This window comes from Scyliorhinus canicula, chromosome 5, assembly GCF_902713615.1.
Source record: "Scyliorhinus canicula chromosome 5, sScyCan1.1, whole genome shotgun sequence".
In the NCBI taxonomy this organism is placed as follows: Eukaryota; Metazoa; Chordata; class Chondrichthyes; order Carcharhiniformes; family Scyliorhinidae; genus Scyliorhinus; species Scyliorhinus canicula.
In genome coordinates, this window is record NC_052150.1 from 50,587,373 (window position 1) to 50,731,551 (window position 144,179).

The window sequence follows — 144,179 nt, forward strand, 5'->3', positions numbered from 1 at the left end:
CCCCGAAAGACCCAACTCACGCAGAGCACCCCCTCCCCACAGCCTGATCATCACTGCACAAAAAATGCCAGCTTGGCAGTGCTAGCCTGGGCACCCTGATAGTGCCACCTGGGCACCCTGGCAGTACCCTGCCTAATCCCCTTGGAGACTCCCACAAGTGCCATTCTGTCTGGTCACCGTTTGTGGGCACCAGCACTGAATGGCTCTCACCCAAGGTCTCCAAGGCAAAGGTGTTAGATCCTACGCCTTGGGTAGATCTCAGGAATGCATATTAGAGTTAGACTAGCTGTCTCACTCTAATATGCAGATTTGCCAGAAAGTGATGTTGCCCACAAAGGTGGGGGGGGGGGGGTGTGGGGGGGTGGTGGGGGGGGGGGGGGGGGGGGGGGGGGGATTCACATTGTGGCGTCTCCTGAGATTGCATTAGATCTGACAAGGCGTGGCAAGTCGGGTTGACCCCGGAGGTAGGAACTCCTGGCATCTACTGGTCGCATTGTACCACGCCACGCTGCTTTTTAGGGATTTCCTCAAAACATCCCTGAAAAGATCAAACATCCCCAGCATCTCATGGGAGTCCCTGGCTCATGACCGACCAAAATGGAAAAGGGTCATTTGGAAAGGCACTGAACATATAAAGAAACTTTGCAGCAAGCATGCAGAGGCGAGGTTGAAGCATTTGAGAGGGTTTACAAACCTCCAAATTCCTCAACTGATCCTTCAAGCCCTGCATGTGGCAGAGTCTGCAGTTCACAGCTTGGGTTTTCAACCATCTCAGAACCCATTGAATTGGTATGGAAGCAAGTCACCCTCAATCCTGAGAGACTGCTTCTTGGACAATGTTGAGACTATCACTCCCAGATCTCTCTTCACCAGTGCACCTAAAAGTTCAACACCGGTTATTGAGTAAGTATGTACCCTCACTCTTCCATCCAACCGATTACCATATGGAACTTGACATTTCCGCCCCTCAATATTGTCCAGTTTCTTCTGTAATTTCTGATTGAGCTGCTCCTCCATTGAAGGCAAAGTAAGAGAAACAGGAAAGTTTGGTGGTACAGAACCCGAGATACGTGCTATCAAAGCTTTTCATCTTGCACTCATCAGGCTAGTTTGCAAGTAATTTCCTATAGTAACAAGAGAACGACAATTTATATTGCATGAGAAGAGAGTGATGAATGGTTGGCAAGTGTACTCTGATTGATGGAGGTGTTACCAGGGAGAATGGAGTATGGAACAGTTAATTGGCCAGCTTTCTTCAAATTCAAACTACAGGTCAACTCTGATTGGTCAAGGCACTTCCCTGAGCAGTGTTGTATATGAATTTCAATATTGGTGTGATGCCAGGTATATAGACCACTCCTGCCAACAATTGACAGATCACACTACTTCACCTGTTTGCAACAGGGTGACTGTACTCAACTAGTCCATGCTTGCAATGCTCAAAGCACTGGGCGAAACCTTACCAGAATTTGGCAAAGTGTCAGGCTCAGACTGAAAACCAGTGTGTAGTTCGCAAGTTGCACAGACAAGTTTTCTCTCCAGATTTTGAACCTCCTTAAAGAAAACAAATGAGTTGGCATGGTTTATGCATCACTCTGGTGGGGTGGAGCCTGATAGGGTCGGCAACTGGCTCCACGGAGATCGTGCCGCCATCTTTAAAGAGCACCCCGATCAGCACTGAGACCTAACGGCCCCCAGACCCCATCACAAAAGTATTGAGCGCCCTCCCCACCCCCTGACAATCATCGCCAGTATTCCCCGTCCCCCTGACCACCAGAAGTATCATTGCCATTACCCCCCCTATTCCTCCTCCCCCCCGCCCCCGCAGTGCCCACTCTTCCCCCACCCCCACCAGATGTAAATGAAACCCCCCTCCTCCCGGTCCCACTAGGACCCTTCCCTGGCACTTAACCTTAGCACAGGTTGGCACTGCCGGGGTGGCACTATCCGAGCATGTCTCTATCCCGTGCAGGGCCGATACTTCCCTCTGCGCCCCCGGAGGGAGCCCCTCGACTGATTCTCCTTTGGCCAAACCTGCTGTAATCCGCGCTGATGTGATGTCACATCGGCAAAGTATGATTATTTAGTGAGGGGGGGGATCATGTGGCGGGGGCCGGTTAATAATACTTAAACGCATTAGAATCTATGCAAATGAGGTTCACGTTGGCGTGAACCTCGTGATGTCGCCAGCAAGGAGTGGGGAAAATCAGAAATCACGATATCTCCGGAAGAATCACGTTTCCCGATTCTCTCCGGATTTTCCGCCTGCATCGCCAATCCTGCGCATGTCTAGTGCTGACTCGAAATTGCCCCCATAGTGTCCAACATTAGACCTGACACCACAATGGACAATAGCTGCTGATTGTGCTAAGAATCCTGATTGTGCTAAGAATTACACTGGAAACCAATTTAAGATCATCAGTCGTCAGTGTGGCTAACTTACATATGCTAGAAGCCACATATATTCAAGGACCGGGCCCTGTTCTTTGCAGACAGAAGGAACATATCCACACTTCTCGCCTTCTTCAACTAAACAAAAGCTGAGGGAATGGTGAGTCGCCGGTTCATTTCCCAGGACCTTGACCAAACCTGCCTGGTTTGAATATGAACAAAGCTGGTCAATTATCTGTTCCATGCTGCATTCTCCATGGTACTGTCACCACCATTCATAGATATCATAGAATTTACAGTGCAGAAGGAGGCCATTCAGCCCATCGAGTCTGCACCGGCTCTTGGAAAGAGCACCCTACCCAAGGTTAACACCTCCACCCTATCCCCATAACCCAGTAACCCCACCCAACACTAAGGGCAATTTTGGACACTAAGGGAAATTTAACATGTCCAATCCACCTAACTTGCACATCAGAGTCCATTTGACAAGCAATCAGCATTCTCTTCTCATGCAGTATAAATTCTTGTTTCCCCGTTACGGTTCGGAATTTCTTGTGAGTTATTCTGATAAGTGGAAGACGAAAAGCTTTGATATCATGGGCGGGATTCTGCGATCCTGAGGCTAAGTGTTGACGCCATCGGAAACGTCGTGGCGTTTCTTGACGGCGTCAACACGGCCTCAGGATCAGCAATTCTGGTCCCTCCAGGGGCCAGCACGGCACTGGAATGGTTCACGCTGCTCCAGCTACTGATCCCGGTGGCAAATGGCGCCGCAGGACCCGCGCATACGCAGTGGCACTGGCGCCAATGCGCGCATGCGCACTGGCTTCCCTCAACGCGCCAGCCCTGACGCAACATGGCGCAGGGCTACAAGGGTCGGCGCGGAAGAAAGGCCAGCCCGCCGATCGGTGGGCTCCGATCTTAGGCCAGGCCACATCGCAGGCCCCCCCGGGGTCAGAACCCCCCCCTTTCCCCCCCACAGGCCGCCCCCCGACCCTTCCACACCGAGTTCCCGCCGGCTGCGAGCAGGTGTGGACGGCGCCGGCGGGACTCGGCTTTTTTACGACGGCCGCTTGGCACAACCCAGGCCGCGAATCGGCGGGCTGGCCACGTAGAGCGGCCCCCGACCAACGCCACGCAAACCACTTTGGCGCCAATGGTGCCGATTCTCCGCTCTGAGGAGAATCGCGTGCCGGTGTCGGGCGGCGTGGCGCAATTCGCGCCGGTTACGGGGATTCTCCGGCCCAGTCCCATGTATCTTTTTTTAGCAATAATCAGGAAAGTTTTAATTTTTTTTGAACTGGGTTAGGCTTTTTTAGCTGACTCTTTTTGCCATGATTTTACTATAGTGCAGCACAAGCACTAATGCTATGCTTGGTGTGCATTTAGGGGTAACGTCTAGGAATAAGCCATGTCCACTTCACAAAGACGCTTAAATCCAGAGTCAGAACTCACATAGCGAAATCAAGTGAGATGCTCTTGAACAGCGCTTAGCAAACTTTTTTGCCTGGGACCCATTTTTACCAACCAACTATCCTTCAGGACCCACGGCAGCACGCTGCCAAAACCTCATGACCCATCATTTTCTCTTTTTTTTATAAATTTAGAACATAGAACATACAGTGGATGCCATTCGGCCCATCGAGTCTGCAACGACCCACTTAAGCCTCACTTCCACCTTATCCCCATAACCCAACAACCCGTCCTAACATTTTTTGGACACTAAGGGCAATTTAGCATGGCCAATCCACCTAACCTGCACGTCTTTGGACTATGGGAGGAAACTGGAGCACCCGGAGGAAACCCACGCACACACGGGGAGAACGTGCAGACTCCGCACAGACAGTGACCCAGCAGGGAATCGCACCTGGGGCCCTGGCTCTGTGAAGCCACAGTGCTATCCACTTGTGCTACCGTGCTACCCATAGAGTGCCCAATTATTTTTTTCCAATTAAGGGGCACTTTAGTGTGGCCAACCCACCAACACCATCTTTGGGCTGTGGGGTGAAACCCACGCAGACAAGGGGAGAATGTGCAAACTCCACACGGACGGTGACCCAGGGCCGGGATTCGAACCCGGGTCCTCAGCGCTGCAGTTCCAGTGCCAACCACTGTGCCACGTGCCACACCCACCATTTTCACTTACCTTTAATGTGACAGGTGAGCCTGCTTGGTCCTCACAATCTCACTTGCTTTGTCATTCAATGTTACATTTCTGCTAAGGACTTCAGCTGATGATTTGAGATCTCGCTGCACCGTTGAAAAAAACCAAGAGGTTTGTCCTCGAACTCGCTCTGCTTAATCTTCAAATCCTCTTGAGGTTTTGAGTGTTTTAAACTTTTATTTGCCACTACGTCCATGCACATAACACACATGAACTTGGCATCCTGATTTGCATTGGCACAATTAATAAACCCATACCTCAAGAAATCATCTTTATACTGCTTGGCTCCTGTTATCAGCTTCTTAATGGGTTGTTCACCAGACCCAGGAACTCACTACTGGCAACTACAAAATGGAGGACATTTTCTCGCACACCCAGAGTATGTGACGCCAGTGTATGAGACAAGTGACCTGCTCTTGCTGCCACTTCTGGAAAAAAGACTCCATCGATTCTTTTTAAAGAATATGCTCCTGGGTTAGCGCACTGATGTCAGGAGGAGGCGACCTGCCTCGTTGGGCTCCAGGCCTGTGAACTGCTGAGGGGGCACGCGTGCGCAGGACAGCCGGCATTTTTAAACGTCAATCGCGGCTGTTGGACACTTCATTCCACGACCGATGCCCCCTCGACCCTCCCGACACCTACCCACCACCCCCCCTACTGGTTGCAACCATGAGTTTAAGAATTACTGCTTTAGAAGTGGTCGTAAAGGACTGCTTCAATTTGTATGGAAAATAAATCAACGGTGTCAAAACCCGTTTACAAAATGCTCACAGAGCCCTGCACGCCATTCAAGCATGCACAGAGCAGGAATCTTCCCCTCCCTGCTTTCTAAACCTTTCCATTCAATTGTGCTGCATAACAGTAAAATCATGCTAAAATGACCTTTAAATTTCGAAATTGTTAGAAGAGAGCTCTGGAGGGCAGCACGGTGGAGCAGTGGTTAGGCTGCTGCCTCACGTCACCGAAGTCCCAGGTTTGATCCCGGCTCTGGGTCACTGTCCGTGTGGAGTTTGCACATTCTCCCCGTGTTTGCGTGGGTTTCGTTCCCACAGCCCAATTATGTGCAGGGGAGGTGAATTGGCCACGTAAAATTGCCCCTTAATTGGAAAAAATTAATTGGGTACTCTAAATGTATAAGAAAAAAAAGAAGAGAGCTCTGTGTGCATGATTGTATGCAAGATTTCAGTCGTCTACAGTTACATTTCCAGCCAGGCAGGAGCCAAACAATATAAGCAGGGTTCTGCGTGTCTCGAGTCTGAACACCAAGACCAGATGTCATGTGCAAATGCACCCTTACAATATTCCTTTACTTTATCAGGAGGGAAGTAGTAAGAAAGAAAAATAAAATAATTATTTATATATTGGCTTTCACGGACATCTCAAAGTTTCGGAAAGCCAATTAAGTTTATTTGAATGTGATGTGAGAAGATCAGGCTGAGGGGCAATGCAAATAAAGCTTAGGCTGCGCATACCCCTGTAGGTGTCACCACAAGCCCTCCCCTACCTCCACTCACTCTGCCCCCTCCACTCCTGACAAGGGTCCCCCACCCTCGTGGGACAGGTAATGCCAGAAATAGTACAAGGCACTGGTCACCCCACAGGTAAAGTACTGAACACAGACCTGGCCACTGCATTAGAGAACGGATCTGATCACAGTAGATATGATACAGATTTACAAGCCTGTTGCCAGAACTGGAAGATGTAAGCAATGAGGAAAGGTTCGATAGGCTGGTGTTCTTTGGGGCTGACTGGCGCCTTTTGTGTTATGCAATTCTAGGGGTGGAATTTTGTGCTGTAACTGGTCACGGGTCTGGAGGCAGGAAGAGATTTAAATTAGGCAGGATGATAGTGTTCCAAACCCCTACCAACGTCCTGTCACCATCAGTATTAAGTTCTGGGTGTGTAAACCCATCATCGACCTTCCCGTCCAACCGCCAATTGTGGACCGTAAGTTACCAAATAATTACCACATAAGGGACACATCCTAATGCCATTAGTGTTAACCCAGTGCTGTGTGAGCCTGTCGGCATGCAGTGTGCATGACATGTAAAATATTTGTCCAGCTTCCCACCTCCAGGGGTTGGGGGTCCCTTTGAACAAAAGCATTCGGTGCCTGATCGAGGATAGGGACATTGGGAAGGGGGGGCCAATAACAACCACATTCCTGCCCTTGCTGCCAAACTCATTCACCATCTCCCCACTATCCCCACTCCACGGAACCCCGGGCGGGATTCTGTGATCCTGAGGCGAAGTGTTGACGTCGTCGGGAATGCCACACTTCTCGACGGCGTCAACACGGGCTCAGGTCAGCAATTCTGGCCCCAACAGGGGGCCAACACTGCACTGAAGCGGATCACACCGCTCCAGCTGCTGATCTCGGCGTCAAATGGGCGCAGCAGGATCCGCGCATGCGTAGTGGCACCGGCGTCAACACGCGCATGCGCAGTGGGTTCCTCCAACGCGCCAGCCCCAACGCAACATGGCGCAGGGCTACAGGGGCCGGCGCGGAAGAAAGGAGGCCCCCAGCCAGAGAGGATGGCCCGCCGATCAGTGGCCCCCGATCGCGGGCCAGGCCACATCGGAGGCTACCCCCCCCCCCCCCCCCCCCCCCGGACAGGCTGCCCCCCCGACCCTTCAACGCCAAGTTCCCGCCGGCTGAGAGCAGGTATGGACGGTGCCGGCGGGACTCGCCTTTTTTACGACGGCCGCTCGGCCCATCCCAGCCGCGAATCGGCAGAGCGGCCGCCTAGAACGGCCCCTGACCAGCACCGCGCCAACCACGCCGGCGCCAATGGCGTGCCGGTGTCGAAGCGGCGTGGCACGATTCGCGCTGGTCATGTGGATTCTCCGGCCAGACCCCGAGCTGAGAGAATCCCGTCCCCCATCTCCCCCCACATTACTTATCTGTGGCCTGGGTTGCTCCACAATCCTGGGACTTTGGTATCTGTCTTTCCTGCAGTAGCCACAGCCTCCCCTGTCACACTCCGGAGCACAAGCACTGCTGGCCTCTGACTGACTCTCTAAGCGAGACTTCTACCCTTGGGCTCTTGATTCCAATGGAAGGCACGACTCTGGCCTCACCACAGCTTGATTGGCGGGTGGTTTGGTGGACCTTCCAGATAAGAGGCATCTCAAGTCTCTCGCTGGCTGGCCAGCCGTGCAGGCAAGACCCCCAATGCTTCAACAAGATTCTGCTCTACAGCTTAAGGAGTATAGAGGTTCAAGAAGGCAACTCACCACCACCTTCTGAAGAGCAACTAAAGATGGGCAATAAATGCTGGCCTAACCAGCGACACCCACATCCTGTGAATGAATTTTTTTAAAGATTCTTTCATTCTTTGAACTTGACTGCATTGCCTAAAAAGGTGGTGAAAGCAGATTCAGTAGTAACTTTCAAAAGCAACTTCGATAAATACTTGAAAAGGAACACATTTGCTGGGCTATGTTTAAAATTTAGGGTAGTGGGAGGAGGAGGTGATGCGGTGATGTATGGTGTGGTCTGGGGTGGTATGGAGTGGTGTGGTGTGGTATGGTATGGTGTGGTGTGTGGTGTAATATGGTGTGGTGTGGTATGGTGTGGTGTGGTGTGGTATGGTGTGGTGTGGTGTGTGGTGTGGTATGGTGTGTGGTGTGGTGTGGTATGGTGTGTGTTGTGGTATGGTGTGGTATGGTGTGTATGGTGTGGTATGGTGTGGTGTGGTATGGTGTGTATGGTGTGGTATGGTATGGTGTGTATGGTGTGGTATGGTGTGTATGGTGTGGTATGGTGTGGTGTGGTGTGGTATGGTGTGGTATGGTGTGGTATGGTGTGTATGGTGTGTATGGTGTGGTATGGTGTGTATGGTGTGGTGTGGTGTGGTATGGTGTGTATGGTATGGTGTGGTGTGGTGTGGTATGGTATGGTGTGGTGTGGTATGGTGTGTATGGTATGATGTGGTGTGGTATGGTGTGTATGGTGTGGTGTGGTGTGGTGTGGTATGGTGTGTATGGTATGGTGTGGTGTGGTGTGGTATGGTATGGTGTGGTGTGGTATGGTGTGTATGGTATGATGTGGTGTGGTATGGTGTAGTATGGTGTGTGTTGTGGTGTGGTATGGTGTGGTGTGGTATGGTGTGTATGGTATGGTGTGGTGTGGTGTGTGGTATGGTATGGTGTGGTGTGGTGTGGTATGGTATGGTGTGGTGTGGTATGGTGTGTATGGTATGATGTGGTGTGGTGTGGTGTGGTATGGTGTGGTGTGGTATGATGTGGTGTGGTATGGTATGGTGTGGCGTGTGTGTGGTATGGTGTGGTGTGGTGTGGTATGGTGTGTGGTGTGGTGTGGTATGGTGTGATGTGGTGTGGTATGGTGTGTGGTGTGGTGTGGTGTGGTGTGGTGTGGTATGGTATGGTGTGGTGTGTGTGTGGTATGGTGCGGTGTGGTGTGTGTGGTGTGGTATGGTGTGGTGTGTGGTATGGTATGGTGTGTGTTGTGGTATGGTGTGGTATGGTGTGTATGGTGTGGTATGGTGTGGTGTGGTATGGTGTGTGTGGTGTGGTATGGTATGGTGTGGTGTGGTATGGTGTGGTGTGGTGTGGTATGGTGTGGTGTGTGGTGTGGTATGGTGTGGTATGGTGTGATGTGGTGTGGTATGGTGTGGTGTGGTGTGGTATGGTGTGTGGTGTGGTGTGGTATGGTATGGTATGGTGTGGTGTGTGTGTGGTATGGTGTGGTGTGGTGTGGTATGGTATGGTGTGGTGTGGTATGGTGTGGTGTGGTGTGGTATGGTGTGGTGTGTGGTGTGGTATGGTGTGGTATGGTGTGATGTGGTGTGGTATGGTGTGGTGTGGTGTGGTATGGTGTGTGGTGTGGTGTGGTATGGTATGGTATGGTGTGGTGTGTGTGTGGTATGGTGTGGTGTGGTGTGTGGTGTGGTATGGTGTGTGGTGTGGTGTGGCGTGGTATGGTGTGATGTGGTGTGGTATGGAGTGGTGTGTGTGTGGTATGGTGTGTGTTGTGGTATGGTGTGTATGGTGTGGTATGGTGTGGTGTGTATGGTGTGGTATGGTGTGTATGGTGTGGTATGGTGTGGTGTGGTGTGGTATGGTGTGTATGGTGTGGTATGGTATGGTGTGTATGGTGTGGTATGGTGTGGTATGGTGTGTATGGTGTGGTATGGTGTGGTGTGGTATGGTGTGTATGGTGTGGTATGGTGTGGTATGATGTGGTGTGGTGTGGTGTGGTATGGTGTGGTGTGGTATGGTGTGTATGGTATGGTGTGGTATGGTGTGGTATGGTGTGGTACGGTGTGGTATGGTGTGGTGTGGTGTGGTATGGTGTGGTGTGGTATGCTGTGTATGGTATGGTGTGGTGTGTGTGTGATATGGTGGTATTGTCACTGGACTAACAATCCAGAGGCCCATGATAATGTCCTGGAGACCTGAATTCAAATCCCACCACCGCAGATGCTGATTCACTAATGTCCTCTCGGAAAGGAAATCTGCCACCCTTACCAGGTCTGGCCTGCAAGGGGACTCCCGACACTTAGCAATGCCCTCCGAAGTGGCCTAGCAAGCCACTTAGTGCAAGGCCACTCAATGATGGGCAATAAATGCTGGCCCAACCAAAAATGTCCTTTTTCCCCAATTAAGGGAAAATGTAGCATGGTCAATCCATCTTCCCTGCACATCTTTTGGGTTGTGGGGGTGAGACCGACAGAGGCACGGGCAGAATGTGCAAACTCCACACGGACAGTGACCTGGGGCCGGGATCAAACACGGGTCCTTGGCGCCGTGAGGCAGCAGTGCTGTGTCACCGTGCCGCCCTGGCTCAACCAACAATGTTCACCTCCCATGAATGAATTTTTAAAAAAATTGAACAGTGCTTTCTAAGAGCAAGAGGGCCTCCTTCTATGCTTTAATATTTTATGATTCTGTAAGAGAAAGGCCGTGTTAACGCTGGTCAGCTCTGACAACCTTACGCCCGCTGATTTTCCGATGTACATGTAGGGGTCCTGCCGCAGGAAATTCAACAGCTGAGCCAAAAGGCCATTGACTTTCAGCGGGAGCAGACAATCCCGGCAGGGCTGGGAAAAAATCCTGCCCAAGGCAACAAAGGTTTTTTAGCCTCAAAAAGATAAAACTTAAATGTAAACTTTATCTCTTTCTGACCCTAATGTTTATTGTCCTGAAGTCACCAAGTAATGCTGGGGTGTGTTACACTACTGGATGAAACCCTAATTGTGTCAATTTTGTGTGTTAATCTGGACAATGACTATTGACCAGCTATTTGAATGTTGAGAGCACTTCACCAAGCATGACCACATTCTCATTGGATATCCGCATATACAAACTCATTACTGAATATATACCAAGAATGGGAACCCTCAGCCTTGCCATTTCAGTCACAATGGTGCAAGCTATAATGAACAAAACATAGTGCAACAGTCAAATCTTAGACCATCCTTGTCAATATAACTCCATTCAGTATGTCTCTTGATATAATTTATATAATTTCACAAAAGCAAAGCAAAATCTGGAAGAAAAATCAAATGTGATAAAATCTACTTCGGCACTCTTCATAGAGAACAAACATGGCTGCCAGACTGTTAGTCTACACTCACATTAGATAAACGTATGTAAACAATGGAGTTCATTGACACAAGAGGAATAAAGAGGGCATGAAGTCAAATATTTTTGTCCTTCATGTATAACTGGAAAGAGGCCTGGTCTTGCTCCAAGGTTTTGGGATAGCGTGGGCACACAAGTGCACCAGTTCACTGCATGGTAAGGCATGGAATCAGACGCATGATTCTCAACCTCAGCAATAGTAGTGAGCAGACACCTGAGGCTCAGGTGGGTTGGGTACATTTTTGAGGCCCAGGACCTGGTGCAGAGGCTCATTCAACAAATGTACCGATCACAGTATCAGGCAAGGTGACTGGTGCGTCTGACTTGCAGTAAGAGTGTGGCATTAGCAAGTAATTGAAAGGTGACTGCAAAAATAAAAGGGCCCATTATTTGTTGCATGTGTCTTTTCCTCTCAACCAATAATCGTCAGTGGCAGCCCTTGTAGATTTAATACTTTGATTTTGGCACAGTTATAAAATTAATGGGAATGAAAGTAACTTTATGAATATGACCTTGATCTTTGCTCACTATAGCAAAAGAGGCCAACAAAGAAGCTCTTCAACCATTTGACAACCCACTTTCTTTGCAGGCAGTTAAACAGAAGACGTTTGTGTCTCAGATGACACATTGCATTGGCATCAGACACAGCCTATCATCTAGAGGAACCATTTTGGTGCCGTACCAATGCTTGTTTTGTATTCTTGGTACTGTTGGAGAAGAGGATAGATTCCCCAATTCTTTAATAACAAGTTGAAATAAGCAGGTTTACACATGCCCTATAAAATCAGTCTTTAAAGATGAAGACTCGAATTTTAGCCCAAAATTCTGTTTCAAAAGTTATCCTTTAGAAGACTTTCAAAATGGTGGACGCTAACTTCAAATTGCAACGTGCTGTAAATTATATATGCCTCATGTATGGTCTGATAATAAGTCTCTTTCAAAGAAGTAATCTGCTCGGTTGGTTAGACTTCACAGCACTCACTCTTACAAGAGGGGCAAAAGAAAAAGGAGGGGCTAGCAGGCGTGAGGAACCATGAGCACCATTCCTGAGACCTTGCCAGCCTCACTGCAAATTTAACAGTGGCATGGGAGGATCAGGGACCCTGCCAGTCTGGGGACCAATTGGGGCCTCCTCCTGTGGTTGCGGGAATTTTACCCATGGCAACAGGAGGCTGGCACCAAGTATCCAGCCTGCCAGGGTTTCACTCGGAGAGCACTGGCCGGTCAGGGAGCGGGAACCACTTTATGGACGCCCTCCTCCTGTCCTGTCCAACCCGGTTCCCCCTCACCGGCCTGCCAGCCTGTGAAACTCCCAACTTACCTTCACATCTGAGCTCCATCGCTGAACACTTTCTTTGGCATTGGCTCCAGTCCCAGCATTGGGAAACTCTCTCGGTTGGTCAATGTGGTTGACTCTTAACTGCTCCCTCAAGGGCAATTAGGGATGGGCAATAAATGCTGGCACAGTCTGCGAACACCCACGTCCCGTGAATGAATTTTTTTTTTAATTGGTTGGTTGGTCACCTCAGAGGTGGAACTTCCTCCCTGTCGGGGCAGAAGCTCATCTTAAGTCGAGTAGGGCAGCACGGTGGCCCAGTGGGTCAGCCCTGCAGCCTCACGTTACCGAGTCCCAGGTTCGATCCCGGCTCTGGGTCACTGTCCATGTGGAGTTTGCACATTCTCCCCATGTCTGCATGGGTCTCACCCACACAATCCAAAGATGTGCAGGGTAGGTGGGTTTGCCATGCTAGGGGAGGTGATGACGTAGTGGTATTGTCGCTAGACTAGTAATCCAGAGATTCTGGATAATGCTCTTCGGTCGCGGGTCCCGGGTTCGAACACCACAATGGCAGATGATGAAATCTGAATTCAATAAAAGATCTGGAATTAAAAAGTCTAATGATGATCATGAAACCATTGCCAATCGTCGTAAAACCCCATCGGGTTCACCAATGTCATTCAGGGAAGGAAATCTGCTGTCCTTACCCGGTCCAGATTACATGTGACTCCAGACCCACAGCAATGCGGTTGACTCTTAACTACCCACCCACTGAAATGGCCAACCAAGCCACTCAGTTCAAGGGGCAATTAGTGATGGGCAACAAATGCAGGCCCAGCCAGCCACGCCCACATCCCAAGAACGAATTTTAAAAATAGAAATTGCCGCTTAATTGGAAAACAAAGAATTAGGTACACTAGATTTTTAAAAAATAATAAATTTTTTAAAAATGAGTTTCCTGTCTGGAGTCCAGGGATACCTTCGCTGCATGTCTTGCTGCAGCTCAGCTGTTCTGCCTAAACTTTATCGAGTTCTGAGGTGTCGGCCCATCAGCAGCTCCACTGATGCTACCCCTGTCGTGACACATGGCATGGTCCTATATTCAAAAAGGAATCTCGCCAGTCGCATGTCCAGGGATGCTTCCGCATTCCCTCTTGAATGGTCGTAGCACGCGTTTGGCTAAGCCATTTGAGGACGGGTGGTACAGGGCAGTCCGGATGTGCCTTATCCCGTTCATACGTGGAATGTGGAGAACTCCTCGCTTGTGAATGGGATCCCGTTATCAACACCTCAGGAACCCTATGGGTGCTAAATGAGCATCTTTAATTTTTCAGTGGTGGCTTCTGATGTGGTGGAGATCCTCCTATGTATATCTAGCCACTTAGAATAGGTGTCCATGAAGATTAGAAACATGGACCCCATGAAAGGTCCAGCGAAGTCTGCATGTAGCCTTACCCATGGGCCCTGGCATTGCCAGGGGTGAAGAGAGGCTGAAGGAGGGAACATCTGGCGCTCTTGACACACTGGGTATCTTCTCATGATCCGCTTGATTCCGCCATCGATCTCTGACCACCAGACGTAACTTCATGCCAACATCTTCATTTTTGGAGGCCTGGGTGACCATTGTGTAAGTCCTGAACTGCAGGTTGACCACAGGAGGCTGCCATCTTTGATGCTCAGTTCTTGCTGTTTCAGAACATCCGCCATGCAATAAAATGTGACGAAGCTTCGCCAATGCGGGATCTCTCTGCATCCACGTGCGAATCTGTGTGGCTGTTCCCGGAAGAGTGTCCAGGAAATTTAAAGTCGCAACTTCGTCTGCCACTGATGGAGACAGAGTGGTTCATAGGAAGCAGCAGTTAGCTGAAGGCATCGGTGTGAGCTATCTGGACCTCGGGCGATGCTGAAAAGTGTATTTATTTATTTATTTTTTTAAAATTTAGATTACCCAATTATTTTTTCCAATTAAGGGGCAATTTAGCATGGCCAATCCACCTACTCTGCACATTTTTGGGTTGTGGGGGCGAAACCCACGCAGACACAGGGAGAATGTACAAACTCCACACAGCCAGTGACCCAGAGCCGGGATCGAACCAGGGACCTCAGCGCCGTGAGGCGGTTGTGCTAACCACTAGGCCACCGTGCTGCCCTATTTATACGCCGCCAGCAATAGAGCCCAGCGCTGTACCAAGGCCAAAGCTATGGGGGAACCCACTTGTCCTCCTTAACGAGACCCAGTAGTGGCTTGTGGTCTGTGATAATACAACAGTACCTACCACCCATGGACATACTGATGGGATTTTTTCATCGCGAATATCACAACCAAGCCTTCTTTTTCGATCTGGGCTTAGCGACAGTCCACATCTGCCAGGGTTCCAGAAGTGAATGAAATGGGACGATCTGTGCCATCATCCTATCAATGGGACAGCACCACGCAAGAGAGGACGAGCGGCTGGAATGGATCATAGTGAGCTAGCAGCTGGGAGCATGACAACCGTCTCTTCACTCCTGCGATTGCCTCCTTGGGGATTGTTCCCCAAGTCCACATCTGATTCTTTTTCAACAAGACATGAAGAGGTGCCAGCAGAGTGGCCAAGTTTGGAATGAACTTCCGTTAATAATTTATGAGTCCCAGAAATGTTCGCAATTCCGTGTCATTTTGTGGAATCGGGGCCCCTTTTATGGCCTGAACCTTCTCCTCCACAGGGTGCAAGTCGTCCTTATCCACCCTACAACCCAGGCATATCACTGCCTTTGTTTTGCAAAGAAGCACTTGCCTTTCTTCAGGTGGATGCCTACCTGGGAAAATCGTCTGAGGACCTCATCTAGATTGTCCATGTCCTCTTTTTCAATGGCCCGCGTGATGAGTACATCCTCTAAATACAGCGCCGCTTTGATAGCGGAGGCAGAAGAGACCTGAAAGGGAAGGTGAGTGAATTGAAACAGACCGCTCTGGGTATTTATATTCACCCATACTTCCGCAATGTGATATCCAATTCTAACTGAAGACATGCATGGCTCATATCCAGTTTGGTGAACGAGCATCCCCCAGCCATTTTGGCATACAAATCCTCCAGGTAAAGCATAGGGTACCAGTCAAGGCAAGATGCCCTGTTTACAGTCAGATTATAATCCCCGCAGAGGCGAACAGACTTGTCTGGCTTCATCACTGGACCACAGGTGCGGCCTATTCCGCAAATCACACAGGGCGTTTGATGACTAAACTCTCCAGGCTCTGCAACTCAACATGCACCTATAATAATTTCATAATCTTTATTGTCACAAGCAGACTTACATTAACATTGCAATGAAGTTACTGTGAAAAACCACTAGTCCCCACATTCCGGCACCTGTTTGGGTACACAGAGGGAGAATTCAGAATGTCCAAATTACCTAACAGCATGGGCGCGATTCTCCGCTCCCCACGCTGGGTAGGAGAATCGCGGGAGGGCCGGGCGAATCACGACACGCCGCCCTGGCACCCCTCGCGATTCTCCCACCCCCCCCCCCCCCCAAAATGGCGTGTCGCGTTTTCCGACAGGCCGCTTGGAAAATCGGCACTCGCCGTTTTTCACGGCGACCAGCGATTCTCTGGCCCGGATGGGCCGAGCGGCCTGACGAACCCGACCGGTTCACGCCAGCGTCAACCACACCTGGTCGCTGCCATCGTGAACAGCGTGCGACAGGTAAGTGTGGGGCCTGTGGGGAGCGGAGGGAGGATCGAACACCATGGGTGTGCTCATGAGGTGACTGGCCAGCGATCGGTGCCCACCGATCGTCGGGCCGACGTCTCTAAGGGACGCACTCTTTTCCCTCCACCGCCCCGCAAGATCAAGCCGCCATGTCTTGCAGGTGCAGCGAAGGGGAAGACGGCAACCGCGCATGCGCGGGTTGGAGCCGGCCAACCTGCGCATGCGTGGCTGACGTCACTGCGGCGCCGCCGGCCGCGTCATTCCTGGCGCGCCGCTTTGACGCAAGCATCAAGGCCGGGCGTTCGGGATTCACGAACCGCCGCTCCTAGCCCCCTGGGGGGGGGGGGGGGAGGGGGGGGGGGGAGAATAGGGTGCGAGGAGCGGCCTCCGACACCGGAGTGAAACACTCCGGGTTTCACTCCGGCGTCGGCACTCAGTCTCCCGTTGGGAGAATCGCGCCCCATGTCTTTCAGGACTTGTGGGAGGAAACCGGAGCACCCGGATGAAACCCACCCAGACACAGGGAGAACGTGCAGACTTTGCACAGACAGTGACCCAAGCCGGGAATCAAACCTGGGACCCTGGCGGCACTATGAAGCAACAGTGCTAACCACTGTGCTACCGTGTCGCCCTTGGTGAGCAAGGCGTGTGGGACTAGTCATGCCCTGAAGTACCTGGGCTGGGCCTTTGGGTACACGTAAATGCGTGCCTTGGCTTCTTTTATCTTGTCCAGCCCCTCCTGGAATACCTCCGGATATTTTCCAAGGACCTCATACAGGTTCCTGGTGCCCATCTGTAAAATCTGCTGCCAATCGAAACAGAGTACTCGCTGCCAATCACGACCCAACAGGTTAGGTCCTGGCCCTTGGCACCACGACCAAAGATAGCCTGACTGTTGCTGTGAGTCACCGGAGTCACTGTGGTTCCTATAATGTGCAGTGGTTCCCCAGTATACATTGCCAATCTGGCCTTGTTATCGTGCAGGTTCAATGGCAGGATCCCCATGTGAAGCTGGCGGAATATCTGCTGACCGATGATGGGGACAGCTGCCCCAGTGTCTATCTCCATCACGAGGGGTTGTCAATTCACCTGTAGTTTAACTAAAATCGGCGCCACCTTCTGGGCCCTGATACAATTCAGTTGAATCACATTTTTCTCCTCAAGTAGGGCCACATGCAAGGCCCTAGCTCGAGGCGACATCAATGTTTGTCCAGGGTGACGTGGTCTCTGCTGATTCTGGTGGCCTTGGTTGCTGTGTGTTCTATGCCCACAGGCCTGGCGATGTTGCTGGAACTCTCCCTTATTCTCAGGGGAGGTCTCCCACTGATCTGTGGCAGCCCCGGAACATTGGGCCTGGGCAATTGTACCCTTGGTTGTTATTTTGGAGGTGACCTGGCCATTCGAGCACTGCCCAGGGACGCTGCTGGAGCCTGGTGTGGAGGTCGAGCAACACTATGGATGCTGCAAACCATGGAACCTTGGAGTTCCTGAACCCCTTTTTCCACGTTTTCGCGGGACAGCACCAGCTCAATGGCTCTTTTTAAAGCAAGCGTAGTCTCCGTCAACAGCTTTCTCTGTGTGGCCATGTTATTAAACCCGCACAGCAGCCAGTCCCTCAACATCTCCGAAAGGGATGGCCCAACTTCGCAATGCTCAGCCAGCTGTCTGAGTCGAGTCAAGAAATCTTTAGCTGACTCTCCCGGAGTCCAAGCAGCCATGTTGTACTGGTACCGTTACCTGATTACTGATGGTTTTGAGTCGTAATGGTTGGCCACCAGCTCTACCAATTCATCAAACGATTTTGAATCCGGAGCAGCTGAATACGTGAGGCTTTTTATGATGCCGAAGGTTGAGGCCCCGCAGGCCATCAGGAAGATTGCCTTCTGTGGGTCCTCTTTCGCAAGGCTGTTAGCCTGGAAAAAGTACCTCATATGCTCTGCGTACTGAACCAATCTTCCAGGCCTGCATCTAAGGCCTCCAGTTTACTGAAAAGCGGCATATTTAAAAGTCAGTTCACCACATTGCTGTAGAACAATCTTCCAGAGCACTGAGAGATCCAGAATCTGAGTTAAAATGTATTTGACATCACGCCAGTATTAAGACTCGGGAAGCCAAGCGGTAAGGTAAACGTTGGTTTAATCAAGGTCACAAAAAGTCTGCCTACGGCAGGGAACTATTTACTTTATTTGCATTTTTTATTCCTTTTCCACCCGGCTTCTGGCCAAATAAATAGCCTGTTCGGCATTAGGAAGGAGAAACCAATGGTAGAAGGTCACAGTCAGGAACAGTTCATTATTAACCTCGTCAATCAGGAGTTGCGATAGAGGCCACCATCGGAAGGGGGAGAGAGGCCAAGATCGGGAAAGGGGACCGAGGTGGGCAAGTGGATCAGCTGAAGTGCTGAAAATGGCATTTACCTTCTTGAGCTGACAGCTCCTTCTTCCCTTTCAGTGCTGGGTCCTCAACTGCTGGGAGCCCCAAGCAGCAAGTCATCCATTAAACTGGGCTCTCAATTGCACATGGAACCTCAATTTAAATATGTTAATGACTGTATCTCCATACCAGAACACTTGAATGTCCCAATTGCCACAACCATGAAAACTGCAACTGCTGCATCTGCTCGAGTCAGGTACAGCAATATAGGAGCATGGGTAGGACATTTAGCCCCTCAAGTCTGCTTCGCCATACATTTAGATCTGCCTGTTACGGCACAGCAGTACAGTGGTTAGCACTGTTGTTCCACAGCTCCAGGGTCCCATGTTCGATTCCCAGCTTGGATCACTGTCTGTGCGGAGTCTGCACGTTGTCCACGTGGGTTTCCTCCGGGTGCTCCGGTTTCTTCCCACAGTCCAGAGATGCGCAGGTTAGGTGGGCTGGCCATGTTAAATTGCCCTGAGTGTCCAAAAGATTAGACTGGGTTATGGGGATGGGGTAGGGGGGTGGGGGGGGTGGTGGTTAGGGTGGGCTTGAGTGGGATACTCTTTCCAAGGACCAGTGCAGACTCGATAGGCCGAATGGCCTCCTTCTGCACTGTAAATTCTATGATCTATATCATGTTACTCAACCTTTACCCACCCTCGTTCTGTACTTGTTAAAATCTTTCCCGAACAATATGCCCTTCACAGTTGGGGATCAGGATCAGGATTAAGAACCTGCGTAGTTTTTATCCAGGGGTGACAAGGTCAACTATAAATCTGTGATTCTGTGAAATCTGAAACTCTCACCCCAGATGAGAACTGCTAACTCAATGCAGCCTGAAGTCAAAGTGAGAGTCTGCGGTCAAAGTGCAATGCGGATTGGATGTGAACCTATCAATAAGTAGATCAATGTAATATAACCAAATGGTCTTTTGTCTTAAAGTGGAATGATTATGCAAATTCAAAAATGTTGCTGGACCTGCAAAAAGGCTAGAGTTTGAATAGAATTGCTGAATTCACCAAGCACACTAGAGTTACAGCTGGTTATGCATGGGAGGTGCTGCTGCTCCTGAAATAGATGCTGCACAGCTTTGAAATACAGCTTTAACAAATGCAGATCAAAACATTGCAGTCACTTTAAAGTAGCTGTTCCTTCAGCTGCAGGGTACCATTCAACATGAATCAAAATATGAAACAAGAAAGCTCTGTAAAATACAGTCAAAACACTTTTGTTTCAACACCAGAGTAATTGTACAAGTACAGAACACAGCCTCACTGTAAACTGTATATGAATGTTCAGTTTGGTTTTTTTTTACTTTCATGGGATATAGACATCTTTTGCAAGGCCTGCATTTATTGCCCATTCCTAGTTTCTCATGAAGAGATGGTGACAGTTCTTCTTCAAGTGCCACAATCCATGAGATGGTGGTGCTCCAATAAACCTGTCAGGGAGGGATATCCGGAGTTTTGGCCTAACGACGATGAAGAATTTGTGATAGGGGTCCAATTAAAGTTAGTGTCTCCCTTGGAGGGGAACTTGGAGGTGGTAGTGTTCCCATGCATCAGTTGTCCTTCTAGGTAATGGAAGTTGTGATTTAGGGAGTTGCTGTAAAACAGAATGGAGCCAGGACTGCAATTTCAGACAGGTGTTCAACAAAGCAGTCAGCACGGTAGCATTGTGGATGGCACAATGGTTTCACAGCTCCAGGGTCCTAGGTTCGATTCTGACTCGGGTCACTGTCTGTGCGGAGTCTGCACATCCTCCCCGGGTGTGCGTGGGTTTCCTCTGGGTGCTCCGGTTTCCTCCCACAGCCCAAAGATATGCAGGTTAGGTGGATTGGCCATGATAAATTGCCCTTAGGGTCCAAAATTGCCCTTAGTGTTGGGTGGGGTTACTGGGTTATGGGGATAGGGTAGAGGTGTTGACCTTGGGTAGGGTGCTCTTTCCAAGAGCCGGTGCAGACTCGATGGGCCGAATGGCCTCCTTCTGCACTGTAAATTCTATGATCTATGATCTATAATCGTTTAATTTACTGACCAGTTGCGTTCCGATGTCCCTTGCTTTGAGATGTCCTCCAAGTGAGGCTCCTCCTGTTTGTCCACTTCTTGTTACTCTGCCTCCCAATGCGAGGGCTACCTGCCCAGGAATCACCATGCCTCGGCCTGGTGCAGGAGACAATAGCTACAATTATGCAGGATGTAACATAACGCAGAACATCTCCTGATCTGTCAGTACAGCAAACCGTGTCTAAGACTCTGATATTTCTCTCCATTCCCACAATGGTATGGGCATATTTAATCGCACTCCTCAACTGCTGCTTCTGCATCACACATACGAGTTGTGAGCATAGCACGTCACTCGCCACCTTCTTACTTATTATCTGCCTTAACAAACTCAGGGAGGGAGAATGCATCAATTCATATTACACAGAGCTTAGCCATTCAGCACAACTATTTTATACCAGCATTTATGCTCCACAAGACCTTTCTGTCACCTCTCTTCATTACGCCCTGTCAGCACATCCTTCTATTCCCTTTCCCCCTTTCCCCTCATTTGCTTATCTAGCCTTCTGTCTCTCAGACGAGGAGTTAAACTGACCCTGTCTCTCCGCCCAGATGGAAGCAAAAGATACCATGTCAGTATTTTGAAAAGAGCAGGGGCAATCTCCCCTGGTCCTGGTTGCGTGTTTCCTGAATGACAACAGTGACTACACTTCCAAAGGTGCTTAATTGGCCCAAAAGTACTTTGAGACATCCCGAGATTGTGAACAATTCCATATAAATGCAAATCCTTGGGCAAGCTATTGACCTAGTTAGGAAATTGATTGAGCAGCAGGAGACAGAGAGCAGGGCTAATATATTCTAATTGACAGGATGTGACCAGTGGTGTCCCGCAAAGATTCCTGCTGAGACCTTAACAATTCACTCAAGTCGTTGACTCCAGTCAGTGACTTAGACTCAAGTCTGACTTGAGTCAAAACATTTTTTGACTTGTGACTCCACTCAGGCAAAATTCACATGGCAACATTCCTTAATTGAGAAACAAACAGTATTTAATTTGAATGCCGTCACAATATAGTTGCTCCTCATCTCATTGTGAACCAAAATGTGTGTTATCCAGCACACGTTTTGTTTCCCTCCAGCCTGAATCCACCCACCGCCACTGCTCATTGGCTCTGTTGGGGACCGGACCGTCAGATCCACAGCACTGATTGGTCGAGCAGCTTGCCAATTGTTGTGTATTCATGGTATTTCTAGTGTTCCTCACTAGCAGCCTTGGAATGGATAAGAACCCTTTTAAAAAAAATAATTTTTATTCAAATTTTCACAAAATACCAATAACAAAAAATATTAAGAAAAGAAAAAACAACACCCCCCCCCCCCCCCCCCCCCCCCCCCCCCCCGTGGATACAAAAAGGAACAAATAAATTAATGCCCGTCATTAGCAAAGAACAAATATACACGTCCCCTCTGGCCAAAACGAAGAGACGACCCCCCCACCTCCCCCCCGGGTTGCTGCTGCTGTTGGCCTTTTTCCACCGTTCTGACAGGAAATCTAGGAATGGTTACCACCTCCTGAAGAACCCCTGCACTGATCCCCTTAGGGCAAATTTCACCCTCTCCAATTTAATAAACCCCGCCATATCCCGTACCAGCCTCCCCGGACAGGCGCCGGAATGTGGCGACTAGGGGCTTTTCACAGTAACTTCATTGAAGCCTACTCGTGACAATAAGCGATTTTCATTTCATTTCATATCGTTGATCCAGGCCAGAATGCTGGCCTCTTTTGCCTACTGCACTCCCGGCTACTCTGCAACCCCAAATATTGCGAGCCCCTAGCCCAGTTTGACCCTAGATCCTACCACCCTCGACACCGTCCTTGCTACACCCTTCCAAAATTTCCCCAGCATTGGGCATGCCCAGAACATATGGGCATAGTTTGCTGGGCTCCCTGAGCACCTAATACACCTGTCCTCGCTCCCAAAGAACCGGCTCATCCTCACCCCGGTCATGTGAGCCCTATGCAGCACCTTAAACTGTATGAGGCTAAGTCTTGCACAAGAAGAGGAGGAGTTCACCTTTCCTAGGGCGTCCGCCCACGTCCCCTCCTCAATCTCCTCACCCTGCTCCTCCTCCCATTTACCCTTCATCTCCTCCACCGAGGCCTCAGGATAAGAACTCTTTAAGAGACACGTGACGTCATTGGCCGTTTGCACGGGGAAACGGGCAGTGTAATATCGCAACCTGTAGTGTTTTTTAAAAATAAATTTAGATTACCCAATTATTTTTTCCAATTAAGAGGGCAATTTAGTGTGGCCTACTCTGCACCTACTCTGCACATTTTTGGGTTGTGGGGGCGAAACCCACGCAGACACGGGGAGAATGTGCAAACTCCACACGGACAGTGACCCAGAGCCGGGATCAAACCTGGGACCTCAGCACCGTGAGGCAGCTGTGCTAACCACTAGGCCACCGTGCTGCCCTGCAACCTGTACTGTTAACATCTACTGAATAAAACTCTTTCGGTTTTTTTTAACCGCTGCGGCCTGCAAATTTCACTTAAAACCACCACATGCAATCTGGCAACGAGGTAGACGAACAGCATTTGTAGGTACCAGGACAAAAAAGTCCAACCATGTTTGTGGGCACCCAAAAAGAAAATTAATCATTATGATCGTTGCTACACGGAAGTGGGCGGCAGTGGAGCCAAACAACGGTTGCAGGCACCGAAGGAACTGAAAACTCGAGGTAACAGATATAAAAGTTCCAACTTTCCTGGGCATAATTCGGGGAGGGAGGGGAAACATTTAACCTCCTGAGGTGTTTGGTACGGCCAGAAAAGCCAGGCACGAAAATCTATGATGAAATAGTGGAAATATTGCAGGGCCATTATTTACCAAAACATTAGGGCGGGATTCTCTCAGGTCAGGGCCGGGCCGGAGAATCCCCGCAGATGGCGCGAATCGCGGCACGTCGCCCCGATGCCGGCACGTGATTCTCCGCAGAGCGGCAAATTGACAGCATTGGGCCCTGCGAGGTTGGCTCGCCGATTCCCGGCCCGGGATGGGACGAGCGACCATAGTGAAAATGGCGAGTCCTGCCGGCGCCGTCCACACCTGCTCTCAGCTGGTAGGAACTCACCGTGTAAGGGTCGGGGGGGGGGGGGGGGCCTGTGTGTGTGTGGGGGGGGGGGGGATCCGACCCCGGGGGTGCCTCCGATGTGGCCTGGCCCACGATCGGGGCTCACCAATCGGCGGGCCGGCCTCTCTGGCTGGGGCCTCCTTTCTTCCACGCCGGCCCCTGTGGTCCTGCACCATGTTACGTCGGGGCGGGTGCGTCGAAGGAAGCCACAGCTCATGCACGTGTTCACGCCGGGATCAGCAGTTGGAGCAGCGTGAACCGCTCCAGTGCTGTGCTGGCCCCCTGTAGGGGACAGAATTAGTCTTCGGGTCGGCCCATTCACGCCTTCGTAAAACGCGACGACGTTTACGACGGCATAGACACTCTGCACAGGATTAGAGAATCCTGCTCTTAGTTCCTCACAAAAAGGTTAAGGTTTCATAAGCACAACCAAGAAGTTGGCGAATCAATTGCAGAGATTGTACCTACCCTGAGAAGGCTGGCTGATAACTGCGAATTCAGGGATGCTTTAAATAATACTATCAGAGATAGATTAGTCTGTGGTTTAAGGAGCAAAGCTATTCAATAGTGTTAACTGAAAGCAACCTGACCTGAAAGAAGCTTTGGATGCTACCATATCCATGGGATTAGCTGCCAAAGGAGCTCAACTGTAGAGTTCAAGTGCAAGAACTCACAAGATGTCAGCCGCAATCCGAACACGAACACAGACTCACACTTGCCATAGGTGTGCAAAAACCAGGCACGACTCAGCAGCAGGAAAGAGGGAGAGGGACGTGGGAGAGGGAAAGGTGAGATGGAGAGGAAGCGGGGAGAGGGACAAAGGGAGAACAGGAAAGAGGGAGAGGGGGACAGGGAAGAGGGACAGGAGAGAGGGACAGTAGAAGGACAGGAAAGAGGGAGAGGGAGACGGGGAGAGGTTACTATTAATCTATTTTGCTGGTATGGACAGCCGGTTTCCAAACAGGTGAAATATTTACAAGTGCAATTTAAATTTGAAAAAACACCATTGCCACATTTCTTATGTTAATGAAATTGGAGTTGGGTAGGAAAGTTTTGGATGTTTGTTCAGGAGATTCTTTTTTAGCCAGTCTGCACCTTCTGCATTGTCAGCTGATGGTGGGTTTCACCACTGAAACAGTTTCCCCGCTACAGAATCACATGTTTCTGTGCTTTCCAATGGCACGGTAAATTCTAATTGTAATCACGCAGGAAATGGGAAAAAGCAAGAGAGCGAATGTGACACAATTACCAAAGTGACTTCAGTGTAGTCAAAGTGACTGCATGGAGTGACCTACACTCAATGCAGTTTGTACATTGAAGTGTTCCTTGTGTGTACTGATGACCAACTCGCCTGCCCCTCTCTCCTGTCCCTCTCTCCTGTCACTTCCCTCTCTCTCTGTCCCTCTCCCTCTCTCCTGTCCCTCTGCCTCTTTCCTCTCCTTCTTTCTCTCCTTCTCCCTCTCCTTCTCCCATTTCCCCCTCCCTTGACCCTCTTCCCTTTTCACCTTTCTTCTCCTCTCCTGTTCTTCTCCATCTCCTGTCCCTTTCCCCTCACCCTCTCCCAATGTCCTCATCCCAGGTCCCTCTCCCTTGTCCCTCTGTTTCACTCGATTAATATGTGTATTATCGCAATTTGTTGAGGCTGGCGCCCCAATCCTTGGTAGTGGGGTTCACTAGTCCCACCTCTTGTCAATCTGATTCCCACTGGGGCGGCACGATGGCACAGTGGTTAGCACTGCTGCCTTACAGCTCCAGGATCTGGGTTCAATTCTTGCCTTGGGTGACTGTGTGAAATCTGTACATTCTCCCCAGGTCTGCATGCGTTTGCTCCGCGTGCTCGAGTTTCCTCCCACAGTCCAAAGACGTGCAGGTTAGCAGGATTGGCCATGCTAAATGCCGTACGCCTTCTTGACCACTGTATTGACCTGCGCAGCCACCTTCAGGGTACAATGGACCTGAACTCCCAGATCTCTCTGTACATCAATTTTCCCCAGGGCTCTATCTATATTCTGCTGTATTCTCTGACAGTCCCCTTCACTATCTGCTACTCCACCAATCTTAGTGTCATCTGCAAACTTGCTAATCAAACCACCTATACCTCCTCCAGATCATTTATGTATATCACAAACAACAGTGGTCCCAGCACGGATCCCTGTGGAACACCACTGGTCACAGTTCTCCATTTTGAGAAACTCCCTTCCACTACTACTCTCTGTCTCTTGTTGCCCAGCCAGTTCTTTATCCATCTAGCTAGTACACCCTGGACCCCATGAGACTTCACTTTCTCCATCAGCCTACCATGGTGAACCTTATCAAATGCCTTACTGAAGTCTATGTATATGGCATCTACAGCCTTTCCCTCATCAATCAACTTTGTCACTTCCTCATAGAATTCTATTAAATTGGTAAGACATGACCTTCCCTGCATAAAACCATGTTGCCAATCACTGATGAGCCTATTTTCTTCCAAATGGGAATAGATCCTATCCCTCAGTATCTTCTCCAGCAGCTTCTCTACCACTGACGTCTGGCTCACCGGTCTATAATTCCCTGGATTATCCTTGCTACCTTTCTTAAACAAGGGGACAACATTAGCAATTCTCCAATCCTCCGGTACCTCACCCGTGTTCAAGGATGCTGCAAAGATATCTGTTGAGGCCCCAGCTATTTCCTCTCTCACTTCCCACAGTAACCTGGGATAGATCCCATCCGGACCTGGGGCTTTAATGCCTTTTAGAATACCCAACACATCCTCCCTCCTTATGTCGTCTTGACCTAGAGAAATCAAATATCTATCCCTAATCTCAAAATCCGTCATGTCTCTCTCCTCAGTGAATACCAATGCAAAGAGCTCATTAAGAATCTCACCCATTTTCTCTGACTCCACACGTAACTTTCCTCCTTTGTCCTTGAGTGGGCCAACCCTTTCTCTAGTTACCCTCTTGCTCCTTATATCTGAATAAAAGGCTTTGGGATTTTCCTTAACCCTGTTTGCTAAAGATATTTCATGACCCCTTTTAGCCCTCTTGATTCCTCGTTTCAGATTGGTGCTCATGGGGGACCTGCTGGGGTTGCTTGCAGATTCCCGGGGTGCGAGGTGATGGGGGATATCCTTCGTTCAAAGGCGTTCAGTGCCTTATAGAGGCACTACCAATGTATTGCCCAGGCATGACCCTCTCCGCTGTATGTACATGAAATATTGTAAGTGAACTCAAAGCCCTGAAAGGACTCAGCAAACCAACACCCTGAGAATGACCCGCATGGGGTCGGTGCTGCTGTCACTGTCCTTGAGTCTCTTCCTTCGACTGACTGTCTGCACCAATCCCCTCAGCCCCACCTCACCCAGGGCATCAGGCCCTTCTCACATTACTGCTCATGAAGTGGGCGTGATGCGATTCCTGTGCACCGCTGACTTTATCTTGAAGGTTGGACTTTATTTTTAAATCTTTCACACCATTGAGTATTCATGGCATGCAAATGTATGACAAGTACAAAGGCACCACAGGCGGGTGTGAGACTCATCATGCTGCGAAAACACCACTGACTTTATCTCTGCATCTCAACCCGCCATAGGGAAATCAAAACTTCTCATCCTGCCTAATTCATCCCCGCATGCCAAGTTTCCTGGTCTTGTGGGTTCCATAAAATCACCCCCCCCCCCAACCCCCCCACCAAGAATCAAACCCTTCAGAAATGAATTTCTGAAAGACTTCTGCACACACTGGAGGTTGTTTGCAGCTCTCATGTGCAGACAGCAATTTCTGCCAGATCAATTGCAGATTTTGAATCTGAGATTGTTGAATTTTTGTTGTACAAAGCTGTTAAGGGATAAGGAGGTGCAAAGGGTTCTGTGGAGTTAGGTCACTGACCTCCCATCATTTCATTGAATGGCTGAACAGGTTAGAGGGGCTGAATGACTTACTCCTGTTTCTACGGGCAGCACTCAATGTCCTTCCCTTGGTGAGTTTGTCGGTTGGGGTTGGGGAGGGTAGGGCATTTAATCAGTTGGGGGTGATAGTCACTTCCTATCGATACCCCTGACTGAGTCCAAAATAAAAAGGTTGTGACCAGCCTTCCTGCCCCACCCCCCAATTGAGTCCCTTAAGTGGACAATTAATACTCATTTAAGGACACCGTCACACTGCTGCTGACATTCACAGCAATCGGGGGATTCACTGAAGTCGAAAATGAAAAACCTGCTGGGGTTGTTTGCAGATTCCCGGGGTGCGAGGTGGTGGGGGATATCCTTTATTCAAAGGCGTTCAGTGCCTTATAGAGGCACTGGAATCAAGACTTTGGAAGGTGGGAGGCTCACCTCCTTGCTGACCTTGCTGATGACCTCCACTTCCCCACCCCTTCCCTGCGACCCCACCCCATGAGCACATTCTTACAATCTCCCCACTCCCCGCCCCCGTTGGCTCACTCAGCTGTGCCTGGGTCTAAGGTGATTCCAGACCCTGGGTGGGTATAGTAATGGCCGCAGCTTCTCTGTCCCTCGTTGACACTGTCAATCAATGAAAAGCTGCTTGCCTTCAGAAACGACTTCTCCCAAAGGGTTGTGAACCTCTGCGATTCGCTACCCCAGAGTGCGGTGGGGACTGGGACAGTGAGTAAATTTCAGGAGGAGTTAGACAGATTTTTAAATGAAGGGTTATGGAGAACAGCAGGGCGGTGGAGTTAAGGCCAGGATGGGATCAGCCATGATTGAGTGGTGGAGCAGACTCGATGGGCCAAATGGTCTAATTCTGCTCCTATCTCTTAGCTCGGTATATTTCTGCGCCTATATCTGAGACCGGTAGCTCTCAACAAATGGGACTTCTGTCCACTGGACCCTTGATCCCGGGGATGACCTACCACTGCCCTTTGACACTTAAATGTGGCGGGCCTTCCCGAAACGAGGGGATGTGGGGTTCTCACCGGTTCTCCAGTGTCGCTGCATTAAATACCTTCATTCGTTGAAGTTTCTTATGTTTCCATGTAATTATATTATTCACCTCAACTATTCCTTGAGTTAGTGAGGTTATGCATACTAACAACTCTTTTGGCGAAGAAGATTCTCCTGAAATTCCTTTTGGATTAGCACATGGATTTTGATTCCCCCTTACGTCTACCTATCAGACCCCTTCATCATTTTAATTATTTATATCAAGTCATTGCTGGAACATCTATTTTCAGGAGAAAAGAACCATACCCCATTTCCCTTCTGCCGATAAACATATCCTTTCAGTTCTCGCAGTGAATCTGACATTCGCATGAATGATTCTTTTCATGGGGTCACAGGTCATCTGAACATTCAGAAGGTGGCACCCTTTTCTGCTAAGAGTCGAGGCATTTCACAGAGCAAGATCGATTTAGCAATTTAGCACAGGGTTGCCAACTGTTACACCCTGCACTTTCAGAAAGTCAGCAATGCGGGGGCGGGGGGGGGGGGGGGGGGGGGGGGGGGAGCAGGATGGCCATCCCATCCTGGCACCTCGCTGCCATGTTAAACGACATGAATTCCTCGACTCCTCTGAAAAGTGTCAGTTCCCTGGGGAATGCAAGCCCAGGCTGCACACAGGGGAGTATGACGCTGATATCCTGTGGCTACGTAAAATCAGCCTCCCCTACAAAGGTTGAGTGTTTCATAGCCTTCGGGGACTCCAACACCATTTGTACTTATTTTAATATATGCTAACAAGCTTCAAGCAGCATTGTGATTGGTGTCCAGTCAGACCAGAAACTGCAGGAATTACAGGGTGCCACCTCAACAGAATCTCATCTCATTCCAGGATCCACTTGTGAAACTGCTGCTAAATTGAATTTACGGCAAAAAAACTCACTGTTGCCCCATTGGTAACTTTTTAATCAAAACACCAGGATCAGTTAGTATCAGCAACTTGAGCTGGAGACTCTGAGGCTTCATGGTATTCAACCATGTGACTCGTTTGGGACCAATAGCTCACTTGGTGGCAGTGTGATCGGGTGTAGATTTTCCACCAGATGATCAAATGGCAAAAATTATTCCATTTAAAAAAAATTTAGAATACCCAATTCTTTGTTTTCTCAATTAAGGGGCAAATTAGCATGGCCAATCCACCTACCCTAAACATAGACATAGACATAGAACAGTACAGCACAGAACAGGCCCTTCGGCCCTCGATGTTGTGCCGAGCAATGATCACCCTACTTAAACCCACGTAACCCGTATACCCGTAACCCAACAATACCCCCATTAACCTTACACTACGGGCAATTTAGCATGTCCAATCCACCTAACCCACACATCTTTGGACTGTGGGAGGAAACCGGAGCACCCGGAGGAAACCCACGCACACAGGGGGAGGACGTGCAGACTCCACACAGACAGTGACCCAGCCGGGAATCGAACCTGGGACCCTGGAGCTGTGAAGCATTGATGCTAACCACCATGCTACCGTGAGGCCCCCAAATCTTTTGGGTTCTGGGGGCGAAACCCACGCAGACACGAGGAGGATGTGCAAACTCCACATGGACAGTGACCCAGAGCCGGGATCGAACCTGGGGCCTCAGCGCCATGAGGCAGCAGTGCTAACCACTGCGCCGCCGTGCTGCCCTAAAATTATTCCATTTCAACTCCAATAAACTATTTCCTCATCATTTCAAAGGTTAGCTATTTGCCTGCTTAGTTTCCATAGCGATTTAGCAAATGATCCAATTTCCTCGCTGCTTAAGGAGTTGACACTAAACTCCCCTAAGATCATTAATTGCGTTTGTTGGGGGTCACGGTATTTGGACAAGATGACTTTCAAATCTGAATCAATCTTCTTGCTTTTTCTTTGTACGGTTGGCTAGAATTGGGATGTTGGAGCTCACGCTGGTGAAGATCAGAGAGTTGACAGTGAATCAGCTAAATGATGGATGGTTCTTATGGACTACAATGATTCTAGAAGGTAGTTCACCATCACATTCAAACCCAGTGACACTCACACTCCATGAATGAATAGAAAAAGCAATTAGAAGTCTTAAGTGCAGCATTCCTATGTCATGTCACAAGTTGGCAGATTGGACAATCTAGCAAGTTCTTGAAGCCATGGTATCGACTGCTCCTTGGAGTAATTTGGAAAAGTGATATTAAAGTTTTTCATGCCTTAGTCGGCAAGCGGCTGTTATCTTTTTTCTCTTCCATAACTAATAAGTAATATTTATAAGACGCTACTACATGATCAAGTAAGAGGAACTAGGAGAATCATCCATAAAATAGCATTTATTTCATATCTGTGTTACATTGAGTTTCAATGGAAGAAATGTGAATAAGACTCACACACGTAAAGCAAATGATTTGTCTGTGGTACTGTCACAACTTGTCATAGTCTTTCTGTTGCATTGGTTGTGCGCCCGGAGACACTTAAAGGTACCCACCTCGCCACTTTGTGGAGATTGGACAATCTGTACCTTTCAGCTACCCGAACAGGAATACTTTTGTTCTGGAATAAAGGAAATAAATCAGATTGGCAACTTATTTACATGTCAATTCTGAGGACAGCATTTGATCACACCACTGCCCTTGCACTTCACCAAGCACACACGACCCACAATGACCACTACATCCATACACCTCAGATATCTCGGCAGCCACAATACACAGTGTACTTTGAATCCACAAATCCTAATGTCCTCTGCACCCATATACCCCGGTGACCTCTGCACCCACGAACCCCGGTGACCGCTGCACCGATGTACACCGGTGACCTCTGCACCAACGTACACCGGTAACCTCTGCACCCACATACCCTGGTGACCTCTGCACTCACGTACCCTGGTGACCTCTGCACCCACATGCCCTGGTGATCTCTACACCCACATGCCCCGGTGACCTCTGCACCCACATACCCCGGTGACCTCTGCACACAATTACCCGGATTACCTTTTTTTTTACGAATTCAGTGTACCCAGTTAATTTTTTCCAATTAAGGGCCAATTTAGCATGGCCATCCACCTACCCTCCACATCTTTGGATTGTGGGGCGAAACCCACACAGACACGGGGAGAATTTGCAAACTGCACATGGACAGTGACCGAATCTGGGACCTCGGCGCCGTGAGGCAGCAGTGCTAACCACTGCACCATTGTGCTGCCCACCCTGTGACCTCTGCACCCATGCACCCTGGTGACTTCTACACCCATGTACCCTGGTGACCTCTGCATCCACATACCCCGATGACCTCTGAGCCCACATGCCCTGGTGACCTCTGCACCCACATACCTCGGTGACCTCTGCACTCACATGCCCTGGTGACCTCTGCACCCACATACACCGGTGACCTCTGCACCCACATACCCAATAACATCTGCACCCACATACCCCGGTGACCGCTGCACTCACATAGCCGGTGATCTCTGCACACACGTACACCGGTGACCTCTGCACCCACATACCCTGGTGACCTCTGAACCCACATGCCCCGGTGACCTCTGCACCCACATACCGCGGTGACCTCTGCACATAATACCCGGATTACCTTTTTTTTTTACGAATTCAGCGTACCCAGTTAATTTTTTCCAATTAAGGGGCAATTTAGCATGGCCATCCGCCTACCCTCCACATCTTTGGATTGTGGGGCGAAACCCACACAGGCACGGGGAGAATTTGCAAACTGCACATGGACAGTGACCGAATCTGGGACCTCGGCGCCGTGAGGCAGCAGTGCTAACCACTGCACCATTGTGCTGCCCACCCTGTGACCTCTGCACCCATGCACCCCGGTGACTTCTACACCCATGTACCCTGGTGACCTCTGCATCCACATATCCCGATGACCACTGAACCCCCACATGCCCTGGTGACCTCTGCACCCACATACCCCGGTGACCACTGCACCCACATACCGAATAACATCTGCACCCAAGTACCCCGGTGACTCTGGACCCACATACCCCGGTGACCTCTGCACCCACATAACCAGTGGCATCTGCACCCATATATCGGGGTGATCTCTGCACCCACGTACACCGGTGACCTCTGCACCCATATACGCCGGTGACCTCTGCACCCATATACGCCGGTGATCTCTGTATCCACGTACACCGGTGACTTCTGCACCCACATACCCAGGTGACCTCTGCACCCACGTACTCCGGTGACCTCTGCACCCACGTATCCCAATGATCTCTGCATCCACATACCCCGGTGACCTCTGCACTCACATAGCCGGTGACTTCTGCACCCACATACCTGGGTGACCTCTGCACCCACGTACCCCAATGATCTCTGCACCCACATACCCCGGTGACCTCTGCACTCACATAGACAGTGACATCTGCGCCCATGTACCCTGGTTACCTCGGCACCCATGTATCCTGGTGACCTCTGCACCCACATACCCTGGTAACCTCTGCACCCACATACCCCAGTGACCTCTGCACCCACATACCCCAGTGACCTCTGCACCCACATACCCTTGTGACCTCTGCACCCACGTACCATGGTGACCTCTGCACCCACGTACCATGGTGACCTCTGCACCCACATACCCAGTGACCTCTGCACCCACGCACCACGTTGACCTCAGCACTCACGTCCCCTGGTGAACTCTGCACTCATGTACCCCAGTAACCTCTGCCACCTTACCGACATACGTTCCTGACAGATGAAACTCTGCACTGGGAACACTAGTTCAAAGAAATTCAACCCTCATGCTTCGCTCTTGAAGCCTTTTGCATTCAGGCAATATTGTGTAATCAAGACAACAAGATAGCCTGGCCAAAATACTTTTTCATGGCAGCAACCAGCCAGAAGGAAGGGACTTATGTCTTTGTGAGAAAGAATGTCAGTGTTCACCTCCCTTGATGTGAAACATCTGTTACTCTGAGACATTTTACCTAATTGCTTGGCCGAGAGCTGGCAAAAGTCATTCTAATGCTATCGGGAAAATGTAGATGACATCTGACTGTGAGAATTAAACTCGCAATCATCTGGTGGGTGGTCAGTGTCGCAGCCATTCAGACAGCAGATCACCCTCATTATTTATCTCCCTGTGGTTTACATTCAATTTTTTTTACCCCTTTGAGATGCGAGTGATATAGAAATTCAGTATGCCCAGCTAGGCCACTTATTGTTGCTGTAAGATATAACAGTGCATTGATTACAAATCTGCTGCAGCATAGTTAGCTGCACAGGAAACAGTCTTTCGTCAAGACAGGCCTCAGAAAGCACAAATAAAAATACTGGACGTGCAAAAGGCCGATGCTCACGAGTGGTCAGTGTGTTGTTCATTGACTATTCACACCCACTGTATCTATTTGATCCTAGAACTACCCCACGCTCTCAGGTAGCAAAGCCATTAATGTTAACAAAAAAAACATCTTGCTGGGCAGCTGGATGTCACACTCCAACCAATTCCAGTCACTGCCACAGGCTGTGCTTTTTAGAGCTAACATAAAAAGCATTTTCTCCCTGAAGAATTTATTCTCATGGGAAGTTCTTTGCACGGAGACGGTTCTTGAACAGCAACAGATCTTTCCATAACAAAAAAGCAAAATACTGTGGTTGCCTAAAGCCTGAAAGAAAATCTTGCAAATACTTTACCTTTCAGATTGTTTCTCTCTCTCTCCACAGATGCTGTGTGCCCTGCTGAGTATTCTCAGCATTTTCTGTTTTTGCGACAATTACAAACAAACGGGCAGCACGGTAGCGCAGTGGGTTAGCACTGCTGCCTCACGGCGCCAAGGTCCCAGGTTCGATCCCGGCTCTGGGTCACTGTCTGTGTGGAGTTTGCACATTCTCCCCGTGTCTGCGTGGGTTTCACCCCCACAACCCAAAGCTGTGCAGGTTAGGTGGATTGGCCACACTAAATTGCCCCTTAATTGGAAAAAATGAATTGGGTACTCTAAATTTATATATAAAAAATTACAAACAAACACATGCATTAGGAGCAAGGGCTGGCCACTCGGCCCCTCGAGCCTGCTCCACCATTTAATAAGAACATGGCTGGTCTGATTGTTTTTTTTAAATTTAACCCAATTCACTTTCTTTTCCACTTAAGGGGCAATTTAGCATGGCCATTCCACCTACCCAGTACATCTTTGGGCTGTGGGGGTGAAACCCACAAGGGGAGAATGTGCAAACTCCACACGGATAGTGACCCAGAGCCGGGATTGAATGGCGCCATGAGGCAGCAGTGCTAAGCACTGCGCCACATCACCGAACATTTTACATTCCTCCCCCCCCCCCCCCCCCCCACCAGAAACATAACTGACAAGCGGGACCATAAAGTCCAGCCCATGGGATCTGGAGTCAATGTTGAGGACTCCCTGGGTCACTCACTCCCTCCTGGCCGTATGCCACTATATTGCCACCTCTGGTATGTCTGACCTGCCGGTGGAACAGGGTCCTGCTGGTGGAACAAGGTACAATAAAAAAATAATAAATAATAAATAATCTTTATTCTCACAAATAGGCTTACATTAACACTGCAATGAAGTTACTGTGGAAAGCCCCTAGTCGCCACCTTCCAGAGCCTGTTCGGGTACACGGAGGGAGAATTCAGAACAGGAGAAGATGATGGAGTCTGATGCATTGGCTCTAAGGTATGATTGGTTGGATGTGTCTGTGTCAGATGTTTCTTGACCAGTTAATGGGATAGCTCTCCCAATTTTGGCACAATGCCCAGATGTTAGTGAGGAGGACTCTGCAAGGTCAAAAGGCTTCTGTCGTTTCCTCTGCCTAGGGCGATGCAGGATTCTTCCACCTTACCCCCATCCACACTGACCTCCCAGACCTCCTCCTCCCCACCCCCATCCACACTGACCTCCTCGACCTCCTCCTCCCCACCCCCCAACCACACTGACCTCCCCAACCTCCTCCTCCCCACCCCCCATCCACACTGACCTCCCGGACCTCCTCCCCCCACCCCCCAGCCACACTGACCTCCCGGACCTCCTCCCCACACCACCCAGCCACACTGACCTCCTCGACCTCCTCCTCCCCACCCCCCAACCACACTGACCTCCCCAACCTCCTCCTCCCCACCCCCCCATCCACACTGACCTCCCCAACCTCCTCGCCCCCCACCCCCCAACCACACTGACCTCCCCAACCTCCTCCCCCCGCCCCCCCATCCACACTGACCTCCCCAACCTCCTCGCCCCCCACCCCCCATCCACACTGACCTCCCCAACCTCCTCGCCCCCCACCCCCCATCCACACTGACCTCCCCGACCTCCTCCCCCCACCCCCATCCACACTGACCTCCCCGACCTCCTCCTCCCCACCCCCCATCCACACTGACCTCCCCGACCTACTCCTCCCCACCCCCATCCACACTGACCTCCCCGACCTCCTCGCCTCCCACCTCTCATCCACACTGACCCCCCCCCGACCTCCTCGCCTCCCACCCCCCATCCACACTGACCTCCCCGACCTCCTCCTCCCCACTCCCCATCCACACTGACCTCCCCGACCTCCTCCTCCCCACCCCCATCCACACTGACCCCCCCGACCCCCTCCTCCCCACCCCCATCCACACTGACCTCCCCGACCTCCTCCTCCCCACCCCCATCCACACTGACCCCCCCGACCCCCTCCTCCCCACCCCCCAGCCACACTGACCTCCTCGACCTCCTCCTCCCCACCCCCAACCACACTGACCTCCCCAACCTCCTCCTCCCCACCCCCCCATCCACACTGACCTCCCCAACCTCCTCGCCCCCCACCCCCCAACCACACTGACCTCCCCAACCTCCTCCCCCCGCCCCCCCATCCACACTGACCTCCCCAACCTCCTCGCCCCCCACCCCCCATCCACACTGACCTCCCCAACCTCCTCGCCCCCCACCCCCCATCCACACTGACCTCCCCGACCTCCTCCCCCCACCCCCCATCCACACTGACCTCCCCGACCTCCTCCTCCCCACCCCCCATCCACACTGACCTCCCCGACCTACTCCTCCCCACCCCCATCCACACTGACCTCCCCGACCTCCTCGCCTCCCACCTCTCATCCACACTGACCCCCCCCCCCGACCTCCTCGCCTCCCACCCCCCATCCACACTGACCTCCCCGACCTCCTCCTCCCCACTCCCCATCCACACTGACCTCCCCGACCTCCTCCTCCCCACCCCCATCCACACTGACCCCCCCCCGACCCCCTCCTCCCCACCCCCATCCACACTGACCTCCCCAACCTCCTGGCCCCGCACCCCCCATCCACACTGACCCCCCGAGCTCCTCCCCCCACCCCCCATCCACACTGACCCCCCGAGCTCCTCCTCCCCACCCCCATCCACACTGACCTCCCCGACCTCCTCCTCTCCACCCCCATTCACACTGACCCCCCCGACCTCCTCGCCTCCCACCCCTCATCCACACTGACCCCCCCGACCTCCTCGCCTCCCACCCCCCATCCACACTGACCCCCGAGCTCCTCCTCTCCACCCCCCATCCACACTGACCTCCTCCCCACCCCCCATCCACATTGACCCCCCAAGTTCCCCCTCCCAGGGCAGCAGGGTGGCCTAGTGGTTAGCACAGCTGCCTCACGGCGCCGAGGCCCCAGGTTCGATCCTTGCTCTGGGTCACTGTCCGTGTGGAGTTTGCACATTCTCCCCGTGTTTGCGTGGGTTTCGCCCCCACAACCCAAAGATGTGCAGAGTAGGTGGATTGGCCACGCTATATTGCCCCTTAATTGGAAAACTGACCAATGACCTCCTCCCCACCCCCCTTCCACACTGACCTCCTCCCCACCCCCCATCCACTTTGACACCCCCGATCCCCTCCTCCCCACCCCCCATCCACACTGACCTCCTCCCCACCCCCCCATCCACACTGACCTCCTCCCCACCCCCCCATCCACACTGACCTCCTCCCCACCCCCCCCATCCACACTGACCTCCTCTCCACCCCCCCATCCACACTGACCTCCTCGACCTCCTCCCCCTCACCCTCCATCCACACTGACCTCCCCGACCTCCTCGCCCCCCCCCCCCCCCCCCCCCATGGACACTGATCTCCCCGACCTCCTCGCCCCCCACCCCCCATCCACACTGACCTCCCCGACCTCCTCCCCCCACCCTCCCATCCACACTGACCCCCCCGATCCCCTCCTCCCCACCCCCCTCCACACTGACCTCCTCCCCACCCCCCATCCACACTGACCTCCTCCCCACCCCCCCCATCCACACTGACCTCCTCCTCACCCCCCATCCACACTGACCTCCTCAACCTCCTCCCCCCCACCCCCCATCCACACTGACCTCCCCGACCTCCTCGCCCCCCACCCTCCATGGACACTGATCTCCCCGACCTCCTCCCCCCCCCCCCCCCATCCACACTGACCTCCCCTCCCCCCTCCTCCCCCCATCCATACTGACCGCCCGATCCCCTCCTCCCCACCCCCCCACCCACACTGACCTCCTCCCCATCCCCCATCCACACTGACCCCCCCCCGATCCCCTCCTCCCCATCCCCCATCCACACTGACCTCCCCGACCCCCTCCTCCCCAGCCCCCATCCACACTGACCACCCCAACCTCCTCCTCCCCCCATCCACACTGACCCACCCCGATCCTCTCCTCCCCACCCCCCCCATCCACACTGACCTCCTCCTCACCCCCCATCCACACTGACCCCCTCGACCTCCTCACCCCCCACCCCCCATCCACACTTACCTCCCCGACCTCCTCCCCCCAACCCCCCCATCCACACTGACCTCCTCCTCACCGCCCCATCCACACTGACCTCCTCGACCTCCTCCCCCCAGCCCCCATCCACACTGACCTCCCCGACCTACTCGCCCCCCACCCCCCCATCCACACTGACCACCCCGATCTCCTCCTCCCCCCATCCACACTGACCACCCCGACCTCCTCCTCCCCCCCATCCACACTGACCCCCCCGATCCTCTCCTCCCCACCCTCCACATCCACACTGACCTCCTCCTCGCCCCCCATCCACACTGCCCCCTCAACCTCCTCACCCCCCACCCCCCATCCACACTGACCTCCCCGTCCTCCTCCCCCCACCCCTCCATCCACACTGACCTCCCCGAGCCCCTCCTCCCCCCATCCACACTGACCTCCCCGACCTCCTCCCCCCACCCCTCCATCCACACTGACCTCCCCGAGCCCCTCCTCCCCCCATCCACACTGACCTCCCCGAGCCCCTCCTCCCCCCCATCCACACTGACCTCCCCGATCCCCTCCTCCCCACCTATATTCATGCTTACCTCCATATCTCACCAACCACTCTCACCGCCCACCGATACTGCCACATCCTCACCCTCGCACCTTAGCGTCCCCCTCTGCCCACTCTAACACTCAGCATTCCAGCCTGCCACACCCACCCTCAATTCACTCTCCACAAAACCCTACCTTGCATGTTCACCTGGACTGACCCTCCTGCCTTACTCCTTCTTCCCCCTTGTTCTTTCCCCCCTCTGAATTACCTCCTTTACTCCTTTCGCCCTCTTACTCCTACCTCCACACTAGCGCCATTATCCCCCTTTACTCCTTCCCCCCTCTGTTCTCCCTCCTCCCGTCCCAGCTTCACCCCCACCACCACATCATCTTCTCCCACTCACATCTAAACTTCCTCCCTCGCCTGCCTTCGCCGCTCCCTTACCAGTCCATGGTGAAGGCTCATAAGTTCCAAAGCAGGTCCAACTCATCAGTGAAGACCATGGAGGATGCTAAGAGCCCTTGGCAAAGACCCTGAAGTTCCGAAGCAGTTCAGAGATCAGCAAAGTCGAAGGAGCTGCGAGGAGACCTCCCGCCTTTCGAGAGCTACTCCACATCAGTGTCCTGTGCATGAGGATCCACCCAACATGTGGGTTTCCCCAGGGTCCAGTAGCTGTAGGTCTCCAGCATCTTTCTCTTCTTGGATGTCCGTGATGTGAGCAAGGTCCTAAATGTAAGTCCCAACTGTTGAATGCCACGTTGGTCCAGATCTATTTGGCCTGGAGTGTTTTCCTAGTGGTATGGTGGAAAATTGAACTGGGGGAAGTGATCAGATCCTCCTTTGCATCCATTTGGCGGAATGCAAACTGGTAACACACCAGCCTCCAGCAGGATTCCTGATCCGCCACAGCGGTCACCATCAGACGGTCCCGATGTAAATTCACGCCGGCAGGAAACCAATTTTACATCGCTGTTCTTTCGCCATCGCTAGGCCAAAATCCTGGAACTCTCTCCTGAACAGCACTGTGGGTGTACCTATAACACATAGTCTGCAGTGGTTCAAAAAGGCAGCTCACCACCATCTACTCAACTAGTGATGAGCAATAAATACCCGTTTCGCCTGCATCTCATTCACCTGAGGAAGGAGCTGTGCTCCGAAAGCTCGTGATTTGAAACAAACCCGTTGGGCTTTAATCTGGTGTTGTAAGACTTCTTACTGTGCTCACCCCAGTCCGACGCCGACATCTCCACATCAAATAAAAAACTGAGTAACAGCAAAAGGTTATTTTTTCACTATCAGATTCCCCCAATACTAAGACATCCCCACTTTTGTTCAACATTGTCATGTTGTCGGTGCAATTTTCATTATCAAATAATAGTTTTCATTTGTATAACACTTTTAACACATTAAAATATCTCAGATCAGACATCGGCAAGTTAAAGGAGGAGATATTAGGAAGGGGTTGGCCAAAAGCTTGGTTTCAACAGTGCCTGAAAGAAAGAGAGAGAGTCGCAGAGACAAGGAGGGAAGGAGAAGAAGCTCCAGACCCTGGTCCAAGAAGGTCAAACCTACAGCTGCTCATTGTGGGCTGAAGGAAGAGGGTGATGCGCAAGAAACCAGAGTTGTACAATCACAGAATTCCTGTCGGGTTATCAGGCTGGAGGATGTTTCGGAGATATGGATGACCAAGGCCATGGAGGGGGATTGAAGACGAGGATGAAGATGTGAAAATTGAGTCATTTGGCTGTTGCAGATTTGTCAATTCTTCAGACTCACTCTTCTCCTTGAGACCTGCAAAGGTCAATTTTGTTCCTGGGAAATATTCCTTTGGATTCTCCAGGTAAATCCTGAATGTGTCTTCAGCCCAAGCAAAACCTTTGTTTTTGTTTGCTTCAGTATAATAAAAGTCCTTCAGCCTGGCCAGGCTTGCGTCCAAATAAACCTGACAGGCTTGGCCCAGTCATGTGTTTGCCTCCACTTTCACAGTGTGCCATTGAGCCCACTTCAGTACAACTGTCTTCTTTCCCTTCTTCCATTTTGCAGGTGTAGTGATATTGTCATTGGACTAGCAATCCAAAGACCCAGGGTAATGCTCTGGGGACAGCACGGTAGCCTCGTGGATAGCACAGTTGCTCCACAGCTCCAGGGTCCCAGGTTCGATTCCTGCCTTGGGTCACTGACTGTGTGGATTCTGCATGTTCTCCCCGTGTGTGCGTGGGTTTCCTCCGGGTGCTCCGGTTTCCTCCCACAGTCCAAAGATGTGCAGGTTAAGTGGATTGGCCATGATAAATTGCCCTTAGGTTAGGTGGGGTTACTGGTTTACGGGGATAGGGTGGAGCTTAAGTGGGTTTAAGTGGGGTGCTCTTTCAAAAGCCGGTGCAGACTCAATGGGCCGAATGGCCTCCTTCTGCACTGTAAATTCTATGATATTTTTATGACATGGATTCGAATCCCGCCAGGGCAAATGGTGCAATTTGAATTCTTTAAAAAAAAAATTAGAGTACCCAATTCTTTTTTTCCAATTAAGGGGCAATTTAGCGTGGCCAATCCACCTACTCTACACATCTTTGGGTTATGAGGGCAAAACCCATGCAAACACGGGGAGAATGTGCAAACTCAACAGGGACAGTGACCCAGAGCCAGGATCGAACCTGCGACCTTGGCGCCGTGAGGCAGCAGTGCTAACCACTGCACCTTGGTGCTGCCCTGTGGTTGACTCTTAAATTCCCGCAGGGATGGGCAACAAATGCTGGCTCGGCCAGCGACACCACATCCCATGAACGCATAAAGAAAAAGTGTCCAAAATTGCCCTTAGTGTTGGGTTACTGGGTTGTGAGGATAGGGTGGGGGTGTTGACCTTGGGTGGGGTGCTCTGTCCGAGAGCCGGTGCAGGCTCGATGGGCCGAATGGCCTCCTTCTGCACTGTAAATTCTATGATAATCTAAGGTTCGGCACAACATCGTGGGCCGAAGGGCCTGTTCTGTGCTGTATTTTACTATGTTCTATGTTCTAATACAGACCAGGAAGCTGGTTGGCAAATACAATTTGGCTCACATTAAGATATGGATAGCTCGAGTTTTGTATGTGTTCACACTTATGGAACGTGGACCATGGGAGACCAGCCAGAATAGCTTTTTAATTAAGCCAGCCCAAAAGGTTGGAAGCACCAAGAGTTGGAGAGTGTATTCAAATACAGAAGGGTGCCAGGTGGTGATGTGGAAGAACAGATTGCCTTCTGTGTGCAAACATTCAATTTCTGGCTGTACTGCTGATCCAACTCATTATAGAAACATCCATGCTCCTTGTAGTAAGAATGAACTTGTTAATCCTCCTCTGCATCCCGCCTTTCCTAAATGAGACAGGTTGCCCACCAGTAGCTAAGGGGAGACAGCGCCGTGGTGGTCTGGGCTACTAATCCACAGGCCAAGGCTAATAATTCTCTGAGGAACTCAAGATGTCGCTTCTGTTTTCTCTCGCTACAGATGCTGCCAGACCGGTTTTTCCAGCATTTTCTGTACTTGTTTCAGATTCCAGCATTCACAGCGTTTTGCTTACTTCACTGCGCAGGAGATACGGGTTTAAATCCCACCACACCAGCTGGTGGAATTTAAATTCAATTAATGACTAAATTCTGGGATTGAAAGTTAGTCTCAGTAATGGTGACCCTAAAACTATCACCAATCCTTAGCTGGCCTGGCCTACATGTGACTCCCGACCCAATGTAGGCTCTGGGCCAAGTGCTGGCAAATGGGATCAGGTAGGCAGGTCAGGTGTCTTTCAGGCGTCGGAGCAGACTCGATGGGCTGAAGGGCCTCTTCTGCATTGTATTATTCTGTGATTCCGTAATATGGTTGACTCTTAACTGCCCTCTGAAATGGCCAAACAAGCCACTCAGTTCAAGGGCAATTAGGGATGGGCAACAAATGCTGCCCCTGCCAGCGATGCCCACATCCCAGGAAGGCAGAAAAAACATTTTGACTGACAGCACCATTCAACCGACAATGTCGGCAGAAGGTCATGGAATCTAACTTTAAATGCTAACGGCACATTCTCCCCATGCCTGGGTGGGTCTCACCCCCACAACCCAAAGATAATAATAGACTTCACACAGACAGTGACCCAGGCCTTAAATCGAACCTGGGACTCTGGCGCTGTGAAGCAACAGTGATAACCACTGTGCTACCGTGCCGCCCACAGATGTGCAGGTTAGGTGGATTGGCCACACTAAGTTGCCCCCTAATTGGAAAAAAATAATTGGGTATGCTTACATTTATTTTTTTTTAATTAAATGCTAACAAGCATTTGAATTCCAAATACTCAGGGTTGCCCTCTGCCAATAGAGCTTGATGCAACAACATCAAACAGGAGAAAGCGGAGAGCTAGCATCAGGGAAAAGCAAAATCTGCCATGTCTAACGTCATCAATGTTTGGATTTATTTCTCCAACTGAACAGGGGTCTGGGCGCATGCAGTTTATGTTTCCTTTTGGTTTTAATGTTAGATGTTTGAGTACTGACCCCTTGCTCCACATTGTGATGTCCTATTTTCTTTTGGCAAGTGATTAAGTCACACCAGAATATCCATATCTGTCCCAGAGATGTAGAATGAAGGACAAACCAGAGAAGTACTCTCCGGCACAGTGGGAAAAGGGCAGGACTGGTGTCATTCAATCCACTCTGCAGAGATGGCTGCAAATTGTCACACCGCAGTTTCTAGCGAGAATGGAGATGATTGGGTAACTCTCTTGTCACTCATGCCTAAAGACCATTGGGCGAGAAGTGACTGGAATTGATTTGCTGCACACCATTTGTATGCAATTATCCCCCACTCACTGCATCGTGCTGGATAAAGAATCACGGCGCCCTGTTAGTTATTTGCTTACTAAATAGACTTTGTTTGCTGTACGCTTTGCCATAAGTCCTGCCCCACCTTCAACTGACTTGCTGAACGAGTGGTGTCAATACACAGAGTGGAGAAATTAACTGCCACGTTTGCCTACATAACAAAGACTCAGAAGCAAACCATTAGTGTTTTAGATATTCTGAGGACATTAAAATGTGCGAGGTGAACGAAAGGTCTTTCTTTATTGCATAAATATAAATGGACCTTCGGTTGCAACAAAAAGGCACAATCTTCATCAATATGGGAGATTCTATATTTCTGGGCCCCTTGTGGTGAGGATCCTGTATGAGACAGAACAAATAGCCTGAGACAATATTGTAGTGAAACCTTCTGCGCTGCATTCCTGTCTACCTAGACTTAGCACTTCTAGTGCAGGATCGCTAAGTGTTTCTATGGACTTTGGGGGAAATACGAGCCAGATGATCCACATACCACATGCAGACAATACCTTACAAGGGTGCTGTTGTGTCATGTGACTCCCAGAGATTCAAAATAATCACACTCAGATACAAAATGTAGGTGCTGTCTTCAGATGTGTTTCACGGATCTCGCTCACCATAATGTGCCTGATGTGACAGGTACGTTATTGCTCGACACCTGACTCTGATGCAGCAATGAGTGATGTGCCATTCCAGATCTAACAATATTTGGATTTGGATTTATTGTCACATGTACCGAGGTGCAGTGAAAAGTATTGTTCTGTGTACAGTCCAGACAGATCATTCCATACATGAAAAAATTACATCGGGCAAACATAAATACACAATGTAAATACATAGACACAGGCAATGGGTGAAACGTACAGGAGTGAGTATTACTCAGTAGTGAAGATGTGTGAAGAGATCAGTTCAGTCCAAAAGAGGATCATTTAGGAGTCTGGTAACAGTGGGGAAGAAGCTGTTTTTGAACCTGTTAGTACCTGTTCTCAGACGTTTGCATCTCCTGCCCAATGAAGGAAGTTGGAAGAGAGAATTACCTGGGTGGGAGGAGTCTTTGATTATGCTGCCCACTTTCCCAAGTCAGCGGGAGGTGTAGATAGCGTCAATGGATGTGAGGTGGTTTTGCGTGATGGACTGGGCTGTGTTCACAACACTCTGTAGTTTCTTACGGCCTTGGGCCGAGCAGTTGCCATACCAGGCTGTGATGCAGCCAGATAGGCTGCATTCTATTGTGCATCAGTAAAAATTGGTAAGAGTCAATGTGGACATGCCAAATTAGTGTTGACGTGGGTGGACCAGGACAGATTGTTGGTGATGTGCACACCTAGGAATTTGAAGCTGTCAACCATCTCCACCTTGGCACTATTGATGCAGACAGGGCTGTTTGTCTGTGAGAAACAGAACAACAGAACCAGCACCCTGGATTGATTCACTATTGATTACTTATTACTGCTGTGTCCTAAAAATGCATGTTTAATGGTTAATAATGATTACTCGGTACTCTTCCTATAATTCATCCCAATCCTTAATAAAGTAATTTATGTAAAACTGATCTAGTGGATGCCAACAATTTTGTGTTTAAAAGGTATCATCGCTGAACCCCTCCTTCACCTGCCTGTGTCTGGGCGTTTCATGAAAGTTCTCTTGACCGTTTAGACCTGTTTATCCCTTTCCCCTGGGCAAGGTGGTGATGAGGTTGAATCCATGCCCGGAATTCTTTGGTTGTTTGGGATTCTCTGTTCCTGCCGGCAGCACACCCCAAGTATCCCAGCGGCATGGAGTGGCTTCAATGGGAAATCCCATTGACGACTGGTGGGAGTAGAGAATCCGCCACCAGCAATCGGTGGGCTGCCGAGAAACACACGGCTGGGGGACGGGACAATCCACCCCAATACGTTTAAACTCTCTGCGGGTGAATGGGGTTCCATGGTCACAGACTGCTTTTTCAGGAATCCCTCTTCAACAAACAGAACCCGTACTGTTGAGATAATTGTTGGAACTCACAAATCTTTCACCTTTCTGCTCAAAAGGAATTTTGAATAACACTTTGCTATAATGAGATGCCATTCTTGATTGTGTGAGAATAAACTAGGATCCACAGTACAGCATGACACTACAATGGTTATTATCTCTTTTTTCAGCTGTGTGATCTTACACGTCTAGCACACACTGCAAGTACATACTGTTCTTTCAATGTCTTTGTATAATCCTGGCCAGTACACAGCTGATCTGGCTCTGGGTTTACTGTGGTGAACCACTGTGTGCACCTGTATTAGGGGATGTACGGTAGGACCTGTACTACAGGTTCGCCGGTAGCCCCTGCCGGCTAGCTCCGCCCACAAGGAGCCATATAAATATGTGTGTCCTCCTTCTGATCAGCCATTTTGCCAGCTGCACTAGGAGGCCACGCATCTGACTGTAATAAAGCCACAGTTGTACCAATCTGAGTGTTTTGTGCAATTGATCGTGCATCACTTAAATCATCCATTCCTGTGTGGTCTTCATGTATCTCCTTGAGAAGTTATCCCTGCATCATTCTTTGGCATAATTATTGGGCATACAGCTAGCAGAGTGCCATCTTCCAGTGAGATGTCATCTCTGATAGACCAATGTTGTCGAATTGCTGCCTGCGCCTGCTGTATCTTATTCGGCTATTCCAGGATCACTTGCTGAGAGAGCATCTGCAACTCTTCATCTTTACGGGTCTCATCTCCAATTTCACTCAGTTTTGCTGTTCTGTTTATTAACTGATGGATCTTTTTACCTAGGTCTTTTATCTCAAGTTTCTCATATGGCAACTACAGAGATAGCGCACCTGCCAGCACCATTTCTCTCCCTGGAGCGTATTTCAGAGTGAAATCATTTAAAAAAAAAAAAATTTAGAGTACCCAATTAATTTTTTCCAATAAAGGGGCAATTTAGCATGTTCAATCCACCTACCTTGCACATAGAACATAGAAAAATACAGTACAGAACAAGCCCTTCGGCCCACAATGTTGTGCCAAACTTTTGTCCCAGATTAAGAACAAATTAATCTACACCCCATCATTCTACCGTAATCCATGTACCTATCCAATAGCTGCTTGAAGGTCCCTAACGTTTCCGACTCAACTACTTCCACAGGCAGTGCATTCCATGCCCCCACTACTCTCTGGGTAAAGAACCTACCTCTGACATCCCCCCCTATATCTTCCACCATTCACCTTAAATCTATGACCCCTTGTAATGGTTTGTTCCACCCAGGGAAAAAGTCTCTGACTGTCTACTCTATCTATTCCCCTGATCATCTTACAAACCTCTGTCAAGTCGCTCCTCATCCTTCTCCTTTCCAATGAGAAAAGGCCGAGCACCCTCAACCTTTCCTCGTAAGACCTACTCTCCATTCCAGGCAACATCCTGGTAAATCTCCTCTGCACCCCCTCCAAAGCTTCCACATTCTTCCTAAAAAAGAGGCGACTAGAACTGCACACAGTACTCCAAATGTGGCCTTACCAAGGTTTTGTACAGCTGCATCATCACCTCACGGCTCTTAAATTCAATCCCTCTGCTAATGAACGCTAGCACACCATAGGCCTTCTTCACAGCTCTATCCACTTGAGTGGCAACATTCAAAGATCGATGAACATAGACCCCAAGATCTCTCTGCTCCTCCACATTGCCAAGAACCCTACCGTTAACCCTGTATTCCGCCTTCATATTTGTCCTTCCAAAATGGACAACCTCACACTTGTCAGGGTTAAACTCCATCTGCCACTTCTCAGCCCAGCTCTGCATTCTATCTATGTCTCTTTACAGCCGACAACAGCCCTCCTCACTATCCACAACTCCACCAATCTTCGTATCGTCTGCAAATTTACTGACCCACCCTTCAACTCCCTCATCTTTGGGTTGTGGGGGCGAAACCTACGCGAACACGGGGGGGAATGTGCAAACTCCACATGGACAGTGACCCAGAGCCGGGATCAAACCTGGGACCTCGGCGCCGTGAGACTGCAGTGCTAACCACTGCGCCGCCGTGCTGCCCCAGAGTGAAATCATTACTCTGAACCTCAACCTCTGCAGTCTGTCTGAAGCTCTGCACATATTTTCTTGTCGATCTGCTCCGGTGGACAATGATCATTTTCCACTGTGAACTTTCTTCCATAGGAGATATGGATGAAATTTCTCACACCCATGCCAAAAGCTCTTGGTGCGATCGAATGGAAACATTTTAAGTGTCATTTTGGGCGCGACTGGCAGGGTGCTTCTCAACAGCCACGTTGGCAAGATCATGGCCCTCATTTAATGGTGTTTAGTGCCGGAAATAAACCCTCACGAGTTTCTCGCCATTACCAGCTGTGTCACCAGCTGACTCGCCAGACTTATGCTTCGGCAACTAGCCGCTAACAAGGAGGAGCTGCTTTTATGGGCTTCCTCACCACTCACTCTCAGTTATCACAGAGCATGGCACCACAGACCTGCTCCTCGCTTTGGCGATGCCGACCTGGCCAGGCTTCTGGGTGCTGTGGAGGTGAGACAGGACATTGTGTTCCCCCAAGGGGGCCAGCAGCAGGGCCACCAATACTACCTAGGAGGCAGTGGTAGCCACCGTCAGTGTGGGCAACGTAACAAGGACTTTGAGCGAACAATGTCGGAAGAAGATCAACAAACTCCACTGAGCTGCAAGCTACCTCTCGCCTGGCATCAGTACCGCCTGCTACCTCTCAAATTCTCCAAACTCCCCACCCCACAGATCACTGGCTGACATCTCACCCCCTCTCCATACCGATCTACGTGCTTGTTCATCAGAACCCCTGAGCACCCACCAGAACAACCCCTTCATGTCCAGGTGCGGTGCCCACACATGCCACTTGCTATAGATCCCCGTGACCCATCAAGCGTGTGGCTCACAATGCCCTCTCTTTGTCCCTGCAGGAGAAGATAGCCCATAAAAGATGGAAAGGGTTGAGAGAGAGAGAGGGGGGGGGGGGGGTGGGGGGGGGGGGGGGGGGGTGGAGGCAAAGCACCTAACATCTGAATCCTTACCCCTTATGAGGAACAGGCCCTGGGAATTGCAGGGTTGGCCGAGGGGAGACCAGTCACCCGCAGCGAGGTTGGCCTGCGCCACAGAGGTCCACTGCCCCTTCACCCAAATGATCTGTCTCAGTGAGTTGTTCATGTCCCTTTGTTCAAGAAGGGGAGTAGAGATAACCCCGGTAACTATAGGCCGGTGAGCCTAACGTCTGTGGTGGGTAAGGTCTTGGAGAGGATTATAAAAGATACAATTTATAATCATCTAGATAGGAATAATATGATTAGGGATAGTCAGCATGGTTTTGTGAAGGGTAGGTCATGCCTCACAAACCTTATCGAGTTCTTTGAGAAGGTGACTGAACAGGTAGACGAGGGTAGAGCAGTTGATGTGGTGTATATGGATTTCAGTAAAGCGTTTGATAAGGTTCCCCACGGTCGGCTATTGCAGAAAATACGGAGGCTGGGGATTGAGGGTGATTTAGAGATGTGGATCAGAAATTGGCTAGTTGAAAGAAGACAGAGAGTGGTAGTTGATGGGAAATGTTCAGAATGGAGTTCAGTTACGAGTGGCGTACCACAAGGATCTGTTCTGGGGCCGTTGCTGTTTGTCATTTTTATAAATGACCTAGAGGAGGGCGCAGAAGGATGGGTGAGTAAATTTGCAGACGACACTAAAGTCGGTGGAGTTGTAGACAGTGCGGAAGGATGTTGCAGGTTACAGAGGGACATAGATAAGCTGCAGAGCTGGGCTGAGAGGTGGCTAATGGAGTTAATGTGGAGAAGTGTGAGGTGATTCACTTTGGAAAGAATAACAGGAATGCGGAATATTTGGCTAATGGTAAAATTCTTGGTAGTGTGGATGAGCAGAGGGATCTCGGTGTCCATGTACATAGATCCCTGAAAGTTGCCACCCAGGTTGATAGGGTTGTGAAGAAGGCCTATGGTGTGTTGGCCTTTATTGGTAGAGGGATTGAGTTCCGGAGCTATGAGGTCATGTTGCAGTTGTACAAAACTCTAGTACGGCCGCATTTGGAGTATTGCGTACAGTTCTGGTCGCCTCATTATAGGAAGGACGTGGAAGCCTTGGAACGGGTGCAGAGGAGATTTACCAGGATGTTGCCTGGTATGGAGGGAAAATCTTATGAGGAAAGGCTGATGGACTTGAGGTTGTTTTCGTTAGAGAGAAGAAGGTTAAGAGGTGACTTAATAGAGGCATACAAAATGATCAGAGGGTTAGATAGGGTGGACAGCGAGAGCCTTCTCCCGCGGATGGAGGTGGCTAGCACGAGGGGACATAGCCTTAAATTGAGGGGTAATAGATATAGGACAGAGGTCAGAGGTGGGTTTTTTACGCAAAGAGTGGTGAGGCCGTGGAATGCCCTACCTGCAACAGTAGTGAACTCGCCAACATTGAGGGCATTTAAAAATTTATTGGATAAGCATATGGATGATACTGGCATAGTGTAGGTTAGATGGCCTTTAGTTTTTTTTTCCATGTCGGTGCAACATCGAGGGCCGAAGGGCCTGTACTGCGCTGTATCACTCTATGTCAGACAAAAGGATCCTTCCCTCTCACTGGCCACATGTCCATTCTCTCGCAGGATCTCCATCTGATGGGGCAGGGCTATCATGAGTTGTTTCCAACCCCCACCCCCCAGCCACCCAATATAACACCTCAGAGGAAAGCTCTGAGGATGCCATCATTTAGGCATCACAGTTATCACCCCCACCTTCCACCAGCGCACAGAGACACACACCTCGGTGGGCGACATGAGTGGACAGGCTTCAGGGGCACAATATGGTGAGCACCACACAGTTGCTGAGGCACATCAGGTGGAGGAAGGAACATCCAAGGGAGTTAACAGTCAGAGGTCTGCTGTATCCCAGGCCATAGCTGGGTAATGTTCGATGCCTAGCCTCTGGACAAGGTCATCCCAGAGCTGATACAGATGATACGCCAGTACCGTGAGATTCAGGAGAAGGTGCCGGCGACATTCTGGCAAGGGCTTAGCTGATTGGAGGAGTCCCAAAGGCTATGGGTGCAGGACATGATGCCGACAATGCATGGCACTGAGACCAACACTGCTAGGGTGGCGACCACAGTGGAAAGCCAGGAGCACAAGGTTAGCGTCTTGAGTGGTGGCATCCGAGGTGTGGCTCAGTCTGTGACAGCCATGGTTGAGGGTCTCGTCATCATGTCCCAGATGCAGCCGGATAGTGCCAAGCCAGCCCAGAGCATGGCCCAGACACTGAGGACCATCGCTGAAGCCATCAACGCCATGGTGCAGACAATGGGGAGCCTCCAGGACTGCCAGTGCCAGATGACTCAGAGACCAAATGACTATCTATAGCTCGGGGATTAGAAATGTCAAATGTTCACAATTTTTAAATGTTATACCTGAAACATGTGAAGCTTCTGTCACAATACTCTTCACTGTGGGCCTGTCTGCACCCCAGCCCCCTGTTTCATAGATTTCATAGATTTCATAGAATTTACAGTGTAGAAGGAGGCCATTCGGCCCATCAAGTCTGCACTGGCTCTTGGAAAGAGCACCCTACCCAAGGTCAACACCTCCACCCCATCCCCATAACCCAGCAACCCCACCCAACACTAAGGGCAATTTTGGACACTAAGGGCAATTTATCATGGCCAATCCACCTAACCTGCACATCTTTGGACTGTGGGAGGAAACCGGAGCACCCGGAGGAAACCCGCGCACACAGGGGGAGGATGTGCAGACTCCGCACAGACAGTGACCCAAGCCAGAATCGAACCTGGCACCCTGGAGCTGTGAAGCGATTGTGCTATCCACAATGCTACCGTGCTGCCCCTCTGCTCCCCTCCCCCCCCCCCCCCCCCCGCCCCGTCTCCTTGGCACAATAGTCCAAGATCAAGTGCCCCCGATGCAAACCCCGTTCAGAGGATGGGTGTGAGTGTGCTGTCGGCAGAAAGACAGGAGTCAGAGTTTGGCATAAACTGAGGACCATCAGAGCTTTCCTCACTGCAAGTGATCATCACTCTGCTGCCTTGAGGGCTGCCCTGTGGGACCACCAACACCAGCCATATTGTTATATCTGTCAGGGATTGGAGAAGGAGAGAGACCGACAATCAGTTAGGGCTTCCACCCTGGTACCCTCAAACCCCCAAGCCTCCCCCACCCTTACATGTCCCGTCTTCTCTCCGAGTGCCATCCACCGAGCGGTTATGCTGGAGAACCTCACTCTGCACACTCACCCCCAGGCACAGCAGGAGCCCCTAGACCCCTGCCAGGAACATTAGAAAGACCGTGCTCAGGTGCCCTCCCCTAATCCATACACTTACCCTTTCATTGCGGGGATATCCCCAGTGCTGAAGCCCTGCTCTTGGGTGTTGGCTGCTGCCTCTATGGTGCTGATGCTTCTAGAGTTCAGGCAAACTGGTCAGACTTGAAAGTTTGATTGAAATGCGATGCAATAATCATTGTCTGAGACATGGCAACGTGTACCCTCGAGAGTCCCCTTGAGAATATTTTCTTTATTAAACTGTGAATAGGAACAAAGATTTGAAAATCAACTATGTAACATTCCACATATCACACTAACCATTAAACAACAAAGAAACATCACTGTTCCATATTGGTACCAATACAAAATTATATCGACTCATTTTCGCTAAAAAAAAACAAAGACGTGGTATCGCCCTTTGCAGGTTGCTCGGCAGAAGTGGAGTATAAGCCTGAGAATGTATTATCATATCCAGACCTTTGTTATAGAAATTATCTGTCTATCAGTGTGTTACTTGTTCCACGGATCATTGCATTCTCCGTCCAGGGACCACAGCTGTGCAGGCCCTCCTACACTGCCCAAAGTCACCGGAACCAAATCTTTTATTTTTCTTTCTTTCTTTTTAATAAACAATTTTATTGAGGTAGTTTTTGGCTTTGTAAACAGTTACAGACATCAACAGAAAGAAAGCAAAAAAGGCAAAAAGGTGCAAACATCCACGTACATTCAATACCTCAATCGTAACATATTGCACAAGCCCACTCCTCTCCCACCGGTACTACCCGCCATTATATCGCTCCTACTCTACTCTACTCTACCCCCCCCCCCCCCCCCCCCCCCCCCCTCCCCCCACCCCCTGCTGACGCTCACTCTCCCGCAAAGAAGTCAATAAATGGTTGCCACCTTCGGGCGAACCCCAGTACAGATCCCCTCAAGGCGAACTTAATTTTTTCCATCCCCAGGAAACTCGACATGTCCGCAAGCCACAACTCAGTCTTCGGGGGCTTTGAGTCCCTCCACGCCAATAGTATTTGTCGCCGGGCTATCAGGGAAGCAAAGGCCAAAACATCGGCCTCTTTCTCCGCCTGGACTCCCGGATCTTCCGAAACCCCAAAAATTGCCACCCCTGGACCCATCGCCACCCTTGTTTTTAGAACCTGGGACATGACGCCCGCATATCCCTCCCAGTACCCCTTAAGCGTAGGGCATGCCCAAAACATGTGAACGTGGTTCGCTGGTCCTCCTGCGCACCTAGCGCATTTGTCCTCTATCCCAAAGAATTTGCTCATCCGAGCCACCGTCATGTGGGCCCGGTGAACGACCTTAAATTGAATCAGACCGAGCCTGGCACATGTTGCGGTCGAATTGACCCTACTCAGGGCCTCTGCCCACAGCCCGTCCTCCATTTCCCCGCCTAGCTCCTCCTCCCATTTAAGTTTCAGTTCCTCCGTCTGGGACCCTTCCTCCCTCATGAGCACCTTATAAATATCAGAGACTACCCTCCGCTTCTTCCCCCCTAGAGACTATTCTGTCTTGGATCCCCATTGGCGGGAGGCGTGGGAAAGATGGGACCTGTCTACGGACAAAGTCCCGCAACTGTAGGTACCTAAAATCATTTCCCCTTACCAGACCAAATTTCTCCTCCAAGCTCCTCAAACTCACAAAGCTCCCTTCCAGGAACATATCGCCCATCCTTCCCACCCCCACCCGCCGCCATGCTCGAAACCTCCCATCCATACTCCCGGGGGCAAACCGATGGTTGTCGCAGATTGGCGCCCAAACTGACGCCCCCATCTCCCCCACATGCCTCCTCCACTGGCCCCATATCCTCAGGGTCGCCACCACTACCGGGCTGGTGGAGTACTTGGCCGACGGCAGCGGTAGAGGAGCCGTGACCAGGGCTGCCAAGCTGGAGCCCCTGCACGAAGCCGCCTCCACCCGCACCCAGATAGACCCCGTACCCACCATCCACTTCCTTATCATAGCGATGTTGGCCACCCAGTAATAATTAATCAGACTCGGCAAAGCCAGCCCTCCCTCACTTGCGTTCCTCTCCAGCATCGCCTTCTTCACCCGCGGAGATTTTCCCGCCCAGACAAAGCTCATGATCATCCTATTAACTCTTTTGAAGAAGGACTGTGGGACAAAGATCGGGAGGCACTAAAAAACAAACAGAAATCTAGGGAGGATTGTCATCTTTACAGTCTACACCTTCCCTGCCAGCGACAGCGGGAGTGCATTCCATCTCCGAAACTCTCCCTTCATTTGCTCCACCACCCTGGCCAAATTTAACTTGTGCAGCCTGCCCCAGTCTCGCGCCACCTGGATTCCCAAATGCCGGAAATTTTCCTCAGCCAGCCTAAACGGTAGCCCTCTCAATCTGTTCTCCTGGCCCCTTGCCTGTACCACAAACATTTCACTCTTGGCCGTATTTAATTTGTAACCTGAAAACTGGCCGAACTTCCTCAACATTCCCAGTATACTTCCCATCCCGGCCACTGTACAGGAGCAGGTCATCTGCATGTTCTACCCCACCCCTCACCATCCCCTTCCATCCCTCTGCGGCTCTCAGCGTCATCGCCAGCGGCTCTATGGCCAGCGCAAACAGCAGCGGGGAGAGCGGGCAGCCCTGCCTGGTCCCTCGGTACAGCCTAAAGTACTCCGACACTTCTCTGTTAGTCCTGACGCTGGCCCTCGGGGCCTGATATAATAATTTGATCCAATTCACCAGTCCCTCCCCGAACCCAAACCGTCCGAGCACCTCCCATGGATATTCCCACTCCACCCGGTCAAAGGCCTTCTCGGCGTCCATCGCCACCACTACCTCCACCTCCCTGCCTGCCGGGGGCATCATTATCACATTAAGTAATCTTCTCAGGTTGGCCGCCAGCTGCCTACCTTTCACGAACCCAGTTTGATCCTCCCCAATCACCTCCGGTACGCAGTCCTTCATTCTAACCGCCAGTACCTTTGCCAGGAGCTTGGCGTCAACATTAATCAGGGAGATTGGCCTGTAGGACCCACATGCCTCCGGGTCTTTACCCCGCTTCAATATCAGTGATATAGTGGCTTGTGACATTGTCGGCGGCAGGGTCCCTCTGTCCCTTGCCTCATTGAAAACCCTCGCCAAGACAGGGCCCACCAGCTCAGAGAACTTCCTATAGAACTCTACTGGGTATCCATCCAGCCCCGGGGCTTTCTCCAACTGCATGGCCTTTAGGCCCCCCAATACCTCCTCCACTCTAATCGGGGCCCCCAGCTCATCCACTCGCCCCCCACCTACTGTTGGGAATGTTAAACCGTCCAGAAACCTTTTCATCTCCTCTGGTTCTTCCGGCGGCTCCGAAGTATACAGCTTGCGATAGAAGTCCCGGAATACCTTATTCAATCCTGCCGGGTCCTCCATCCATTGCGCCCCTCCCCATCCATCACTCTACTTATTTCCCTGGCCGCCTCCCCCTTCCTGAGTTGCTCCGCTAACAGTCTGCTAGCCTTTTCCCCATGCTCGTACACCACTCCCCTCGCCTTCCTAAGCTGTTCCACGGCCCTACTCGTGGATAGTGCCCCCAGTTCCGCCTGTAGTCTCTGCCTCTCCCTGAGTAAAACCTCCCCCGGGGACTCCGCGTGCTCTTCATCTATCCGACCCATTTCCCTGACCAATCTATCCATCTCTGCCCGGTCTGCCTTGGCTCTGTGGGCCCCAATTGAAATCAGCTCCCCCACACGACTGCCTTTAGTGCCTCCCACAGGGTCGCCGCTGAGACCTCCCCCGTGTCATTCACCTGCAAGTAATTTTGCATAAACCTCCGAAGCCTCTCACAGATCCCCTCTTCCGACAGCAGTCCCACGTTTAGCCTCCACTGCGGGCGTTGGTAGCTCGCCCCCCCGATCTGCAGGTCTACCCAGTGCGGGGCATGGTCTGAGATAGTAATTGCCGAATATCCCGTGTTCTTTACCTCCCCTATACAATCCCTGCTTAGTACAAAGAAATCTATCCTCGAATATACTTTATGGACGTGCGAGTAAAACGAGTAGCCCCTTCCTATCGGCTGTCTGGCTCTCCAGGGGTCCACTGCCCCCATTTGCTCCATAAACCCTTTCAGTTCCCTTGCCATTGCTGGGAGTCTACCCGTTCTGGGGCACGACCGATCCAAAGCCGGGTCAAGGACCATGTTTAAGTCCCCTCCCATTATTAGCCTGCGAGAGTCCAGGTCCGGGATCTTCCCCAGCACTCTTTTAATGAAGTCCACGTCATCCCAGTTCGGGGCATATATATTCAACAGCACCACTCTTCTCCCCTCCAGTCTGCCCCGTACCATCAGGTATCTGCCCCCCCTGTCTACGGCTATGCCCTCCGCCTCAAATTGCACCCGCTTGTTGATCATGATTGCCACCCCCCTGGACTTCGAGTCCAAGTCCGAGTGGAAGACCTGGCTAATCCAGCCCTTCCTTAGCCTGGTCAGGTCAGACACTTTCAGATGTGTCTCCTGCAACATAATTACGTCTGCCCCCAGAGCCCGCAAGTGCGCGAACACCCGCGCCCTCTTAACCGGCCCATTCAGTCCCCTGACGTTCCAGGTGATCAGCCTGGTCGGGGGCCACAACCCCCCCCACGCTGGTCAGCCATAGTCTTTCTCGGGCCGGCCCCCGGCCTGTGCGTCGCGCCATTCCTGGCCCGCCTGTTGGCTGCCTCCACCCTCGACCTCCTTTCCAGTGCCTATTTCAAGTCCCTCCCACGTCAGCAGAACAACTCCCCCCCTAACAACATCCCCCGATACCGGAACCAAATCTTGGCATCCACATATTCCACTGCCGCTCATGATGCAGTTGAACATCCTTGACTTGCGGCGTTTTAACCCGTGGGGACGTACCAGCTACATGCAGCACTCGTCACACCAGCAACAAAAGCATCAGCAATCTGAAAATGAAAATGAAAATCGCTTATTGTCACGAGTAGACTTCAATGAAGTTACTGTGAAAAGCCCCTAGTCGCCACATTCCGGCGCCTGTCCGGGGAGGCTGGTACGGGAATCGAACCGTGCTGCTGGCCTGCTTGGTCTGCTTTAAAAGCCAGCGATTTAGCCCGGTGAGCTAAACCAGCCCCTGGTGAGCTAAACCAGCCCCTGGTGAGCTAAACCAGCCCCTCTGCTAAAGCATTTCTTCAACGGTATCATCAGGTGGCCCATTTGGATCAATGTTTCGCACCAGATCCCACAGCATCTTCTTGCCTCAAACTGGATAGCCTTCTGGACTCATACGTCCCCCTGAGCCTCGTCTCCAAGGACCAAGGTATCTTAGAAACAATTGTCCTTATTTTCGGCTACAGAAAAGGAAGGAAACAGCAATAGCAGCCTCCACGCATTTGAAGCCATCAGCAGGAGCAAGGAGCAAATGTAACCTGCAGCTGTGAAGTGATCTGACAACTAACAAGTCCAATTCCTTATTAGCAATAGCCTAAAAGAAATGTTTCAAAAAGCAATAGCCTTCAGCTGTGAAGTTAGAGGCTGCTCACAGTTAAAGGGAGTTAAAGTGATCGTTAGCATGTCATCAGGAACGGGGCTCTGTCCTGAAAGCGTTTGATAGGACAGACAGACAACAGTGTAGTTGCCCCTTTCATGGCCATCCACAATATTTAAAGATGGCCTGTCAGCCTCTTACACAAAACACCCCTCACACACTTCCACCACACCCTCCTCAGCCCAGGAGCGACCCCCGACCGTTTCAGCCCTCCAACCAAACCCGACTCTCCCTGAGGAACGCCCCAAGCACTGGGGCAGAAACTCCAATGCCCTTGCGCTGCATGCCAGAAATTGAAATGGTTACTCACCTCCTCAGTCCCTTCAGAAGCCATTGCGCCATCTTCACAAAGTAGTATTAAACGGCAGCGGCATGATTTCTTACTGGGGAGCGGGTTAGTTCCCGGGAAGCCATTACATTTAACTACAATCTCGCTAATGATGTGAAAATTGATGCAAATTAGGGTCAGTGATATGCACGGCATATTTGGGTATGACCGAGAACTCACCACCGGTTAGATTAACCAGCGCGCCCAGAGCAACACAGTGGTTAAATCAGGTTTCCATCCTGGCAAATCTGCTGACAGCTAATGTTAGGGCTTTGGATGCAAGTTTTCCATATTGCACCAGGGGCATTCACGGACCTTTATAGAAGCATCTAGATGTAGAGTGACAGGTTTCTTTCTGTCGTCAAATGACAGACTTGTCTCTTGGCATTCTACTTCTTCGAGTTTATTGAAATTCCTCTCAATGTGATTCTAACCACTGCTCCTCGACATCTTCGCTCATCAGCTCCCAAAGGTTTGTTGTGTATTATGACATGTGAAATATGAAAAGCCTGTAGGCTGGATCAAGCCAAGGAAACTCCTCAGCTCCCTCTTGTCCTTTGGAACTTCCATCGCAGAATTAGCGGCAAATTTTTCAAGACATCAATCATCAGGTGTGTCAACCATTCCGAAGAACTGGAATTCTGTCACCTTTACAATGTATTTAATTTGATCCCAAATTTCCTGGTTCTCTCCGTGGCTTCATGTGGATTGTAATCATGGGGTGGGATTCGCCGACCCCGCGCCGGGTCTGGGAATCATGGGGTGGGCGATTCATGTGACACCGGTCCGACGCCGGTCCACTGATTCTCTGGTGACCGGAGAATCGGCGCCATTGGAGCCGGTGCGGTCGGCACGGCGCTGGAAGGGGGCCGTTGAGAGCTGCCCACCCCGGCGATTCTCCCGCGCTATGGTTGGCCCCCTGAATTAAGCCAAGTCCCGCCGGCGGCGTTCTCGTATGGTGGTTCTACCCGGCAGGACCTCGGCGTTCATGTTGTGGGGGGCGGCCTTGTGTGGGGGAGGGGGGATCCGATCCCGGTGGGGGGCCTCCACGGTGGCCTGGCCCGCAATCGGGGCCTACCAATCGGCGCCCCAGGATCAGAGAATCCAGCCCACAATCTTTACAAGTTACACCATAGATCTGAAGATCATCAGCTATGCTGAACTATTCCTTTATAGCTTCCTTATGTCTCACCTATTTTCTACTGAAAAACATCCTGGCTCACTTTCAGGTCAAAAAGGTCGACCCAGCAATTCCTACTGATCAAAGGGAGTGTTTAATATTGTCAACAGCTAAGAGTCCACATCATACTTCACTTCCCAGTAACCATTTGTGGCATCAAGCTGGCTAAAACCCTTTGCTCCTGCCAGTGCTGGCATGATCTCTTCCAGTGTTGGAATAGGCTAGTGATTCCTCTTTATTGCTTGGTTCTTTGGCCTGCAGGCAAATCCATAGCCGTCCAATTGGCTTCTCTCTGACCACAATGTAATTTACCCAATCTGTAGACTCAATGGGCAGGATTCTCTGATCCCGCGCCGGGTCGGAGAATCGGCGGGGAGGGGGTGCGAACCCTGCGACGCCGCTCCGATGCCGGGCCACCGATTCTCCGGCGACCAGAGAATTGGCGCCAATGGTGCCAGCGTGGTCCTCCTGCTGAATCTCTGCGTTCGACGGGCCAAATGCCCGCTGAGTTCGGCCGAGTCCCGCTGGCGTTGTGCTATCCGGCGGGACCTCGCCGTTCTGGCTGCGGGGGCCGTCCTGGTTGGGGGGGGGGGAATCCGACTCCTGGGGGGGCCTCCACGGTGGCCAGGCCCGTGATCGAGGCCAACCGATCGTTGGGCAGGCTAATTCCGGGGGGGGGGGGCTATCTTCCTCCGCACCGTGCTCTTGTAGGGCTCCGCCATGTTGCCGGCACAGAGACAGAAACCCACGCACACGTGCGGACCCGCGACGGCCGTGCTGGGGCACGTATCAGCAGCTGGAGCTGCATGAAGCGCTCCAGTGCCGTGCTGGCCTCCTGTGCACTGCAGGATGGCTGCTCCTAACGGCCAGATGACGCCGTCGTAAAACACTCCGGCGTTTACGACGGCGTCAACGCTTAGCCCCATTATCAGAGAATCCCGTCCTATAACTCTGGACTTTCTGGAGTTTCTCCTGAAACTCTCTTTCAAGCTTTCCTTTCAGATCCATTGGTACTTGATGTAGGGGTTGAGTCTCTGGTTTCTCCTCTGGTTCAACCTTCAAAGCATCCAACCATCTCATCAGAGCATTCTGGGTATATTTGTACCAGGTCTTCCTTGCGTCTGCTCAAAAGGGTGCTTTTCAACGAGTCTAACACCTTCCACCCTCATTGTCGCCTCCTTTGCTTCATGGTTCACTGGGACAAGCTCCAGCTTTTCACAACTGTTCAACCACAGCATAGCAGCACCATCTATTTCAGTGACACTAAACATACAGTTAACATTTTCCCCTTTTGTGTGTCCCTCTGGTTTGGGTTGTTCCTAGCTGTTGAACCTCAGTTTCCCTGTACGCTGTCAACATGACGTTGGTGGCTTCAGAGCGTCTTTCTTGGATAACCATTTTCCTTTGAATTTTCAGGAGCGATCCTCTGGTACAGTCCGAGTGGGGTGATATTACTCCACGCTCCAGTATCAAGCTTCAGCATCGGATTTAAGGCTGTGGGTTTGTTTCTCACCCTGTTCCTGATCGGAATTTCCTTTCCTTGGCCAACTGTTACCTCTAGCCATTTCATGCAATAGTATGGTTTCTACATCTATTGTGTCCTCAAACCCATTGTCATCTTCCAGGGTGTGCATGTTTTGGTTTATTTTCCTTCTCATTCGCTTTGTTGTTTTGACTCTGTTGACTCATTTACCATCTTCTTTCTTTGTTCTGCACAACCTTTCCCAGTGATTCAGCTTTCCATAAGCTCTGCAGTTTGATCCATATGCGGGACAATTCCCTCTGTCTGTGAATTCATCTGATCATGCACAGCTCCTGCACACCTTTCTCTCTGCCCGCTTTGCATTTTTTTGTTGCCGTTTCACCGCTGCAGCCCTGCTACATTTCCCCTGACCTCACTGAAAGCTAGCGCCGGGATTCTTCAAAAACGCAGCTAAGTGTTGACACCGGCATAAACACCGGAGTGTTTCACGCCGGCGTCAATGGGCCTCTTGGCCCAGCGATTCCGTGGCCCACAGGGGGCCAGCATGGAGCCTGTGTGCTCCACGCTGCTCCTGCTTCCGTACGCGGCCCTACATTCCTGGCCGCGGGTCCGGCGGGCGCTTCCGCGTCAGCGCCGCGCAACATGGTGGAGCCACATAGCCAGCGGGCATGGAAGAAGGTAGGCCTCCCAAGATCAAGCATGCCCGCTAATCAGTGGCCCCTGATAGTGGGCCTGCAGAGACTGATCCCTCCGCCCCACACCAGGACGACAACCGCATCCGCAACGCCGAGCTCCCGCTGGGTGGAACCATACGTGAACCACGCCAGCGGGAACTCGGCCGGTCGACCACAGAGAATCGCTGCGGGGGCCCCTTTCAACGGCCCCCGACCGGTGCGCCTTTGACTGCGCAAGCGCGACTGGCGCCGATTCTCTGGTCGCCAGAGAATCGCGTTCTGGCGTCGGACCTGATCGCGGATCTGTGGCCCCATTCTCTGCCTCCGCGCCGAGCATTTCAACGCGGAGGCTCGGAGAATCCCAGCCTAGATGTTTGGGTCTTCTTCTGCCTAATCATGGCTTCACGTGCTCTGGCAGTATCTATAGCCTGCGATATTGTGAGCTTGTCCTTTCCAGTCAGAGGTCTTTGTACATCAAGGTGTGCAGAACCCCAAATGAGTTGATCTACCAGCCTGTCATCAGTTATTTGAATTTATATTTTCTGGCTGCATTTTTCAATTTCAACCAGAAATTGTCAACAGGCTCACCTGGTTCCTGCCTCAGGCTTTAAAATTCATCTCAGCGGATCAGATGAATTGACTTTTGCTGGAGTTGGCTGCTGAATTTTTCAAAAATTCTGTCTGGATTTTCACTCATTTCCATCTATTTAAACAGATTTAACCCTTTCTCTGCTGCTCACAAAAGCCTGTAACTGACCGTTTCCTCTTCACTCATGCATTTGGAAACCTACTGAATGATGGTCTGAACTTACATACAAAGTTCTCATTAATGGCCACCCAATTCATCCTGAGCTGGAGCAGTGCTTTCATTGTTGCGGTGAAGACCATTTCATTTTGAGGCAATTTGCTCATTTTTTTATTTCTCTACCTTTTAAAAAATATATTTAGCATACCCAATTAATTTTTTTCACTTAAGGGGTAATTTTAGTGTGGCCAATCCACCTACCAGGCACATTTTTAGGTTGTAGGGGCGAAACCCACGCAGACACGGGGAGAATGTGCAAACACCACACGGACAGTGACCCAGAGCCGGGATCGAACCTGGGACCTCGGCGCCGTGAGGTAGCAGTACTAACCACTGCGCCACCATGCTGCCTTTTTTTTCCTCTCATCTTGACACTAATTTGATTTGTTTTTTTTTTCCCCCCAATCTAATTCACCATTAGATCTGTTTAAAATGTTTGGGTTTTACTTACAGACAATTGCTGCCACCATGCCATGTCTTGTGGTCCCAGAGGTTTGAAGTAATCACACGTTTAGGCACAAAATGCTGGAGCTTTCCTTGAATGGGTTTAATAGATCTCGCCACGATCCATAATAATAATTAGAGTCACATGTAGGCTTACATTAACACTGCAATGAAGTTACTGTGAAAATTCCCTAGTCGCCACACTCCAGCGCCCCTTCGGGTACTTGAGGGAGAGTTCAGAATGTCCAATTCACCTGACAAACGCGTCTTTCGGGACTTGTGGGAGGAAACCGGAACATCCGGAGGAAATCCACACAGAAACGGGGAGAACGTACAGACTCTGCACAGGGACCCAAGCCGGGAATCGAACCCGGGTCCCTGGCGCTGTGAAGCAACAGTGCTAACCACTGTGCCGCCCATATCCACTGTTGCTCGGCAGCTGACTGTGGTGCGGTAGTGAGTAACGTGGCATTCTGGATATATATGCGCACAAAAAATTGTTCCTGCTTCTTTACAAATTATATAACAACATAGCAGGTGCAGTGGCGTTGTGGTTATGTACTAATCATTAAATTCAAATCCTGCACTAACCAATTCTGAAATTGAATTCAGCAAAATCTGTCAATTTGTGACCTCGGGCAAGAAAATAAAACTCGCAAAAGCTGTTTGTTATCAGTTCACCAAGTGTTAACCCATGTCCTCAGTGAAGGGAAACTGCCAACCCTTCCTGGTCTGGCTGACCCATCACTCTACTCCACACTATGGTCAATGCCATCTGAAGTGTCCTAGCAATCACTCAGTTGTACAAACATTCCCTCCCACGATGTGCAATAAATGCAATTTGCCATCGTCACCCATGTAGCAACAGCAAATAAATAATGCAAATATCTTCATGTGCTGATGATGAACAAACAAAATATGGTGTCCATCTAAATTAAAAACTGCTTTACAAGTTCATTGTATCATGATATACTTTGGTTTCTGACCACAGATTCCTTGCTCACTGTATTTTGTCAAAGATGGAAAACCTTTCTGTGGTGTTTAAATTGGCAGTTGCACAAATATTTTGGAAAGAGGGTGGCGGTGGAGCGGTGACTACCACCTAGTGGTGGGAGGACATACATGCCAAGTGCTATTTGCACAATGTTGTGGTTTTCATTTATCCTGTGGTCTTTGATCAGACCCGATGGGAGTATCATTTAAAGGGGGATGGGGGTGGGGCGGGTGTGGGCCTTAGAAAGATAAATGGGGAAATAAACTTGTTACTGAACTTTCTCTTCAAAGGTTATATTGCAGTTCATATTCCCAGTAAAGCAGTAAAAGCCTTCGCTCCACATTTAATGTGAGCACATAAAGTAACAGGGCAGTAACTAAAACAATGTGTTCTAAAACAGCTTAGCTTTTGAGTGCCAGTAGGACATATTTTATCGGAATGATGGATAGCCTGAAACTGACATACCGGAATTAAAGGATGGCCTGATTGCTTAACAAAAACAGGAAGCATTGACTGAACGGGCCCTACCATACTTCACTTAAATTGGAAGGCAATTGTGCAGCTAAACATTATTAATGAACAGTATTCAAACAGGGATTGCTCCGTGTGTTTCTTTATTAAAATGCACTTTTACAAAATTCCTATTTGCCCAGATCCTACACTATGTCGTGTGCATTGTCCGTTTCAATCAGCTGACCCAAGAGAGAGAAGGCGGCAAAAAGGAGAAAGGGGAATGGGAGTGTGGGAGTAAAAAAAAAAGCAGAAGAAAGGGAAAATGAAAGAGAGAGCGATTGTGAAAAAACATGAGCAGGAAAGAGAAAGGAGACAAAAATAGAAGGTATGCAAGGGAAAAGACTAACTTATATTTGTGTCTGTCTCAGCTCTGAGAATCCCATTTTTGGGGGGAGACGACACTCGTTTATTTGCACTGGGTGTTCGTTCCTTTAAATACGTTCCAGGCTTGCCCAGAGAGCATTGGCCTGTAGTGTACTTGACTAAAGAGTGTAAAATCCTGTGACGCAGCATCACTTAAAGGGCTGCAGCTTGTCATCAAAGGGAAAGCTGAAATGGTGACAGAAAAGTGAGCTAATAGCTTATGATGGCACAGAGGAGATATGTGAGCAGCACCGGCTGCACCCTTTGATGAATAATTGGGGGTCCTGCTGCAGGAGATGTGCTGAAGGAATCTGGAATTAAAATCTAGGATAGCAAGAGGAATGAACAAGGATTTGTTTGTTTGAAAGGCTAACAGGCCTTGCTGGTCTCTCCTCAGGTGCTCATAAAGGCCTTGCTGGAAATGGCAGAAGCAGATGAACATGATAACCATAAACAAAAGGATTGCCTAAATGGGGCCTCATCAGGATAGAGCCACAAAGTCTGCATATTTGTCTAAGAGCATCAAAACTGCCCTCAAATAATAATTTGCAGTCATCTCCACACGGGTGTTTTGGAGAAGACAGTTGCCTATGAAGAGGTCAAAAGACTTTGAGACTGAAGTATTGTATTGTAGAAGATCTGCCTGGATAAGGTGTCCGCTTAGGCTGTTGGATCCATACAGGAACATGTAGGCACACTGACCTTTGCTTGAAAACTGTGGGATCACTAAGATCTGAAAAAGGAGTCACTGACCTGAAACGTTTCTTCTCTCTCCACAAAAACTGCCAGAGCCGCTGATTATTTCCAGCATTTTCTGTTTTTGGACACCAGGACGGATGAATGGCATCATTAAGATTTCTTATTTCCACCTCTGTAACATTGGCCAACTTCACCCCTGTCTCAGCTCATCTGCTGCGAATGCCCTCACTCGTGTCTTTGTTACCTGTAGACTTGGCCATCCCAAATCGCTCCTGGTACCTTCCATAGGCTAGAGCAAATTGAAAAGCCTGCTGTTGAATCCGCCATAGCAGCACGCATGAATCAGCAGGTAGAAAACAATGAACAAGGTTTATTAACAACACAATTAACTCTCCACTCTCTGAAGGGTACCCCTCTCTGACCTGTGCTCAGGTCAAGGTTTTTATACTCGTGTGGGCTCCCCTTGTTAAGAGGAAGCTCTTCTCTGTTACCGGAGAAGTTCACATTCCGTGGAGCTCACGCAGAATAGGATTTTCCTTATTCCTTGACCTCCGTCAACCTCCCCCCCCCCACCTCCCACCCACACACACACAAGTCCGGCATGACATCCATGTCTGTGGACCAAGGGTTTCTCGGCTTCTTTGCCCGGGGATGGTTTCTGGGCATCATCCGTGTGGTATCCAGGGGTGTGTACCTGGACCGGGAGCGGCGCTTTCGCGAGGAGCGCCTGAGCGGTGCTGGTGAGGCTCTGTTGCAGGCCCTGGAATGACAGACTCCGGAGTAGGTGGCAGCAAAATGCCCATGTCGGACTCGGAATCAGAGCTGGGCAGGACTTTGTCCGGCACCTCGCTGTCTTCGACCTTGGTGTTCGGGCTCTTGACAGCTGGCAAGACCAGGGATAGTGGTGGTAGCGGCGGCAGTGATGGCAACAAAGGCGGCAGGCGATTCTGGATCGGGGCCTCTGGAACAGGGTCCGCCATGTCCGGAACTCGGCAGCGGAGATGGTCCATGTGCCTATTGGACTCACAGCCTTGTGCCCGCACTCTATAAGAGACTGGCCCAGTCTGTGCCAGCACAACGCCAAGGATCCATGTGGCCCCGTCACAAATATTCCAGACGTGCACAAGATCACCAGGGGCGAAAGTGCGCAAAGGCGTACAAAGGCCTGCGTCCGCCTCGATTCTGTCCGACCCAAGGCAGATTTTCCCACCAATGCCTGGGATGACCAAACTCAGATAGATGCAGAGGCGGAGACCCATCGACAACTCGGCCAGTGCGACTCCCGTCATGGTGCGTAGTGTCATGGGGCAACAAAACAAGGAATGTGCCAGTAGAGTCTCCCAGGAACCTGAGGTTTGCTTCTTTATCCTGAGCTTAAACGTTTGAACTGCCCTAGTCCATTTGTCCATTTGTACGTGGCAAATCCCACTTGCAGACTTGAATGACTCAAATTCCGTAGTCGCAAACGTCGCCCCATTGTCGGAAACTAGCACCTCAGGTATGCTAGGTATGCTGTGTGTGCTGAACGTTTGACACGAGCATTTGACGGTGGCTCAAGCGGCCATCGCCTGTATCCTGTGGACCTACATCCCACTTCAAGTGAGCGTCCACAATGATGAGGAACATGCCCCTGAAAAGGCCCCACGAGTCTATGTGGAGGCGGGACCACAGTCAGCCAGGCTATCCCCATGGGTGGAGTGGCACAGCGAGCGGTAGCTTCTGGTGCTCCCGGTATGGTGCGCAATGGTGGGCCACAATTTCGATTTTGGCATCAATCCCTGGCCACCACACATAGCTGCGGGCCAGCATCTTCATCTTTGACACCCCAGGGTGTCCGTTGTGGAGATCTTGCAGAGTGGACCGCGCCCTCACTCAGGAACCACCACGCGTGTTTCCCCACTGATAATACCGTCTTCGATGCTTAACTCCTGTATCCTGGAAGTATATGTCTTGAAATCCCCTGGCAGGGCACGGTATTGAGCTCAATACAGTATGATGTGTTTGGCACTGGACCACTGTGGGTCCATCTGGATCCAGCCACGGATGTGAGATGCCTTGACCAGCAGGGAGTCCATAAAATGGAGGGCGGAAATGACCTCACCAGCCAATGCCTGGTTGGAGGGGAAGGCGGCTCAACGCATCAGCGTGGGAATCTTGGTCCTGGAACGGTGCTCCAACACATACTCATATGCTGCTAATAATAGCGCCCAACACGGAATCGTAGCAGAAGCTATGGGGGATATTGACAAATCCTCTTTAAATAAACAGAATAATGGCTTGTGGTGCGTGAAATATTGTAGACATATTGTTGAAACGTTTTCAACCCAAAAAACACGGCCAACCCTTCCTTTTCAATCTCTGCATAGTCCTTCGCAGAATCATAGAATCATAAAATCCCCTACAGTGCAGAAGGAGGACTTTCGGCCCATCGAGTCTGCACCAACCCTTCGATAAACTACCTTACCCAGGCCCAATCCTCCGCCCTATTCCACAACCCCACCACGCAGACAGTCACCCGAGGTGGGAATTGAACCGGGGTCCCTGGCGCTGTGAGGCAGTGGTACTAACCACTGTGCCATCGTGCCGCCCCTTCTCAGCATCAGCGAGCGTCCAGGATGCAAATGCGATCGGGCGCACTGATCCATCATCCATTCGGTGTGCGAGGACAGCCCCAACCCCTTAGGGAGAAACATCACACATAAGCAGTAGTGATTTGCACGGGTCAAAGTGGGTCAACGTCATTTTATAGTTGCCACATAGGCATGTGGAGCCTTCAGGTTTCACATATTCAACCAATTGGATGAGACGTTTGATTTTTAGGCCCTCGAGACAATCTAACTCAACGTCCACTTTGGGCAGCAATGCATAAGGGACCAGTCGAGCATGAAAGTAACGCGGCTGTGCGATTGGGTCGACACTATTGGGAGCAACGGTCCCTTTCTTGGTGCCCAAACCATTCTGGAAAACGGACAGAAATTTTGCCAGAACCCGTTCTGGGCCAAGTACATTCGGCTGCCAGACCAAACGCAGATGGCAACCAGTCCCATCCCAACAAACTTGGCCCACTGCCATGCACCACTACCAAAGGCAGGTTTGTCAACTGCTGCCCAAACTCCATCGGGTCCGTTGAGATGTCTGCAATTGCCAGGGGCTCCCCCGTATAAGTGGTAAGATGGGCGTTGGTGTCGCGAAAGGTCAATGTTTGGTGGCCGGACTTGACCCAGTTGAAATTGAGGCGGCTGACCACAGATGCCTCTGCTCCGGTATTCAGTTCTATCCGAATCGAGTGCCCATTTACGTGCAGGGAAACCTGAATCGGGGCGACCCTCGGTGATGCCATGCAGTACAATTGTTGGTAGGAACTACCGTCATCCTCCAGATAGTGAGTCTGGTCACAAGAAGGGCAATCATGTCTGGGATGGCGGGGTTGCTCCCTGACGATGTAGTTGGTCCTCATGGTCTCTGCGGTCAGTGTCTGCCGGCCACTACCCGTACTCCAGGTCATCTCAGTCGGGGGGAAATGGGCAATGGCACTCTGGGCTCCGATGGCAGCAGCCAGTATCTCTGCGGTAACTGTCCCATTGTCGGGGGCTCACTTCCTCAATTCAAGCGGGATTCGAACGGCGAACAGGCTCAGCACCACCATCCCATGGAGTTCCTGGATCTCTTGCTCATTGCTCCCACGGGAGATAGCTATCTCTTTTTTTTTATAAATTTAGAGTACCCAATTCATTTTTTCCAATTAAGGGGCAATTTAGCGTGTTCAATCCACCTAGCTTGCACATCTTTGGGTTGTGGGGGTGAAACCCACGCAAACACGGGGAGAATGTGCAAACTCCACACACACAGTGACCCAGAGCCGGGATCAAACCTGGGACCTCGGCGCCGTGAGACTGCAGTGCTACTCACTGCGCCACCGTGCTGCCCCGGAGATAGCTATCTCTACCATGCGCTGTGGATCCAGGTTAGTTTCAACTAAAATTCACAAGTTTTGGCCAACTTCCCTAATCATTTTTTAAATATAATTTTAGAGTAACCAATTAATAAAAGCAAATTACAGCGGATGCTGGAATCTGAAACGAAAGGGAAAATGCTGGAAAATCCCAGCAGGTCTGGCAGCATCTGTAGGGAGAGAAAAGCCCAAAGTCAGAGTTTTGACAAAGAGTCATCGGACTCGAAACGTTAGCTCTTTTCTCTCCCTACAGGTGTTGCCAGACTTGCTGAGATTTTCCAGCATTTTCCCTAGAGTAACCAATTCATTTTTTCCAATTAAGAGGGAATTTAGCATGGCCAATTCATCTACCCTGCATATCTTTGGGTTGAGGGGGCGAAACCCATGCAGACACGGGGAGAATGTGCAAACTCCACACAGACAGTGACCCAAAGCCGGGATCGAACCTGGGACCCCGGCGCCATGAGGCAGCAGGGCTACTCACCGCGCCACCGTGCTGCCCTCAACTTCCCTAATCATGACCTTGGTGTTCGGATGCTCGAACATTCAGATATAAACTGCTCCACCATTGATGGTTGCACCTGCAGTTACCTAGGCCTCAAGCTCTTGAATTTGCTCCCTCTCCACTTCTACACCTCACCTTTCTCCATCAAGACACTCCTTAAAACGTACGGCATTGACCAAGCCCATCTTGACCTAACATCTCCTTATGTGGCTCAGTGACGTACTTCATTTATTTTTATTTTTTAAGAATGTTTTTATTGGGTTTTCTACATGGCTGTGGGGATTGTCCTGGTTGGGGGGGGGGGGGGGGAGCCGACTCCGGGACGGCCTCCACAGTGGCAAAGCCCACGATCGGGGGCAACCGACCGGTGGGCAGGCTGATTCCGGGAGCGGGGCCTATATTCCTCCGCGCCGGGACCCTGTAGGGCTCTGCCATATTGCCCGGGGGCCGGTGCAGGCGTACAGCACTCCGCCGCCGTTCTAGCCCCCGAGGAAGGGGTGAATCCCTGGGCCTGGAGACCCATTGACGCCAGTGTTGCTCGCGCCGGTTTTGACGCCGGTGTCAACACTTGGCCGGGATTTCAGAGAATCCTGGCTGGTATATTTACAGATGTGCACACAGAGAAACCAAAAAGAGGTAACAAAAACACTACAAAAGAAGAAACCAAGGCGTGGGAATTAAAAACAGGGCGAGTGTATATACAGAGAAGCAATGAAGAGAACATTTCATTACACATGCGATTGGAGGGGTGGCGGGGGGATGTTTCTCTCCCCCCTTCTTTTCTGTTTTTTCTATCAAATACAAAACAAGCAAAACAAAACCGGGTGGGAGGGGGACCCGGGTGGTGCCCCTGATGTCAGTTGCATCTCCTGGTTGGTTTTCTTTTTTTGCGCGTTTGCCTCCGCTTCCGCCGTCCGTCGTTCGTTCCTTCTTCTTGTACTATCTTACTCTCTTTTGCCCTGTTGTGTTTGATGTGGTCGTTGTCGTTTCCTCCAGTTTGTGTTCCCTCCTCTTTCCTCCCCTCTGGCTGCCCTCTATTGTTCTCCTCCCCTTGTCCTTCTGCCCTCCCTGTACCCCTCCCCCCCCCCCCCCCCCACCCTCCTTCCCCTCCCCTCTCTTTCTGCTGCTGCCCTTTCTTTTCAGCTGTGTTTACGTACTTCATCTAGAATGCTCCCCTGAAGCATCTTGGGACCTTTTATTATATTCAAGATACTACATAAACATAAATTCCTGCTTTTGCTATTTTATTTCAGATTTCCACAACCACAGTATTTTCCTTTAATATATGGGTTTGAATTAATTTTGCCACAATTCCGGTGGATTCCCACCAAGATTACCGCAAGAATCTGCAGTATGGCCATGGATTTTGACTCTCACAGGAATAAGAAAAACTAGCAACCTCTGAAAGGTCTTCACGCTGTGTGCGCGCAGACCCAAAGGACAGTGTCAACTACATGATTGCCCACAGCTCCAAGCAGGAAGGGCTTGCAGGAAGGAAATTGTCAAGAGTTTAACTTGAGGGTTCCTCGAGTTAATTGAATAGGGTCAATTGGTTAATTGTGGACTAGCTGGGGGCATATGGTGGAGCTGAAAAATGGATTTTATAAAAGCCAGGCTGGGTTTTCCTCTTTGCTGCCAAATGGGTGGAAATGTGGATTCTCTCTCGCCCATTGTATCAGCATTAACTCGAGCCCATTTCCCGTTATCTTCATTTAAACAATCAAGACTGGCCCCTGGCAATATTCCTTCCTCTGATTGAAGGCTTGTTGGGAGGGGATGGGGGTGGGGGTGGGGGGGGGGGGGGCGGTACAGAATGTCTTGCTGCCATAGCGTTTATCCGTCTGCGGGCACTGTAAGGAGCCTGACATCATTGCCAAACATTTCATTATTCATCTGTTGCAAACAGGATAATGGGACGTTCAGCTGCAGCGAACCGCAGCCCTCCAAACTTCACCAATCGAGATGCTGCTGCCAGAAAGCAGAATGGGAGCAGAGACCCTCTTTCAATGCAGTGGGCGGAATTCTCCCATTTTGAGGCAAGATACCATGGCGGGGGTTGGGAACGTGGAGCGCTTGCCGCCGCGGAGGTCAGCGGGAAAACACACCAAATCTGTTGGCCCCGAGCTCATTAGTCATGCACCCGGACATTTAATGTTGTATTCGATGGCTGGACAGGTCTGGATGACGTGTAGTCCACTGTCTTATGCGGACGCCATATTGAAAAGGCGCTTAACATCACGGACCGTCTATTGAGAGGAAGGGGTGGACAGCCTGTGGAACACACCACGTCTAGGCACAGGACCCTGAGCGGTGGGGAGGGCCTCAAAATTCAGGGTAATCCCCGAACGCTGCTGGCCTGACAAATATTTGAAAAATGCTGTAAAGCTGCTCATCCAATCACAAGTTGATTCCTCCCTTATGGATGAGGTGCGGACCCCAGCAGGCAAGAGAGAGGCAGCGAGAACCTGATGACCACAGGCAAGACACGGACCACAGGCAAGGCAGCAAACCGCAGGCGATGGAGGACATGAGGCTAGACGGCGGACAGAGGTGAGACAACAGAGTGAACAGAGGACCCCAGACACGGCAGCAGACAGACCGGGGACCCCAGACAAGGCAGCGGACAGACCGGGGACCCCAGACAAGGCAGCGGACAGACCGAGGACCCAGACAAGGCAGCGGACAGACCGAGGACCCAGACAAGGCAGCGGACAGACCGGGGACCCAGACAAGGCAGCGGACAGACCGGGGACCCCAGACAAGGCAGCGCACAGACCGAGGACCCCAGACAAGGCAGCGGACAGACCGGGGACCCCAGACAAGGCAGCGCACAGACCGAGGACCCAGACAAGGCAGCGGACAGACCGGGGAACCCAGACAAGGCAGCGGACAGACCGAGGACCCCAGACAAGGCAGCGCACAGACCGAGGACCCAGACAAGGCAGCGCACAGACCAAGGATCCCAGACAAGGCAGCGGACAGATTGAGGACCCCAGACAAGGCAGCGGAGAGACCGGGGACCCCAGACATGGCAGCGGACTGACCTGGGACCCAGTCAAGGCAGCGGACAGATTGAGGACCCCAGACATGGCAGCGTACAGACCGAGGACCCAGACAAGGCAGCGGACAGACCGAGGACCCAGACAAGGCAGCGGGCAGACCAAGGATCCCAGACAAGGCAGCAAACACCCCGAGGACCCCAGAGAAGGCAGCGGACTGACCTGGGACCCAGTCAAGGCAGCGGACAGATTGAGGACCCCAGACATGGCAGCGGACAGACCGGGGACCCAGACAAGGCAGCGGACAGACCAAGGATCCCAGACAAGGCAGCAAACACCCCGAGGACCCCAGAGAAGGCAGCGGACAGACCGAGGATCCCAGACATGGCAGCGGACAGATCGGGGACCCCAGACAAGGCAGCAGACAGACCGAGGACCCCAGACATGGCAGCGGACAGACCGAGGACCCAGACAAGGCAGCAGACAGACCGGGGACCCAGACACGGCAGCAGACAGACCGAGGACCCCAGACATGGCAGCGGACAGACCGAGGACCCCAGAGCAGGCGAAGCAGCCGATGGAGGACATGAGGCTAGACGGCGGACAGAGGTGAGACAACAGAGTGAACAGAGGACCCCAGACACGGCAGCAGACAGACCGGGGACCCAGACATGGCAGCGGACAGACCGAGGATCCCAGACAAGGCAGCGGACAGACCGAGGACCCCAGACAGGGCAGCGTACAGACCGGGGACCCACACACGGCAGCGGACAGACCGAGGATCCCAGACAAGGCAGCAGACAGACCGGGGACCCAGACAAGGCAGCGGACAGATTGAGGACCCCAGGCATGGCAGCGGACTGACCAGGGACCCAGACAAGGCAGCGGACAGACCAAGGACCCCCGACAAGGCAGCAGACAGACCGGGGACCCAGACAAGGCAGCGGACAGACCGGGGACCCCAGACAAGGCAGCGGACAGACCGGGGACCCAGACAAGGCAGCGGACAGATCGGGGACCCAGACAAGGCAGCAGACACACCGAGGACCCCAGACATGGCAGCGGACAGACCGAGGACCCAGACAAGGCAGCAGACAGACCGGGGACCCAGACACGGCAGCAGACAGACCGAGGACCCAGACAAGGCAGCAGACAGACCGAGGACCCAGACAAGGCAGCGGACAGACCGGGGACCCCAGACAAGGCAGCGGACAGACTGGGAACCCAGACAAGGCAGCAGACAGACCGGGGACCCAGACACGGCAGCAGACAGACCGAGGACCCAGACAAGGCAGCGGACAGACCGGGGACCCAGACAAGGCAGCGGACAGACCGGGGACCCCAGACAAGGCAGCGGACAGACTGGGGACCCAGACAAGGCAGCGGACAGACCGGGGACCCCAGACATGGCAGCAGACAGACCGAGGACCCAGACAAGGCAGCGGACAGACCGAGGATCCCAGACACGGCAGCGGACAGACCGGGGACCCCAGACATGGCAGCAGACAGACCGAGGACCCAGACAAGGCAGCGGACAGACCGAGGATCCCAGACATGGCAGCGGACAGACCGGGGACCCCAGACATGGCAGCAGACAGACCGGGGACCCCAGACATGGCAGCAGACAGACCGAGGACCCAGACAAGGCAGCGGACAGACCGAGGATCCCAGACACGGCAGCAGACAGACCGAGGACCCAGACAAGGCAGCAGACAGACCGAGGATCCCAGACAAGGCAGCGGACAGACCGGGGACCCAGACACGGCAGCAGACAGACCGAGGACCCAGACATGGCAGCAGACAGACCGGGGACCCAGACAAGGCAGCGGACAGACCGGGGACCCAGACAAGGCAGCGGACAGACCGGGGACCCAGACAAGGCAGCAGACAGACCGGGGACCCCAGACAAGGCAGCAGACAGACCGGGGACCCAGACATGGCAGCAGACAGACCGGGGACCCAGACAAGGCAGCGGACAGATTGAGGTCCCAGACATGGCAGCGGACAGACCGAGGACCCAGACAAGGCAGCGGACAGACCGGGGACCCAGACAAGGCAGCGGACAGACCGAGGACCCAGACAAGGCAGCGGACAGACCGGGGACCCCAGACAAGGCAGCGGACAGATTGAGGTCCCAGACATGGCAGCGGACAGACCGAGAACCCAGACAAGGCAGCGGACAGACCGGGGACCCAGACAAGGCAGCGGACAGACCGGGGACCCCAGACAAGGCAGCGGACAGATTGAGGTCCCAGACATGGCAGCGGACAGACCGAGGACCCAGACAAGGCAGCGGACAGACCGGGGACCCAGACATGGCAGCGGACAGACCGGGGACCCAGACAAGGCAGCGGACAGACCGAGGACCCAGACAAGGCAGCAGACAGACCGAGGATCCCAGACAGGGCAGCGTAGAGACCGGGGACCCCAGACAAGGCAGCGGACAGACCGGGGACCCAGACATGGCAGCGGACAGACCGGGGACCCCAGACAAGGCAGCAGACAGACCGAGGAGCCAGACAAGGCAGCAGACAGACCGGGGAACCCAGACATGGCAGCGGACAGACCGGGGACCCAGACAAGGCAGCAGACAGACCGAGGACCCAGACAAGGCAGCGGACAGACCGAGGACCCAGACAAGGCAGCGGACAGACCGGGGACCCCAGACATGGCAGCAGACAGACCGGGGACCCCAGACATGGCAGCAGACAGACCGAGGACCCAGACAAGGCAGCGGACAGACCGAGGATCCCAGACACGGCAGCAGACAGACCGAGGACCCAGACAAGGCAGCAGACAGACCGAGGATCCCAGACAAGGCAGCGGACAGACCGGGGACCCAGACACGGCAGCAGACAGACCGAGGACCCAGACATGGCAGCAGACAGACCGGGGACCCAGACAAGGCAGCGGACAGACCGGGGACCCAGACAAGGCAGCGGACAGACCGGGGACCCAGACAAGGCAGCAGACAGACCGGGGACCCCAGACAAGGCAGCAGACAGACCGGGGACCCAGACATGGCAGCAGACAGACCGGGGACCCAGACAAGGCAGCGGACAGATTGAGGTCCCAGACATGGCAGCGGACAGACCGAGGACCCAGACAAGGCAGCGGACAGACCGGGGACCCAGACAAGGCAGCGTAGAGACCGGGGACCCCAGACAAGGCAGCGGACAGACCGGGGACCCAGACATGGCAGCGGACAGACCGAGGACCCAGACAAGGCAGCGGACAGACCGAGGACCCAGACAAGGCAGCGGACAGACCGAGGACCCAGACAAGGCAGCGGACAGACCGAGGACCCAGACAAGGCAGCGGACAGACCGAGGACCCAGACAAGGCAGCGGACAGACCGAGGACCCAGACAAGGCAGCAGACAGACCGAGGTCCCAGACATGGCAGCGGACAGACCGAGGACCCAGACAAGGCAGCGGACAGACCGGGGACCCAGACAAGGCAGCGGACAGACCGGGGACCCCAGACAAGGCAGCGGACAGATTGAGGTCCCAGACATGGCAGCGGACAGACCGGGGACCCAGACAAGGCAGCGGACAGACCGGGGACCCAGACATGGCAGCGGACAGACCGGGGACCCAGACAAGGCAGCGGACAGACCGAGGACCCAGACAAGGCAGCAGACAGACCGAGGATCCCAGACAGGGCAGCGTAGAGACCGGGGACCCCAGACAAGGCAGCGGACAGACCGGGGACCCAGACATGGCAGCAGACAGACCGGGGAACCCAGACATGGCAGCGGACAGATCATGGACTCCAGGCAAGGCAGTGGGCAGATCATGGACTCCAGGCAAGGCAGTGGGCAGATCATGGACTCCAGGCAAGGCAGTGGGCAGATCATGGACTCCAGGCAAGGCAGTGGGCAGATCATGGACTCCAGGCAAAGCAGTGGGCAGATCATGGACTCCAGGCAAGGCAGTTTGCAGATCATGGACTCCAGGCAAGGCAGTGGGCATATCATGGACTCCAGGCAAGGCAGTGGGCAGATCATGAACTCCAGGCAAGGCAGTGGGCAGATCATGGACTCCAGGCAAGGCAGTGGGCAGATCATGGACTCCAGGCAAGGCAGTGGGCAGATCATGGACTCCAGGCAAGGCAGTGGACAGACCGGGGACCCAGACAAGGCAGCGGACAGACCGGGGACCCAGACAAGGCAGCGGACAGACCGGGGACCCAGACAAGGCAGCAGACAGACCGGGGACCCAGACAAGGCAGCGGACAGACCGGGAACCCAGACAAGGCAGCGGACAGATTGAGGACCCCAGACAAGGCAGCGGATAGATCGTGGACCCCAGGCAAGTCGACAGCAAAGTAGACAGAGAACCCCAGGCAAGGCAGAGGGCAGATCATGGACTCCAGGCAAGGCAGTGGGCAGATCATGGACTCCAGGCAAGGCAGTGGGCAGATTGTGGACTCCAGGCAAAGCAGTGGGCAGATCATGGACTCCAGGCAAGGCAGTAGTCAGATCATGGACTCCAGGCAAGGCAGTGGGCAGATCATGGACTCCAGGCAAGGCTGTAGTCAGTTCATGGACTCCAGGCAAGGCAGTGGGCATATCATGGACTCCAGGCAAGGCAGTGGGCAGATCGTGGACTCCAAGCAAGGCAGTGGGCAGATCATGGACTCCAGGCAAAGCAGTGGGCAGATCGTGGACTCCAGGCAAGGCAGTGGGCAGATCATGGACTCCAGGCAAGGCAGTGGGCAGATCGTGGACTCCAGGGAAAGCAGTGGGCAGATCGTGGACTCCAGGCAAGGCAGTGGGCAGATCATGGACTCCAGGCAAGGCAGTGGGCAGATCATGGACTCCAGGCAAGGCAGTGGGCAAATCATGGACTCCAGGCAAGGCAGTAGTCGGATCATGGACTCCAGGCAAGGCAGAGGGCAGATCATGGACTCCAGGCAAGGCAGAGGGCAGATCATGGACTCCAGGCAAGGCAGAGGGCAGATCATGGACTCCAGGCAAGGCAGTGGGCATATCATGGACTCCAGGCAAGGCAGTGGGCAGATCATGAACTCCAGGCAAGGCAGTGGGCAGATCATGAACTCCAGGCAAGGCAGTGGGCAGATCGTGGACTCCAGGCAAAGCAGTGGGCAGATCATGAACTCCAGGCAAGGCAGTGGGCAGATCGTGGACTCCAGGCAAGGCAGTGGGCATATCATGGACTCCAGGCAAGGCAGTGGGCAGATCATGAACTCCAGGCAAGGCAGTGGGCAGATCATGAACTCCAGGCAAGGCAGTGGGCAGATCGTGGACTCCAGGCAAAGCAGTGGGCAGATCATGGACTCCAGGCAAGGCAGTGGGCAGATCATGAACTCCAGGCAAGGCAGTGGGCAGATCATGAACTCCAGGCAAGGCAGTGGGCAGATCATGGACTCCAGGCAAGGCAGTGGGCATATCATGGACTCCAGGCAAAGCAGTGGGCAGATCATGGACTCCAGGCAAGGCAGCGGATAGATCAAGGACCCCAAGCAAGGCATCAAAGTAGACAGAGAACCCCAGGCAAGGTGCAGACAGATCATGGACTCCAGGCAAGGCAGTGGGCAGATCGTGGACTCCAGGCAAGGCAGTGGGCAGATCGTGGACCCCAATAGAGTTGACAGAGGACCCCAGGCAAGGCAGTGGAATGGATATAGAACCGCAGGGAGTGTACAGATTGCTGACCCCTGGCAAAGTGAGAGATAGAGGGTGTGTGAGGGGAAGGTGTGAGTGGGCGGGGAGGGTGTGATGGGGTGGGGAGGGTGTGAGGGGGTGTGGGGAGGGTGTGAGGGGGTGGGGAGGGTGTGAGGGGGTGAGGGGAGGGTGTGAGGGGGTGCAAGCCCCAAAATGAAGATGAGCACAGGGTTTGTTAACTGTAAATCCACCTCTGATGATACCTCCCTAACCACGAAAATAGCTGTTCAATGTTGTATACGCAATAACAAGAATCAGCCACATTGCAATGTGACGATGCCTGTCTGCCACTTTCAACCACCTTCCTCTGACTGTGCTGAAGTCTTTCAAAACGTATCATTAATGTCTGAAAGCTTTACACCCAAATTTCACCTGGGATTGTCCTGTCACTCTCACTGACAGCCTTACCACAAGCTTCATATGTTATGTAATTGCTTCTTTTGAGCACTTGATATCAACTTTGTTATGATTTGCCTACACATCTGAATCTCAATGTATCCCATTGTAACCAAGGGGACTAAGGCAGAGGCAGACTTACACTTTTGGGGGCCCCATGCTCTCCTTTTCGGGGCCCCTGCCAGCTATCTAGCCTGGCCTCTGCTCTCGTCAATGCCACTCTGGTTGCTATCCAGCGCTCTCGCTCTTTGCCCTGGCCTCTGGTCGAGACTCCCGCTGGTCACTGCTCAGCGAAAGCCATGGCGCCAGCGTTTGCCTGGCTATCGCACCCCCAGAGTGCTCAGCTCCTAGTCAGGTGGCCGGACCTCAATGACTGTGGGTGTGCTCCTTGCAGGCTGCCACTGGCTTTATCTGGCCTGGTCTCTGGTCAGTTGATTGACTGCCCTCCTGAGCCCTAGTCTGGAGGTCGGGAATCACCCCACTGCTCCCCTCGATGACCATTGGCCAACACTTTCTTCACGCCTCACTAAAGACGTCACAGGTTCGCACCCCAATGTTAGGTTGGCGACCTAACGTTTGCCTCAGGCTGCACATCGGGCTGATTCTCAGAAACCTGGCTGCTGGTTCACTCAATGACAGTTCAGAAACATCACACTAATTCAGGAGATCTGTCTGAACTGCTCTAAGTCTCTCAACAGCTGACAAACTGTTTTCCAGCTTTCAAAGGGAGCCCATCAATCAGGGCCTGATGTTGTTCTGTATTGCCTGCTGATCAGGCTCCAGAAATCCGAATGAGCCTATCAGCAAATTCAGAGCTACCAGGCTGTGATTGGTACTCCCACACCGCAGTCACCTCTCAATATGGGGCCTTCCCATTGGCCAGGGCCGCACACTGCAGTGCTATGTGTTTCATTGTAACTGCGCCTCTGGACTATGGAATTCATGTTAAAAGAGAAGGGGCAGACAGATGCACTCTCTCCCAATCTTTCATGCTTTCAGTTCTAATAGGAGGAAGGTTTGTGGAAAAGAGATTAAAGCAAAGATGAGGAAGAAAGGAGGCGGCTCCAGGTTAGCCCGACAACCTGCTCCCCTTGCGTTTTTGACCGTACATAAATTGAAACCTCATGAAATCTTGGCCGGAATACTCTGGCTGTTGGGATCCTCTTTTCCATTAGTAGTGCACCCCCACTCATGTGATTCCTGGCAGCTTCACTGACAAGCGATGGGAAGAGAGAATCCCACCACCATGAATGGGGGACCATAGAATCCCGCCCATTATGTTAAAGTTTTCCATTTACTGATTTCTTCCCCACAGCAACTCATTCTAATTGAAAGGTAGAACAAACTCAATGGGCCGAATGGCCTAGTTCTGCTCCTCTGTCTTATGGTCTAACTGTTCTTCTTCTCATTCTCATCCTCTAGACAGTAGACAACAAAAGGCAGAGAATGAAGGTCTACCAGGACCCTTGCTTCATTTTCTCCATCACCAGTACCAACGCTCTCCATCAATGTGAAAATCACCACCATGTAGACATTCACTTTGGGGGCACATGAGTCAGAGAGGCGAGACCAGAGGACAGAACATGAGAAAGATGGGGGTGTTCGAGATAGACGCTGAGAAGGCAAATCTTGCAGGAATGCTTCTGCGGGCCCCATTCAGGTTATCCCTACCATGAATGGGCAGCACGGTAGCATAGTGGTTAGCACAATTGCTTCACAGCTCCAGTGTCCCAGGTTCAATTCCGGCTTGGGTCACTGTCTGTGCGGAGTCTGCACATCCTCCCCATGTGTGCATGGGTTTTCTCCGGGTGCTCCGGTTTCCTCCCACAGTCCAAAGATGTGCAGGTTAGGTGGATTGGCCGTGATAAATTGCCCTTAGTGTCCAAAATTGCCCTTCGTGTTGGGTGGGGTTACTGGGTTATGGGGATAGGGTGGAGATGTTGACCTTGGGTAGGGTGCTCTTTCCAAGAGCCGGTGCAGACTCGATGGGCCGAATGGCCTCCTTCTGCACTGTAAATTCTATGATATCTATGAATTCACCTTCCTGATGTTTTGACCTGATCAGGTGGCAACTCGTCCGGCTGAGATTTAAATGAGGCCTGGGAGTTAAAATCCCTGGGGCCTCATTTCTGGGGCAGTGAGCGTGTTTCTAACCTGCACTGTAACCCTGTGGTAAACTGACCTGGAGTTCATTCAGGACCTTTTCACCTGTGACTTGCTTGATGTATCTCTGTGATTAGTAAGGTAAGTGACATTACATCGAGTTTACAGCACAGAAATAGGTGACTTTGCACAACAGATCTATTCTGCTGTGAATGCTCCACATGGGCCTTCTCTCACCCTCAAAGCCTCTCAGCATAATCTTCTATTCCATTCTTCCTCATATAGTTTCCATTTCAATTCATCTATTCTATCCGGCTCAACTACGCCATGTGCTAATAAGTTGCACATTCTAACCACTCTCAAGGCAAAGAATTTTCTTCCCAATTGGAGTTATAGTGGCTTTCTTGTATGACCCCTAGTTTTGGACATCTCCACAAGTGAAAATTATCTCTCCGTATCTATGCTAGCAAAGACCTTTGCTATCTTCTCATTAACAGAGAAAGATTCCCCAACCTTGTCATTCTTTCCTCAAAATTATAACCTCTCACTTCTGGGGTCATACTTGATCAAAGATTTTGGTGGATTGGCCATGCTAAATTACCCTTTAGTGTCCAACGATGTGCAGGTCAGGTGGTTTGGCTATAATCAATGCACAGGATTACGGGGATAGGGCAGGGGGAGTGGGCTTAGGTTGAGTGCTCTTTTGGAGGGTCGGTGCAGACTCGATGGGCCAAATGGCTTCCTTGTGCACTATAGGGATTCTATGGCTGAGTGTTACCTAATTGTATATATACATGATGGTAAGCCACTGGCAGTGCAATGCCTATTGTGGAAGTGTGTAAGACCATAAGAAATAGTAACAGGAGGAGACAATTCACCCCTTTGAGGCTGCTCCACCATTTAGTAAGATCATAGCTGATCCAACACTCACTAAATCCACTTTCCTGCCTTATCTCTGTAACCCTTAATTCCCCTCATTAAAATCCTATTGATCTTAATCTTGAAAAGGTTCAAAGATTTGGCCTCCACATCTTCCTGGGGTAAAGAATTCTAAAGATTCACCACTCTTTGAGATGAGAAAGTTTAAATAGATAAAATTTAATCAGATAAAATGAACACCCCTCTATTCTGCGACTATGGCCTCTCCCACAAGTGTAAAAATCCTCCCAACATTTACCGTCAAACCCCTAAGAATCTTTTAAAAAATAAATTTAGAGTCCCCAATTACTTTTTTCCAATTAAGGAGCAATTTAGCCTGGCCAATCCACCTACCCTGCACATCTTTGACTTGTGGGGGCGAAACCCACGCAAACATGGGGAGAATGTGCAAACTCCACACGGACAGTGACCCAGAGCCGGGATCGAACCTGGGACCTCGGCGCTGTGAGGCAGCTGTGCTAACCATTGCGCCACCGTGCCCCCCCCTAAGAATCTTTAGCGGGATTCTCCAGTCCGCCAGCCACATTTTCCTGCACGGTGAGCCCTCGCCGGCAGTGGCACCCTCCATTCCGGCTGCCAGCCAATGGGATTTTCCATTGCGGGCACCCAACGCCGTCGGGAAACCCGCAGGCGTGGGTGCGTTGCCAGCGGAGTCGGAGGATCCCGCCGGCAGATAATTCCGCCCCTCATGTGCCCCATGACTGTGTGAAGCCTCCTCTTGTGTAGCAAAGGATGTACGTGCGCTGCTTCTGAATCAGCTGGTGGGCACAGGGAGAGGAGGATACACCAGTTGTTATGAAATGCCAACCTGGCCTCCCCCGGCTTCTCGTTCTCGAAACAAAGATTCAAGAGTATTCCCAATGTCAATCCCATTTGTCACTTTGTATCTGCAGATGGAAAAGACAGAAGAAAATGGAACTCTGACAGCACCAGGCACAAAATTAATGTTTTAATGCTTTATCTGTTGTGGTACTTTAAATTCACTTCTGCCTTTTGTGATGTGCCTGGAGTTATGTCCGTGAGGCTGTATTGACAGGAAATGGATGAAGCTGCTGCTGACTTGAATCATTCTGACTTGGACTTAGATTGTCATTGGTTCAATGTCACCAGGACAATATCCAAAATATCTAAATTTCCGGTTTACTTCCATGTTGGAACAACGTCAGAACATGGGACACAGTGGTTCAAGAAAAAGACCCATCACCATCTATCCATGCAACAAATGTGGCCTTACATAAATCGCCCATATCACAAGCATACATTATTCAAATGGCTGCAGTATTTGTCTGTACATATCCTCTTCAAAAGTACAGGTGTGACGAGGGTAGAATGTCCTCAGGACATGATTGGTGACAAAATAATTGCAAATTCTTTCCTTACAATCCCTGCCTCATTCAAACCAGATTTGAATGATAATGTAGATTCCATTTACCTGTAACACCACTCCAATACTCAATACAATTCAGGGCGGGTGCTGATTAGCATCCACCCTGTTCACAATTTACATGAGATAGCCTGAGGGGCAGTAATGGTTTACCCTTTTGCTGGTTAAATAGCAAACACTGTCATACTGACATTGGATCCATTACAGTGAGCCAAACCAACATCACAAAAAAAATCCACACTGATCTTGGGATTTATTGTGGTTTTGCATTTCGCAAAAGTTTGCAAAAAATAATTTTCTGGCATTATTATTTTTTAAAAATTAATTATGGGATGTGGACGTCGCATGTTAGGCCAGCATTTATTGCCCATCCCTAGCTTCCCTTCAGAAGGTGGCGGTGAGTTGCCTTCTTGAACCGCTGAAGTCCCTGAGGTGTAGGTACACCCACTGTGCTGTTGGGGAGGGAGTTCCAGGATGTTGCCCCAGCGACAGTGAAGGAACGGCGATATATTTCCAAGTCGTGGTGGTGAGTGACTTGAAGGGGAACCTCCAGGTGGTGGGGTTCCCAGGTATCCGCTGAAGGTGCCGTCTAAGGAACCTTGTCATGTTTCTGCAGTACATCTTGCAGGTGGTACACAGCTGCCACTGTTCGTCGGTGATGGAGGGAGTGAATGTTTGTGGAAGAGGGAGCAATCAAGCGGGCTGTTTTATCCTGGACGGTGTCGAGCTTCTTGAGTGTTGTTCAATGAAATTATAAGCCACTGAATGTAAGGCAACAGGTATATGCCCGATATGTGGATTTGCAATATAAAATGCCTTTCAAATGGGATCAAGAAGCTTTGCAATCGCAGGCTCTGTTTCCTTAACAGAAAGAAATCAGCCCACAGCTTGACTCTTAATAGGGAATGATATTGGGAGAGTCTTTCCTAGATTTTCTACTCAGTAAGAATCTGGATAGAAAAAACTCATTCCTGCTTAATGTCACAAGTGACAAAGGTGCAAAACCTCTATGTTCACCTTTGTTATTATATTTTGGGTTAGCCATGGATTTTATGCCTCAATCTGAATGTTGTGGGTTCATGTTCCACTCCAGAAATTGATAAAATCTAGTTTGAGACTCCAGCACTGTACTGTCAGCGTGCCATTTTCAAGATTGGTCATTAAACGACAGGCTTGCCTGCCAATCAGTTGAATGTGAAGGTTCCTATGACCACTATTTTGAAAAAGAACACATTGTCCAAGCCAACATTCATCCTTCAGATGATCTCCCTAAAAGAACAGATTGGGCGGAATTCTCCCATCTGGGACTAAGTCTCGTGACAGGGGCGGGAACGTGGGATGTTTCCAGCTGCAGAGGACTATGGGGAAAACATAGAACATACAGTGCAGAAGGAGCCATTCGGTCCATCGAGTCTGCACCAACCCACTTAAGCCCTCACTTCCACCCTATCCCCTCTCACCCAATAACCCCTCCTAAACTTTTTTTTTGTCACTAAGGGCAATTTACCATGGCCCATCCACCTAACCTGCACGTCTTTGGACTGTGGGAGGAAACCGGAGCACCCGGAGGAAACTCACGCAGACACGGGGAGAACGTGCAGACTCCGCACAGACAGTGACCCAGCAGGGAATCGAACCTAGGACCCTGGCACTGGGAAGACATAATGCTATCCACTTGTGCTACCGTGCTGCCCAAAACATGCCCAATCTTTTGGCCTGACGTCATTAATTATGCAACCAGGTGTTTTGCACCCTATTCCGTGAGGGGGAGGGAAGGCAGGCCCAATGGGGTGTAGTTCTCCATCGTAACTGCTGAAACCGCGATAAGTAGAACGCATAGACGATAGTAGAAATTTATGAACAAGATTTATTTCAATACAATTCCGCTACTCCGTCACTCCCCTAACGGTCTCCTTCCCCAACCTGCAAACAGGCCAGGGTTTTTATGCAGCTGGGGCTCTCCTTGTTAAGGGAAGCCATGTCTCCTTAAAGGGGAAGTCACGCCCCCCCCCCCCCCCCCATCCCCCCTCACCCTTAAAGGGGAAGTTCATATTCTGGGGAGGTCATGGGAAATCATATTGTCCTAATCCCTGGACCTCCATTGGGATCTCAACAGTAACCCAGTGCCATTTTGGAACATGCTCCACATTTTGCGGATCTGGTGTTGAGGTCGGGCCCCAGAGGAGTTTGGAGACCACGTTGTTAGCGGCTCTGGGATTCTGTGAGAGGGTCTCCGCCACCACTGGGGAGTACATTGACAGTGCAGGAAGAAATTGCAGCTGGAATTTGGGCTGCTTTCGACAGGGTGGTGCACCAGCTGCAATGCTGGAAGAGGGATTTTTATGAGCACAGGGAGAGGGCGAGTCGCCTTTAGCACACCGCTGAGGTGGCAGACGGCCTCTCGGGAAATAGCGTTGGTGAAGAACTTGAGTGGCAGGTTCCTCTCCACCCCAGGTACGGTCAATGAGGCTTTTGAGGCCTTTTATCGCAGCCTGTATAAGTCGGAGATTCCCAATCAAATCTTATCAGAAATTTGCTGTTCTTCTGGTCCTGTTGTTTTTCGAGATGTTTAACGATTCCATGTCCTTTGGGATATTGCTGGCCATATTGGCACAGGCATCGATTTCTTTGATTTAAAAGAAGGATAAGGGTCATATCACTTTATTTTGTTATTGAATGCAGATGCAAATTTTTGGCAAAGGTTTTGGCCATGCATTTGGAGCCCTGCCCTCCAGGAGTTATATCAGAGGAATAGACCATATCTGTTAAGGGCAGGCAGCTGTCGGCCAAAATACTGAACATAGAACATAGAAGATAGAACATTACAGCGCAGTACAGGCACTTCGGCCCTCGATGTTGCGCCGTCCTGTGAAACCCCTCTAAAGCCCATCTACACTATTCCCTTATCGTCCATATGTCTATCCAATGACCATTTAAATGACCTTAGTGTTGGCAAGTCCACTACTGTTGCAGGCAGGGCATTCCACACCCTTACTACTCTCTGAGTAAAGAACCTATCTCTGATATCTGTCCTATATCTATCTCCCCTCAATTTAAAGCTATGTCCCCTCGTGCTAGACATCACCATCCGAGTAAAAAGGCTCTCACTGTCCACCCTATCTAATCCTCTGATCATCTTGTATGCCTCAATTAAGTCACCTCTTCACCTTCTTCTCTCTAACGAAAACAGCCTCAAGTCCCTCAGCCTTCCCTCATAAGATCTTCCCTCCATACCAGGCAACATTCTGGTAAATCTCCTCTGCATCCTTTCCAATGCTTCCACATCCTTCCTATAATGCGGCGACCAGAATTGCACGCAATACTCCAAATGCGGCCGCATCAGAGTTTTGTACAGCTGCAACATGACCTCATGGCTCCGAAACTCAATCCCTCTACCAATAAAAGCTAACACATTGTACGCCTTCTTAACAACCCTCTCAACCTGGGTGGCAACTTTCAGGGATCTATGAACATGGACACCGAGATCTCTCTGCTCATCACACTACCAAAAATCTTACCATTAGCCCAGCACTCTATCTTCCTGTTATTCCTTCCAAAATGAATCACCTCACACTTTTCTGCATTAAACTCCATTTTCCACCTCTCAGCCCACCTCTGCAGCTTATCTATGTCCCTTTGTAACTTGTAACATCCTTCCGCACTGTCCACAACTCCACCGACTTTAGTGTCATCTGCAAATTTACTCACCCATCCTTCTACGCCCTCCTCCAGGTCATTTATAAAAATGACAAACAGCAGTGGCCCCAAAACAGATCCTTGTGGTACACCACTAGTAACTGGACTCCAGTCTGAACATTTCCCATCAACCACCACTCTCTGTCTTCTTACAGCTAGCCAATTCCTGCTCCAAACTGCTAAATCACCCTGAATCCCATGCCTCCGTATTTTCTGCAATAACCTACCATGGGGAACCTTTTCAACACTTTACTGAAATCCATATACACCACATCAACTGCTTTACCCTCATCCACCTGTTTGGTCACCTTCTCAAAGAACTCAATAAGGTTTGTGAGGCACGACCTACCCTTCAGAAAACCATGTTGACTATCTCTAATCAAATTATTCCTTTCCTGATGATTAGACATCCTATCTCTTATAAACATTTCCAAGACTTTGCTCACAACAGAAGTAAGGCTCACTGGTCTATAGTTACCGGGGTTGTCTCTATTCTCCTTCTTGAACAAAAGGACAACATTTGCTAGCCTCCAGTCTTCTGGCACTATTCCTGAAGACAAAGATGACTTAAAGATCAAAGCCAAAGGTTCAGCAATCTCCTCCCTAGATTCCCAGAGAATCCTAGGATAAATCCCATCCGGCCCAGGGGACTTATCTATTTTCATACTTTCCAGAATTGCTAACACCTCCTCCTTATGAACCTCACACCCTTCTAGTCTAGTAGCCTGTATCTCAGTATTCTCCTCAACATAAGCCTCCTTCTTCCTCTTGACAAGTGTTTCAACTACTTTAGTAAACCACGGTTCCCTCGCTCGACCACTTCCTCCCTGCCTGACAGGTACATACTTATCAAGGACACGCAGTAGCTGTTCCTTGAACAAGCTCCACATTTCCATTGTGCCCATCCCCTGCAGTTTCCCTCCCCATCCGATGCACCCTAAGTCTTGCCTCATCGCATCATAATTGCCTTTCCCCCAGATATAACTCTTGCCCTGCGGTATATACCTATCCCTTTTCATCACTAAAGTAAACGTAATTGAATTGTGGTCACTATCACCAAAGTGCTCACCTACCTCCAAATCTAACTCCTGTCCTGGTTCATTACCCAGTACCAAATCCAATATGGCCTCACCTCTCGTTGGCTTATCTACATACTGTGTCAGGAAACCCTCCTGCACACATTGGACAAAAATGGACCATCAAAGTATAGCATTTCTAGTCAATATTTGGAAAGTTAAAGTCCCCCATAACAACTACCCTATTACTTTTGCTCCTATCCAGAATTATCTTTGCAATCCTTTCCTCTACATCTCTGGAACTTTTCAGAGGCCTATAGAAAACTCCCAACAGGGTGACCTCTCCTTTCCTGTTTCTAACCTCAGCTCATACTACCTCAGTAGATGAGTCCTCATCAAACGGCCTTTCTGCCACCGTAATACTGTCCTTGACTAACAAAGCCAATCATCACTACATCATCAACATCATCACTACCAGTAATAAACTTGTACTTACCAACACCTCACTCCAGTATGCTTCAGATGATCAACCCCTCCCCCTCTTTTACCACCTTCCCTGAGCTTACTGAAATATCTGTGATTACTTAATGTTATTCTATCCGCTCTCAAATCCCTGAGCCAGAGGTGATTATTTCAATAGACGCTGAAAAGGCATTTGATAGGGTGGGGTGAGGTGGGTTATCTGCTCGAGATCCTTGGAAGGTTCGGTTTTGGGCTTTGATTTATCTCTTGGATCCTTCTTTTATACAGAGCCCCCATCGCAAGCATTCATACGAATGCCCTGAGCTCAAACTTTCCAGCTGAATAGGGGTACGAGGCAGGGTTGCCCATTGTTCCCATTGTTGTTTACCCTGGCAATTGAGCCTTCACCATAGTATTGTGGTCATCCACCAGGTGGAGGGGAATAGAGAGGGGAGGGATGGAGCATAGGGTGTCTTTGTACGCAGATGAATTGCTGTTGTATATAACAGATCCACTCTCCAATGTAGAGGAGATAATGAAGCTGCTTAGGAGTTCTGGCTCCATCCCGGGACATAAACTGAACTAGGACAAAAGCAAATACTTTCCAGTGAATCCACCAGGGAAGGGAGCCGATCTGGGAAGGTTGCCTTTTCGCCTGCGAGGTCTAGCTTCCATTATCTGGGAATCTGGGTGGACCACGATTGGACTTCGCTACATAGGGGGCTGTTTAGCACAGGGCTAAATCGCTGGCTTTGAAAGCAGACCAAGCAGGCCAGCAGCACGGTTCGATTCCCGTAACAGCCTTCCCGAACAGGTGCCGGAATGTGGCGACTAGGGGCTTTTCACAGTAACTTCATTTGAAGCCTACTCGTGACACTAAGCGATTTTCATTTCATTTCATTTCATAACCTTAATTTTGCTGGTTTGGTAAACGGAGTCAAGTCTGACTTGAAGAAGTGGGATCATCTCCCTCTGTCCCTGGTGGGTCGGCTCTAGTCGGTAAAGATGAATATCCTCCCAAGGTTTCTAACTTTATTTCAGTGTCTCCCAGTTTTCTTTCCCAAATCTTCCTTTCTGAATGTCAGTAAAATGATATCTTCTTTTATTTGGAGGGTAAGACCCCCATGAATTCGTAGGGTTTTTTGCAGAGGGAAAGGCAATCGGGAGGGCCTAGCGTTGCCCAATCTGTTATTTTATTATTGTGCGGCAAATATTGAAAAGATAAGGGAGAGGTTTAATGGTAGGAATTCATATAAGGGCGGATGGAGAGGAATGCCAGTCGAGATACTTGTTTGAAGGCCTTGGCTACGGGTCCACTTCCGTTGAATTCAAGTGCGAAGATGGTGACCACTCTGAGAATATGGAGATATTTTAGGCAACATTTCAAGTTGGGTGCCATGTCGTTGTTCGCCCCCAATCTGCGGAAACCATCGGTTTGTTCCAACAGTTTAGGACTGGTCGTTTTGGGGTATGGAGGAAGAAGGGTTGGGGCCGTTCGGGGACATATTTATAGGAGGGAAGTTCGCTGGTTTTGAGGAGTGATTGGATAAATTCCAGCTTCCGAAAACTAATCTGTTTAGGTATTATCAGGTACGTAGGCTTTTGCATAAGGAAATTCCTTCCTTCCCTTTGGCACCCTCGCCCTCCTTGGTGGATAGAGTCCTTTCCACAGTTGAGCTGGGGGAGGGGAAGATATGGGATATTTGTAGTCGGCTTGTGGGGAGTAGGAAAGGGAGCTGGATCAGGTTTTTGATGGGGGGGGGGCGGGGAGTGTGGAGTGAGTCTCTAAACAGGATCAAATCCACCTCCTCTTGTGCTCGGCTCAATTTGATTCAGTTCAAGGTGGTGCATCGGGCGCATCTAACCAGGGCGCAGTTGAGTGTTTTTTTTCCAGGAGTAGAGGATAAGTGTGAGCATTGTTCACGGGCGCTGGAGAATCATACACACATGTTCTGATCTTGTCCAAAACTTGTGAGATTTGGGGTTTCCTTCTTCAACACCATGTCAGGAAATCTTGGGAATGAGCTGGAGCCTTTCCAGCTGGTGGCCACCTTTGGGATCTCGGACTTGCCGGAGCTGCGGATGGGGGTGAAGGCGGATTTACTTGCCTTTGCCTCGTTGATAGCCCGTAGGCGGGTGCTGCATGGGCAGAGGACTCTGGTTCCGCCCAGTGCTTCGTACTGGATGAGTGACCTTATGGAGTTTTTGCACTTAGAAAACGTCAAGTATATCCTGAGGGGGTTATCAGAAAGGTTCTACTCGAGATGACAGCCTTTTATTTTCTTCTTTAGAGAATTGGTCACCATCAGATATTTGGGCAGTGGGGGGTGTGGTTTCCTGGTTTTGTTTCTGCTTGTCACTCAGTTGTTTTTCCTTTCTGGTTTGAAGGGTGGTGGGGAGATGGGGGAGGAGAGTGAGTTGAGAATTGTTGTGTATTATGGTTTTGCAGTGTTATATTGAAAAACTTTTCTCAATAAAATTTCTATTTTTTAATATAAATTAAGAGTACCCAATTATTTTTTTTTTCCCAATTAAGGAGCAATTTAACATGGCCAATCCACCTCATCTACACATCTTTGGGTTGTGAGGGAGACCCGTGGAGAATGTGCAAACTCCACGCAGACAGTGACCCAGGGCCTGGATTCAAACCCGGCTCCTCAGCGCCGCAGTCCCAGTGCTAACCACTGCACCACGTGATGCCCCTCTATTTTTTTAAAATATCTGTGACCCACGATTGAATAAAGAAGAAGGCCTCCTGAAAATGAAGATAGACTCTGGGAACACTCTGATGCTGCAAGATGGACCTCCTGAGAACAAAGATGGATCTTCAGGAACATTCTGAGGCTGGAAGATGAACCCCCTCCCGGACACTGAATCAGGAAGGTCAAAGGTCCACCACGGACGCTCCGCACGCACCCCCCCCCCCCCCCCCCCCCCCCCACCCTCCCCCATTGCTGTGGTGTTCCAGGGTCCAGAGTTGCAAGTGGCCTCCATCCTGAACCCCGGAACAGGCCCAGGCATTGTTCAGGCGAGTTCCGACATCGGCACCCCTCATTGTTCCAAATGTGTTTCGCACCGGCGTATTTTTCCACTGGTGCTGTGGAGAATGGGGTGAGGGTGGTCAGATCTTCTTCGAGTTTCATGCTGACCTCCAGCGTGCTTTCCGATCCACCATGGCAGACACCAGCAGAAGATCCTGCTGTAAATTCACGGCAAGTTAAAACTGATTTTTGAACCTCTGGCTGAATTCTGCCCCGCCACTTCCCCCCCCCCCCCCCAATCCACTATCGAACCTGCTGGTGGGATCTTGGGAGAATTCCGCCCACTATATGATCATTACCATGCTGTGGTCTATGATTATGGTTATTCTAACATCTTCCAGAATGATCTCCCACATTCTAACCTCCATAAACCTGAGATCATCTTAAATTCTGCTGCCCATATCCAAACTCATACCAGATCCCCCACAGTCGTATGCTATCACTCCTGTGCTCTCTGACCTACATTGCCTCCCAAGTGAACAATGCCTCGATTTTACAATTCCCATATTTGTTTTCTACCACTTCCTCAGCGGAATTCTCTGTCGGCGGGATCCTCAATGCCCGCGCGTTTCCCGACTGCGTGGGGTGGCCATAATGGGAAAACCCCATTGACCGCTTGCAGGAATGGAGAATCCAATGGCGGGGTAACGCCGGGCCGGAAAACGCAGCTGGTGGACCAGAGAATGTGCCCCCGATCTCTGTAATCTCCTCAAGCCCTACAACCCTCTGATGTCAGTGCTCCTCCAATTCGAGCCTCTTGAGCATGTCGAATTTAATCACTCTACCATTGCTGGCTGTACCTTCTGCTACTTCGGCCCCATGCTCTGGAATACCCTCTCTCCACCTCTCCACTTTGCTTTCCTCCTTTGTGACACACCTTGAAGCATACCTCTTTGACCAAATGTTTGGTCATCTCACCTAATACCTCCATATGAGGCTCAATGTCAGGTTTTGTTTTATAATGTTTCAATAATAATCTTTATTGACACAAGTAGGCTTACATTAACATTGCAATGAAGTCACTGTGGAAAGCCCCTAGTCACCACATTCTGGCGCCTGTTCGGGTACACAGAGGGAGAATTCAGAATGTCTAATTCACCTAACAGCATGTCTTTCGGAACTTGTGGGAGGAAACCGGAGCACCCGGAGGAAACCCTGCCCATTATTACATTAAAGGTGCTGTACAAATACAAGTTGTTGTTGTTATGTTTCCTACATTATAACAATGACATCTTTTTTTTTAAATAATTTTTATAAAAATTTTCACATTTCACACAAACAGAAAATTCTAAGAACAAAAAAAAACCAGAACCCCCCCTTCTGCCGTTAATACAAAAGAGAAACAATAAATTAACGCCCGTCATTGGCAAAAAAACAGATATTCAACCCAAAACAAAAAACAAAGAGACAACACCCCCCCCCCCCCCCCCCCCCCCCGGGTTGCCTCTGCTGCTTTTGTTTTTGTTTTTACCGTTCTGCCAGGAGATCTAGGAATGGTTGCCATCTCCTGAAAAACCCCTGCACTGACCCCCTTAGGGCAAATTTCACCCTCTCCAATTTAATAAACCCCGTCATATCGTTGACCCAGGCCTCCACGCTTGGGGGCCTCGCATCCTTCCACTGAAGAAGAATCCTCCGCCGGGAAGCAAAGGCCAGAACACCGGCCTCTTTCGCCTCCTGCACTCCCGGCTCCACTGCAACCCCAAATATTGCGAGTCCCCAGCCTGGATTGACCCTGCATCCTACCACCCTCGATACCGTCCTTGCTACACCCTTCCAAAATTCCCCCAGCGCTGGGCATGCCCAGAACATGTGGACATGGTTTGCTGGGCTCCCTGAGGACCTAATACACCTGTCCTCGGTCCCAAAAAACCGGCTCATCCTTGACCCGGTCATATGAGCCCCATGCAGCACCTTAAACTGTATGAGGCTAAGCCTCGCACACGAAGAGGAGGAGTTCACCCTTTCTAGGGCATCCGCCCACGTCCCCTCCTCAATCTCCTCACCCAGCTCCTCCTCCCATTTATCTATCAGCTCCTCCACCGAGGCCTCGTCTACCTCCTGCATCACCTGGTACACTTCCGAGATCCTCCCCTCTCGAACCCATACCCCCGAGAGCACCCTGTCCTGGACCCCACGCAGCGGCAGCAGGGGGAACCCTGCCACCTGCCGCCTGACAAACGCCTTTACTTGCATGTACCTAAAGGTGTTCCCCGGGGGGAGCCTGAACTTCCCTTCCAGCTCACCGAGGCTCGCAAACTTCCCGTCTATGAACAGGTCCCCCAGCCTCCTGACACCTGCCCTGTGCCAACTCAGGAACCCGCCGCCAATTCTCCCCGGAACAAACCGTATCGGGGACCCCATCGAGGCCCCCACCTCCCCCCTGTGCCGCCTCCATTGCCCCCAAATCTTGAGGGTAGCTGCCACCACCGGGCTCGTGGTATACCTCGTCGGAGGGAACGGCAGCGCCGCCGTTGCAAGCGCTTCCAGTCTCGTGCCCACACAGGATGCCATCTCCAGCATCTTCCATGCTGCCCCCTCCCCGTCCATTACCCACTTACGCACCATCGCTGCGTTGGCAGGCCAATAATACCCACAGAGGTTGGGCAACGCCAGCCCCCCCCATCCCTGCCCCACTCCAAGAACACCCGTCTCACCCTTGGAGTCCTGTGTGCCCACGCAAGCCCCGTAATGCTCCTGTTAACCCGCCTGAAAAAGGCCTTCGGGATAAGGATGGGGCGGCACTGGAACAGGAACAGAAACCTCGGGAGCACCGTCATCTTGACTGACTGCACCTCTACTCGCCAAAGACAGCGGCAGCACGTCCCACCTCTTAAACTCCTCCTCCATTTGCTCCACCAGCCTTGTGAGGTTTACCTTATGCAAGGCCCCCCAGCTCCTGGCCACCTGAACCCCCAAGTACCTGAAGCTCCTCTCCGCCCTTTTCAGTGGGAGCCTCCCAATCCCCCCCTCCTGGTCCCCCAGGAACAATGACATCTCTGATGAGAGGTCACAGGCTTGAAACATTCATCCCATTTCTCTCCCGATAGAATGTGATAGAATCTCTCCCGATAGACCTGTGATAGACACTCAGTTTTGAGCACTTCTGTTTTATTTTCAGATTCCCGACATCTGCAGTATTTTGTTTTTGTATTACTGCTGATTGGGAGCTTGCCCACTCAGAGTGGGTAATAGTTGGCATCCTCATAGGCCATTCTGCTAAAGGAAAGAAAGTCCAAGAGAATAAAATGTTCAACAGGTCAGTAAGAGGGCCGAGAGTCCCAGGCTCACAAACCATCAATTAGTTTTGGTATACTCAACGGCTGGGAATACACAGGTCTACAGGGCACAGAATTCCAAAGATTCGCAAACCTTAGAACGAAGAAATTTCCCATCGCAATTTGGGCGGGATTCTCCGGGAATCTCGGGGGCAGCAGAAACGGCGCAGTGGAGTGGCGGGAACCACTCCGGCGTCGGGTCGCCCCAGGGGCTTGGCCGGCGGCAGATTGGTTTGCGACCTGATGGCCGGTGTGGAAGGCCTTTGGCGCCGCCCCAGCCGGGGCTGAAGGGACTCAGTCGGCAGGCGTGGGTCCGCGCATGCGCGGGAGCGTTAGCGGCTGCTGATGTCATCCCCGCACATGCGCAAGGGGGGGTTCACCTTCGCTTTGGCCATCGCGGAGGCTTACACAGTCGGCGCTTAGGAATAGAGTGCCCCCACGGCACAGGCCTGCCCGCGGATCGGTGGGCCCTGACCACGGGCCAGGCCACCGTACGGGCAACCCCTGGTCCCGCTGGCAAGGGACCAACTCCAATTTACACCGGCGGGACTTGCATAGAACAGGCGAACTTCGGCCCATCGCAAGCCGAAGAATCGCCAGGGTGGGCCTGCCGACTGGCGCAGCGCGATGCCCGCTCCCGCCAAATCTCCAGCGCCGGAGAATTTGGCAGCCGTCGGGGGCGGGACTCACGCCGCCCCCCGGCGATTCTCCGATCCAGCGGGGGGTCGGAGAATCCCGCCCATTATTGGGATTCTGTGGCCCCTGAGTTCTAGATTCCCCAACTTGGGAGTCCTCAATTTTGCAGTGGTACTGATTTCATTTTGAAGTTGCAGTGCTTGGACTGGATCAGATTTGGAAAGAGCTGATTGCTTGATTTTGACATAATTGCAGCTTAAAGGGAGAGAGAATTTTGATGACAATTACAAAGGACAAAAAATATCGAAGGATAATTGACAGTGATTTATTTTAATTTCCTCCATCTGTACAGAAAAACAAAATTCATAGAATTATAGAATCCCTACAGTGCAGAAGGAGGCCATTTGGCCCATTGACCCAAGAAAGAGCTCCTGACTTAGGCAGATGCCTCCACTCCATCCCCGTAACCCGAGGGCAATTTAGCATGGCCAATCCACCTAATCTGTCTTTGAAGATTTTTTTAATTCACCCAATTTGATTATTTTCCTTCATGCACATCACCTGAAAGTACTGGTCTGAACTTTTAGGATGGCAGGGGCTCGGTTCCCGCCGTCCTAAGAGGCAGCAGGGAACACATCTCCACTGGCTCTGAGAGCTCCGCAGCCATTTTACACTCTAACAAGCATTGAATAGCATTAGGCAGGACTTCCGCCCCTCAGTTGAAAGGAAGTCCCAACTTGGTGAGCTGCCAGGCAATCAGATTGACCAACAGCTCTCCAGTTGCTCCAGCTACAGCGCTGCTGTGGCCGGAAGAGGCGCTGCATGGATTTGCCACAACCTCAGTCCTGGGAACTGGAGGCCAAGCTTAGTGTCAAGGGTCCCAGGGTGGGGAAAGTAGGGAGCGCCTGGGGTGGGGATGCGAGGAGGGTCATCAGTGTGTCGTGGGATTGGCTGGGGAGGGAAGAGAGGTCAGGAGATCATTGGACCTTAAAGGAAGGATACCCCCAGTCAGAAAGGGGCTTCTGAAGAAGGCGTTCCTTCACACCCCCCCCCCCTCCCCCTCTTCCCCTCACACCTCCTTCCGGCCCGAGATTGACCTTTCTTCATGTCCAGGATTCCTTCACCTCCACCCCATCCCCTCCCAAACTGTCATCCACCTCCAGCCTAAAGATTGAGGCCATTAATTGGCTACTTAAGGGCTTGGTCTTATGATTAGAAGCTCTGCCCATCCCAGCATAAAATCGCTGCAAGGTCAGGGTGGGCTGGAACCTGGAGGGAATCCTGTCCATACAATTTCATGCTCCCCGCCGCCATAGCTCAGAACACACCATGGAGGTAAATGTAAAATTCTGGCCATTGGCACAGGCTGACAAACATTCATCGCAGCCCCCATTCTCTCTCCCAAGGGGCCATTTACTTTGCAAACCTAAAAGGTCATTTGTTATGATAAATATCTCTTCCTATAAATCCATGAGGTGTAGTATGTGACCAGTGGAGTACGGTTAGAATATTTCTATATGAACTAGGCTTTCTCTTTGGCATTGCACACAGGGAGTCAAGAACAGTCTCCAGCTGAAGTTGACAGAAAGGAGGTGTGGAAGTAGGATTTTAGTGGACTTCTTGTTGATCTCATCTGGCATTGCAGGAGAAGTGAAGCAATGTTAGAGTTTGGGGATAATTGGACGAGAGTGTGCAGTAGTAACTGAGGGCTGGATTTTACTAGCTCTTTAAGGATGGGCTGGCAGGTGGTGAGGCGAATGGGGGGTGCGGGCAGTTCTGTAACATGGTGAGGGAAAGCTGGGGTGGAGTGCCTGTCATCTTCTCGGCACCAGGCCATCTTCCCAGCGACAGGTAAGTTGGTGGACAGCCAGCGTATGGAGGCGGCTTCATGCAAGGGCACCAGTTTGGGGACATTGGTAACTGCACCTCTGCCGTTCCCACCGGCACGGTACTCCACCAGGCCCTGAGAGTCTGGGGTCAATGGAGGAGACATGTGGGAGCAGAGGGAGCATCGGTCTGATCCCCAATCTGTAATAATCACCGGTTTGCCCCGGGAAGTATGGGTGGGGGGTTCTGGATATGGCGGAGAGCAGGGATTGAGAGGATGGGGGATATGTTTCTAGAGGGGAGCTTTCCGAGTTTGAGGGCGCTGGAGGAGAAGTTTGGGTTGGCGAGGGGAAACAAATTCAGGTATCTGCAGGTGCGGGACTTCCTACGTAAACAGGTGTCAACCTTCCTGCTCCTACCGCTAAGGGGGATTCAGGACAGGGTAGTTTCCAGAGGGTGGGTAGGAGAAGGGAGCGTCTCGGACATTTACAAGGAACTTATGGGGTCAGAGGAGACGCAGACCGAGGAGCTGAAGCGCAAGTGGGAGGAGGAGCTGGGAGGAGAGATAGAGGATGGTCTATGGGCGGATGCGTTGGGTAAAGTCAATGCGTCCGCAATATGTGCCAGGCTGAGCCTGATACAATTCAAGGTCATTCAACAGTTCACATGACAGTGGCCCGGATGAGCAGATTCTTTGGGGTGGAAGACAGGTGTGCAAAGTGTGCGGGAGGGCCAGCGAACCATGTCCACATGTTCTGGGCATGTCCGACGCTTAGGGGATGTTGGCAGGCGTTTGCAGATGGCATGTCCACGGTGTTAAAAACAAGGGTGGCACTGAGTCCGGAGGTGGCGATTTTCAGGGTGTCGGAAAACCCGGGAATCCAGGAGGAGAAAGATGAAGACATTCTGGCCCTTGCTTCACTGGTAGCCCGGAGACGGATCCTATTAGCTTGGAGGGACTCAAAGCCCCCAAAGTCGGAGACCTGGCTATCGGACATGGCTAGCCTTCTCTGTTTGGAGAAAATCAAGTTCACCTTGAGAGGGTCACTGTTAGGGTTCACCCGGAGGTGGCAACTGTTTGTCAGCTTCTTTGCGGGAAATTAATCATCAGCAGAGAGGGGGGGTAGTTTAGCTTAGAGTAGGGGCTTAATAAAGGTGGGACCTTGAGGGAGGGAGACAACTTTTGCACTATGTTTATAGTTTCATGTACATTGTTTGTTGTGTTGTTGTTACAATACCAAAAAATTCCTCAATAAAATGTTCATTAAAAAAAAAGGTGGTGGACAGCCTTCCACCTGCAGGTCAATTGAGTCACTTAAGTCAAGCAGTCATTTAAGGGCATCTTTCCATCACTGGTGGCAATTTACCAGTGACAGGTTGGCCCCCCACCATGTGGGGAAACCGCCAGGTAAACCCTGACAGCCTCACAGAGGGTTGAGGGGTCCCCTACTATTCAGGCACTTTTTGAGCTGCCACCACAGGAATGGTGCCACCTGCACTCACCAGCCAACCTGCCCACCCCTTTGCTGAGGCCTACTTGACTGGCCCCGGCACCCACAGATCCCACTTATCTGCTTGGGAGGGTGCTGTCCTTCCATGGTGCAGTCCCAGCAAGAGTCAACACTCCCAGTGGGCCTGCTGAGTGCCAACCCACTGATTGGCCAGCAGCACCTGGGCAGCTGCTTAAGAGGGACAGCAGCCCTGACACCAACCAATTCGCCTGTTGCTGCCTGTAAAATGTGACCCTGGGTCCCATAGAGTTCAGGAGACAGAACAAAGTTCAACACTCAGCATCCACCTTGAAGTCATACGTTCTGTCCTTATTTTTAAATTCCCATTTGAAATTCCTATGACCATATTTAGCATAGAAATTGCCTCTGTAAACTTGTCAAATTACATCCTTGAGCTAGGGGTGGCGTGAAGCAGCACATTTTCCTGCCTTTTGTGATTGGTTCGGTAGATGAGTGGAATTTCCCAGTTATAAAAGTTAGTAGGATAAAGCTGTGGCAATGAAGAAGCTCTTTGATCTGGCTGACTGAAAAGTGATAGTTTATATCAATGGTCCAGATTATGGTGCTACCCATGCAGTGCACAGTGTGGGGGCAGGTTACAGTTCAGGCCTCCTGCTGAATAATCAAAGAATTGGCCAGATGTAGGTCCAGAGCCTAAAATTTAAAACATTTACAACTTTTATCTCAATGTGAACATTAACAAGCTATTAGGTGTTGGAGGGCATATTAGTGTCTCTTTCCTAAGGTGGCGAGTTCAAAACGGAACATTATACTCCAGATGAAGTTTGGCTGTGCTGTGTCAAGATACTAAAATATAAAGGCAAAAAGAAACCCCAGGTCTTAATTGATCTGGTATTCAATATATCTAAACACAGGCAGAGAAACAAGAAATGATGTTGTCCTGTTATAGCCACAATTTGTAGATTGCAAGCCAGAGTCAAACTGTAGAGCACTTTAATCGCCTGCTTCAGGTCACTGTTTTGCAAAGATGATAGTCAGAGGTGATTTTTTTCTAAATAAATTTAGGGTATCCAATTTTTTTTTCCAATTAAGGGGCAATTTAGCGTGGCCAATCCACCTAACCTGCACATCTTTGGGTTGTGGGGGTGAAACCCACACAGACATGGGGAGAATGTGCAAACTCCACACGGACAGTGACCCAGAGTCAGGATAGTCAGAGGTGAAAAACTTTTCAACCTTAAAAGAAGATGACTGAAAGGTAATCTTATACAGGTATGTAAGAAGGCGGCATGGTGGCACAGTGGTTAGCATTGCGACCTCACAGCGCCAGGGACCTGGGTTCGAATCTGACCTTGGGTGACTGTCTGCGTCGAGTTTGCACGTTCCCTCCGTGTCTGCATGGGTTTCCTCCGGGTGTTCCAGTTTCCTCCCACAGTCCAAAGATGTACAGATTAGCTGGATTGGCCGTGTTAAATTGTCCCTTACTGTCCAAAGGTTAGGCAGTGTTATGGGGTTACGGGGTTAAGATGGGGGAGTGGGCCTAGGCAGGGTGCTCTTTCAGAGGGTCAGTATAGACTTGATGGGCTGAATGGCCTCCTTCTGCTCTGTAGGGATTCTATGAAATATTTTGTAGAAGCAAAAAATAAATCCAAAAAGTCACTTCTTGCTAAATCACAAAATTGGGTCCAAACCAGTTGTAGAAAAAAATAGGATTGTTAATGGAGGCAAAAATCAATACTTGAATCAGTTAGTGAAGGTAAGAACCTAGAAATACTTGAGGAACAAGTAGGTGACGATATGAAGATCTGTCTAATCTTTCAGAGTGCAGGAGGTAAGATAGGTCACAAGGCCTTCCTTATCCATGTCTAGTTTATAGTTTGGTGTGTCAATGTGGACTGAAATCACTTCATACTGGAGTGGCACGCTGGCGCAGTGGTTAGCACTGCTTCCTCACAGCGTTGAGGACTCGGGTTCGATCCCAGCCCCGGGTCACTGTCTGTGTGGAGTTTGCACTGTGCCCACGTGGGTCTCTCCCCCACAACCCAATGTAGGTGGATTGGCCATGCTAAATTGGCCTTTAATTAGGAAAAAATGAATTGGGTACTTTAAATTTGGTTTAAAAAATGAAATCACTTCATGTGACTATGACATTGAAAGGGAGAAAGGATAAATAAAATAAATTAACAAGTCGAGTTCAATACTGTGAAACCCCATGTTAATAGATGCAATGTATCTGCAAGAAACAATGGCAAATCCCTGTAGTTTTTGCCAAACTTCAATTGTCCCAGTCACAGGTCAGAGTCCCTTCTACCGAACTACTGCCAGAGAAAGTAAACCATGTACAACTCAATAATCATTTTAATAGTGTGGTTGATTAATCAGAATAAAGGGCTTACAAGATTGTTAACAAGCATGACTATGATGCAGACAGAATCATAGAATTTACAGTGCAGAAGGAGTCCATTCAGCCCACTGAGTCTGCATCGGCCCTTGGAAAGAGCACACAACTAAGCCCACAACTCCACCCCATCCTGTAACCCAGTAACCCCACCTAACCTTTTTGGACACTAAGGGCAATTTAGCATGACCAATCCACCTGACCTGCACATCCTTGGACTGTGGGAGGAAACCGGAGCACCCGGAGGAAACCCACGCAGACATCGGGAGAACGTGCAGACTCCGCACACACAGTGATCCAAGCTGGGAATCAAACCTGGGACCCTGGAGCTGTGAAGCAACAGTGTTAACCACTGTGTTACCGTGTCGCCCCGACATACCTGTATTTATATGAGATTTCACCACCTCTCAGAAAACCATGAAGTGCTTTCACCACTAATGAATCATTTTTGAAGAGCAATCACGGCTGTTATACAGCAAGCACAGCAGGTAATGTGTACACAGCAAGATCCGAAATGCCACAACAAGAGGCACCATTTGTTCATTCGATTTTTCCAGTGGCGGCTGAGGAAAGAATGTGAGCTAACAAAATTTTGTTTTCTCTTTGAAACGGTACCACGGGGTCTTTACCATCATGGCAGGTTCTTGATGGAACATCTCAGTGGAAGAATGGAAGCTCTGAGCACTTTCTTAGGACAGTAGCAGCTTAGACCCAACCCTGAGATTTGAAGGCACAGCCTCAACCACTCAAGTGCACAAGAGCCGCCAGCTGAACCTAACCGATACATTGGCTCAGAATTTTCAATTTCTTTTCAGGTAGAATAATGACTTAGCATGCATTAAATAGACTTAAATATGTCCTCAGTATATACGAGCAGTGCAAATTAGGTTAATTTGACAATACACAGAAGGCCATCTCATATATGGGGTTAAGAGCAGTCAGCTTTATGAGATTATAAAGAAAAATTAATTTTTTAATGGGCTGTCATCTCTGTTGGGAATCAGAATTTCCTACTCTTTCTAAGCCTCAGAATGCGCTGTAAATGTGAATCACCATTGACTTTTAAGTGCATCCGCTGTAACAATTCCTCACGGGATAGTGATAATTATGCCCATCACATTGCTGATGAATAATACTTGCTTCATTTATGCATATTTCACCATTGAAGGAAGCAAGAAATTGCATTTATATAGTGCCTGTCACAACTTCAGGGACTTCCATGTGTGAAGGCCCATTAGCGGACTAGTTAACTCAGGGCCTTAAAAGCCAGCCCAGAAGGAGCTGAGTTGCAGTGTAGTCCTGACTGAGACTGGGACTGTTACTTGCAAATACTTTACCTTTGATAATAAACCTTTTGACTCTCCTTTCCAGACTACTAAATTGCCGACGAGGATAAAGTGGAATTACAGTCGGCTCTGCTAACCATTTGAAGCACTGTGATTTTCTCTTCATGAAGGAATAAGATTTGCACCATTTTGAAAATGCCGTTCTTTGGTAGGCCCGAAGTATTCAATGTGGGTGCAGAGGACTGGACTCAGTACGTAGAGCGTATGTGCTTTTTTTTTAAGGTGAATGCTATTGTTGGGGATGATTGCCAGACGGCAGTTCTTCTGACTCCCACTTATAAAGAGGTGCCCCACAGACTCCAAGACATTCGAAGAGCTAGTGACCCTTGTGGCAAGCCACTACACCTCTAAGCCGTCAGTTATCGTACAGTGGTACCGATTTAATATGGCCGAGAGGACCTCAAGAGGAGTCTGTTACCGAGTTTATGGTGCGACTGTACAAATTGGCAGAGTTTTGTGGCTATTGGCTATCACTGCCCGAGTACTGGGCCGCTTGTATGCTGAGTACACAATAAGGCAAACCAGCGGGAATTGCTGGCCGAGGCATTGCTGGACCTATAAAAGCCCATTGAGAACTCCCCCTCAAGGGAGAGTGCAGAGAAGGGAGTCCAGGAACTCCAGGGGAAGTCAAGGATGGAGGTAAGCAGCATAGGATGCCCCCCCCATTCCGGCGCCCCCTCACCAAAATCACAGAGATAGGAAACCGCAGGTCAGCCAGCGAACTCACTGCCCTACCCAAGGGAGATACCAGCCCAGTGCCCGGACCCTCCACTTAAAACAACCTGATAACGAGGAGTGTATGAAATTGCATTGTCGCGCCACACGTTGCCCCATCAGGATTGCCGTCCAGATGAACAGCCACCCGTTAGAGATGGAGTTGGACGCGAAGTCCGCAGTTTTGGTAATAGGGAGGCAGACCTTCGACAGAATCAGGACTGGAGTTCAACTGTTGGGTTTGGCCCAGCAGATTCAGTCCAGGGCCCTTCACTACTATTAACGGCAGCCTAATGGACTGCTGCCCGTAAGTAACCGGGGTCATCGCCTTGCTTGCTATGGCTAGGGGCTCTCCCATGTAGGTCGCCAGCCATGACTTGGGTGTCCCGCAAACCCAACAGTTGAACTCCAGTCCTGATTCTCTCGAGGTATAGAAAAAAATACAGAAAAAGTACAATTTTGTTTTTACTTTACAAACTATGACTTTAGATAAGATGAAGTAACTTGTCAAACACACATAATGTCACAGTATTTTTTACTGGTTCCACTGCATTGACCTATCCAAACATCCAAATCATCTCCTTCTCCATTCTCACCAAAAGCACTTACTTCCTGGTTTCCAGAGTGGAGACACAAAATGATGACTGTGTCGGCTTGTCCCAGTGTGGAAATGTGTCAGCCATATTGACTGGCCTCGTTTGATCGGTATTCCTGGCTAACAAACCTGGCCTGGCTTCCCTCTCACTGTCCAGTAGCTGCATTCACCCCAGTCACAGACTGCTGACCACTTCCCGACGCCGTTGAACAACTTGACCAAGAAGCCGTAGGTCACATTCATCTGATTGCTGGCGGTGGACCAGCCAAACAGCGCGCAGAGGACGAGCACCAGAGCGGAGCTCCAAGCTGGGGCCACCACTGTTAGTATCGCGCGCCCACGTGGACACCCGACAGCCTCTTTCCCCACCCCCCCACCGCACGCGCGCAGTGACCAGCACGCAGTCCAGCCTTGCGTCACCCCGCCTCGTCAAATGTCGCAACCAATCAGAGACTGCCCGTGGTCGGCATTCTTAAAAGCCGGTCGCGGCCATTGGGGACATCTTCCCGTGATCGGGAACGCCACAACCGATCGCTTTGAGACCCTCCCGACACCTGCCCGTAACCCACACGCGAGTGGTGACCCTGAGTTTGAAAAGCCCTGCCCTGTGTGCTGCTGGCGAAAGTCGAGGATGAACCCAGTCGACTGCAAGGCCTTGGTATCATCCACTCGGTACAGTTTGCTGATTGGGCAGCACTGGTAGCCCTGGTATTAAAATCTGTGCGGTGATTACAAGTTTACCGTCAACAAGGCCTCCCACCAACGGAATGTGGGTCATACAGACCCATCTCACTGCTGAACGCAGACGCCAAAATACTGGCCAAAATCCTAGCCAAAAGGCTAGAAGACTGTGTACCTGAGGTGGTCACAGAGGACCAGACGGGTTTTGTCAAACGTAGGCAGCTAACCTCGAACATCAGGCACCTGCGAAACGTGATAATGACCCCATCCGGGGAGAACACCAGAGGTGATCGTCTCCCTAGATGCAGAAAAGGCCTTCGACAGAGTCGAATGGAAATACCTCATAGAGGTACTGGAGCGGTTCGGGCTTGGAACAGGGTTCACCTCTTGGGTAAAGCTCCTATACAACGCTCCCATGGCGAGTGTAAGGACCAACAATACCAACTCCCGATACTTCCAGCTGCACAAGGGCACCAGACAAGGATGCCCACTGTCCCCGCGGCTGTTTGAACCATTAGCAATTGTTCTCCGAGCATCAAAAAGCTGGAGGGGGATCCGAAGGGGAGGCAGAGAGCACAGAGTCTCACTCTATGCAGATGACCTGCTCCTCTACATTTCGGACCCACAAAGCAGCATGGACGGAATCATCGCGCTCCTGAAAGAGTTTGTCGCCTTCTCAGGCTACAAACTCAACATGAGCAAAAGCGAGATCTTCCCAGTACACCCGCGGGGGGGGGGGGGGGGGGCAGCACTTACTGGACTGCCATTTAAACAAGCCCGACACAAATTCCGCAATTGGGGATCCAAATAGCTCATGACTGGAAAGAGATCTACAAATGGAACCTCACCAGTCTGACAGAGGATTTGCATCTGGAAAATCTCCCCTCGCGGGGAGAGTCCAGATGCAAAGTTAGCTGGGGTCATAGAATTTCTACCATGCAGAAAGAGACCATTCAGCCCAGAGAATCTACACTGACCCTCTCAAAGAGCACCCTACCTAGGCCCATTCCCTCACCCAATCCCCGTACCCCCATAATCACAACTAACCAACATATCCTTGGACACTAAGGGCCAATTGATCGTGGCTAATCCACCTGACCTGCACATCTTTTGGACTGTGGGAGGAAACCGGAGCACCCGGAGGAAACCCACGCACACACGGGGAGAACGTGCAGACTCCGCACAGACAGTCACCAAGGCCAGAATTGAACCCGGCACCCTGGAGCTGTGAGGCAGCGTGCTTAGCACTCTGCCACCTTACCGCCCTTTTCATCCCTTTTCCAAGCTTGACATGAGCCAACCCTATCTCCAGCTGGAGCTGAAAGCCAATTCCAGCTTTTAGGTAACCATTAATACCCACAGGGGCCTCTACGAATACACAAGAAATCAGCTTGTACAATATTTCAGCGTGTTATGGAAAACATCCTGAGAAGGTACTGCGTGTGGTGGTCAACGTGGACGATGTCCCGGTCACCAGAACCACGTGAATAGAGCAGCCTTGAGGAAGTTTCCCGAGTCGGGCGTCCGCCTCAAGAAGTGCCCTTTTCACACCAAGGAGGTTACCGTCTTGTGAAATAGTGTGGATCGGGGTGGACTACACCCGGTAGAGGAGAAGGTGAGGGCGATCAGGCAAGCTGCCACTCCCGAAAACATGATAGAGTTACAGTCGTTCTTAGCTCGTATTTTTTTAAAATAAATTTAGAGTACCCAATTATTTTTCCAATTGAGGGGCAATTTTAGCGTGGCTAATCTACCAATCTTTGGGTTGTGGGGGTGAAACCCTCGCAGACACAGGGAGAATGTGCAAACTCCACATGGACAGTGGCCCAGGGCCGGGATTCGAACCTGGGTCCTCAGCGCCGTAGGCAGCAATGCTAACCATTGTGCCACCGGGCTGCCCCGTTCTTAGCTCTTATAAACTACTACCGGAAATATAATCCTGGTTTAGCAACACACTGCACACGTTGCTGGAGAAACACCAAGAATGGGCATGGTGAGCACCTCAGGAGGAAGCTTTTGCCAGGGTGAAGCAGTAGCTAAGGTCATCCGGATTATTGACACATTATGACCCCTCCAAACCTCTTTGGTGATGTGCGCTGCCTTGCCTTACGGAATCGGAGCTGTATTGCCCCACCGCAATGCTAACAGAAAAGAAAAGCCGATAGCATTTGTGTCAAGGACTTTGGCCATTGCAGAGAGCATTTACACCCAGATAGAAAAAGAAAGGCTGGCCTGCTTTTTCAGTATGTGTATGGGTGTTGGTTCACATTGTGACGGACCACAAGTCATTACTAGGGCTTTTAGAAGAGGATAAGGCGATCCCGTCAATACCGTACGCCCGGATTCAGCGATGGGCCCTGTTGCTATCAGCGTACAAGTACACTTTCGAGCATCGCCCAGGCACACAAATTATGGGCATGGACATGTTGAGCAGTCTCCCGCTGCCGGCACACTCCCCCCCCCCCCCCCCCCCCCCCCCCCCAATCCCCCCATACCCACTGAGAGCTGACAAAGCTTAACTTTATGGACACCTTGTCGGTCACTGCCATCCGGACACTCAACTGGATGCAAATAAGACTCCATATTGGCGAAAGTGTGCCACATTGTCTTATACGGGGGCCAGCAAAGGAAACTGCTGAAGAACTATGGGCCTTTGAAGCCAAAATGCAGGAGCTCAGCGTGGAAGATGGAATATTTCTGTAGCGGGCTTGCATCGCAGTCCCAAGCCAGGGCAGAGACACCATCCTTCAGGATCTGCACAATGGACATTCAGAGGTGCCACAAATGAAGATGCTAGCTCACAGCTATATGTGGCAGCCAGGCCTGAATGGCGCGACTGAACGATTGGCCCAACCACACACCACTGCCCTGAACAGCAGAAACTCCCGCCAGCTGCATCCATGGGAATGGCCAGGCCAGCCTTTGGCGTGCCTACAAGCCGATTTCGCCAGACCTTTCCAATAGTCCATGTTTTTACTTGTGGTTGATGCCCAGTCCAAGTGGCTGCAAGTCCATCAGATGTTGTCCACCATTTCAATGGCTGTGATTAAGAAGCTGTGGCTCTCCTTCAGCACCTACGGCATTCCGGAGGTACTGATCACAGACAATGGCACCCCCTTCGCCAGCAACAAGTTTCAGAGGTTTATTTTTTTTAAATGTTTTTATTGGGTTTTGTACATGATATAAATATGCATTTAGACATAGCAACACAAAACACAAAGGGCCAAGGAAACACGTAGCAGAAAAGGGAGTCTTTCTCCCCATTCTTCTATTTTCTTTTTCTGTTTACATAACAACAAACTTGGGTGGAGGGGGTACCTGGGTGGCACCCCCCTTATGCTAATTACATTTTTTTATTCCGGTGCAGTTTCCTTGGCTTCGGCCCATGTCCGTTTATTCTTCTCGTTCTTTATTACTTTCTCTCGCCGTGCTGTAGTTGTTGCAGCTGTTGTGTCCCCCTACACTCTCCCCCTCATTTGTGTTCTCTTATCTTTCCCCCTTTCTGGTTCACCTCTTTTGTTCTTCCCTCCCAGTCCCACCCTCTTTCCCCCCTCCCCCTCTTCTTCTCTGCCACCTCTTCATTCACCTGAGGAAGGAGCTGCGCTCCGAAAGCTCGTGTTTGAAACAAACCTGTTGGACTTTAACCTGGTGTTGTAAGGCTTCTTACTGTCCTGCTAGGTTTGGTTACCTCATCTTGCTCCCCTCCCCCAAGTCCTCCCTCACTTTCCTCTCTTCTCGCTTATCCTGGCTATTTATCCCTGGCTTTTGGCTACCTACTTATTTATGAGTTGGCCACAAACAGGTCTCAGAACAGTCAGGTGAATGGCTCCCATGTTTTGTGGAAGCCCTCTTCTGACCCACGGTTGGCGAAATTGATTTTCTCCATTTGGAGAAATTCCAATAGGTCGGATAACCAGTCTGCAGCTTTGGGTGGTGCTGCTGACGCCAGCCGAGCATGGTTCCATGGCGGGTGATCAGGGAGGCAAAGGCAAGGGCGTCCGCTCTCCTCCCCATGAAGAGATCTGGCTGGTCTAATAACCCGAAGACCGCCACTTTCGGGCATGGCTCCACCCGCATCCCCACCACTTTGGACATTGCCTCGAAGAAGGCAGTCCAGTACTCAGCAAGTCTAGGGCAAGACCAGAACGTGTGGGCGTGGTTGGCTGGGCCTCCTTGGCACCGTTCGCACCGTTCCTTCTGCCTAGGATGTCTGCACCCAGTAGCTCTTCTAATAGTGTCTGTCATGGTAGTCCGGTGTATGTCCTTGTCTCCTTCTGTAGGAACTTTTTAAGCTGCAGATACGTGAGTTTGTTGCCCTTTGCTGACTGGAATCTCTCCATCAGTTTGTCCAGTGTTGCGACCTTGCCGTTAGTGTATAGGTCCCTGATTGTCAGTATCCCCCGTCCTATCTCCACCTTTTGACGGTTGGTGTCAGTGAGTGCTGGTGTGAATCTGTGGTTGTTGCAGATGGGGGCTTTGTCGGACATTTCGATCAGTCTCAATTGCTGTCATAGTTGGTTCCAAGTCTGGGAGGTGGCTACCACCACTGGGCTGCTGGTGTGTTTCTTGGGTGGGGATGGCAGTGCCGCCATGGCGAGGGCCCGGAGTGAGGTTCCCCTGCAGGAGGCCTCCTCCGCGCGCATCCTCTCGGCATCTGGCTCCTTTATCCATCCTGTCACTTTTTCCGCTGTCGCTGGTCAGTGGATGTATTGTAGGTTTGGGAGGGCTAGCCCTCCGCTGGATTTTGTTTTCTTTGGGAGTTTGAGTGGTCTATGAAGACAAACAGGGTGCTGCACATCCACACTGCCCCGTATCACCCTTCCTCATGCGGCCTGGCAGCTGAGCGTGCAGACCTTCAAGAGAGGGATGAAGAAACAGATTTTAGTTTGGTTATCGGACCACGCCACATGCCGTGACCAGTGTAACGCCAGAGAAACTGCTGATGGGACGGAGGCTCAGGACCCGCCTCAGTCTCGTGTTCCCCGATATTGGTGGGAAGATACAATGTGGTCAGGACCTGCAGAGGCGAAACCAAGTAAGGTGGACGCGGACCAGGAGTTTCGACCAAGTGTATGTCCATAACTTCGGAGAAGTTGCCCGATGGGTTCTAGGGTGGTGGTGGTATCGCGGAGTGGACCTGTTTCGTGCCTGGTGAAGGTGCAGGATTGGATGGTGCGGAAGCACCTTCACCACCTCAGGAGCAGAATGCCAATGTTCGGCCACCCCTCACCAGAGGAACCGTCTTCCAGCAACAATTCCCTGACATTCAACACCGGGGTGTGAGAGATTGTAGACTCCGACTCGGAAATGGAAACCCAGACATCTGAGGTTTCCAACGGCAACCTGACCAGGGATCAGTCACCAGTGGTACCCCCCAGACAGTCATCAAGGAATTGTCATTCCCTGACATGCTATACACCCTCTGATCCAGCCCCACAGCCACGGGAAGTGCAGACGCGGGCGAAGAGGATCAGACATCCTCCTGCTCTACCTTCTTCAGAAGGACTTACGGATTTTGGGGTTGGGGGGGAGGATATTATAACTCCCGCAAGACCCACGAGGAAAACCCGATTAATCTTCCCGTGAGCCTCGTGGAGTATGAGCTCCCCGCTGAGGGGCAGAGGCCCTTCAGCGGGCTAGTTAACTCATTGCCTTAAAAGCAGGCCCAGGTAGGAGCCGAGGTGCAGAGTAGCCCCGACTGGGACTGGGATTGTTACTTGTAAATACTTTACTTTTGGTAATAAACCATTCTATTGACTGTCCTTTTCGTTTCTGGGGCTCCAGAGATTGGGACGCCATTTAAAAATGGTGTCCTGGGCAGCACGGTGGCGCAGTGGGTTAGCCCTGTTGCCTCACGGCGCCGAGGTCCCAGGTTCGATCCCGGCTCTGGGTCACTGTTCGTGTGGAGTTTGCACATTCTCCCCGTGTTTGCGTGGGTTTCGCCCCCACAACCCAAAGATGTGCAAGGTAGGTGGATTGAACACGCTAAATTGCCCCTTAATTGGAAAAAATGAATTGGGTACTCTAAATTTATTTTAAAAAGATGGTGTCCTGATCACTCACTACACTGAGGAATTCCGATGAGCAGAGCTCCTCAGTGCACAAAATAGGGCTATGTGCGGCTTGGCCACACATTCCCTCCTGAGGCCCCCTATCCAATGCAAGTGCATTTTATAGCGTCGTGTTTCTCAGCGCTGCAAGCGACGGGAAACAGGCAGCTATACGCGCTCGCTATTGGACTTTGTTCCCAGTTAGTTCAATCGTGCCCTATGTCTCCCACTTCTGCGCCCATTTCCAAACTTAGACTTCAATGCAGAAAATTCTGGCCTCAATGTATCTGAATGTAGTGCTTCATAAATTTATCACAGGCTTTAACCCACATATTTTAAACCTTCACTTCCAGGCTGCAAAACTTCAAGGAGCTTATGGTCTAGGCGGATGAAGACATGGCTACCAGAAGTGGGGAAGGGGGAAGGAAATGGAGGATGCACAAGAGGCCAAATTGGAAGAAGACATGATGGTGCATCCTGAAGACAAAGCCGAAGATTGTTCCTTGCATTTGATCATGAGAGCTATTAACATCAGCTGATTTATGTCTTCAAATCCTCTTTAATTATCAACTTTCTTACTGATAAAAAAAAAATCTAAAATGGAGTTGTTTTAGTCTTAAGATAATTTTTGCTTCCTGTTGCAATGCAGGGCAGACAATCGGTTAAAAGTGAAAGTTTGGCTGGTAATTACAAAGTCCCATACAAAGCCTGAAATCCTTGATCATTCACATATGTAAATTCAGAATAATGCTCACAACTTTCTTGACTCATGTATAGGGCATTATAACTTTGCTATAGCCCATATTCCACACTCCAGAGTTGTGATTAATTACAATTCTAACATTTTGGCAGAGTTACAGTTACAGAGTTACAGATTATACAATCAAAAGAACTGAAAACCCAAAGCTGCCGTTTTGGGTGACATCTGCAACTGATTTGGAGTAAAACGCTCAGAAAAAACAAAGCAGAATTTCCCAAGCCCATTGGTTACGAGTTTGGCTGCAGGTGAGTTGGGAAAGTCTCAAAAACTGGCATCATCCCACCCGCTCCTAGGTTTCCCCCAGACAGTGTTGGACCTGTCGGGTAAGTAGGTAAATAGTTGTTGTTAGGAAGGCAATTATGAGGTGCTTTAATTCTAAATTCTGGATTCCCTGACCATGAAACTTATTTCCTACCCTGTATGCGTCACTGGGCTGCGTGCATCAGGGAAACAGCCCCCAACATGGACAGCAAGACAACGACAACACCCCCTACGGATAAGGGGAACCCCCCTAAAGATGCACCGGGGCAACCTCCCACACAGGCACCCGAGCACACACCCCTACGGATAAGTGGAACCCCTTCCACACAAGCACCAGGGAACTCCCCAGAGGGATCCTTTAAGGTCCCACTGATATCAGTGAGATAAATGATCAGTTAATCTGTTTGATGATGTTGTTTGATCGATGAATGTTACCCAGAGTACTTGGAGGACTTCCTGCTCTTTGAATAGCGCTTTGGGATCTTTTACATTCCAGTGAACAGCCAGGCAGAACTTGGTTTAATAATGTTAAAACTTTCGGGTCCTGATTTAGATGTTCTTTTGGGTACAACAATGGAAACGCGGGGGCACGGTGGCACAGTGGTTAGCACTGCTGCCTCATGGCGCTGAGGACCCGGGTTTGATCCCAGCCCCGAGTCACTGTCTGTGTGGGGTTTGCACATTCTCCCCGTGTCTGCGTGGATCTCACCCCCATAACCCAAAGATATGCAGGTTAGGTAGAATGGCCACGCTAAATTGGCCCTTAATTGGAAAAAAGTAATTGGGCACTCTAAATTTATTTAAGAAAAACAATGAAAACAATTCTCGGAGGTGGGTTGATGCCCTGTGTATGGGGGTGTTTGGACTGTTCAGTATCTAATCACACAATGGCATAACCTCATGATGCAACAATGGCACCATTGTGATCTAAACTGGATCTTCGTGTCCTTCACACAAATAATTCTTCAACCTTCACAAAATGTCTTGAGAAAACACTTGGTAAGATGCGACAAGATGCAGATTGTTAAACAGTCTTATTTCACAACACAGGCTTATATAGAACAACAGCTCTGATGAAAATCATTTATTTAATTGGCTGGCATGGTAGAACAGTGGTTGGCACTGCTGTCTCACAACGGCAGGGACCTGGCTTCAATTCCAACCTTAGGTGACTGTGTGGAGTTTGCACGTTCTCCCTGGCTCTGCGTGGTTTTCCTCCGGGTGCTTCTGTTTCTCCCACTGTCCAAAGATGTGTGGGTTAGGTGGATTAGCCATGTTAAATTGACCCTTAGTATCCAAAAGATATGCAGGTTCGCGTGGGGTTACAGGGATAGGGCGAGGGGAGTGGGCCTAGGTCAGGTGCACTTTCAGGGGGTCGGTGCAGGCTCAATGAGCTGAATGGCCTCATTCTACTTTGTATTGATTTCAATCAGCGCAACTTGTCTTTGAGCAATAATACAAAATAATAAGTGCAGGCTGATTCCACTGGTTTGACATCTTGCATGGCTTAAATCAGATATTTCCAATCTACCTCCTGAATCATATTTCTTTCATGACAAAACCTGCTCTTGTGGCTTTCTGTTCGAAGACTTATGCCTGTGTCTCTGTCTCTATATTATATCTCCCCTCCACCATCCCCTCCCACCACCACCACCTGATTCACAGCCAAATAGGCACCGTGCCTCTCCAGCACAATGAATACTAAGAGCCTATCGATTGTCCAGAGCAGCTGATGAATCCCTTTTTTTCTATAAATTTAGAGTGCCCAATTCATTTTTTCCAAGTAAGGGGCAATTTAGCGTGGCTAATCCACCTACCCTGCACATCTTTCAGGGTTGTGGGGTCAAACCCCACGCAAACACGGGGAGAATGTGCAAACTCCACACAGACAGTGACCCAGAGCCGGGATTGAACCTGGGACCTCGGTGCCGTGGGGCAACAGTGCTAATAACTGTGTCACCATGCTGCCCTTGATGAATTCCTTATTTACTTTCTAGGGGGACAATTCCAGAAGGTATTCAACGAAGTTCCATATCAGAAATATTTAGCAAAATTAAGAGTGCCTGGAATTGGAGGCAATCAAGTAGGCTTCAGAGAGGAATTGGTTAGGAGGAAGGGGGCGAAGATGGGGATAATCAGTATATACTCAAACAAAATCAGAAAATGATGGAAATCCTCAGCAGGTCTGAGAGCATCTATGGAGAGAGACAGGAGCTAACGTTTCGGGTCTGGATGACTCCCAAATTGGGTATACACTCAACATGGTTCAATCCAGAAGTGACGTACACCCCAGGCACAGATCACTCTCTCCCAAGATAGATGGATGCCTACTGTGCGCAAATTGGCTAGATGTAACTAGTGGTGTCTCCCAGCGATCTGTGCTGGGGCTTCAGCTTCTCACTTGATTTATAAATCTGTTGGATGAAGGTGTGTATCACAGTTTGCCGCCAACACTGGCACAGTGTAAGTATGGATGAGAGCAGAAAGTTTCAAAGGAACACTGATAGATTGAGTGGGCAAAACTGTGACAGATGGGAGTTCAATGATGCACAGCGCGTGGTCATCCATTTTGGACCTAATAAAAATGTAATTCAGAAGGAGGCCATTCGGCCCATCATACCTGCACCAGCTCACTGGAAGAACTGTCCAATCAGACTCATTCCTCTCCCTGTTCCCCATAGCTCTGCAACACTTTTTCCCCCTTCAAGTATTTATACCATTTATTTTCAGAGTTATTGCAACTGCCTCCACTGCCAGTTCAGGCAGTACATTCCAAGTCAGAGCAAACTGCCCAAAAGAAGTTTGCCTCGTTTAACCTCTAGCTCTTTTCAAATTATATTAAATTTGTGTGCTCTCTTTACTGACAGTCTTGGAAACAGTTTCTCCTGATTTAAAACCTTTCATGGTTTTGACTCATTCTATTAAACCAACCCAAAGCCTCCTCAGAACAACCCCAGTTTTGTTAGATATATCCATTTATTTCCAACTGGTGAGAAACCGGGACCTGTGGTGGAGCAGAGATTTTGGAGTTCAAGTCCGAGAATCTCTACACGCTAATGGACGGGTACAGGGTGTCATTTTTAAAAGGCTAATAGAACTTATCTCAGGAGGTTTGGAATAAACAAAGGAATGGGAATTAAGTAAAAGCTGGAGAGAGCTGTAGTTAGATCCCATCTGGAATACTTTATTCAGTGTCGGTTTGTGAACGATTAATAAAGAATATTTTTTTAAAAATAAATTTAGATTAGCCAATTAATTTTTCTAATTAAGGGGCAATTTAGCGTGGCCAATCCACCTACTCTGCACATTGTTGGGTTGTGGGGGCGAAACCCACGCAGACACGGGGAGAATGTGCAAACTCCACACGGACAGTGACCCAGAGCCGGGATCGAACCTGGGACCTCAGCGCCGTGAGGCGGTTGTGCTAACCACTAGGCCACCGTGCTGCCCTTTAATAAAGAATATTTATTCACTTCAAAGAAAGTATATGATAAGAAGGACACTACAGCAGTACACTGATGGCTATGCACACGCAAATGTCATGAAGTTACCCCTCGTTCCCAACTACCTACATTTCCTGAAATCTGAAAAATGCCCCTTTTTCCCAATCAATACCCAATAATATATAACTATGAGCTAAATCCAGCAGATAGCTACGACCCACTGGTTAATTTGTCCATGTTTGGGAAAGCCGTCTTCAGTTTCAGCGAAGGAATAAACATTGGTCACACAGCAGATTAAGATTGGTGAGGGAGACAGGGAATGGGTGACCAAAAGGCAGAGAAAGAGCAGGAAGGCAGTGCAGGTGTCCCCTGCGGTCATCTCCCTCCAAAACAGGTATACCGTTTTGGATACTGTTGGGGGAGATGGCTCACCAGGGGAAGGCAGTAGTAGCCAGGCTCATGGCACCGTGGCTGGCTCTGCTGCACAGAAGGGTGGGAAAAAGACTGGCACGGCTATAGTCATAGGGGATTCAATTGTAAGGGGAGTAGACAGGTGTTTCTGTGGTCGAAAACGAGACTCCCGAATGGTATGTTGCCTCCCAGGTGCTCGGGTCAGGGATGTCTCAGATCGGCTGCAGGACATACTGAAGGGGGAGGGTGAACAGCCAGTTGTCGTGGTGTATATAGGCACCAACAATATAGGTAAAAAAAGGGATGAGGTCCTACAATCAGAATTTAGGGAGTTAGGAGATAAGTTAAAAAGTAGGACCTCCAAGGTAGTAATCTCAGAATTGCTACCAGTGCCATGGGACAGTCAGAGTAGAAATTCAAGAATAGTCAGAATGAATATGTGGCTTGAGAGATGCTGCAGGAGGGAGGGGATTCAGATTTTTGGGACATTGGAACCGGTTCTGGGGGCGGTGGGACCATTACAAACCGGATGGTCTACACCTGGGCAGGACTGGAACCAATGTCCTAGGGGGTGCTTTTGCTAACACTGTTGGGGAGGTTTTAAACTAATGTGGCAGGGGGATAGGAACCAGATTATGAAGTTAGAGGTCAGTAAAGAAACAGCAACTAAAGCCAGTAAGGTACGAGATAATAAACTCAATGTGACTAAGGGGAAGAGTAGACAGGGAAGAGATGATGAATGCAAAGGGTTTTTACGTTTGTTTTAATGCGAGAAGTGTAGCAGGTAAGGCAGACGAACTTAGGGCTTGGATCAGTACCTGGGAATATGATGTTATTGGTATTACTGAGACTTGGTTGAGGGAAGGGCAGGACTGGCAACTGAATATCCCAGGGTATAGATGCTTCAGGAGGGATAGAGAGGGAGGTAGAAGGGGTGGAGGAGTTGCATTACTCGTCAGAGATGATATCACAGCTGTGATTAAGGAGGGCGCGATGGAGGATTCGAGCACTGAGGCAATATGGGTGGAGCTAAGAAATAGGAAGGGTGCAGTAACATTGTTGGGACTTTACTACAGGCCTCCCAAAAGCGAGCATGAAGTAGAGGTACAAATATGCAGACAGATTTTAACTTCCTCAACATTGAATGGGATTCGTGTAGTGTTGGAGGCATAGATGGAGCAGAGTTTGTAAGGAGCATCCAGTTTTTTAGAGCAGTATGTAAATAGTCCAACTCGGGAAGGGGCCATACTGGACCTGGTATTGGGGAATGATCCCGGCCAGGTGGTTGATGTTTCAGTCGGTGATTACTTTGGGAATAGCGATCACAATTCCGTAAGTTTTGGGGCAGCAGGGTAGCATGGTGGTTAGCATAAATGCTTCACAGCTCCAGGGTCCCAGGTTCGATTCCCGGCTGGGTCACTGTCTGTGTGGAGTCTGCACGTCCTCCCCCTGTGTGCGTGGGTTTCCTCCGGGTGCTCCGGTTTCCTCCCACAGTCCAAAGATGTGCGGGTTAGGTGGATTGGCCATGCTAAATTGCCCGTAGTGTCCTAATAAAAGTAGGGTTAAGGGGGAGGTTGTTGGGTTACGGGTATAGGGTGGATACGTGGGTTTGAGTAGGGTGATCATGGCTCGGCACAACATTGAGGGCCGAAGGGCCTGTTCTGTGCTGTACTGTTCTATGTTCTATAGAATACTCATGGACAAGGACAAGAGTGGTCCGAAAGGAAGAGTGCTAAATTGGGGAAAGGCGGAGTATAACGAAATTTGGCAGGAGCTAGGGAATGTGGATTGGGAGCAGCTGTTTAAGGGTAAATCCACATTTGAAATGTGGGAGTCTTTTAAGGAAAGGTTGATTAGAGTGCAGGACAGACATGTTCCTGTGAAAATGAGAGATAGAAATGGCAAGATTAGGGAACCATGGATGACGGGTGAAATTGTGAGACTAGCTCAGATGAAAAAGGAAGCATACATAAGATCGAGGCAACTCAAAACTGATGAAGCTTTGGAGGAATATTGGGAAAGTAGGACGAATCTCAAACGCGCAATAAAGAGGGCTAAAAGGGGTCATGAAATATCTTTGGCTAACAGGGTTAAGGAAAATCCCAAAGCCTTTTATTCGTATGTAAGGAGCAAGAGGTTAACTAGAGAAAGGATTGGCCCACTCAAAGACAAAAGAGGGAATTTATGCGTGGACTCAGAGGAAATGGGTGAGATTCTTTTTTTTTCTAAATTTTACAGTACCCAATTCATCTTTTCCAATTAAGGGGCAATTTAGTGTGTTCAATCCACCTACCCTGCACACCCCTGGGCCGTGGGGGCGAAACTCACGCAAACACGGGGAGAATGTGCAAACTCCACACGGACAGCGACCCAGAGCCGGGACCGAACCCGGGACCTCCGCGCCGTGAGACCGCAGTGCTACCACTGCGCCACCGTGCTGCCCACTGGGTGAGATTCTTAATGAGTACTTTGCATCGGTATTCACAAAGGAAAGGGACAAGACGGATGTTGAGGCTAGGGATGGATGTTTAAATACTCTAGGTCAAGTTGTCATATGGAAGGGGGAAGTTTTGGGTATTCTAAAAGACATTAAGGTGGACAAGTCCCCAGGACCGGATGGGATCTATCCCAGGTTGCTGAGGGAAGCGAGGGTCGAAATGGCTGGGGCCTTAACAGATATCTTTGCAGCATCCTTGAGCATGGGTGAGGTCTCGGAGGACTGGAGAATTGCTAATATTGTCCCCTTGTTTAAGAATGGTAGCAGGGAAAATCCAGGGAATTATAGACCTGTGAGCTTGACATCAGTGGTAGGCAAACTGTTGGAAAAGATACTGAGGGATAGGATCTATTCACATCTGGAAGAAAATAGACTTATCAGTGGTACGCAGCATGGTTTTGTGCAGGGAAGGTCATGTCTTACAAACCTAATAGGATTCTTTGAGGAAGTGACAAAGTTAATTGATGAGGGAAGGGCTGTAGATGTCATATACATGGATTTTAGTAAGGCGTTTGATAAGGTTTCCCATGGAAGGTTGATGGAAAAAGTGAAGTCGTATGGGGTTCAGGGTGTACTAGCTAGATGGATAAAGAACTGGCTGGGCAACAGGAGACAGAGAGTAGTGGTCGAAGGGAGTGTCTCAAAATGGAGAAGGGTGGCTAGTGGTGTTCCACAGGGATCCGTGCTCGGACCACTGTTGTTTGTGATCTACATAAATGACCTGGAGGAAGGTATAGGTGGTCTAATTAGCAAGTTTGCAGATGATACTAAGATTGGTGGAGTTGCAGATGGCGAGGGGGACTGTCAGAGAATACAACAAAATATAGATAGATTGGAGAGTTGGGCAGAGAAATGGCAGATGGAGTTCAATCCAGGCAAATGCGAGGTGATGCATTTTGGAGGATCAAATTCAAAAGCGGACTATATGGTCAATGGAAGGGTCTTGGGGAAAATTGATGTACAGAGAGATCTGGGAGTTCAGGTCCATTGTACCCTGAAGGTGGCAACGCAGGTCGATAGAGTGGTCAAGAAGGCATACAGCATGCTTGCCTTCATCAGACGGGGTATTGAGTACAAGAGTCGGCAGGTCATGTTACAGTTGTATACACATTCTCCCCGTGTCTGCGTGGGTTTCGCCCCCAAACCCAAAAAATGTGCAGAGTAGGTGGATTGGCCACACTAAATTGCCCCTTAATTGGAAAAAATAATTGGGTAATCTAAATTTTAAAATAAATAAATAAATAAATGTTACAGTTGTATAGGACTTTGGTTCGGCCACATTTAGAATACTGCGTGCAGTTCTGGTCGCCACATTACCAGAAGGATGTGGATGCTTTGGAGAGGGTGGAGAAGAGGTACACCAGGATGTTGCCTGGTATGGAGGGTGCTAGCTATGAAGAAAGGTTGAGTAGATTAGGATTGTTTTCGTTGGAAAGACGGAGGTTGAGGGGGGACCTGATTGAGGTCTACAAAATTATGAGAGGTATGGACAGGGTGGATAGCGACAAGCTTTTTCCAAGAGTGGGGGTGTCAGTTACAAGGGGTCACGATTTCAAGGTGAGAGGGGGAAAGTTTAAGGCAGATGTGCGTGGAAAGTTTTTTACGCAGAGGGTGGTGGGTGCCTGGAATGCTTTACCAGCGGAGGTGGTAGAGGCGGGCACGATAGCATCATTTAAGAGGCATCTAGACAGGTATATGAACAGGCGGGAACAGAGGGAAAATAGGAGACAGGTTTAGATAAAGGATCTGGATTGGCGCAGGCTTGGAGGGCCAAAGGGCCTGTTCCTGTGCTGTAATTTTCTTTGTTCTTTGTTCTTTGTCCTTTGTTCTTTGTTCTATCTCTGTTCGAGTTGCATTATAAACAGCATCCCTTTAGCAATAACTTGCTTTCAGGAGAGCCTGCTTTCTATAGCTGGGTGTGGCTATGATGTCAGTTGTTTCTACTGTGTCCCTTTCACCAGCTAGCGTGCTATGGATATCTCATTCTTTCCCTTTGATGTTACCCACCATGCAGACCTGACTTTTAGCATAAAAGTGCCAATTCCCCCATCTCTCCATTTTAAAGTTATCTCTTCTGTCCACCATTGTTTCCCCCCCTAGTCACACAGGTAAACATTTGTTTTTCCCACTGGTATGCTAATTGGCATATCAAAGCAACCCTTCAGGCAGCAGCATGCATCAGCCCACTTTTTATTTTATCCTTATTTCATTTTTAAATCTTATTTTCCTCAATTCTTAACACTAGATAAATGGAAAGTTTCAAACCCGAGATTAATTATTGTCAGGGGCTGGTTTAGCACATTGGGCTAAACAGCTGGCTTGTAATGATGAACAAGGCCAGCAGCGCGGGTTCAATTACTGTACCAGCCTCCCCGAACAGGTACCTTGATGTGGCGACTAGGGGCTTTTCACAGTAACTTCATTGAAGCCTACTTGTGACAATAAGCAATTATTATTATAGCAGAGGGCGCTAAGGGTTATGGAACCAAGGCAGGGAGTTCAAGTGAAGATATAGATTAGTCATAGTCTAATTGAATGGCAAAACAGCCTTGAGGGACTCAGCGGCCTACTCCTGTTCCTATGCTACCTTCAGAATTTTTAATCATCTATATCGTTTTTATCTTCTTAATTTCCATGATTAAATTTTGGCTTATAAAAATCACTTTTGTTTTACAAGCCATTTTTGTGGCAAAATGATGAGAAACAATCCTGAAATGTGAAAAACATGTCTCCTTAAATCTTCCCGGTGTATCCTCGAGAGGGAGGGGCGGACCTGGGAGAACTACCATTTAAAGTGACTTAAACCAAGTTCAAGTCGCTGGGGATCCAAAATGGCCCACACCTGGACCAGGCTCCACAAATGGAACCTCTCCAGCCTGGTGGAGGAGGTGAACAGGGACCTGAAAAGATGGGACTCACTCCCTCTTTCGCTAGCAGGAAGGTTACAGACGGTCAAAATGAACGTGCTGCCTAGGTTCCTCTTCGGTTTCAGATCACTCCCGATCTTCATCCCCAAATCCTTCTTCACCAGGGTCGACAAGTTAATCGTGGCCTTTGTCTGGGGGGGAGGAGTCCTCAGGATACCAAGACCATCTTCCAGCGAGGACGACACGTGGGAGGCCTGGCCCTGCTGAACCTCCTATTCTGCCACTGGGCGGTAAACACAGAGAGGGTGGTGGGGTGGCTGAGGAAACTGGAGGCAGACTGGGTCCGAATGGAGGAGGCCTCCTGCACGGGGACACCTCTCCGAGCACTGGCCACTGCGCCACTCCCGGCCCGCCCACACACACACTCCAGAAGCCCAGTGGTAGTGGCCACACTGAGGACAAGGAACCAGTTCAGGCGTCATTTCCAGCTTGGCGAGATTTCCATAGAGGTCCCCACCTGCAACAACCATAGGTTCACACCGGCGAGGGTAGACACCACATTTGAGACATGGAGGAAGGACAGAGGGTTACTGAGAGTGAAGGACACGTGCATGGATGATAGACTGGTGACCCTGGGATAACTCTCAGAGAGGATCCAACTCCCGATAGGGAACAAGCTCAGGTATCTGCAGCTGCGCGACTTCCTCCGCATGGAGACAAAATGTTCCCCCAGAGACCCAGACACACATTTCAGGACTCAATGGTAGGGCTGGACTGGTTAGGGAACGACGCATGTGGCGACATCTAAGGGCGACTCATAGAAAAGCTCAGGACCACACTGGACGAGACCAGACGGAAATGCCGGGAGAAACTGAATATGGAGATGGGAGTGGACTCTGGATTGAGGCGCTGCACAGAATTAACTTCTCCTGCACTGGGCTAAGCCTGATGTAGATCAAGGTGGTGCACATGGCACACCTTGCTAAGATACGCATGAGCGAGTTCTTCCCGGAGATGAAGGATAGGTGTGAGCAGTGTCAGGGGAGTCCGACCAACCACATTCACATTATCTGGTCCTGCCCTAGACTCAGGGAGATCTGGACGGCCTTTTTTGAGGCCATGTCTAGGGTTGTGGGATGGAGGCGTTCCGATCTGTGGCGATCTTCGGCGTGTCAGACCATCCAGAGCTCTGGACAGGGAAGGGGGCGGATGCCCTGGCTTTCAGCTCACTGATCGCCAGGTGGAGACTTTTGTTAGGCTGGAGGTCGGCAGCTCCATCCAGGGCCTTGGAGTGGCTGTCAGACCTGGCTGAGTTCCTGAAACTGGAAAAAATAAAATTCTCAATAAGACGGTCTGAGGAGAGATTCCACGACACGTGGAAAAAGTTCACTAACCTCTTTGCAGACCTGTTCACAACTTGTAACTAACCATTGGGAGGGAGAGCAGATAAGAAGATAGGAAGGGAGGGGGGGAATAGGAAGAGGGGGGATGCAGGGAGCACCTCCTGGATGAATGAGAGTTTGCGTATAGCAGAAAAGGAACGGGGAGGGGGGCCATTCACAGGAGGGTACGCAGATCCCTCCCACATATACCAAACCAGGAAGGTGGACCAACCTAAACTCCCTCGAGAACAGAAGGTGTAACAGGACTTCACCCCCCATCTCCTCTCCCCCCAGCAAAACTAATGTAATTATAAACAATGTAAAGAGTCCTGGCAGTAATTGTAAATACCTATGTAAAATTGTGTGTATTTCTTATTACTAAACATTACAAATCCCAATAAGGACACTTCTAAAAAAAACTGTATGAATCACAGTAATGTAAATAATATAGGGAAATGATAGAACTGGGATTACTGTCAGAGACGCGGTGGCAGCTTGCGATACTGGTGTTGGTGTTGTTATTGTTTTGGTTATTATTATTGTTTCTAAGGGCAGCAGAGTAGTGCAGTGGGTTAGCACTGCTGCCTTAGGGCGCCGAAGTCCCAGGTTCAATCCCGGCTCTGGGTCACTATCTGTGTGGAGTTTGCACATTCTCCCCGTGTTTGTGTAGGTTTCACCCCCACAACCCAAAGATGTGCAGGGTAAGTCAATTGGCCACATTAAATTGCCCCTTAATAGGAAAAAAAATTAATTGGGTACTCTAAATTTTTTTTTAATTATTATTGTTTCTATATTGTCCTGCAAAGTCTTGATATTAAGTGCAAAAATTCAAAGAAAACTATTTTCAAAAAAAAAGTTTCACCTTGAGGATAGCACCTATGGCAATGCTCCACTTATGCACTAGCCTAGATTGTATTCTATAAACCCATGGCCTTCTAATACAAAGCTGACACTTACTACAACGTAAAAAGTTAACCTGCAATTCTTAAAATCTATAACAGATGACCAAACAGCTAAAAGCCACCTAATTTGCTTTCAAAATATCACACCCTTAAGCCTCAGGTTTCCATCGTCGCACTTGCAAATTGAAGAAAATAGTTTTCTGAAAAAAACTGCTGCGGAAATAACTTGCTTTGCCAGAGTTCATCATCTGGAAAATACTCCGAGAAATCCCCTGGGGTCAGAAACAAAACATGGGAAGGAATTGCCCACAAAGCAAAGGCAATCCCTCAACTCTATTGGGACATCGAAGGGCTGGCAAAATGTCTACCTCTCTTGCATGACATCTGCAAGTGTTTTCCGTTAATCTCTAACTCTGAATGTTGGAATGTAGAACTGGAGAAGTTGACGGGAAGAACAAAACATCATGTAACTTACATAATGCTAAGGAATAAGATTTGCCTTTGAACATCAATCATTTGGTTCACTTTTTCTGGTGCCCGAAATTAAATATGACATAGCACATGTGAGATGAGAGGCCTTAGCCACGAGGAGACTAAACAAACAGCCTTTCTTCATTAGTACAAAGTTTAAGAGGAAAAAAGTTCAAAGCATTGAGAGAATTTGATAAAGTGAATGGGAATAATTCATTCCCCTGCTCAATGAGTTGGTACAGCAGAGAAGTGTGGTGATATGCCTGTGAATAATATTGCATACACTCAGCAATGCGACCTCCCACCAGCAGGTGGAGTCAGACGCCAGTCATGTGACATCTCGCTATCGAGAGTTGGTAGTAAGGCATACACAAGGACAGTCGCACATCAGGTAGATCCAGAGCAAGCTAGTCTGTATAGCATTCTGCATGTTATCCTTTCACGTGTTAACTAATAAATCATCATTCTCAGCAAGTCATCAGAAGTTCTGTATGAATCATTGCAAGGACAAGACAACAGAATACAAGAAGGAGGCCATTCAGAAGGCAGGACCATGCTTGCGTCAACTATTTGAAAGATCTATCCAACTAGATCCCTATTCTTTCCCCAAAGTCCAGAGATGTGCAAGTTAGGTGGATCGGCCATGCTAAATTGCCCCTTAGTGTTCAAAAGATTAGGTGGGTTTACTGAGTTGTGGGAAAGGGTGGGGGCATGGGCCTTTTAGGTAGGGTGCTCTTTCCAAGTGTCGGTGCAGTCTCGATGGGCCGAATGGCCACCTTTTGCATTGTAGTGATTCCATGAGTCTATTCTAGACCTGCACATTTTCCTTTTCGAGTATTTATCCCCTTTTGGTAGTTAGTGTTAAATCTGCTACCACCGCCATTCCAGAAGACACAACTTTCACATCATCACCAGAGGAATGAAAGGGGAAGTTAGACGAACTTTCTTGCTTACAGGGAGCATCATTTGGACTTGATTCTTTCATTGAATTCTTTCTTCTTCTCCATTATAAAACTTTTGTGTTTTGTCCTGGTGATGCCAAAATTTTCAAAACTCTTACTTTGCTTTTGAGTTCTATAAGGGTGGTGATTATTTAATCTTTACTGCAACATCTAATTTTTGAAGATTGCTTTCTTGTACTCCTGGCAAAGACAGCATTTGCTGCTGATTTGGGCGGCACGGTAGCACAGTGGTTAGCACTGTTGCTTCACAGCGTCAGGGTCCCAAGTTCGATTCCCGCTTGGGTCACTGTCTGTGCGGAGTTTGCACTTTCTCCCCGGGTTGCGTGGGTTTCCTCTGGGTGCTCCGATTTCCTCCCACAAGTCCCGAAAGATGTGCTTGTTAGGTGATTTGGACATTCTGAATTCTCCCTCGGTGTACCTGAGCAGGCGCCGGAGTGCGGTGACTAGGGGATTTTCTCAGTAACTTCATTGCAGTGTTACTGTAAGCCTACTTGTGACAGTAATAAATATTATTATTATTAAGAAAGGTTCTTACAACCAGTCACATTGAGAGGAAGTTCAACATTCCGCCTTGCATCTCAAACCACCACCAGGCTCGAATATTTGGAAAAGTCAGCGGTGAACCCTGTATCTGTGCACTCTGGGAAGTGAAAGTTGACACAGCAGCACAGACGCTGCATCAAAGGACCTGATGCAATCATCACCACCTCAATGGGAAAGTTTTTGCAGACACTGAGATGCGCGCATGGTTGGAGAGATCATCATGGCTGCAGGCTTTGAGCTTTGGCAATACTAACAGAGGCAGCCGTCTCATTTAGAGAAACAATTACAGCCAACCCTCCAAGGGTAGTGAGAATGCCTAACTCCATGTGCAGATTGGGTGGATTGGCCATGCTAAATTTCCCCTTGGTGTCTAAAAGGTGGAGGAGTTACCAGGATAGGGTGGGGAAATTGGGCCGAGGTAGGGTGCTCGTTCGAAATGTTGGTGCAGACTCGATGGGCTGAATAGCCTCCATTGGCACTGTGGGGATTCTATGATTTTTAAAAAATCATTCATGGTATGTTGGCATCTCTGGCTAGGCCAGCATTTATTGCCCATCTTTAATTGCCCTTGAGAAGGTGGTGGTGAGCTGTCTTCTTGAACCGCCGCAGTCCATGTGGTGTAGTGTTATAACCTGCCTGCTTACCACTGGCTGGGGACTAATGGCAATCCCACAATCCTTTGGGAGTATGAGCTTCCCCAATGAGGAGGGCGGAGAACCCACGCAGACAGGCAAAGGAGTTGCTGCTGCTGTTGTATACATACGTTATTGTAAATAAATGTTATTTCTTTCTATCCTTCAACCTGTGCTGTATTCTTCGTGGCCCTCACAAAACTGGCGACGAGGGTTAAAGTGAATAGCTGTCTACACTGCTGAAGCCACCTCCCTGGATTTTTGTTGGATACAGGTTGGAAGCTGTTTTCTATTACACCATGCCTCTGTATGGACGTTTGGATGTTTTTGACGCAGCGCTGGAAAGCTGGAACCAGTACGCATAACGGATGCGTTACTATTTCCGGGCAAACAACGTCACCGAAAACGAGCGCCAGGTAGTCATATTGCTCACCGCCTGCAGCCCGCATATGTTTGGGGAGATTAGGAGCCTTACAGTGCGCCGGACACCAAAACGTTTGATGAACTTGTGAACTTAGTGGGGCAAAATTTTAACTCAACCTCCTCCACGATAGTCCAGCGTTACCGGTTTAATACCGCTGAGAGGACCTCAGGAGAATCCCTTGCAGAGTTTCTATCCAGGCTACGCAGGATTGCGGAGTACTGTGACTATGGTGAGACCTTGTCAGAAATTTAATGCGACCTTTTGGTTTGTGGTATTAAAAATGCAGCCACTCAGAGAAAGTTCTTAGCTGAGCCAACATTGACTTTTCAACAGGCCATTCAAATTGTATTGTACAGAGAGAGCGCAGAACGGGGAATACAGGAGCAACAGGGAATGGAGGTGCATGCGTTGGGGTGCAACCCCTTCCACCTGAAAGCATCCCCCTGCACCCCTGTGGTACCTTGGGCGAGCAACGTCCGGATCGACGCCAGTGGCCGTCGGACATTCCTCCCCGAAGGGAGCCTTCTCCAGAACCAATGGATGAGAAGCCATGTCCGTGTCAGACTTGTTGTGGACGCCGGTCCTGGGGGCGCCAGAGGCGCCGTCGTTCCGACCGAAACTGGGGCCAGCCCAGGGGCTGTACCTTCCATTTGGATGAACCTGCGGTGACTACCCCCGAGGATGTGGAGACGGAGGACAACTGCCTGCAGCTGCATTGTGTGGCAGCTCCCCGTGTGGCCCCCATTAAGGTAACAGTACGGGTCAATGGTCACCCGCTTGAGATGGAGTTGGACACTGGCGCAGCAGTCTCTGTGATTGCCCAGAAGACATTCGACCGCATCAAGCAGTGTATACAGACCCTTACATTAACCAACACACAGGCCAGGTTGGCCACCTACACGGGGGAACCATTGGACATTGCAGGAACTACGATGACCCCTGTTGTTTATGGACGCCAGGAGGGGCGTTTCCCACTTATGGTGGTGCGCGGCCATGGGCCCAGCCTGTTGGGTCGGGACTGGTTGCGCCATTTGCAGTTGCAGTGGCAGCACATCCTCCAAACAGTTTCTGGAGGGTTGACTGAGGTACTAGGACGGTACCCAGGTGTATTCTAGCCCGGTTTGGGGAAAATAAAAGGGGCTGTAGCCCGTATCCAAGTCGAACCAGGAGCCACGCCGCGCTATTTCCGGGCGCGCCCGGTGCCTTACGCCTTGCTCGAGAAGGTAGAAGGGGAGCTCACTCGTTTGGAGACTTTGGGTATCATCGGGCCCGTCCGTTTCGCTGACTGGGCAGCACCAATTGTACCTGTAGTGAAGCCTGATGCCACAGTTCGCTTGTGCGGCGACTATAAACTTACAGTGAATATGGCTTCCCGGCTCGACCGATATCCAATGCCTCGCATAGAGGAGCTGCTTGCAGGCAGACTCTCGTTCACAAAATTGGATTTGAGTCACGCCTAGTTACAGTTGGAGCTGGACCTTGCCTCCCGGTTATATGTAACGATTAATTCACACCGGGGCCTGTATGAATATACATGGTTGCCCTTTGGAGTATCCTCTGCTTGCGCTATTTTTCAATACGTCATGGAGGGCATTTTGAGAGGTTTACCGCGTGTCGCTGTCTACTTGGATGGTGTTTTGATTATAGGGACGTCGGAGCAGGAACATTTGGAAAATTTGGAGGCTGTCCTTAGATGCTTTTCAGAGGCTGGAGTCCGTTTACGTCGCACAAAATGCGTTTTTCAGGCGCAGGAAGTAGTCTACCTGGGTTATCAGGTGGACCTGAATGTTTGCACCCCGTCGCAGAGAAGGTGCGCGCAATTCAACAGGCTCCCGCCCCGACTGACACTTCGCATCTTCGTTCTTTTCTCGGCCTCGTAAATTATTACGGGAAGTTCCTCCCCAATCTGGCAACTACGCTGGCCCCATTGCACCTTCCACTAAAGAAGAATCACACCTGGGTTTGGGGTCAGCCGCAAGAAACCGCTTCCCAGCGGGTAAAACAATTGTTGTTGTCTGGGTTACTAACCCATTATGATCCTGGAAAGCCTTTGCTCATCACGTGTGATGCATCCCCGTATGGTATTGGGGCGGTCCTGTCCCACAAGATGGAGAACGGGGCCGAACGGCTGATAGCTTTCGCCTCCCGCACATTGACTGCAGCGGAACAGAAGTACACACAGATCGAGAAAGAGGGCCTGGCAGTGGTCTTTGCGGTGAAATGCTTCCACCAGTACGTGTACGGCCGCCACTTCACTATCGTGACTGATCATAAGCCTCTGCTGGGACTTTTCCGAGAGGATAAGCCAATACCGCCCATTGCTCCCGCACGGATCCAGCGCTGGGCATTGTTGCTCGCTGCCTATGAGTATTCTCTGGAGCACAAACCAGGAACCCAGATTGCGAATGCCGACGCACTGAGCCGATTGCCTTTATCGACCGGCCCCATGTCGACCCCCACGACCGTTGAGGTGGTTGCAACCCTCATTTTTATGAACACCTTGCCTGTCACGGCATCACAGATCCGTGAGTGGACCCAGACGGAGCCAGTCCTGTCAAAGGTTCAGCACATAGTCCTGTATGGTGGGCAGCATAGACAGCTCCCAGGCGAGTTGCGGGCATTTTCCTCCAAGTTGTCAGAATTTAGCGTGGAAGACGGTATCTTCATTGTCCCGGAAAAAGGACAGGAGCTGATACTAAGAGACTTGCACAATGGGCATTCAGGTGTGACCAAAATGAAAATGTTGGCCCGGAGTTATATCTGGTGGCCAGACCTCGACACCAACATTGAGAAGGTGGCCCAAAACTGCTCCATTTGCCAGGAGCATCAGAAGCTTCCGCCGGCCGCGCCCCTACATCACTGGCAATGGCCAGGGCGGCCTTGGGCACGCTTGCATGCGGATTTCGCCAGCCCTTTTCAAGGATCCATGTCCCTTCTGTTAATCGATGCCCAGTCTAAATGATTAGAGGTGCATAAGATGGAAGGCACAACATCCTGTGCAACAATCGAGAAGATGCGTTTGTCTTTCAGTATGCATGGCCTCCCCGAGGTGCTGGTCACGGACAACGGCACTCCGTTCACAAGTGAGGAGTTTGCGAGGTTCATGAAGATGAACGGCATACGCCATATCCGCACCGCCCCATACCGCCCGGCTTCAAATGGGTTGGCGAGCGCACAGTGCAGACATTCAAACGAGGCCTAAAGAAGCAGTCTTCCGGGTCGATGGACACGAGACTGGCTCATTTTTTGTTTTCATATAGGACCACCTCGCATGCGGTGACTGGGGTAGCTCCCGCGGAACTCCTAATGGGCCGGAGACTTCGCACCCGCCTTAGCATGGTTTTCCCAGACATTGGCACAAAAGTACGCCGCACACAAGAACGGCAGGGACATGGCTTTTCTCGGCATCGGCCGATTCGGCAGTTTGCGCCCGGTGACCCAGTGTTCGTTCAGAATTTTGCTGGTGGTGCCCAGTGGGTCCCTGGCGTAATCTTTCGCCAAACGGGCCCTATCTCTTACCAGGTGCAAGCCCAGGGTCGTCTCCAACGCAAGCATGTAGACCAAGTTCGGTTCAGAGGACCATCCCTTCCAAAGATTCCCTGCCCCCGGTGCTCATTTCTACAGCCACAGAGACCAGACACAGTGGAAAGTATTCTTCACAATCTTCCTCTGGTGCCGCACTCAAAGCCTGCGCAAGTCGTTGCAGAACTACATGAATATAGAGACGCCAAGATGGCGGAGGCAGCGGACTCCGACTGGGAGATGGAGACACAGGACGCCTCAGAGGGGGAATCCTCGGGCCCACGGGCCGTGGATGTACAGCCATTACGCCGGTCATCACGGAAGTGCTGTTCTCCGTCTCGTTACACGCCGCCCAATCCAGCGCCTCGTGCAAATGGTGTCCGGCCTGCGGCAAAATGAGACCGCCAGGGTCTTCGGTGGATTCCTTGGACTTTGGGGGGGGAGGGATGTTATAACCTGCCTGCTTACCATTGGCTGGGGACTAATGGCAATCCCACAATCCTTTGGGTGTATGTGCTTCCCCAATGAGGGGGGGGGGCGAAGAAATCATTAGCAGATACCTGCATAAATAAAGCTGGCCTGTTTGGAACCGGCTAGAAGAGAGTGAGCAGCAAGGGCTGCTGCTGCTGTTGTGTATATATATGTTATTGTAAATAATTGTTATTTATTTCTATCCTTCAACTCGTGTTGGATTCTTCGTGGCCCTCACAAAATGTAGGTACACCCACAGTGCTGTTAGGGAGGGAGTTCCAAGGTTCTGGCCCAATGACTGTGAAGGAATAGCAATATATTTCCAAGTCAAGATGATGAGTACTTGGAGGAGAACTTCCAGCTGGTGGTGTTCTCATGTACCTCATATAACAGGGCCGACATCGGTCTTTATTATCATAGAATTTACAGTGCAGAAGGAGGCCATTCGGCCCATCGAGTCTGCACCAGCTCTTGGAAAGAGCACCCTACCCAAGGTTAACACCTCCACCCTATCCCCATAACCCAGTACCCCCACCCAACACCAAGGGCAATTTTGGACACTAAGGGCAATTTATCATGGCCAATCCACCTAACCTGCACATCTTTGTACTGTGGGAGGAAACCGGAGCTCCCGGAGGAAACCCATGCACACACGGGGAGGATGTGCAGACTCCACACAGACAGTGACCCAAGCCGGAATCGAGCCTGGGACCCTGGAGCTGTGAAGCAATTGCGCTATCCACAATGCTACCGTGCTGTCTTCTGGCAAAGTAAACCACCACCCATCAGAGCTATATAGTTATCAGCTTCTGTTTAAAAAATTATACAAATAATCTTGTAAAATTAGTCACCATACAATGCGGTATAATTGAGATACCCAACAGGACCTGGCTGCTCATATTCAGATAAACCACAGTGAGTCAAAGCTGCAATACTCCTAGAATGCCATTGCTCAGTGGTTTAGTTTTCTGGTAAACCACTAACTCCCATCATTTATTCTCTGCGTTATCTTTTCTTTCGCTTATTTTCGGCGCAGTTTAATGCAACCCCCGACAAACCAGGGAACATAAAACTGCACAAATTTTATGGATTATTTAGCCCGACTTAACCATTTAAATATCACATATCTGATTTTAGTCATGGGTTGCATTTCAGTTTCTGAGAAATATGTATCAGGGTTGGATTTCAACCCTTCAAAGAGCTGAACCAATCGATGCATATTAATGAGGTAATTACCACGTTATATGGAGTGAAATCTGTTTCGTCTGACATCTCACATTGACTGAAGAATTAGCTTCAAAAATTTCCAAGTGTAGGCGCAGAGATGAAATGAAGATGCGACACAATGATGGGTGTTTCTATAATACTTCATTGTCTAAATAGTATAAATCAAGAAATATTTGCATATTAATTCATTCCCATACTCCTTTCATTGACTAGTTCCAGAGATTTGATACAGTCTCAAACTTTTCCTCAAACCTTCCTTTGGTTCAGCTTGTGGCGGTTTTGAATAATTACAAGTGATTTAGAATATATTTTATTTCAGACATTAAAAGAGAGTTATAGGGTGATTTAAAGATGGAGATTAACTCTGGTGGTGCAGCAGTTATGGTCCTAGGCTCGTACTGACGGCCATGAATTCAAATTCGACCGTGACATGGTTGTGAAATTGAACTTGATAAATCTGTCAATGGTACTAAAATAAAATGACTGTGATAATCCTCATACACAACAAACAGCAGATGCTGGAAATGAGACACAGAAAATGCTGCAAAAGCTCAGCCAGCATGGAGAAAGGGCCAGTTGAGTTTCAGCAGCAGATCTTGTTTCAGGTTTTGAGAAAGAATCTGTACCTGAAATGGAAACTGGGCTGTTCCCTCTGCTGCTACCAGACCTGCTGCGTTTTGACAGTTCTGTGACTATGAAAGCTGTCGGACTGGTATAAAGAAATGCCCTGACCTCTGTGGTGACCCCTTTCTTGTCTGGCCTACTTGTAGTGGCTCTGGTCGGCATTACATAATTGATTCTTCATACTTCATACTACCAAGACGCTCAATTTCTTGAAGAAGGTAGCTCCTGGCCCACCCCACTCCCAGATTCTCAAAGCAACTAATAGGTTCGCCACAAAAAAAGAAAATGCTGGGCAGCATGCTGGCTCAGTGGTTAGCAGAGCTGCCTCATGGCGCCGAGGTCGCAGGTTCAATCCCGGCTCTGGGTCACTGTCCGTGTGGAGTTTGCACATTCTCCCCGTGTTTGCATGGGTTTGCCCCCAAAAGATGTGCAAAGTAGGTGGATTGGCCATGCTATATTGCCCCTTAATTGGAAAAAATGAATTGGGTACTTTAAATTTATTTTTAAATTTTTTTTCAAAAACAGAAAATGCTGGCAACAACAGCAGGTCTGACAGCCTCTGTGGAGAAAGAGGCGAGCTAACATTTCGAGTCTGGATGACTCTTTGTCAAAGCAAAATGAATTGCCTGTGATAATCCTCATGCACAGCAAACTTTGACAAAGAGTCATCCAGACGCGAAACGTTAGCTCCGTTCTCGCTCAACAGACACTGTCAGACCTGGGGCGGCATGTGACTCAGTGGTTAGCACTGGCTAACTGGTTAGCTACTTGAAACCCGGCCCTGGGTCACTGTTCGTGTGGAGTTTGCACATTCTCCCCATGTCTGCGTGGGTTTCACCCCCACAGGCCAAAGATGTGCAGGGTAGGTGGATTGGCCAGGCTAAATTGCCCCTTAATTGGAAAAAAATAATTGGGAACTCTAAATTTATTTTTAAAAAGATACTGTCAGATCTGCTGAGATTGACCAGCATTTTCTGTTTTCGTTTCAGGTTCCAGGATCCATCAGAATTTGTATTTACTATAATAGGTTTGCCAACTGTACTTAGATACTTAAACTTTAGGGCAGCATAGTAGCATAGTGGTTAGCACTGCTGTCTCACAGCACTAGGGTCAGGGTTCAATTCCGGCCTCGGGTGACTGTGGAGTTTACATTTCTCCCCGTGTCTGCGTGGGTTTTCTCCGGGTGTTCCGGTGTCCTCCCACAGTCCAAAGATGGGCAGGTTAGGTGGATTGGCCAGACTAAATTGCCATATTGTGTTAAACTCAAACATATCTCCCCATTCTACAATGGTGATGACTTTAGATGTGATTCATAAAATCGTGTGTGGAGAACACTTGGGTCTATCAACACCTGGATGTTCCCCTCCAAGCAATACACCATCCTGACCTGGAAATATATCGCCATTTCTACACTGTCACTGGGTCAAAATTCTGGAACTCTCTCCCTAATAGCATTGTGGGTGTACCTACCCCTCATGGACAGCAGCGGTTCAAGAAGGCAGCTTCACCGCCACTTTCTCAAGGACACTAAATGCTGGCCTAGTGAGCGACAACCACATCCGATGAACAAATTATAAAGAAGACCTGGGACAACAATTTTAATAACTGGCTTTGGGCTGTGCATAAGCTGCAGGAACTTTTCAGAAGAAGAGAGACAATTGAATGTTCTACTTCAGGTACAGCAAACAAATACTCATATGTTATTATTTATGAAGTTTTCATGAGTTCACTAAACACTACTGACAAATGTTATGAAAATTTTGGGACGTTGTTTTTGTTTTATCCATGAAGAGATTTTGAAGAAAAGAAGTGTTGCTTCCCAAAACTGGGAACTGTCAGAGGATTTGTCATATCCCTTCCTCAACTTTCCAGTGATTTATTTTTGAGCTGACAATGTTTGTCTTTCATCAGGGTTGTGTAGTGATACGGACATTCTCACTGTAGCTGGCATGGGCAGCGTTTTGAGTTGCCATTGACAGGCCTTATGTCTCCCAGGGATGCAAACTGTGTAATGCATGTTCACAGAACTTTTCCAAGATTAGGAATTCTCATCCAGAGTTTGCAGCCGAGTTTAGTCCCTGGAAGGGCGGCAAAAGTTTCAGGCTGGTGTCAGGAATGACAATAAGTGGGCAGCACGGTGGCGCAGTGGTTAGCACTGCGGCCTCACGGTGCTGAGGTCCCAGGTTCAATCCCAGCTCTGGGTCACTGTCTGTGTGAAGTTTGCACATTCTCCCCGTATTTGCATGGGTTTCGCCCCCACAACCCAAAGATGTGCAGGGTAGGTGATTGGCCACACTAAATTGGCCCTTAATTGGCAAAAAGGAATTGGGTAATCTAAATTTATATGAAAAAAAAGGAATGGCAATAAGAGGAGTGACGTGCCCCAGCATCACCTTGGAGAGGGTAATAGAGTAACAATGTAATCTGAGTTACTGAGAAGAGAAGAATCTCGTTTAAAATCCTGGTTCTCTGCTGACTCCGCACCCCTCTACCCAACACCGCCCCCCAACTGCCCCCCAAATTTTGTGCCAATAGTTTCACTGAGATATTGTCACTGCTCTCCTGACTCAGCCTCCGCACCGAGTGACTTCACATCTTCTGTGATTACAACCTCCAACTCAACTCATCTTTTTCCTCCCGAGTTCATTGGCCTCTTGCCTCCCTTAGTCTTTTCCTCTCTCCATATTAGTTCCTCTACCCATATTCATGAGCACCCTATTTCCTTGCCATCTCACATGCAGTTGCAGCTCCCGTCGTGTCAATCTCAGATAAGATGGCAGAGAATTCCATCTCTGTTCACTTCCTTGTATCGCTCTCCAATCATGTCCCTCTTTTCCTTCCTGTTCCCACTTCCTATATGCCCGACCCTGGAAATAGTTCTCTCCCAATTTACAAAAATTCCAAAAGTGTAGCCTTTGACCCTCCTTTCCCCACAGCATTTCCGCAGCTCTCAACCTGATTAACCCCACCTTCATCCCCAGCTTTGATCTCCTACTCATCATTAAAAATCTTACCGGCTCTCACTCTGATTGTCCCCCCCTCCCCCTCCCCCAATACGGCCCCCATCTCCACTCACTTAATTTCGTGCGACATAAACATGAATGGATTTGGCAGACAGCTGGTTACTGACAGATCCGGTTGGATTACATGGAGCACCATCAGGTCCTGCTCTGGTCGGTAGAATGGCTCCCTATTCCACCATTTTTCTGGAATGTGAAGACAAACCCCCAGCTTCTTCTCTCTACTTCAAACCATCTTCTTCAAAATCCATCCCCTCTTCTCCGCTGTCACCCCCAACAACGAGCTCATCGACCAAAAATGCAGTATGGTTTCCATCTGTGCATTGATGACACACAGCACTTCCTCCGCATCACCTCTCTCCACACCTCCACCTTGATTTTTACGTGAAAGGTGCTGCACCAAAACAAGTTGTTTTTAAAGGTGAATAGTATTTGACTGATTTGATTAAGTCATTTGATGAAATAATGGGAAGGGTTGATGAGATTGATGTTGTGGACATGAGCCTCACTTTTACCCTCCACGGGGCAGTGCACAGTGGTGAGGGTACATCGCCCTCACGTGAGGAGGTGGCAGAGGCAGAGAGGTCCCAGGGCGCCGACAGTGGGAGCCGTTCTGAGATCTGAGGCAAATGACCAGCCTCTGGAGCTGATCATCAGGCAGCAGATACTGCATGTCCAGCGGTGGGCCACGGTCACCATGGTCACCAGGACAACAAAGTCAGCAGCTGCCAGCGAGTGGGGGCACCAAGTGGCAGCACCCACAGCCGTATGGTGAAATCACCCTGAGCACAGCAGGGGTGTGTCACCGGTGACATTATTTGCATTCATTACTTAAACATTTGTGTTTGGGATGCCAACTTTGCATGTTCTTTGTTCATTTACAGTAACATAAACATTTATGTTGCTTTAATGAGCTGAGTTGGCTGGATATGTGGCAGATGCAGCACGGCGTTGGATGGAGCTGGTGTTTCGAGTTGGGCCGTCAGAACAATTGTTTGCAAAGGAGGCACTGCCATTGGCTTGAGGAAGTATCTCTGTTTTAGAAGCCTAGCTGAAGGTTCACCGGATCAAAGCAGCCCTGGTGTTCCTGTCTCTGTGAAGGTTCCTGTCATCTGCCTTGACATCCTCACCTTGCCCGTCCCCAAACTCTTCCTCAGTCCCATCACTGGAGTCATCCTCCCGGGCCTGTGGAGCTGCCTCGCTTTTTCTCAGCCTCCTTTGCCAGAGCTAAGTTGTGCAGGGCGCAACATGTGACAAGTATGAGGGAGACACACTCCGGAGGATACTGCAGTGCTCCCCCCTGATCGGTCCAGGCACCTGAAGCGCATCTTCAGCAGCCCGATATTTCTCTCCAGACAGGTCTGACTCTCTCCTCAGTTCTTGGGTGAGGGAGTGGGGTCAGCAGCCACCTTTTCAAGGGAGAGCCCTCTTCACCCAGGAGCCATCCATCCAAGCGTGCAGGAGCCACGAACAGCCATGATTGCTGTGAGGGTCGGACAAAGCTCCCATCTGCAACAACCATAGGTTCACACCAGCACTGCCTGATGCCACCTTCAAAAGGTGGAGGCAGGACGGAGGGACGCTGACAGTCAGGGACCTATACACGGACGGCAGGATCGCAACACTGGACGAACTGACAGAGAAATTTCAGCTAGCCAGTGGGAACGAGCTAAGATATCTGCAACTCAAAAACTTTTTACGAAAGGAGACAAGGACGTACCCACAACCGCCACGACAAACACTACTGGAAGACCTACTGGACGCAAGTATCTTAGATAAAGGGAACTGTAGCGACATGTATGACTGACTGGTAGAAAGGGCCGACACCGTACTGGACCCAACAAGAAAGAAATGGGAGGAGGACCTGGGGATTGAGATAGGGTGGGGACTCTGGCGCGAGGCACTGCATAGGGTCAACTCCACCTCCACGTGCGCAAGGCTCAGCCTGACGCAACTAAAAGTGGGACATAGAGCCCACTTAACAAGAAACCGTATGAGTAGGTTCTTCCCGGAGGTGGAGGATAGATGTGAATGGTGCCAAAGAGGCCCGGCCAACCACGCACACATGTTCTGGTCTTGCCCCAGACTTGTGGAGTACTGGACAGCCTTCTTCGAGGCTATGTCCAAAGTGGTGGGGGCGAGGGTGGAGCCATGCCCGATAGTGGCGATCTTCAGGGTTTCAGACCAGCCAGATCTATTCCTGGAGAGGAGGGCGGATGCCCTTGCCTTTGCCTCCCTGATCGCCCGCCGTAGAATCCTGTTTGGCTGGCGGTCAGCAGCACCACCCAGAGCTGCAGACTTGCTGTCCGACCTCTCGGAATCTCTCCAAATGGAGAAAATCAAATTCGCCATCCGAGGGTCAGACGACGGCTTCCACAGAACGTGGGAGCCATTCACGCAACTGTTCCAGGACCTGTTTGTGGCCAACGAACAAGAGGAAGAATAGCCGGGTGGCCAAGAATCAGGGGAAAATGGTCAGGAATCGGGGGAAGGTAGCCGGGGCATGGAGGGGAGAGATGGACTGGGAGGGGGGGGAACGGCTAAACCTGAGGAGGGAGAGTTGAACCACACGGGGGGGGGGGGGGGGGGGGGGGGGGAAGACAGCTAAACCTGGGGAGAGGGAGGCGAACTGTGGAGGGGGGGAGAATGGGAGAGGAGGGCCGGCGGGGTGGGGCGGGGGCAGGGAAGCGGGAGCCGGAGGGAGGGCACGGGATGCCAAAACGTGCATGACATCTCCAGGAGCGGGGAACGAGGAGAATGGAGATGGAGGACGGGAGGAGCGGCAGAAGCGGGGGCGAGCGTGGGATGGCAGCGAGACCCGTCCGGGAGGGGCGGACGACAACAACACACAGCACAGCCAAATATCGCACACTGTGATTTTCTCCCCGGCACCCAAATGTGGGTGCCCCCCAGTCCCCTGCCCCCCCCCTCCCCCCCCCCCCCCCCCCCCCCCCCCCCCCCGCAGGCAGTCGCCTACTTGGTGTGGGTAATTTTGCCAGATGTACAGAGCTGCCGCTGTCGAGCTGGTGCACAATACCCCACCAGTTATTCTATTTCATATTTTATTATATTTTTTTATGTTGGGGTGTACCCTTCTCCTCTAAATATGTGTCTATATATATATATATATGCTTCTTATTCTGTGTACATAACGGTAATTATACCTTGTTCAAAAACCCAATAAAAACATTTATTTTTTAAAAAACTTCAGCAGCAACCCGGGGTGGGGGGGAGGTTTGTATTGGAGGGGAGGGGTTACTGTTTTTCTCTGTTGTGATAAAATTTGTTGTTGAAAACTTGAATAAAAATTATTTTTTTAAAAAATGATTGCTGTGAGGGCCGCAAGACGTAAGCATTGTGTGAGCTCCGAGGGTAACCGGGCAGAAACTTGGAGGATCTGTATCCTGTGATCACAGACAATCTGAACATTCATTGAGTGGAAGCCATTTTGATGAACAAAAGCATCCAGCGCACCTGCTGGTGCCTTGATGGCCACATGATGTAACCTACTACACCCTGGTTGCAGGGGAACCCAGCCATCACTGTGAAGCCTCTGTCTCTCACTGCAAGGCTAGCCTCATTTCTCTGGCAGTGGATGAATGTGCCGACGTGATTGAAGATAGCATCAGTCACCAGCTTTCTTTTTAAAAATGTCAAATTGAGAGGAAATTTAGTGTGGCCAATCTACCTACCGTGTACATCTTTGGGTTGTGGGGGTGAGACCCACGCAGACACGGGGATAATGTGCAAACTCCACACAGACATTTACCTGGGGCCAGTATCGACCCTGGGTCCTCGGCTCCATGAGGCAGCAGTGTTTTTTAAAATAAATTTAGAGTACCCAATTATTTTTTCAATTAAGGGGCAATTTAGCGTGGCCAATCCACCTAGCCTGCACCTCTTTGGGTTGTCGGCCGACTCCGAGGCATCCCCCATCACCCCACAAGCTTGTGCTGCGAGACTGCCAGGCAACCCTGGGGGGCCCCGCTGCTACTTTTGCGGGCAAGCCAAGCACCCCAACAGCGCTGCCCGGCCCGCTCATCCATCTGCAAAGGGTGCGGCAAAAAGGGCCATATCGTGGCAGTATGCCAGGCCCGGGCAGTCGCTGCGGTCGCTGGAGGCGAATCGGGACCGCCATCACAACCCTCTCCACGTGCCACGTGCGGCCAGCGGGCGCCGCCATCTTGCCCCTCAGACACCACGTGCGATGGATGGGCACCGCCATCTTGTGCACCCCCAGCCATGTGCGACCAGTGGGCGCCGCCACCTTGGCCGGACTCTCATGACCCCGATTCGGATGACCGCACACCGCCCGAGGAAAATCTCCAACTTCTGCCACGACTCGCCTCGGTGACCCTGGACCAGTCTCGGCCCCGAACGCTCTCGACCGCGACGACGACCGTGCTCATCAACAGACATGAACCATCCTGTCTGATCGACTCCGGGAGCACAGAGGGCTTCATACACCCCAACATGGTAAGGCGCTGTTCTCGTCCCATCCACCCAGTTAATCAACGAATCTCCCTGGCCTCCGGGTCTCATTCAATGGAGATCAAATGGTTCTGCATAGTGAACCTCACGGTCCAGGGAAGGGAGTTTAAAAATTCCCGACTCTACGTCCTTCCCCACCTCTGCGCTGCCACGCTCCTAGGGTAAGATTTTCAATGTAACCTCCAAAGCTTAACTTTTAAATTCGGTGGCCCTATACCCCCCCTCACTGTCTGCAACCTCGCGACCCTCAAAGTCGATCCGGCTTCCCTGTTTGCGAACCTCACCCTGGATTGCAAACCCGTCGCCACCAGGAACAGACGGTACAGTGCCCAGGACCAGACCGTTATTAGGTCGGAAGTCCAGCGGTTACTGAAGGAAGGTATTATCGAGGCCAGCAACAGCCCCTGGAGAGCTCAGGTAGTGGTTATAAAGGCCGGGGAGAACCACAGGATGGTCATCGATTATAGTCAGACCATCAACAAGTATACGCAGCTCGACGCGTACCCTCTCCCCCGCATATCCGATCTGGTCAACAAGATCGCACAATACAAGGTCTTTTCCACGGTGGATTTCAAGTCCGCCTACCATCAGCTCCCCATCCACCCTAGCGATTACAAATACACTGCTTTCGAAGCAGTTGGGTGGCTCTACCACTTCCTAAGGGTTCCATTTGGTGTCACGAATGGAGTCTCGGTCTTCCAACGAGAGTTGGACCGAATGGTTGACCGGTACGGTTTACGGGCCACGTTTCCTTACCTCGATAACATCACCATCTGCGGCCACGACCAGCAGGACCACGACACCAACCTCCAAAAATTCCTCCATACCGCAAAAATCCTTAACCTCACAGATAACAAGGATAAATGCGTGTTCAGCACCGACTGTCTAGCCATCCTTGGCTACGTAGTGCATGATGGAGTCATACGCCCAGACCCTGAACGCATGTGCCCCCTCATGGAGATTCCTCTCCCCCACTGCTCCAAGGCCCTGAAACGCTGCCTGGGATTTTTTCCATATTATGCCCAGTGGGTCCCCAATTATGCGGACAAGGTCCGCCCACTAATCCAATCCACGGTTTTTCCCCTGTCCATAGAGGCCCGCCAGGCCTTCAGCCGCATCAAAGCGGACATCGCAAAGGCCACGATGGACGCCATCGACGAATCCCTCCCTTTCCCCCAGCAGCGCAGGTACAGAAGGCAGCTGCTGGGGAGACACAGGCTCTTATACTCCGCCTTGCTGGGCGGAACCAGTAGGCAGGCTTAATCAGTGAAACAACAGTCTCAGGTACCTCCCACACCAATGGTCTTACAGCATTATTCAGGGTACCGTAATACCACTAATATCGACTACCACAATGGGGAGTGAGTGGGAATATGGAGCTCAGGCAGATGATAAGTCAGGATCACATGGAATGAAGGAGCAGGTCCAAGGGGGTGTATGATCTATTTCTGCTCCTATTTCTTGAAGTTTTATACAAAACTCAGAAACATAGTGAACAATGAGGGGGAGAGTAACAAGACTTCGGGAGATCATTCACAATTGGTGGATGGTGCAGCCATGGCAGAAGAAATTTGGGCAGCGATGCATTTTGATGGGAATAATGAGGAAAGTCAATATGAATTCAACCATGAAGTGGTAAAGATGGCACAGGGACACGGAGTGCCTGAGGGTGTATGTATATAAATCTTAACAAGTGGCAGGACAAGTTGAGAAGCCTGTTAAAAAAAAACATGTGCAGGGCAGCACGGTGGGCTAGTGGTTAGCACAGCTGCCTCACGGCGCTGAGGTCCCAGGTTCGATCCCCGGCTCTGGATCACTGTCCGTGTGGGGTTTGCACATTCTCCCCGTGGCTGCATGGGTTTCGCCCCCACGACCCAAAAATGTGCAGAGTAGGTGGATTGTCCGCACTAAATTGCCCCTTAATTGGAAAAAATAATTGGGTAATCCAAATTTATTTTTAAAAAACATATGAGGTACATGGTTTATTAATAGAGGAATAGAGTACAAAAGCAAGGAAGTTTTGTTATTTATTTTTAGAGAAAATTGCTGAAGTATTGGACGGGAATTTTCCATGGAGGCGGAGTGAGGTGAGGAGGTGGAGTGGGGTGAGGAGATTGATGTGTAGGCTTGAGAGATGAACAGACACTTCCAACACAGATGAAGGTTCAACTCAATTTTATTAACTACTTCTAACTAACTAACACACGATGACTGTGGGTCTAAATAATGCTAACTTGAACTAGAGACCTGAGCCTTGTCCGAACCAGTTGATTCTCTCAGCACGTGTTGTGAGTCAAGTCACTCAGGTAATTCAGAGGTCAATAAGGACATTCTGTTGGCATAACAAAGCCGTCACTTGAATTAGGAAAACTTCCAAATAAGACAGCAGAGGATCACATGGATACATACCCACCATGAGAGAATCTCTTCCTCCTCTGGCTCCACCTCAATGTGAATGAACTTGCATTGATACGGTTCCTTATCACACCTTCCGAACATCTCAAAGTGCCTCAGCACAAATGAATTTCTTTTGAAATGTGGTCATTAATGTTATGCAGATGGTTCACTGCAGATAAAATAGACATTCAACACCAGAGACTCAGACACATACAACAGTGTGAGTGACTCCGTCAGAACTCAAGCGTGCACTAACCACAAGACTTGAACAAAGAAGCAGCAGCATTAAAACCACCGAGACGCCAGATATGTATCAGTGTGTACCACCATGAAAATGGGCCACCTCTGACTGTAAAAAGGGGAAAAACAGTAGTTGCTTTTATCTGGAGCTGTAACTTCCTTTCATTACTCTACGTCTGGCTTGAGAAGAACTTCTGTCTGACAAGTATCAATAATATGCATTGCACATGAGAACAACAAAATATGTTTTGATGTCTGCGGGTCGTGCTATTTTTAAAGATGCAGGCACACTCAGAGTCTGAATTGTGTCAGACTCACATTTTTGAGTGTCACGGATTCTCGCACGAGAACCATTTTGAATTTGGAGCTCTGTGAATCTTAGGGGGAATCTTTGGCAGTGCAATGTAGGCAATTATATCCTGGTATTCCCCTGGTACTCCCCTGTACCTTCATCTGGTCACTGCATGAAGAAAGATTGGGGTCTGTGATGAATTGAGTTCATGGCCAGCAGCAGACCCGGGATTTTCATGTTGGGCAGAGGTGAACAATAGGACAGGGACCAGTTGCACTGATGTTCTCACTTTTTTATAGCTGTCAGAGATTCTGATGTTATTTACTTTCAACGCTGGAAGGGGCCACCCAAGTGCTTGGGAACATATTTAAATGAGGTGACGATGACACTGTGGCATTGAGGTAACACCTTGACCCTCCCTGATCCTGGGTAGTATCACAATAGGGAATGAAGAAAAACTCAGACATTGAAACCTATCGCTGATTTAGCACCATGAGCGGAAATTTACTTCCCTTCAACCTCACCAGGGTTGCTATCAGTCAATCCGTTTCAGTCCATTGCATTGGTGGGGGGAAGGAGGAGTCTAAGGGTGGAATTCTCACATCTGGGACTAAGCCCTGTGACGTGTGCGGGGATAGGAAGTGTTTCCCGCATCAGGATATCCCGCACGGTCCTCCAGCCCTGATGTAATTAATTATGCACCTGGGGGTTTTGTGCTGTCTTCCTTGGTGGGGTGGGCTTTATAGCAAGTGCCCTGCCGTCACATCCAAGCACCATATTTAAAACGTGCCTGGACATCCACAATGTCAGAACAAAACCTGAGAGATGCCTGTAAGATCGTCCACCGCCCAGCTCTGAAATTCAATGTCGCCTCCTGTACCATTCTGAGGTGTACAGGGATGTGACCTATGTGGGAGGAAGTGTCCAAGCAGGGAATCCAATGCTGCAAAGGGATAGGTGGATGAATACGTCGATGGGGCCCACAAGAGGTGGACAACATCCATGGTCACACAATGCACGAAGACCCCAAAATTTCAGGGTCCAAGGACCAGTGACAGTGTCATGACCTGCCTCATAGCCCCACTGCAGAGCACCAACACTGCGAAGAGTGACACTGTGTCTCCTTCACCCTTCAGCAGGTATCGGACACTACATGGCACGTGGGTGGGGGTGGGGGGATGTTGTGGCGGGAGTTGTAGACACAGAGGGAACCAGTAGCTTCCACCAATCACATTCCTGCATGAGCCTTCCTCCTTTCATGTGGATATGCTCAGTGCTATGGAGGGAGCTGGTCCACGACCCTTCAACCCAAATCACACCAGCAATGACCTCCACACAAAAGTGGGCGGTCTTACGAGGAGAGGAATGAGGAATGAACCACATTCCAGTGCTCCCATCCATGCAACATGCAACCCCTCTCAAACACTGTCTCTTCTTTGATCAGGAGAAGATCCATCACAATCATGTCAAATATGAAAGGACGGGAGGGGTGGTGGGGGTCCAGCATTCCTGTGGGCACTCACAGAGTTTACATGGGAGCACAGCAAAGCCATTGGTGATGTCACTTGCACACTTGTTTCTCACTTACAGGTGCTTCCAGGAAGAGACCAAGGCCCGAGAAGGAGGGGCAGGAGGAGAACTCCCGATCAGCCCCCAGCCCCAGCACAGCCCAGAGGTCAGCCAGCAGTGTAGCTATCTGAGATGGCCACCTGCAAAGGACCATGGGAATTATGGCCAACCCAGAACTCAGGCAGATACAGAGCTTCTGGGTATTTGAAATGCAGGTAGCTAGAGCTGACCAATACCTCCGCTCGTTTGCATTCTAATGGCCCATTTCCCCAGAATAATAGAACATAGAACATAAAACAGTACAGCACAGAACAGGCCCTTCGGCCCTCGATGTTGTGCCGAGCAATGATCACCCCACTCAAGTCAACGTATCCACCCTACACCAGTAACCCAACAACCTCCCCCCATTAACCTTATTTTTTTATAGGACACTAAGGGCAATTTATCATGGCCAATCCACCTAACCCGCACATCTTTGGACTGTGGGAGGAAACCGGAACACCCAGAGGAAACCCAAGCACACACGAGGAGGACGTGCAGACTCCGCACAGACAGACAGTGACCCAGCCGGGAATCGAACCTGGGACCCTGGAGCTGTGAAGCATTTATGCTAACCACCATGCTACCGTGCTGCCCTTAAACTTCAC

The 144,179-nt window shown here is 50.3% G+C and overlaps 1 long non-coding RNA gene across 2 annotated transcripts; it reads left to right on the forward strand.

Annotated features, from left to right (window-relative positions):
* Positions 1–35,111: 35,111 nt before the first annotated feature.
* Positions 35,112–110,654, forward strand: LOC119965609. Of its 2 annotated transcripts, none has more exons than XR_005460564.1 (3): positions 35,112–35,241; positions 102,110–102,306; positions 110,478–110,654. It is a non-coding gene; the product is annotated as an uncharacterized LOC119965609 (long non-coding RNA). The 2 variants fall into 2 exon arrangements; XR_005460565.1 differs by having other exon boundaries at positions 102,110–102,275.
* Positions 110,655–144,179: the final 33,525 nt, after the last annotated feature.